A 144,179-nucleotide genomic window follows, 5' to 3' on the forward strand; every position below is an offset into this window, starting at 1 on the left:
CATGACTGCGTAGCACAGCGGAACAACAACACCATCATCAAATTTGCTGATGACACAGTAGTGGTGGGCCTGATCTCTGCCAACGACGAAAGGGCCTACCTGGAAGAGGTAGAGAACCTGTCACAGTGGTGTCAGGAGAACTGCCTCTCCCTGAACGTCAGCAAAACAAAAGAGATGATTGTGGACTTCAGGAGGTCGGGGGTCAAGGACTACAGCCCCCTCAGCATCGACGGGGCACCAGTTGAGAGAGTGAACAGTTTCAAGTACCTCGGAGCCCACATATCCGAGGACTTGACATGGACCACACACATTGACAGTGTTGTGAAGAAGGCACGACAACGCCTCTACTTCCTCAGGCGCCTAAGGAAGTTCCAAGTCAGTCAGAAGATCCTTAGGAACTTCTACTCATGTACAATAGAGAGCATCCTGACCGGCAACATCACCTCCTGGTTTGGGAATAGCACTGCACAAGACCGTAGCAGACTACAAAGAGTGACACGTTCAGCCGAACGCACAATTAGAGGGGGGCTTCCCACCCTCCAGAACATTTACAACAAGCGGTGCAAGGGGAAGGCTAAGAGAATTATTAAGGACTCGAGCCACCCGAACAACTGCCTCTTTGAACTGCTGCCGTCAGGAAAGCGATACCGGAGTCTTATGGCGAGCACAGAAAGACTCAGAAGGAGCTTCTATCCCCAGGCCATCAGGCTGCTAAACGAACAATAATCGCTAAACGAACAATAATCACTATGCAACAACCATCAAATGCACACAGCACACACACCCACACGCACACACACACACTCACTCAAACAAACAACACACTGCAGCACCCACTCTCCACACTTTAGATCACACAAACACACTTACACTTTATATTTATTGATAAAGGATTTGCACTACAACTCGTACACCTACTGTGAATTGTACCTAAACTGCACCTCGTCCATTTATGCCTTGCACTATATAGTATTGTATATTAGTACACTGCACAGTATTGTATATTGTATGGTAACTACGTCTACGAACATTGTACATATGTCTAAACTGAACACTGTGACCTCTTTTTTTTCTTCTAATTTTTACTATGTTTTTATTTCATACTTATCTTGTCATGCACAGTCTCTGGAGCGCAACAGTAAGAAGCATTTTGTACAAAAGTATTCTGTACTTCTGTATGACAACTATTAAAGAAACAAACTTGAAACTCTGTCCCTCTGGGTCGGGGGTTTTTTGGTGGAGGCTTTGTCATGGTGCGCAACAATGCCAGCATACGCCCCTTCCGCCGGGGGTGCTGTTTTCAGTTGACCCCTTTGGCGCCTGTCTCGTCCGCAGTGCTCCAGGCTCGGGTCAAACGCCTGCTGCCTGGTTTGAGGGATCGACCCCATCTGGGGTCGTCTCCCCGGTGCGCTGCCTAATTCCGCTGTAGTGTAGCCTTTTGAGTGCTTCGAGTTACGGCCATGCTGACTGCCTGAGTTTGTCAGGATCAGTGTGCCAGGCGGCGTACTAGTGGGGGGAAGGGCCCGCTCTTGGAGGGGCCCTGTCCGAATACGCTGGCGATGTGGGGGGCGGTGTCACTAAGTGACCGCCTGGTGAGGTCTTGATGCTGTGGCGTCGTTGACCTCTCCGGGCCCCCTTTTTCCGGGGGATCCAGTCCCTTCAGTGGGTCTGGGTCTTCCTTCGCGCTCCGCTGCTACGTTCTTGCCACGGGGTTGAGTTTGCTCTCGACCACGTGTTTTTGGGGGCGGTAACAAGGTTTGTTCCTTCCGTTCGTTCCCTGGTGGCATGCGGGTTGTGCGTGTGGGTAGTCGTGGGGTCAAGCCACGGTCTGCTCACCATGTGCGTTGAGTTGCTCGAGTTTCTCTTCGCACGGTCGGATCCGTCTCCCTCCCGTCCTCCAATAGGGGGGGTATCCTCCATTAGGGAGGGTCGGGGGGGCTCGGTCCTCCCCGGTTCTGATGGTTGTGGGGGGCCTCAGTGGGGTACATTTGTCGAGCTTCAGGCTCCCGCTCAGCTCCCGTAGTGCAGATGACGCTGAGCGGAAGCCAGTATGATATAGAACGTAAGGTTATGGATATAACCAAGTTCTATGAATACTGGTGACGCTCAGCGTCTGGACGCCACTGCGGCCTTTGATCTCGCCTTGTGGTGAAAGATAGGGAAGGAGGCGAGTGTGTGGCCACATACCTGCTTATGAAGGTAGCGGATAGGGGTGTGGCCAGACGAATGTTGGTATGTAAAGGTACATTGTGGATTTTTATTCAGTGCATATGCACGAAGTGAGGTTAGTGCAGATGACGCTGAGCGTCACCAGTATTCATAGAACTTGGTTATATTCATAACCTTACGTTTGTCAGTGATGAGAGTGTTTTCTGTCTTTATGTTTATGTTTGTAAATCTGGTTTTTAGTTTTTTGCTGCAGCCTAGTTGGTTGTTGAGTAATTTCCAAAGTTTGCAGGGTTTGTTTTTGTTTTCCTCAGTTTTGTCATTGATGAAATATTTTTTTGCGGTTTTGATAATGGTGTTTGCGTCATTTCTTAGTCTGTTTCTTTGAATTTTTTGTTCAACCACGTGGGCTTGGAGTTCACTGTTTGAGCTTTTGGTAAGCTTTGTCTGACTTTTATGAAGTTCCGAGCATTTTTTGTCTCTGGTTTTCATAGCAGTCAGTATTTCAGTGTGCATCCATGGCTCAGCGCGATTTTAACCCTGGTGGTTCTTAGGGGTGCCATGTTGTTAAGTATTGTTGTGAATTTGGTTTTGAACCCAAGCCATGTTTCTTCAACTAGTGTACCACTGAGCTCATCTGACCAGTCCATGCTCTCCAGTTCTTGGTTAAAGGCCTCTCTAGAGTAGGTTTTGAGGTCCCTAGATGTGACTGTTTTGTGACAGCCGGGCTTTTGTTTAAACTTTTTGCGGGTACAGAATATCATATCGCTGCATATTATTATTTTTAAATTTTTTTTATCAACTCAGTAGATCATCCTCCATGTGTGTGTGGTTTTACAAAGTCTACACAATGGGAAAGCATTAAACCAATCATCTGTCTAAACCTCGTAACTCTATTTGCCCTCAAATCTGTGAAAAGTTGGGTTTTTGGAGTTATGAGGTTTTGTCCCGGCAGCAGCGATATAATGATCACTTAACCCGCATGCTATCACCCCTTTGTTGGAGATCATGGACTTGTCAGAGGTCAGAATTAGATCAATGGTAGTTTGTGTTGAATCACATACTCTTGTGGGTTGGGTGATTAGCTGGCTGAAACCGTGCAGATCACAAAACCTACCGAAGGCCTTGAAGACGGGTGCTTCTTTACGTAGCATATCCGTGTTCCAGTACCTGATAAGAATCTTTTCTACACCTTCCACCCCAGCTAAACACCCATCCAGTGTGTCATAGAAGCCACTCTGCTCTGGTGGTCTATAGATTGTGCCTACTAGTATGGATTTCGCTCTTTCGAATAAGATTTCAACCCAAACTGTTTCAATTTCATCATGGTTCAGGTCAGTACGGTTGATGAATTTGGTATCTTTATGAATATACACACAGACACCACCTCCATACTGATTCCTATCCTTCCTGACTATTGAATAGTTTTCGATTTCTATCTCTGGATCCTGTACAGATGCATCTAGTTTAGTTTAGATGAAGCACAATATGTTTGCCTTACCGTTCATACACAATTGTCTGATTTCAGCCAGTTTAGGTCTCAGGCTGTTTGTGTTAAGGTGGAATATGTGGAGTCCATTTTGCGTTTGTTATCTAGTTTATGTCGTCAAGTTCAAGGTGTCGATTGTCTGTGTTCCGTTCTGTGGTGTCTGGTTGACCGGGTGGCGGTAGGTGGGGGGGGTCCTATGTCCATTGTTGTTAGCCGCGTTAGCTTGCCGGCCATCGGGCGATGCCTCGCTGTTTACGTCCCAAGACGTGCTGGGCGCCACGATTGTGAACCCCGGTTCATTCCTTCTCGCTGTGGCCTCTCGTGGGTTCTTTTGTAGAGGTGATAGTGGAGGAATGTTGATGTTAATCGTGTCGTTAGCCGCCGCTGTCTGTGTTGGCAGCAGTTGTCCTGTAGTGCTAGCGATGCTAGCCGCCGCTTCCTGGGTCAACAGTCCTAACTGTCGTCTCTGGTTCTGTGTCATGACGGGAGCAAATATAATAGAATCATTGATTTTCTATCAAACTTGCCTGTCGGGGGTAACTTCTTGCGTTCCGGATTCGCTGTAAGTACTGTGTGAATAGCCACGGTTCCAAAGGCGTTACATTGAGCTCATGGAGGAGAGAGCGGGGGGAGAAAATGAATGAATATGGATGAGAGCCTTGACATTAAGTGGTTGCAGATACGGCTGTGGAAGTGCTGGAGACTTGATCCAATAGACTTTTATATGCATGAGTCTCCTGAACACGGAGAGACCAATAGACCACTGCACTTCCGCATTACATTGAGCTCATGTAGGAGAGAGCGGGGGGAGAAAATGAATGAATGTGGATGAGAGCCTTGACATTAAGTGGTTGTTGCTATGGCTGTGGGGGTGCTGGAGACATGATCCAATAGATATTTATACGAGTCTCCTGAACACGGCGCAACTTAGCCCCTTTCGTGACTGCGATGTGCAAGCCAGGGGTAAGCCCTTGGCTTGCACATCGCAGTCACGAAAGGGGCTAGGCGCGACCTATCCCAAGTTGATCGGCAGGTTCTCAGCCGAGCTATAGTCGCTTTTTCGCACCTACTCCCAAACTACGCATGCGCAGATTGATTGAACCTAGACTCTGTGGGCAATCTGCGCATGCGGAGTTCGGGAGTAGGTGCGGAAAAGTTACTAGAGAAAGTGCCGAGCGACTTGCGATTGGTCGCTCCGTGTTCAGGAGACTCAGGCCTATATAAGTCTATTGGATCATGTCTCCAGCACCCCCACAGCCTCTACAACCAAATTTTAATGTCAAGGCTCTCATCCACATTCATTCCTCCCCCCGCTCTCTCTGCCATGATTTTAGAATACCGGAAGTGTTGCGGTGGTCTATACTGTATATTGTAACGTTCGTGGTTTCCAACGTTATCGACGACTCTCGAGGCAGATGTATTTCTCAGTCACTTATTTATTATCACAGTTCTCCATTACAGGTTGCAGTATCAGACTCATTGCTACCATTTCCCATGCCCCGAGAGAGTGCACGCTGGGTGCCCCACCCACTTATACCTATACCTATAGCCCGTGCACTCTCGACTCTGTCAACCCGCGGCTGGCGCGTCCAATAGGGACGCCACCAGCGCCGGGATGGCGGAGTGTTGAGTGACAGCTCAACTGACCAACCGACCCAAATCCCCAGGTCGCTACACTACCCCCTCCCTACTAAGTCTCTTGCCCCGAGAGACAAACCAAATTCACCCACAGTCAACAAGATTAATCCCCCCAGCAAAGTTAGGGCAGCAGCTAGCCACGCGACGCTTCCGGTGGCTATAGCCTAACCACCGGTTATGACACCACGCTCCTGCTAGCCCGGACGTGCTCTTATTGGTTACCGGCTGCAACCCTCTCAGTCAGGCCACAGGAGACGACAACCACCAATTACTTATACAAATACTTTGGTTCCAGGTTGCCCGCATCCTCCTGTTCCAGGCCGACAGAGAGACGCCCTCCCACAACAGAGACAGTCGCCTATCCACCGGTTACGATGCTAGGCGCAGCTAGCTACACAACGCTACCGGTGGCTACACCTAACCACCGGGCAACGCTATGCTAACTGCTAGCTCCACTCCAATACCCGCTAACCAGTACTCAAATCCCCGCAGTACCCAACACAATACCCCACACCTCAATGAAATCACCATTACAAGATTTTACTCTTTTCTTTTTTTTCATTCAGTATAACCCATTCATCCGTCATAGTCTCTGCCACACCCCAGCGAAGGGTGAGGACACGCCGCTGTGTCCTGGTGAAGAGGGAGCACTCCCTGCCTCACCGCTGGGTCTTGTTCCGGGGAAAGCACTCTGCTGTACGCGCCACGAGAGTTCCAAGTAACCGTGGCTCTGCATCCGGCAGAGAGTTCCATGTCCCCATGGCTCTGTACCATGCGGCAATGTCCCTATGTCCCCCGGGTCCGGCCTTCCAGGTCATTGGTTAACCCCACTGTGGTGGCTTCCCGGGTCCTTCGGCGTCTTCTCTGCCGGGCCTGGCCTTGTGCCATGTTCAGGCCCGGACTGGCCATCGGGAGCACCGGGAGTTTTCCCGGTGGCCTGGCCTGCACAGATAAAAAAAAAAAATTATATAAAAAAAAAATATATATATATTATTATTATAATTTTTTTTTTTGCCAGGCGATTGTTTCTAGTTGTGGCGGCGGCGCGGCGCGATAGTTAGATAACCTAGACGGGTGGGGAACAACCAGGATTTCACTGTCTGCCACAGAGTTGGAGAACTATCTGACTCTCTCTCTCACGGGCCGGCGGATCACACACACACAATGGAGCCGTGCTGCCGCTTGTGATTGGTGGAGGCGGGACCAGGCGATACAACTGATTGACAGCGGAGGCGGCGAATGGAATGGCAGACGATGCAGAATAACAGCCAGGCAATGAGCCAGGTAGTGAGGGACTCGGGAGAGATACAGTAGAGCGAAAGTCAATTAACGTTGATGTCAAGATGGACAGTGGAAGAAAGAGAAAGGGTGGAGGAGAGAGGGATAAAACTAAGAAAAAGAAAGGCCCTTACAGGAGAGAGTGGTTAACTGTATTATAATAGTAAATAGAAAAATATGTTGTGCTCTTGCTTTTTTCTTTTTGAAGGTGGAGAGAGTAGCATTGCTAGTGCCACAACAGTTTTATTTGAGGTCCATAACAGTACATTGTACTAAGCAATTGTTGGCTCATTAGTTTGTGATTCACATGCACAAAAATTCACCAGAATGCAGGAAATTAAGTCTTTGTAACAAAAAATGTCCTGGTGGGGGACCCCCAGACCCCCCGCTTAAAAAGTGGCCTGACTGGGGCTATATTTCGCGCTATATCTCCCGGTATGAATTATTTCCCCAGTCCGGCCCTGGCCATGTTTGTTGACATCTTGGGTCACCTCTGACCTCCATCCGACGAGAACCGGGCACCCGTGAACCGGCAATGGCCCGCCTCGGCCGGCGTATAATTCTGCAAACTGTTCTTTACACTCCATGTCCGTGTCACCCGACCGCTCCTCACAGTCTTCCTCTTTTCTCTTCTTAATGTTAACGGCGCCGGCTTCCATTTCTGCCATGCTAAACCTGATGCTAACTGTAAGCTAAGCTAGGCTACTCTTCATTAGCTCCCGACGTGCTCTGTTGGTTACCGGCTGCAACCCTCTCTGTCAGGCCCCAGGAGACGACAACCACCAAATACTTATACAAATACTTTGGTTCCAGATTGCTCGCGTCCTCCTGTTCCCAGACCGACAGAGACGCCCTCCCCCAACAGACAGTCTTGCTTCCCACTAGCTAGTGCTAGCCACGTTAGCTCCCGTTAGCCCTCACTAGCCCACGTTAGCTCATTCTCCACCGACACTTTTAATGTCCATACTTCGCCTCAAATCCCACTTCTGACACCAATGTAACGTTTGTGGTTTCCAACGTTATCGACGACTCTCGAGGCAGATGTATTTCTCAGTCACTTATTTATTATCACAGTTCTCCATTACAGGTTGCAGTATCAGACTCATTGCTACCATTTCCCATGCCCAGAGAGAGTGCACGCTGGGTGCCCCACCCACCTTCCCAGGTTAGCCTGTGCACTCTCGACTCTGTCATTATAGGTCAAACCATTAAAAAGTTAATTTCCATGGTGGATTTTGGTCTCTCACAAAATGTCCCACTTTTTTTTTTAAATACACCATGGCTAAATTAGTTTATTAACCCTCCTAGATGACAAATCCATTGAGAAACGGACCTTCGCTCTCCGCGGTCACGGAAGTGCCACAGATGAGACCCAACTAGTATCTGTGATGTAATTTCCCTCATTGTCACTATGTCTTGGAGGCCTTCCCCTTCAGCAAAATGTACTGTCCCCATACTTTTATTTAATTTTTGTAGGCCTTTCCGAATGGTTCAGAATCTGTATGTCAGAAATTCCTCCATTTTATCTCGTAATTGTGTCACTGTCAACTGTTCCTCATCATTATTCTCAAGGTAAGGGCAAACCTTCATGAATGCCTGCTCCTGATCTTCATTTTTGGGCTGGCCAGACTTTGAGCTTTTCCTCTGGGACTTTCTGGAACTGTAGTCATATTTGATGCCTGTAAGGAAATTAACACTGCATGTGTGATGGTAAATACAGTCCATAGCATGTCGATCACAGCCACAATATTTACACCTGCCTTTCACGGTGAAGGCCCATTCATCTGAACGATGCACACTTGCACTGTTGATTGGATCAGCTCCCTTCTGACTAACTTCAACCACATCAGAAGCATCTCCTAATTCTTCATGGCATATTTTACAAGTCTCTTGGTTTATGACACCAGCAGGCTTTATTTTTTAGTATGCTTTTTCAACTAGCTGAAATGAATGTCACACTCTCTTTGCACACTTTACCCTCCTAATGTGTTAGAAAGTTGTTCGAAAATCTATATAATGATGTACATGCCACGGCCCTACAAGATGACACTGTGCTTGTCTGCGAGAAAAATAAATGTTCTTGTGCATGTAGGGGAGGATTTATTAAAGGGGAACTATTTGACTATTTCTTTCACTATTTGGGCAATTTTACACAATTCCTGAGAGTCTATGGAACACCTCTGTAAGTTTTTTTTTCAAAAAAATTTATTGTTTTGTATTTCTAATCAAGTACTCAAAAACAGCATTTTTCTACCTCAAGATCTTAAGCCGTTTTGAGGCTGGGCTCCGCACATATTCGGAATGCGATTTGAGTGACACCTGTAGCTCCGTCCATACTACTCTACTATCGTCAAAGTGAACCTGATACAGAAAAAAATATGCCGCGCGCACACACACACTCACAGAAATGGCTCCCTTGCCCGATAGCCCCCACCCGTGCTCTCTTTCTCTCTCTGTCTCTGACGGCTCCCTCCCCGATAGCCCCCACCCGTGCTCTCTGTCTTCTCTCTCGGTCTCTAAATATGGAAGCAAATGAGTGCCAGAAGTATTTGAATTTAATCAGACACCGCATTTATAGCATTGAAAATAATAACTTTGAAAACATGTATCTGAATTTGAAAACAAAAAAACATTTTTTCAGACACCGCATTTTTGTATCTGAATTTTTTCAGACACCGCATTTATAGTTTCAGACACCGAATTTATAGCATTGCAAATAAATACTTTGAAAATCATGTATCTGAATTTCTTTGCTCCGAATTTACCTATGCGAAATAAAAATGCAGTGTTAATAAAACAATTCGAATGCATAATAAAATTCAATTCGACGCCAAAAAAAAAATTCGATGCATAATTGCGGTAACACGTCATTAAGATCAATATTTCTAAAATCTGTGATCGCAATCATATTTCTCCCCCGGAGACTTGAGATCTACTGTTGATCCCCTCTCAACTCTCTAACGGTTCAAGAGCGCCATCTGGTGGCCGATCGGCGGATCGCCCAAACCAGAAACCGGAAACGGAAACTGGTGCTCATCCAAATTCGGTCCGATCACTCGCTATAGGTGCCGGGACTCGAGCGCGACACAATGGATAGTGATCCGTTACCAATAACTCGATAAACAACATGATTTGGACGTATATACTATTATACAACCTGGAGATGGATCGCATATTTCAACATCCCATAATAGGAATATTTTTGCTCGGGCGGCTACGTGGTGTAGTGGGCAAGGCGCTCGCCACGAATGCAGAGACGCTGGGCTCGCCTGTTCGAGCCCAGTGCTCCACATTGCTTTCAGTTTAGCTGGTCGTTCATACTAATACACATTGGCCGTATTAGGGGGTGGCAAACTGATGGGTGGGGATCGGGCGTTGTGGACAGCGACTCCTACAGGTCGGTTGGTGCGCCTGCGCAGTAGAATCAGGAAGTGTCGGGGGCAGCGTGAGCCTCCCACGCGTTACTCCTCGACACTGAGAGATCGAGCTGCGCAGGTGAAAAGATGCGACTGCTGTTACCTCAAGTACCGGAGGGGACTTGTGCTATGTATGACTTAGTCCACATTGCAGCCGGCTTGTGGGAGGCAAGAAACAGCGTTCGTGACAGGGGAGGGTTGAATTGGATGATACGAAATTGGGATGGGAGAAAATATAGAAAATGGGAGAAAAAGTGGATAAAAAAAAAATATTAATATTTTTGCTCCACGCTCATCGCCCAACGCTACGAGGAAGCTACGGTGAGTTTCAGCGTTTTTTTTTACCGTGTTCGATACAAACTGCTCTAATGATCATATCACCCACACTAGATGAATCATCTAACGTTGGCCACGGAATTATAAACGACCCCCCCCCATCCGGTCAACATCAGATGATAAGTAGTAACTTCTAGAAGCACGTCCATTTGACATTTTTTATCTTGCGCAGATCGCTATCAAACTGTATTTGATCATCAATATAATGCATTTGGGGCTATAAATCACGTTCTGGAGAATGCTGCAGAATGCCTAGACAAACCAACCATCCTTTGACCGGCCTGCCCTCCTCCGCGTTATCCCTGCTTCCCTCCTCCTGCCGCGCGTTTCCTACTCCCCCTGCAACGCCCCACAGACAACAACCAACAACATCCCTTATTACAACATGTTCACCATACAACATACAACCCCGTTCTATTCCCCCCCTAACCAACCCTCCAATATATCCCTAACAGGAGAGTGGAAGAGAGGGGGTGGGAAGGCGCCCCCGGGCCGGGGATGGGGACACACACTGGGAAAGGCCCGGGAGGGAGGGAGCACACCCAATTTCCCCAGAGGAGAGGAGACCAGGCAAGACTCGAGTACGTCACGCTAGACAGGAAGGAAGGGAACGTCTAGTGAGGGAGTATACCACTAGGGAGGGAGTGACGTACCTAGGAAAGGAGCTAGGAAAGGAGGGGAGGGAGGAAAAATACTCGACGAGGGGGGGCCGAAACAACAATACCACCACGTACCACAACACGACAACACATCCTATCCCTAACTGGAGGTCGGCGGTGCCTCCTAACCTTCCGATTTTGGTGGAGACCGCCAGCCAAATCTATCATGGGTCTTCACCAGTGTTTTAAAGGCTGCCTCCGCTTCCTTTTGACTCAAAGACACCCCCTCTGCTCCCTCTCCCCCCCTAACCATGCGACTCTGACCCATCACTAGGCTAGTAGCAAACTGCCTCACGACAGCCTCCATGGTGTACAGGGGTGTCCAACCTTTTTTGAACCAAGATCTACTTTTTTATTTACCACCTAGCCCGAGAGCTACCAGCCAAAAAAGCGCACTATCACCGCACGGGGGCACACACCACGTCATGGAGAGAACCGATATCTCAATCCTACAGCGGGGCGGGGGGCATATACCATAGTATAAACGGGAATGAGGGAACGAAACACTAGGAAGGGAGGGGAAAGAGGCACCTAGGGAAAGAGGGGAGGGTGCATCAACGTAGGGAGGGGGGGGTACTCCTAGGGAAGGAGCCACGTAGGGAGGGGAGGGGGGGTTCACACTAAACTTCCAGTATCACCACACCTCTGCTGTGCACACTGCACCACATAGGGAGGGAAAGCGTCGTGAGTGAGATTGGAAGGGAGAGAGAGAGAAAGGAAAGGAGAGGAAAGGAGAGGGAGGGAGAGGGAGGGAGGAAGGGAGGGAGGAGGGGGGGAGGAGGGAGGGAGGAGAGGAGAGGAGAGGAGAGGAGAGGAGAGGAGAGGAGAGGAGAGGAGAGGGAGGGAGGGAGAGGAGAGGAGAGGAAAGGAGAGGAAAGGAGAGGGAGGGAGAGGGGGGGGGAGAGGGAGGGAGGAGAGGGAAGGAGGGAGGGAGGAGGGGGGAGGGAGGGAGGGAGGAGAGGAGAGGAAAGGAGGGAGGGAGGGAGGAGAGGGAGGGAGGAGAGGGAAGGAGGGAGGGAGGGAGGAGGGGGGAGGGAGGGAGGGAGGAGAGGGAAGGAGGGAGGGAGGGAGGAGAGGAGAGGAGAGGAAAGGAAGGAAGGGAGGGAGGGAGGGAAGGAAGGGAGGGAGGGAGAGGAGAGGAAAGAGGAGAGGAGAGGGAGAGGAGAGGAGAGGAGAGGAGAGGAGAGGGGGAGAGGGAAGGAGGGAGGGAGGGAGAGGAGAGGAAAGAAGAGAGGAGAGGGAGAGGAGAGGAGAGGAGAGGAGAGGAGAGGGGGGGGGGGAGAGGGAAGGAGGGAGGGAGAGGAGAGGAGAGGAGAGGAGAGGAGAGGAGAGGAGAGGAGGGGAGAGGAGAGGAGGGGAGAGGAGAGGAGGGGAGAGAATGAGAGAGGGAGGGAGGAGAGAGGGAGGGGGGGGGGGGATGAGGGAGATGAGGGAGCACACAAGGGCGAGAGATTGAAAGCACCCCGCACATTATACCAGGGGGACCGTGGAACAATAGGCTATAATAATTTCTAAGACAATATCGCCCCCTGCTGCCTTTTTTCGCACATCACCCCTATTGCACCACAGTACCCCCAACATCCTGCAGGAGGCGCCCTCATCCTTCTAACAATACGTGCGTCAACACGCAGCCACACCTCTCTCGACGTCAGCCCACGTGCCCACTCAACTTTAACCCCAACTCCCAGAATCCCCTGCACCGAATCGTAGTTCGTCTTCTAGGCCGGCCCCCACAACACACCGTCACCGAAATTACGTCACGTCCATAATCCTGAGATCTCGTTGACCACCAGAATAGCACCACGCGAGGCTTTGTCACGGGACTCTTCATTTGTTTACAAAAATGATCTGTTTCTCATTCATTCCTAACCTTCTAATTCAACTCATTTCCACCCCATTTCACACAACGCCACAGTCACACACATACTCTCATCCAGCATCATAATAATCTTTAGCCCTGGGCAGCCTCGTACAGCATGTAGCACTTAACATTAGCCCTCGGGTTCCAAACGGCAACCTCATAGCACAGTCCCCGCCGTAGCAACCCGCGGCGCCCATGTTACGCCGGCATTACACACTGAATTAATACATAGTCAATTTACATCCCTAAACCATATAGTTATACATCTCTACACAGGTCCTCATTAGCCTCGCTACTAAACAGTGCTTTATATACTAACCCCAAACGCTTCTAAGTGCCTTTCTTTAATTCTAACATAAGCGCAATTACCCCACAAGTGCACTATTCCAAGAGTTACTACCCCAACGTCATTCCTCTCCCCAACCTCTCAATCTTCATATTTAGCGCCGTTGGGGAGCTTTACCTGTCTCACCCCCAACAACCAAATACCTCCTTAAAAATTCGTACCAAAGGCGAATTTTTAAGCAGATTGCGTCGGGCCACGATACAACAGATCTGCATCGAAACGTCTTTCTAAACATGTCTGTCATACGCGCCGATTCTAAGAGTGAAGCTGCGAACGATGATCTGGTATAAAAGCAACAACCTCTTGGTTGACGCGGCCTGAACGAACACAATCTAGTCTATTACATTTATGATTGCGTCCGTTTTCAACTGACCGCGTCCTCTCCTCCTTCTTCAAGCGCTCAATTCTACATCACAACGGCCGATACCAGTCCAATCTTGTGAGAATTGGAACCAAATCTCGGCCGCTTTGATGTCATTAGTCGCTCCGTTTCAACCCTCGATTCACACTTCACAGCTGTCCAAATTCCACCCTTCTAAATCCATCTCCCCTGCTGCAACTTACCGTTACTCTCCGCCGGCGCGTTGGATGTCCGTAGAGTGTAAGATGTCGTTGAAAACGTCGTTGCTCTGCTTCCGAGAGATCTTGTATGTTGAAGACGTCGTTGCTCTGCTTACTGAGAGATCTTGATCTTCGAAGGATGGTATAGTGGATTTTTCAGCCCAGGAAAACGGCTCCAGATTAACGTGTCTTTTCAATGATTCTATTTACTAAAGTCTCAGGATCGTATAGTGGATCGCTACTGTATCTCTGCTAAATTGTACTCACACGTTTGTTCAAATGTCTTATAAAAGATTTGGAATCGGAGGCCAGCGCTGCGGGTGAAAACGGTCTGACCGTTGCTTTATTGGAATATCCAACAGCTTAATCAATCAGGTTTACAGCAATCAATTATTTCTATTTCTAAAACAGCGTCAGCAGCACGTCTCGATTGGATAGTTTTCAGCGCGGGTTGGGCGTCTCAAGCTGCTGTTCTCCGTGCCTCGTCGTGGTCTCCTTGTCTCCGTGAGCGCTGTTCTTGTCTTCTCAACCTGTGGTAAATATATAGGAATCACCCCAACCCGCGCCCAGTGGTCGAGTCTCTGCTCCGTGATGTCACAGAACGGAGACTCCGATACCTGTTCTCATTGGCTTAACACGAAAGAACTGAGTTCTCTGACCAAATAAGGAAATGACATGACTATTTCAGACGTTTCTTCCTTCTAATGAAACGGACTAAACATTTATTGTTTGATTGAATAAATGAATTAATACTTTGCTAACAGATTGCAGAATGGGTACAGCACAGCACAATACACACAACTCTGCCAAAGGGATATAGATTAGCAAAAACCCTTTTGGATAGTTTATATCAGGGTCGCTACTTTTCAATTCATAGTTTTAACATTTTCTTAACACACACTACTTTCCAACAGATGAGAAATACAGTATTATTCTAGTTTTACTAAATGCTTTTTTACTGTTACATTCCAGATTGTGCTAGACTATCTAATCCTATAATATAATTCAGATTTAGACAATTGAGGTCACAGTTTTCTTATAAAAACCTGTGTAATGTTTGATGCAAAACTCCATAGTTCTTTTATTTCATAAGCAATGTGTTAGGAGAAAAGGTAATACTGTTATTTTAATCTTATTTTAGTTTAAGTTCTAAACCCTGTTTTATTTAATTTGGTCTCCCGCTGGTAATGGTCTTTAACTATTAGTCCTAAATTAACTAAAATCTTATTTCTTTGACAATGATATGTTTCTCCTATTTTATTAATGTTCTTTAGTGGGTATTTCAGCATTTGATCCAATTTCACCCCCTTAGTCTCAAAATGGAGAGAAACCTATGTGTTGCTTTTTCTTTTAGCAGCGAGTCTGGTTATTCCATTTATCAGTGGTCAATTAGTCTACTTTTTAGTGTCATTTTGCTCCTATTTTCTTGATGTCTCCTCTACTGTATCTTTTAATTAATAATCCTTTATAGTTTTTGGAGTTTACCTTTTGTCCCCTAATCTAAATACTTAATCTCTTACACAGCTGCGTTCTGCTATTTCTCTTACGGCCCTACTGACGCCCTCTGACCTTCCTGTTCTGTTGATTCTTGTTAAACTATGTGACCAAAAGGTTTCAAACTGTAACAGAGGGGGTTGCACCATGGTTTGGTCTATCTTTAAACGAATCACCCACAACCTTCCGTTTTATCATTAGCATATAGTGGAGGGACCTATTTTATGACCTTTAGCAAGAATGTCTGCCCCTCGCCCCAAGTCTATTATTAACCCAGCCAGGGTATTCTACTGCTTATACGCTGATTCCTATTCCCTTTGAGATGCTGTCTCTTAAAATTCATTACTTAGCACTATTGTAAATTTTTGATTCAATTAATTTACGACAATAACATAATAAATTAAGACACAAAATAGGCTATATTTACAGCAGACCCTGTTATTGTTCCTTGTTGGTATTTTTTCTCTCTTTCTTATTAAAAACTTGGCCTATTTGAAATGAGATTGATTCAATAAAAATAAAAGAGCGAAAAATCAATATACAGTATATATACAGTATATATACAGTATATATATATATATATATATATATATATATATATATATATATATATATATATATATATATATATATATATATATATATATATATATATTAATATATTATTATTATTATTATTATAGTAATTGGCTATCATACTGCAATATAAACTGAGTTTTATAGTGAAAAGAGCAGCTTTATTGGTCAAGATTGAAGGCTCTATATTGCAGGAAATTGCACATACAGGTTCATTAAATGAAAAAAATATCTGCCGTGGAGGGGGTCGTGCCAGACCCCCTCCAAACCACCACCTGCCTGTCAAAAAAATAATAATAATAATAATAATAATAAAAAAATAATAATAATGCACCCCCACTTTCAATTATAACTAGGCGGCCATGTATAGAGGTGTGATAGGTGTGATAGGTGTGAGAGGTGTGATAGGTGTGAGAGGTGTGATAGGTGGGATCGGTGTGAGAGGTGTGATAGGTGGGATAGGTGGGATAGGTGTGATAGGTGTGAGAGGTGTGATCGGTGTGAGAGGTGCGATAGGTGTGATAGGTGTGATAGGTGTGAGAGGTGTGATAGGTGTGAGAGGTGGGATCGGTGTGAGTGGTGTGATAGGTGGGATAGGTGTGATAGGTGTGAGAGGTGTGATAGGTGTGAGAGGTGTGATAGGTGGGATTGTGTGATAGGTGGGATAGGTGTGAGAGGTGTGATAGGTGTGATAAGTGTGATAGGTGTGATAGGTGTGATAGGTGTGAGAGGTGTGATAGGTGTGATACAGTGACCGTCACAGGCCCGGATTGATTGATTGAAAACTTTATTAACAGATTGCAGAATGCAGTACAGCTCAATACACACAATTGTTAAGGGGATGCAGACCATGCAGTACTGTTACATTTGTGACATACAGTAAATATATACAAGGGGGAAGGAACTGTACATTTATGGTGAATTGAAAATGGGGGACCCTGATGTAAACAAGACGGAAGTCTTTCTCTGGTCTGCATCCCCTTAACAATTGTGTGTATTGAGCTGTACTGCAGATATATTTCAATTGCCTTACTTATTTACATAAGTATTATAGGCCTACAGCAGTATTGTACAGACAGTAACTATAGAGAGTGTGCTGACCTACGGTGTGTCTGTGTGGTTCTCCAGCTGCACAAAGGCAGAGTAAGAGGCTCTACAGAGGGTGATGAAGGCGGCAGGAAGGATCGTCGGGACTCCTCTACCAAACATCACCTCCGTCTTCACCTCCCGCTGCCTCCACCGCTCCAAGTGTATCATCAAGGACCAGTCTCACCCAGCACATCACCTCTTTCAGCTCCTTCCCCCAGGGAGGAGATACCGGTCCATACATGCCAAGAGTTCAAGATTTAAGAACAGCTTTTTCCCCAAGCAGTCAGACTGTTAAACGCTCATTGACTGTCCCCTCACGTGCACCATGCACTTACCTGGACTTGATAATCACTGTTACCACTCATCATGCACTTTATTTAAATTAAAATATTCTGTTATGTACAGTGTTATATGTGTTGTTCATGTATGTATATATTGTACTACGGTCTGTGGGAGCTCCCCTGAAATTTTGTTGTATACTGTGCAATGACAATTATTCTATTCTATCTTGAATGAATGAGTTTATTTATTTCGAACATAAATTGAAAATAAATAATAATAAAAAACAAGTAATAAACAGATGAAAAAAAACAAGCATTTCATGTATAATATTGTAAAATAGCTTAGACATAGCCTACTTGCATATAATAGTCATGTATAATAATTCCTTATTTCATGGCGATCCATATTTATTATGAAACTGGCACTAGGGCACCATATGACCGATGACATGTACTGTGTGGTTTGTTTGGTAATTTAGATCCCCAGTATTTGGTGGCTTAGCCAACTGCTGCTCTCTGGGGTCAAACATAAGAAACATTTAATTGAGAATAGAATAAACACAAGTGCAATAAAATAAGAATGTGCGGGTGACTTCAAAGATTTGTGAAGCCCCATCTACAGTGTGACATCACAACCCCCCAATTAATTAATAATAATGGTAGTTTTCTCAGAAAGGTTGTTCATCACTGGGTAGCTCATCTTGTTTCTCATACATGGACCTGCTTTTAGCAACCCAGCACAATATCCAGACCAATAATAATAATAAATATGTGTATAGCACATTTCATACAAGAATTGCAGCTCAAAGTGCTTCACAGCTGTGTAACGTTTGCTTGATATTGCCTTCAGTGATATACTGACTGGATTTAGTCTGGAAATCTGCTTGGATTACCTGCTTGGATAAACAAACAAGCCTGCTAGGAGCAGCCAGCTAACACCAGGCCAGGCCGCGTCTATACTTTCCGCAACGGAGCTCGGTTTCCGGGTTCCTCTGATTGGCCGCGACCCCCACGTGACCCGCGCTAGCACGCCCCCTTATCCACCACTGTCGCTCGCCGGTGTGTTTGACGCTCGCTTCCTGAGTCAAGAAACGCGCTGTTGGTAACACCACCCACTTCAATGACAGAGCTCTCTTGTTTAATAATATTGTCGCGTCATCTTAATATGCTGCTTATGCAGTTATCAGCTGTATTTGGCATAGACGCCTGAGTCAAGAAACGCAGTCATCTTAATCTTAATATGCTGCTTATGCAGTTATCAGCTGTATTTGGCATAGACGCCTGAGTCAAGAAACGCAGTCATCTTAATCTTAATATGCTGCTTATGCAGTTATCAGCTGTATTTGGCATAGACGCCTGAGTCAAGAAACGCTATTGTCGCGCCGCCACTCTGAGTCAAGAAACGCAGTCATCTTAATATGCTGCTTATGTAGTTATCAGCTGTATTTGGCATAGACGCCTGAGTCAAGAAACGCTATTGTCGCGCCGCCACTCTGAGTCAAGAAACGCAGTCATCTTAATATGCTGCTTATGCAGTTATCAGCTAGCTGACTAAATGTAAATCTTATGCAACGCCAGTCAAGAAACGACCGCCTCAGCAGCATCACGCATCAACTGTAATGTGGAGTGGACTTAAACATATTTACAATTAGCATTTTATGAAGTAGAACTGTAATGTTTACTTTCTCAGTCAGCGCTAAGTGCAGCATAAAGTCAAGTCCATGCCACTTCTGCCGCGCGCGCGTCAACACACAGGCAAGCGTCAACACACAGGCGAGCTGTAGCGGCAGTGGTGGATAAGGGGGCGTGCTAGCGCGGGTCACGTGGGGGTCGCGGACAATCAGAGGAACCCGGAAACCGAGCTCCGTTGCGGAAAGTATAGACGTGGCCAGGCCCAGGCTCCAGCAGCAGCCAGCTACCACCAGGCCAGGCCCTGCAGCAGCTCAGGCCAACCGGGCTGCACCAGGCTAGTAGTAGCCTAGCTGCTACCAGCCATCACCACCAGGCCAGCCCCAGCCTACCAGCTACCAGCCACCAGGCCAGCCCCAGGCTACACCATCAGGCCAGGCCCAGGCATCACCAGCCCAGCTACCACCATCAGGCCAGGCCCAGGCTTCACCATCAGGCCAGGCCCAGGCATCACCAGCCCAGCTACCACCATCAGGCCAGGTCCAGGCTTCACCATCAGGCCAGGCACAGGCATCACCAGCCCAGCTACCACCATCAGGCCAGGTCCAGGCTTCACCATCAGGCCAGGCCCAGGCATCACCAGCCCAGCTATCACCATCAGGCCAGGTCCAGGCTTCACCATCAGGCCAGGCCCAGGCATCACCAGCCCAGCTACCACCATCAGGCCAGGCCCAGGCTTCACCATCAGGCCAGGCCCAGGCTACACCATCAGGCCAGTTTAACTGTTTAACTGTGTAGAGGGGCATTTCTCTCACACCTATCACACCGATCCCACCTCTCACACTTATCACACCTCTCACACCTATCACACCTATCCCACCTATCACACCTCTCACACCTATCACACCTCTCACACCTATCCCACCTATCACACCTCTCACACCGATCCCACCTCTCACACCTATCACACCTCTCACACCTATCACACCTCTCACACCGATCCCATCTCTCACACCTATCACACCTCTCACACCTATCACACCTCTATACCCATTCTGCAATCTGTTAATAAAGTTTTCAATCAATCAATCAATCAATCCGGGCCTGTGACGTCACTGTACCCATTCTGCAATCTGTTAATAAAGTTTTCAATCAATCAATCAATCAATCAATCCGGGCCTGTGACGTCACTGTACCCATTCTGCAATATTTTAATAAAGTTTTCAATCAATCAATCAATCAATCAATCCGGGCCTGTCACGGTCACTGTACCCATTCTGCAATCTGTTAATAAAGTTTTCAATCAATCAATCAATCAATCCCGCAGTGCAACGTGACCCAAATCAGCCAATGCCCGCAGTGCAACACTCCAATTTAGCCATTGGGTGGGACGGTCACGTGACCCAAATCAGCCAATGGAAGCGTGCGGGACCTCAGCCTGCGGGACCTCAGCCTGCGGGACCCCAGCATGCTGGTGCTGTGGTTCTGCAGCTGGTTGCATCTCGTTCGATTACATCCAGCTCGATTGCTTATCCTGTCTGGGTAACCCGGATGTTGGTTTTTTACATCGAATTCCATGCACCGCAATTATGCATTGAATTTTTGACATCGAATTATATACACCGCAATTATGCATCGAATTTATTTTTTGGCGTTGAATTGAATTTTATTATGCATTCGAATTGTTTTATTAACACTGCATTTTTATTTTGCATAGGTAAATTCGGAGCAAAGAAATTCAGATACATTTATTTGCAATGCTATAAATTCGGTGTCTGAAACTATAAATGCGGTGTCTGAAAAATTTCAGATACAAAAATGCGGTATCTGAAAGAATTCAGATACATGTTTTCAAATTCAGATACATGTTTTCAAAATTATTATTTTCAATGCTATAAATGCGGTGTCTGATTAAATTAAAATACTTCTGGCACTCATTTGCTTCCATACTCTGACGGCTCCCTCCCCGATGCGTGAACACTTAAGGTAACCTACTTGCGTTCAGCGTTTCGTCACGCGTTTCTCTGATTGGCCACGACGCCCACGTGACCACGCCTAGCACACGCCCCGCGGCAGAGCGGCGCAGCGCTCTCCTTCGCAAATACGCTTGTTCAGAACGCAAGCCGCCATCTTTAATGTGTCCCATACTGTAGGTCACATGTGACGTAAGACGTTTCTCTTCTGCATAATAACGCCCGCCCCCTCTGTTTGTTGCCACCAGGCGCACACAGTGGTTATTTAGTGCAGACCGCAAGGAAGGAAGTGCAGTGAGTTAGCCTAACGTAAATAGTATGAGCAAAACACGCAGGACATGTGCTGCTCCCGAAATGCTCCCGCTGTTTCTATGTGCAGTGAAAAGTGAAAGTGCTTTGCATCCTAGCTAGCGGCTAGCTAGCTGCCACGCTGATGATGACAGACAGAGAAGACTTGAGAGAGCACGGGTGGGGGCTATCGGGGAGGCGTGAACACTTAAGGTAACCTACTTGCGTTCAGCGTCCCACGTGACCACGCCCCCGCGGCAGAGCGCTCTCCTTCGCGACGCAGAGCGCTCTCCTTTGCGAATACGCTCGTTCAGAACGCAAGCCGCCATCTTTAATGTGTCCCATACTGTAGGTCGCATAGGTAATATTAATAGGTTGCCGCGGCATTATGCATTCGTAATCCCCCCTACATAATAACCACGCAGGTTAATCATAGCTTAATAATAGCTTAATAATAAGTAGGCAATTGGCACAAGTGTAAATTATACATTCGTCTCTCAGTTTTAATATTGACGGATAGCTCAACTCGTTCGTCAGCTTGCTGTGGAGCCTATGGTCATGTTGGTGACAAGTTCCAATCACTTCAATTTTCTTTTTTTCTTTTTACGTTTAATTAATTTATCATCTCTCTATATAAATGTAACTAGCTATTCATATCAATCGAAATAACGTTCATCTCCGATATTTAAACATGGTCCCCAAAATGAATGGAAGCAAATGAGGAGCCTGAGACCTGGGAGGAATGGGGGTGTTGCAGCGTTGGGGATGTACAGTACACACTTAACTCTGTATTGTACAGTACAGTACACTTAACTCTGTATGTACAGTACACACTTAACTCTGTATTGTACAGTACACTTAACTCTGTATGTACAGTACACACTTAACTATGTATGTACAGTACACTTAACTATATGTATTGTACAGTACACTCTGTATGTACAGTACACACTTAACTCTGTATGTACAGTACACTCTTAACTCTGTATGTACAGTATACTCTTAACTCTGTATGTACAGTACACTCTTAACTCTGTATGTACAGTACACTCTTACTGATTAACTAGAAACTGTACATTGTAACGCAACGTTATATAATGTTATTTGCCATTTTTATTCATAACGTTATTTCGCGTGACAACACTGTACATCAGTGGAGGCTGCTGACCAAATTTTTTGGTGAAGCACAAATTATTATATTATATATTAAATAATATTTTTTAAACATCCCCAACGCTGCAACACCCCCATTCCTCCCAGGTGTCAGGCTCCTCATTCGCTTCCATTCATTTTGGGGACCATGTTTAAATATCGGAGATGAACGTTATTTCGATTGATAAGAATAGCTAGTTACGTTTATATAGAGAGATGATAAATAAATGAAACGTAAAAAAAAAAAAAAAAAAAATTTAAGTGATTCAAACTTGTCACCAACATGACCATAGGCTCCACAGCAAGCTGACAAACGAGTTAAGTTATTTGTCGATATTAAAACTGAGTGACGAATGTATAATTTACACTTGTGCCAATTGCCTACTTATTATTAAGCTATTATTAAGCTATGATTAACCTGCGTGGTTATTATGTAGGGGGGATTACGAATGCATAATGCCGCGGCAACCTATTAATATTACCTATGCGACCTACAGTATGGGACACATTAAAGATGGCGGCTTGCGTTCTGAACGAGCGTATTCGCAAAGGAGAGCGCTCTGCGTCGCGAAGGAGAGAGTTCTGCCGCGGGGGCGTGGTCACGTGGGACGCTGAACGCAAGTAGGTTACCTTAAGTGTTCACGCCTCCCCGATAGCCCCCACCCGTGCTCTCTCAAGTCTTCTCTCTCTGTCATCATCAGCGTGGCAGCTAGCTAGCCGCTAGCTAGGATGCAAAGCACTTTCACTTTTCACTGCACATAGAAACAGCGGGAGCATTTCGGGAGCAGCACATGTCCTGCGTGTTTTGCTCATACTATTTACGTTAGGCTAACTCACTGCACTTCCTTCCTTGCGGTCTGCACTAAATAACCACTGTGTGCGCCTGGTGGCAACAAACAGAGGGGGCGGGCGTTATTATGCAGAAGAGAAACGTCTTATGTCACAGATATGCTAAATTTCAGGTGACTCACTTGAGCGAGGGACAATATTGTGAGATGAGAATTGGAAGAATGCACCAAAATGAGAATTAGAGACATAGATCCTATTAACCCTTTTCTCGCCAATGAAGTGCCTCGCCATGCGTAATCTGCCAATGACGTTTTACAGCGTCTTTGAGATCAATATTTCAAATTTCTGTCATGGTATTCATATTTCACCCACGGATCCTTGACTGGTGCTGTAGGACTCCGCTCAACTCTCCAACGCTTCAATATCGCCACCTGGTGGCCAATCGGCGAGTTGCAACCGGATGTTGATAATTGTGACGCCGGTGTGTCTCCCTATTCCCTCCGGCCACTCGCTATCGCTCGCGGGACTCCATCTTGACACACTGGATAATCGATCCGTTGCCATAACTCAATAAACAACATTATTTGGACGTATATAGTATTATACAACCTGGAAATGGATCGCATAGATCAACATCCCATAATAGCGATCTTTTTGCTCCACGCTCATCATCCAACGGTAAGAGGAGACTGGGGTGAGTTTCAGCGTTTTTGATTATTATTATCCATACAAACTGTTCTGATCTATATATCACCCATATTACATGAATCATTTAACGTCGGTCATTGCATTATAAACGACCCCCCCCCCCCGGTCACCAGCAGATGATGAGTCATGACGTTTAGGACCTTGTACAATTGACATTTTTAATCTGGCGTCAATCGCTATCAAACTGCATTTGATGATCTAATATGCATAAATGGCTATAACTCACGTTCTATGAAATACAGCAGAAAACGATAAAAACATATTTATACTCTAGACAGTATTTTTGTATGAATGTGTGAAAGAAAAAATAAAACGTTCCTACATCCTGAACGATAGCTAATCGATGTTGAATGGGCCATAGTAATGTCAATTTAGCAATACAATTTAAAAAGTTATAGCCCTGCAAAGTAGGTGAACATCTCCATAGACAAATAGAGCTGGCAGACTGGCTACAACAGACCTGGGCATTGTACGGCCCGCGGGATGATTCTGACCGGCCCGCGAAAGATTACATAATACATTTTTTTTTTATATATATATTAATTTTTTTTTACTTTTCATGTCAACGTTCACACGCACAATATACGCTTAGGAGACATGCTCAGAAGATGTTGGTTCTCTTTGGATCCACCTACATATGTGAACAGACATTCTCAGTCATGACGTTTACCAAGTCCAGGTACAGATCCTCTCTCACTGATGAACATCTGGCAGCTGTGCTTCGCATCTCCACCTCAGACATGCAACCTGACTTTGATGGACTTGTTAAAGCTCAACAGACTGGATTTCTCACACTGAATGAAAAAAAAAAGAACTGAAGAACACTAAAATGTGGAAATATAACAAGTGAAATGGGACACTTGATATTTTTTTTCTTTTTTTTGCACAGTTCTGAAAACATTAAATGTTTAATATAGGCATGTAAAGTAAAAAAGGCTACAAAACTGGGACACTTTTCTTTACACAGTTCAGTGACATGTCTTGTTTATTTTTGCTATAAGATGATGTGATGTCTTTAGAAAGCTAAGAAAATCCTTGTTTCAATAGTATATGAAACTCAAAATGCCCGTTGTTATTAATGTTTCACATTTTGTTTATCATTTTGGAAATAAATTCTATTTGAATAAATGATATTTTTGAAAGCTAACCTCACCTTTTAATTGCCAAATAATAACATACACTCTTACCAGTGGTAAAAACAATGCCATTTACTGCTTTTTATATAGAAATAAAATGTATATTATGCATAATTGAGTTTGGAATTTTGGCCCGGCCCCCCAACATATTTTCAGTTGCTCATTCGGCCCCCTGGGAAAAATAATTGCCCACCCCTGGGCTACAAGGATGGATATAAGCGTGGCAGAAAAAGGGTTAATATGAGTCCACATAACTAGGAAACAATGCTAAACACTGGAAAAGGCCATTTATAAGATAGTTCCCCTTTAAGTTCCAGTGGGGTGGGTAGGGGGAGGGGAGCAGGGGGAGTGGTTCATACTGCAAGACATTTCTTCCCTGAGGAAGGGAAGGGGTGCAGTGTTTAGTTTGAGCAAAGTTTTGGTATGGATTGTCAGTCTAAAATGTTATTTAAGCGTTGGGGAAAATGCCATGTGTACTCCTTTGTCCAGGGTTTCTTGTGATGTCATAGAATTAGCTTTGATTAATCAATGATCTGTGGATTTTGGAGCCAGGAACATTGCCTACCTAATGTACTGCAGAGTTTGTAAAAGTGTTTTAGGAAGAAAATAATGTATATAATAAAGACAAATATATATATATATATAAATATAATACAAATAATTAAAATGTAGTGTTGCTACACCAAACCAAAACTGAGATCAATACAAGGGAAAAAAAAGGTGCTGGAACATAAATCATTACAATTCGATTTTAATTTTATGAACAAATAAACACAAAGCCACTGTGTGAGTGTGAGTGTGCGTGTCAGTCTTTTAGTAGGATGACACACCAGTTGCCTTGGTCATGGTAGCTAGTCTCAACTTCAACTCCACTGACTCTGTCACACAGAGCCTCCAGCTCCCCCTGCTGGAACACATGGTAATAGCGATGGAACACTTCAACACCTGGACCGGGTTTAGGCGTAGAATCTGGACCAGAGCTTGAACCAGGGGCCAGACTGGGAGCTGAGGACCTTCCTCTCCTGCTGCTCCTCTTCCTGTCGTCATTGTCTCCTCCTCCTCCTCCTCCTCCTCCTCCTCCTCCTCCTCCTCCTCCTCTTCCCTCCTTCAGATGCCAGGGTACCAGAAGGTCCTGGGAGTTGAAGGCTGTGCGGTTGGTGTGGACACTCAATTTCCCATCAGGCATCTGGTTAGACTCTAATGTGGTGTCTATGGGGCTGTGGTTCCTAGCATGCTCCTTGCTGTAGTCCTTGAGGTACTTGGACCTGTTGTGGTTGTATTCCTGCTCCAGGGCCCAGACAGAGATGAGAGCTCTGCCACCAGACCTCAACAACCTGACCAGCTCCTCTACTGCTGCCATGCGCCGCTCCTACACACACACACACACACACACACACACACACACACACACACACACACACACACACACACACACACACACACACACACACACACACACACACACACACACACACACACACACACACACACACACACACACACACACACACACACACACACACACACACACACACACACAAAAGCAGTAACATATAGTACTCTGTCTATATCTACTCTTATAACCTCTCTCTGAGACACACATACAGTACATAATATCTCTCTCTGAATAATATCCTGAATACTATCACAATATTAAAGACATAATACTGGAGTATCCTGAATAATATTGTGTGTGTGTGTGTGTGTGTGTGTGTGTGTGTGTGTGTGTACCTGTGTAGAGAGGTGGTGTATTACTGCTATAGAAATACAGGCGTCACAACAGCTGGACCTCAGAGGGACACTGAGTGCATCAGAGACCAGAGCCTGGTGACCTCTCTCAGACGCGATCTGGACCAGAGAGCTGCTCCTGTCACAGCCAACCTGAGGAGAACACAACAACATCAGAGACCGTTGAAGGGCTGGGCGATATGACGATATTATATAAATATCGGGTACAGTTCATTAACGATACACTTTTTAAACGTATCGTGGATATCGTGATGTTTTGCCCAAGAGGTTTGTGTCGCGTCAATCTGGTCCACACGTTGACACTTTTGAACAGCGCCGCCCCACACACTACTGCATCAAAAGTTACTACTTATGATAACAAAGGCATTCGTTTTGTGGCATTAACGTTATATAGTTACACTTTCAATAACATCAGCGTATTTACATAGCAACGACCGAGGTCGACCTATATAGCAAGCATTAGTCGTTCATATCTCAGCCCGTGCTGACTCAGTTGTGCCCATTCTGCGGTCTGTTAATAAAGTTTTCAATCAGACAGATGTATGGAAAGGCTTTTATTATAACATCCGTTGCAGTAAAATCATTATGCCTCCAGTCGTTTAGTCCTTCTGCGGAGCTAAAAGCTAAACGTCGGCCGCGGCGAGCTACGGCTGCCATTGTTATTGTCATTGAGCTCTCCAATGGCGGAAGTAAAAAATGAATACGCGCTTGCCGATTGGTGCTAAGAACAGCAGGGCGGGTGCAAGCGATGTGACGTAATTGGCAGACGCGACTGTCAATCAAAATGATTCTGTTTGCCGACTGAATGAATGAGAACGTTATTAACAGATTGCAGCATGGGTACAATACAGTACAGCTCAATACAACAACAGTCAACAGCGGACTGGAGGATGCAGACCAGAGAAAGACTTTCGTCTTGTTTACATCAGGGTCCCCCATTTTCAATTCATCATATTTCATATCTAAATCATATAATATCTCATTGCTAAATATATGCAATATATAATCTAATAATCCAATAATCTAAATCTAATATATAATATAAAAATGCTAAATGCATGGGTATTTTATTTTGTCTTTAATGTTTGCTTGCAAACTCAAATACTGTCTTGGTAAGCCTCATAATGAATTTTGGGGAAAAAAAGAAAAACATCGTGATGCGTATCGTGTATCGCCGAAAGGTCAGAAAATATCGTGATATCATATTTAGGCCATATCGCCCAGCCCTACGTTGAGACCTTTTCCACCAACAGGGAACCGGTTGTGTTCGATTCCGTGCACCTAATTTTGAACAAAAATAAATTGGTTCGGAACCTGAAAAGTTGGTTCCCAGGTGGAACCAAAAAATAGCAGCTTTTTCTTGTGAACCGAGCGGTCTGGCTCTATTTCCATGTACTGTCATAGAACACGAAAGGAAGGATACTAACACTAAGTTCAGTTAACGTTAGTAATGTGTTCATACTAGTGTTGCACGATACACGATACTAGAAGTATCGCGGTAGCCAGCTGTTAAAAACAGTTCAATACTCCATTTTATTAGTATCAATTAGGGCTGTACCGAATGTAATTTTTTCTTTACATTCAAAGCTTCTATTGAAGTATTCGAATGAAGCTTAGAATGTCTGTCGTCATATTTTATCTGATTAAATGAGTATTTTTTTATTATTAAATCAACTTTCTTTAACCCATTCAGTGCCAACCACGAGTATAGTCGGGTTAACTCGCCATTGCTTGAGTGCCAATCACGAGTATAGTCGGGTTTTAATCGTTATTTCTTTTATTAGCGATATCAATTCATTTTTCATCCATCCAGCCTGACGTTATCATTGGGAATGGGTCTGAGCTCGCAAAGGGCAAATACCGCCGCCTATCGTCTCCCGGATGGTATTGCACATCATTGGATTGGATTGGATTGGCTGGGACTGTGCATCAAAAAAATAAGTCCGGTCCAGGTTATACTTCTCGGGCATGCAGCTGGATACTATTGCATTGACTGGGGGACTCGGAGCATCGTGGATCATTGTGTTTTGGACTATAACGTTGGATCAATGGACGCGATCGATATTTGGAATGGCGATCAGGAATTGGATGAATCTTTTTGCATGACATCAGATGTGAGGTAAGGCCTTTATTTTACGAATCTTGGGGTAATCAAATGTTCCTTTCTCCGCCAGCGGAGCGCGTGTGTGTGTGTGAGGTTCGCGCCGACCAAAGTACGGAGAAGCGATTTTTCAGACCTTTTTCAGCTTCTCTTCGTACATGAGGACACATATACTATCGATAATCTAGCATTTATTTGAAAACGATTCATAAAAAATTACAACGTGTTTTGTGTATTCCACTAAAGGGCTATCATCATGTCTTTCTCTGGAATTACTAGAAATCTCCAAAACTATACTCGTATTCAAAACGGTGTAAAAACGGAAATGTACAGATGAAAAAACAATCCGTTTCGTACATGTTGACTGCAAGCTCATTGATAAGCGACGGGTGTATTAGACCCATAGCCATAATTTAAGATATAGTTTAAGCGTTCGCAAATATCCCCATCCTCCCATTGATTAAAGCGGTGGCAATCTAGACCTAATTTGGTCATATGGGCGTGGCTCTGAATTAGTTAATGAATATAACTCGTCAGTTTCGTCAACATAAATAATCCAATAAGGGCACGGTTGGTACGATGGTGACGTTGTGATGGAGCGCCGAGCGCCAAGCGGATGCAGATAGGCTACATAATTTAATTCTTTTTTTGTATTATCTTTTTCCCCCTTATTTTTTTCGTTTTTCTCCCCTCCCAATGTTAGTCGTTATGCCAATTCCCAATCCCCTTCCTGGTCGTTGCGCACTCTACCCCCTACCGTCGGTCTGGGAGGGCGGAGACTATCACATGCTTCCTCCGACACATGTGTACCCAGCCCACCACTTCTTTTCACCTGGCAGCGCGGACTCTCTGGGAGAGTGTAACGTGTGGAAGGTCACACTACCTCCCTCCAGATCCTTCCCTCGCTGTGCAGGCACCCCGACCGAACTGTAGGAGTCGCTGTTTACAGCGACCCGGACCCACCCACCGGCTTCCCTCCCGCTGACTCTGCCAATTAAGCCAGTATGACGGCCGGCCAAGCCGGAGGCAACGCTGACAGCCGGATTCGATACCAGTGTCTCTCGCGTTGGTGACCAGCGCTTAGTCCGCTGTGCCACCCAGCCGCTAGGCTACATCATTTATGATAAATGTTTTATTTAATTTTTTATGACGAGTCATATACTATAATAGTATAATATTAGTGTAGCCTAATCTTTATCTGCAACTGTGAAGAAAAACCCCATTGGTTTAAACGGAATTAATACACATTAATTTTTTTTTTTTTATATATTTAAAAAATAATTCAAATGTTGATTTAGAATTTGAATGTCAACGTTATGAACGAAGCTTCGAAGCTTCAAACTATTCGGTACAGCCCTAGTATCAAAACATTTAGAATAATAGCCTGATGCTGAATTTTCTATGAGTTGAGTGGACGCGTGACCGGAGCAGTCTGTGTGTGAGAGAGAGCGCACACTTTGCATAGTGGGCATGTCACACACCATGGCATAGGCCATAGGGGAAAGTCACAGATAGCCCTGAATGTCTTATTTCATAATACAAAGATTCTGAATGGACTTTTGGATTAAACCAAGTTATATGCAGTGATGAACGGTCTTTCCCAGCGGAACACAAGTTACTTAACAGGCCGCGCTAGGCACGTTTAGCTTGCTAACGTTAAGATAGCAGGAGCCGTCTGCCAACACAGATGTTGTTTCAACGAATGTATTCACAAAATGGATTAATTGGATTACCATTAAAATGTTATTGAAGACTCCTGCGACCAGTAAGTAGGTACTACGTACGTCTAACTTTTCCTAACCATTGTGACCGCAACATTTGCTACACAATATGCGCAAATGTGCTATGTTATGTGCGTAAATGTGCGCTATGTGCCTAAAGTGAAAGACTCGACAGTGCGGGAGGGGAGGGGCAGAGTGAGTCTCTCTCTCTCTCTCTCTCTCTCTAGTTCATACTGCATTTAAAGATAACTTTAGTCATGCGTTCATACTGCATTTAAAGTGGACAAGATGCTAGATCACATAATATTCTCCAGCATCATTTAAATCTGCTGTTTGGACGCATTACAGATTTTGTTCAGTCTATGATAGAGATGGATTAAACATTAACGTGTGAGAATTGGTCACTTGGAGGTGTATGTGAGCATCAATACATTTAACAAAATGGGCCAGTAGCCTCCTTGATTACAATGTTTCCCTCAAAAGTGGTGGAAACGCAGGCCGGTTCGCTAGATAGATGAAGATAGATAGTCCAAGAATCCTGAACAGAACCAGTTCGAGAACCTGAAGTCATTTGGTGAAAAAGGGCTAGAGAGACAAGAGCTGGAGCCTGAGGAGAACACATCAGAGACCAACCCTCAATTAAACCACTACCTACCCTCAACTAAAGCACTACCTACCCTTAACTAAACCACTACCTACCCTTAACTAAACCACTACCTACCCTCAACTAAACCACTACCTATCCTTAACTAAACCACTACCTACCCTTAACTTAACCCTTAACTAAACCACCACCTACCCTTAACTTAACCCTTAACTACCCTTAACTTAACCACTACCTACCCTTAACAGAGCGGCAGCTCAATAGTGGCAGGAGGCCTCCAGGCTCCAAAACAGGGGGCAGCGACGGCTGCCAGACATTGACCTTGGACTAATAGGAACCCAAGGAGGACAATACACTACCTGAAGCATACTGCACCTTATGTAATACTGTGAATATATATTTCATTTAGTTAGATAGTTAAATTATATTGACCAAATTGTTTACACTGCTGTGTTGTTTTTTACTACCTGTACCCCCCCCTTCCCCCATGCTCAGTATATTTTTACTGTATTTATTTCTGTATATTTTATTTCATTTTTATTCTATTTTACTCTACGCTTATCCTAGGCAACTTGATTGATTTGTGTTATTATTCTAATTTGTGACCTGTCCTGTCTAAATGTTTAAATGTTGAGCGATTTTCAGTGTCAAATTTCCCACGGGATAATAAAAGTATTTCTATTCTATTCTAACATAACCACTACATACCCTTAACTTAACCACTACCTACATAACCACTACCTACCCTTAACTAAACCACTACCTACCCTCAACGAAACCACTACCTACCCTTAACTTAACCACTACCTACCCTTAACTAAACCACTACCTACCCTTAACTAAACCACCACCTACCCTCAACTAAACCACTACCTATCCTTAACTAAACCACTACCTACCCTTAACTTAACCCTTAACTACCCTTAACTAAACCACCACCTACCCTTAACTTAACCCTTAACTACCCTTAACTTAACCACTACCTACCCTTAACAGAGCGGCAGCTCAATAGTGGCAGGAGGCCTCCAGGCTCCAAAACAGGGGGCAGCGACGGCTGCCAGACATTGACCTTGGACTAATAGGAACCCAAGGAGGACAATACACTACCTGAAGCATACTGCACCTTATGTAATACTGTGAATATATATTTCATTTAGTTAGATAGTTAAATTATATTGACCAAATTGTTTACACTGCTGTGTTGTTTTTTACTACCTGTACCCCCCCCTTCCCCCATGCTCAGTATATTTTTACTGTATTTATTTCTGTATATTTTATTTCATTTGTATTCTATTTTACTCTACTCTTATCCTAGGCAACTTGATTGATTTGTGTTATTATTCTAATTTGTGACCTGTCCTGTCTAAATGTTTAAATGTTGAGCGATTTTCAGTGTCAAATTTCCCACGGGATAATAAAAGTATTTCTATTCTATTCTAACATAACCACTACATACCCTTAACTTAACCACTACCTACATAACCACTACCTACCCTTAACTAAACCACTACCTACCCTCAACGAAACCACTACCTACCCTTAACTTAACCACTACCTACCCTTAACTAAACCACTACCTACCCTTAACTAAACCACCACCTACCCTTAACTCAGGGGTCAGCAACCTTTACTATAAAAAAAGCCACTTTTCCCCCCTCCCACAAAATAAAATGCTCAGGGAGCCGCACAACCTATTTACCCTTAAAATGATGATAACACAGTGTATAACGTTTTATATATCCCCAAGCATTCCCCACATTTAGCATAAAACGCCTGACAATTGCATACCCAAAGTAATTTGCGATTTATTATACTTTATACTTATAGCACACAGTTTGTTGCATTAATGGAATTATAAAGCAACAAAAAGAAAAATGTTGACTTTATGGCTGTGTAGACATATTTTTAAATAAAACACAAGAGGAGACAAAACACTGGTGTCTGTAGACCGACTTTGAAATAAAACCCTGAACTATTCAGGTATATTTGAGTCCTTCCCTTATTTGTGGAACATTTATAAAATAAAAAGTAGTCCACTTTGAAAAAAGACTACCATGTGTAGACCTACTTTGAAATAAAACACAGAAAAGGAGAAAAAACACTGACATCTGTAGACCTACTTTGAAATAAAACCCTGAACTATGCAGCTCTATTTGAGTCCTTCCCTTATTTGTGGAAAATCTATAAAATAAAAAGTACATTTTTCGTTGTTCGCAAATTTCGCACGACATATCAGGCATACAGGTAAGCCTGCATCGTTAGTCATGAAAGCAAATGAATCTGTCCACGCTGAATTAAACCCTCTATTTTCCTCAGACTTTCCTTTTTTTGGATTTATCCATGGTTAGCTTACTGGGGGGTCGGAAACTCAAGATTAGCCACTTGCAGACGGCAGGGAGAGGCGCGGGTGTGACGTACTGTATATTTTAGTTGATGAAGTATTTTTTCATTTCAGTGTCACAGTATGACATCAATCTCCAAAAAAAAAAATTATTATTATTATAAATTTTTTGGGGCCAGGGAGCCGCAGCTGATTGGCTAAAGAGCCACATGCGGCTCCGGAGCCGCAGGTTGCAGACCCCTGCCTTAACCCTTTCAGTGCCACGGACAACATATCTCGTTTTATCAGCCCCCCCGTTGAGTGCCCACAACGACAAATATCGTTTTATTAGCGATCTGAAATCATATTTCATCAACCGAGACTCCCGTTGGTACACCAGCCCCTACAGGAGCTCAGAATGGAAAAAAGCGCCCCCTATCGTCTATCCCTGTGTAACTGCAGGTCAGTCGCTTAGACTGACCTTGGATCTGTAGATATGTAGAGGCGGAGCCAGCTGGCTCCTTGTTCTGGCAAGAAGTCTGATCAACATGGAAGTCATCGCGGGACGGTAATCAGCCTGGAATATATATTCACAGCAGCCAATAATCAATCAATAAGCGTGATCGATATTTGGAATGGCGATCAGGAATTGGAATAATCTTTTTGGAGAACATCTGATCTGAGGTAAGGAATCTATTTTACCAGTCTTGGGATAATCAGGAGTTGTATTCGCTGAGATCTCAGCGTTTGCCCTATGTGTGATGTGTCTGTGTGTGCGCGATCGCTGATGAGGAAATAAGATGATGTGTTACCCTGGAACCCTGGAGTTAGACAAGAACATACATACCTTTTTCTTCTCTGTGCATGCAGTAGGAGTAGGAAGACGTTGGGAACTAGGCTAATGGAGGAACCTACTTCCAGTGACTGACGCTAAGCTAGGCTAACGGTGCACGTCTTCCTACTCCTACTGCATGCACAGAGAAGAAAAAGGTATGTATCTTTAACACTCCAACATTTTGGGAACCCTGGAGTTAGACAAAAAGATGCATACCTTTTTCTTCTCTGTGCATGCAGTAGGAGTAGGAAGACGTTGGGAACTAGGCTAATGGAGGAACCTACTTCCAGTGACTGACGCTAAGCTAGGCTAACGGTGCGCATCTTCCTACTCCTACTGCATGCACAAAGAAGAAAAAAGGCATGTATCATCTTGTCTAACTCCAGGGTAGATGGCAAATAAGCTAATTTCCCAAAATGTTAGAGTTTTCCTTTAACTAAACCACTACCTACCCTTAACTTAACCCTTAACTACCCTTAACTTAACCCTTAACTACCCTTAACTTAACCACTACCTACCCTTAACACATTGGTCGCCAAAAACGGCGTAAGTCGTTATTGCCCGCCATGCGTTGAGCGCCAACAACGGCGTAAATCGTTTTTGGGATCAATATAAAAAATGTTCGCCATGGCATTCATAATTCATCCAGCCTCCCTCCGGACTGCAGCGTCACCCTGTATGAGATTGCAACGCCTCAATACCGCCGCCTGGTGGATGGTCGGGCGAGTTACACTCTCGCCAAAACCGGAAGTGGCGATCGGTTTGTCGAGGAAATCCCTCCGGCAGTCATATCTTGTTACGTGGATCCAGACAAACACTGTAGTGCATTTGGATCGCTTTCGAAACGCAATAATCGATATGATTTCAGCGTTTATTGCGCCATACAAACCGGAAATGGATGTAGGAGATCAACGTCAAATAATTGGGATCTTTTTCCTCCAGTCTCATCGGCGAACGGTAAGACGAATATAACGTTATTTTCAGCCCGATTGTTTATTCATTTCACTGCAAACCATCTGCTCAACATATCAACCCATACTAAATAAAGCAGTTACTGACTATCAAGGAATTATTATTATTTTATTTTTTTATTTATCTTTTTCCCCCTCCATTTTCCTCCGATTTTTCTCCCATCCCAATGTTAGTCGTATGCCAATTCCCAATCCCCTTCCTGGTCGCTGCGCACTTACCCCCCACAGTCAGATCATCTGGGAGAGTGGAGGCTATCACGTGCTTCCTCCGACACACGTCCAGCCAATCAACCGCTTCTTTTCACCTGGCAGCGCGGATCCTCCCCGAGAGGGCGTAGCGTGTGGAAGGATCACACTATCCCACTCAGGTCCTATCCGCGCTTAGCAGGCGCCCCGACCGAACTGTAGGAGTCGCTGTTTACAACGACCCGGACCCACCCCGCCAGCTTCTCCCACCCTCTAATACAGCCAATTGTATTAGTGTGAACGGCCAGCCAAGCTGGTGACAATCCCGGAGCTGTGAGCTGGATTCGAACACAGGCGAATCCAGCTCACAGCTCCGGGGTTGGTGACGAACGCAATCTCCGCTACGCCACCTAACCGCCCTTGACGATCAAGGAATTATAAACAACCCCCCCCCCCCCTTTCCTTCAGCATGATGAAGCATAATGTATACCGATCATATACATTTGAATTTTTTAATATAGCGTGTATAGGAAAGAAACACCAATCGATAATTTATCATATATATCATACCAAGGCCTATAACTAGCGGTTTTGGAATTACAGCAGAAAAGCTTAAAAACATACTTATATTCTAGACGGTATTAACACTACAATGTATGAATGAAAAAATATAACGTTCCCACATCCTGAACGATAGATAATCGATGTTGAATGGGCCATAGTAATGTCAATATAGCAATACAATTTAAAAAGTTATAGCCCTGCAAATAAGGTAAACATCTCCATAGGCTTTCAACGGTGGCACACTGGGTACAATGATGGGCACAACCCCGGCGCCCAATGTGTTAACTTAACCCTTAACTACCCTTAACTTAACCACTACCTACCCTTTACATAACCACTACATACCCTTAACTTAACCACTACCTACCCTTAACTAAACCACTACCTACCCTCAACTAAACCACTACCTACCCTTAACTTAAAGGGGACATGTCTTGCTATTCTTTTCACTATTTGGGCAACTTTACACAATTCCTGTGAGTCTATGGAACACATCTGTAAAGTTATTATATTTTTTTTAAATCATTGTTTTGTATTTCTCAAAAGCAGCATTTTTCCACTTCAAGATTCCAAGCTGTTTTGACCTGGCTCCGCCCATAAGCGCTTTGAGTGACAGTCACCCACAGTCTGCACTGGCAGACAGAGAGACAGAGAGAGAGAGATAGAGAGATAGAGGAGGGGGATAATAATAAATTTTGCCGTGGGGGCATAACCCCACGGGACAATGCATTGGTAACTTGTTTCAAATGACAATATATACCTGTGAATATTATTGCACGGATCGGAATACGGGCGCGTGCGTGGGAGTCAAAGATATTTTGACAGTGATATGCGAGTGCTCACAGGGAGAAGACCCATACCAGCTCCGCGCGCCGGTCGAGGTTGTGTGTGTGTAAATGCGTGTGTGTTTCCCCGCGCGCCGGTCGAGGTTGTGTGTGTGTAAATGCGTGCGTGTTTCCCCACACGCCGGTCGAGGTTGTGTGTGTGTAAATGCGTGTGTGTTTCCCCGACAAGCTCCTGTCCCTGTCCCTCTCTATCTCTCTCTCCCTCTCTCGCTCATTCTCTGCCTCTCTCTGTCAAAACCCGCTTGAGGAAGTGTCGGGTATTTCCACTCGCTCTGTTGTTGAGCGAATGGTTGCGCTACAACCATAGAGGGGGCGTTACTGCAGATCAGCTCCTTGCTACGTAGCCAAGCGAGTCAAATCAGAATGACCTAGTTCACTGGGGGAGGAGATTGTCTCAACTGAATTAGAGCAATCCGCCAAAATGAAACAGACCCATTGATACAAACCCCCATTGCTATAAAACAATGCTAAACACTGGAAAAGGCCATTTATAAGACACATGACCTTTAACTCTTAACTACCCTTAACTTAACCACTACCTACCCTTAACTAAACCATTAACTACCCTGAACTAAACCACTACCTACCCTTAACTAAACCATTAACTACCCTTAACTAAACCACTACCTACCCTTAACTAAACCATTAACTACCCTTAACTAAACTACTACATACCCTTAACTAAACTACTACATACCCTTAACTAAACCACTACCTACCCTTAACTAAACCATTAACTACCCTTAACTAAACCACTACCTACCCTTAACTAAACCACTACCTACCCTTAACTAAACTACTACATACCCATAACTAAACCACTACATACCCTCAACTAAACCACTACCTACCCTTAACTAAACCATTAACTACCCTTAACTAAAGCACTACCTACCCTTAACTAAACCACTACCTACCCTTAACTAAACCATTAACTACCCTTAACTAAACCATTAACTACCCTTAACTAACCCACTACCTACCCTTAACTAAACCACTACATACCCTTAACTAAACCACTACCTACCCGTAACTAAACTACTACCTACCCTTAACTAAACTACTACCTACCCTTAACTAAACCATTAACTACCCTTAACTAACCCACTACCTACCCTTAACTAAACCACTACATACCCTTAACTAAACTACTACCTACCCTCAACTAAACCACTACCTACCCTTAACGTTAGGTTATGACTATAACCAAGTTCTGTTAGTATGGTGATTAATTAGAGCTGCCGCGGTATTGATGTTTTCCTTACTGCACAAATGTGCAAAATATTTCCTACCGCCGCGGTTATTACCGCACACACAAAAAAAAAAAAGTTTTAATGCATTTTTTTTGTAGTCTACTCTTTATAGCATATAGCCTGCCTCTAGTCTAAATGTCTATCTTTAGAGGATGACTTTGCAGCATGAATATTGTTTGGGATTCGGCATGCACGCATTCGTTATTAAAAGTTAAACACGGATTCGAAGTCTCCCCTCGGTGTCGCGAGCAGGGGTGGTAGCGGCGCGCCCGCCGGTTACCCCCCCGACCCTTTCTTCTTATTATTATAACGTTACTACTTATGATTACAAAGGCATTCGATTTGTGGCATTAACGATAGTATAGTTACACGTTCGTATTTACCGGACCATAGCAAGGCAAGCGTTACTCAATTAATATCTAAGTTCCTTTCTTTGCTCAGAGCGTGCCGAGTTGTACCCAATCTGCGGTCTGTTAATAAAGTTTTCAATCAGACAAGTGTATAGAACGAAGGGCTTTTATTATAACATTTCGTTGCAGTAAAATCATTATGCCTCGTTCCCTGAGGAGCGACGGCGTCGGTAATCCACTCCGGTCTCCGGTGGGAGCTAACGTACTATTAGCCATGTTGTGACTGTGAGCTCTGATCAATGGCTCATGGCTGAGATTCAGGAAGTAAAAGCACTGCAAGATGCGCCAGTATGTGACGCGTATCTCTTCTGACCAATCAGTGGTCTGCAGTGTTTCATGTGACTTTTCTGGTACCCAATAGGGTCGCTTGGAATCTCGACAGAGAAGTAGGGTATATCTGCAGAGCCGCAAGCCCAACGAGAGCGTAATAATAATAATAATATAATAAAAAACAGCGGTGATGCCGGTATTCAGCCCAACGCTGCGGTGGGCATGATGTAGCAGCTCTACCTTTAATCCCAATATTTGTCTGACCACACCCCTATCAGCTTACCCATATAAGCAGGGGTGGGGCCACCCACTCGCCTCCTTCCCAAGCTTTCACCACAAGGCGGGATCAAGGGCTGCAGCGGCGTCGGACGCCGAGCGTCACCATACTAACAGAACTTGGTTATAGTCATAACCTAACGTTCTGTATCGTATGGCTCTCGCTCGGCGTCACTCTCTGCACAAGGGAGGCCGAGCGAGAGCCATCGGCCGACAAATACACCCCGCTGAAAGCCCCCCACAACCATCAGAACAGGGAGGGCCGAGCCCCCCCGACCCCCCCTAATGGAGGGCACCCCCCCTATTGGGGGCTTCACGGGAGGGCGACGGACCCGACCGTGCGAAGAGGCACTCAAGCAACTCAACGCACAGGGTGAGCAGACCGTGGCTTGACCCCACGACTACACACGCACAACCCGCATGCCACCCGGGAACGAACGGAGGGAACAACCTCGTTACTGCCCCCAGAATCACGGGGTCAAGGGCAAACCCAACCCCGTGGCAAGGCCGTAGCAGCGGAGCGCGAAGGAAGACCCAGACCCACAAAAAGGGACTGGACCCCCTGGAACGGGGGCCCGGAGAAGTCCATGATGCCAGCATCAAGACCCCACCAGGTGGGCACTTAGTGACCCCGCCCCCCACATCGCCAGCGTATTCGGACAAAGGCCCCTCAGCCGAGCGGGCCCTGTCCCCCCAATAGTACACCGCCTGGCACACTGACCCTGCAGAACAGGCAGTCAGCATGGCCGTAAGCACACAAAAAAGGTTAACCAACGGAAGCAGGCAGCGCACCGGGGAAAAACCAGGCAACAGGCTGTTAACCCTAGCCTGGAGACTGCGGACAAGACAGGCGCCAGAGGGGACAGCTGAACACAGCCGCCCCGGCGGAAGGGGCGTAAGCTGGCGTTGTTGCATGACCAAGCCTCCATTAAAAAAGCCCCCACCCAGAGGGGTTGAGGCAGAGAAGGCTGACACGATTGGCAGACGTCACGAACGTGCAGGGGCACCCTCAACCGGTGAACCCGGGAGTTGACACTGCTCCAACACACCAGGGAATCAACCACCTTGGTGTTACCCAATGCGGTGGTTGTTCCTATAACCCCTCAAGAAAAAAACTCCAAAACACACCTGCGGATATACACCGGCTATACCGCAGTACAAGTGTTTCAGTTTTCAAAAAAAGGTTAACCCAGGCCTACGGGTCAACAAAACATGACTTCGGACCGGGCCCGGTGATACGGGAAGCACAGGGTCACCAGAGGAGGTCAAAGACCACCCCAACAGGCCCCTCTTCGCCATGCGTGAGAGAGGAGCGAAAAAGAATGGAGAACCAGCCCCAAGCACACCGTACTTGGTATTCCCAGGCGGTCTCCCAACCAAGTACTAACCAGGACCAACCTGTGTAGCGGCCGAGATCTGACGAGATCGAGCGTGTACAGGTCGGCATGGCCGTAAGCCATTACGACAGTGCTGAGTAAAAAATTTACCCAACCAGGGTCTCCATAGCGCTTAACCCTGTGACACCCGGACCGACCTGGCATTTTTGCCCCTGAAAAAAGCCCAAGTCCCTCAGGGTACCAGAACAGCAGATCTGCATCCCCGGCGGACAACGGGTTCAACTGATCCGGACCAGCGTGACCAGAACCAGTCCCGTGCCCTAACCACGCCGACATGCCTACTCCAGGAGAAGGGGCAGATATGCGTGTTGATCTTAAACATGAAAAGAAGGCGCCACCCAGACGTTCGGGCGAACCGCGCCCGGTGGCCCACCCCCAGGGCGTGAGACCCCTCTACATATGTTCAGATCCATTCCGTCATCATCCCCCAGATATGAACGAGAATCCGTCGATAACCAAACCAGGTCGTCGGATTTGGTCGTCGGAAGAGGAAAAACCTCCATCCCAGTTGCTTTATAAAAACGCCGTTTTAACCTCAAGCAACCAAGGCGTGCCAGTCAGTCGCCTGTTTACAGAACACCCCGAGCTAGCACTATACGTGCGTCGGGACACACCCACATCAATGAACAGGCTATTTAGACCCGTCATTGAATCCCCAAGGCGCCCAGGGGAACGACAAGAGGGGTGTGATACTTCCTAACTCCAACTCTTTTTAGTAGAAAAGAAGGAAGCACCAACAGTATGTATCCCAGTCTACACAGCCGGGGGTAAAAAAAATTCACATTTTTACATCCCACCACCCTCCCATAGGAAGGAGACGGGAATCCCCAGAGACTTCCCACGCGAGCTGTACAGATTGAAAAGAATATATTGCACCTTGAGCCATGTAAAAAATTGGTTTTAGGGCTCTCTGGGGAGGAGGCACTGAACCCATACACACTCAATAATCGAATTGAATTGAATACATACACAATAGAGTAGGACTCCTTCTAGAGGGTCCACTCACCTTGACAATCTGAGGAGGAGGCTCTGTACTCTGAAGGAGGCTCCCTCCTCACGGAAGGAGTCCCAACTCACAGAAGGCCCGAATAGGAGCTTGGTGAGGAGGAGCCCTGACCACCTCCCGAAACAGATCCATCACATGGACCTGAACAGCACACGGAAGTCCTACCAACAGAGATGCGCACGGTGACGTACTCTATGGCGGGGGAATTTCTGCGGTGCACACGCCCAATATTCCAGGCCGTGGGACCAGGAAACTAACTCCCCCCACCCCCCCCCCTCACCCTGTAACGTGCCGAACCGCAACGTGACAGGAACCTTGAAGGACAGGTGGGTTTACCCCTGACCAACAGAAAAAAGGGGAAGGAAAGGTTACCAGTTCACCCCTTTACGACCCCACACCCATGATACGATGTAATGACAAAAAGAGAGTATGACACAGTCATAGTCAGCTCTATGAAGCGTCTGACAGCTTCACACAGCGCATGAGCTAACCTGCTATCTGATTTTTACTAAGGAAAAAACACAGAATAGAGAGGGCTCTCCAAGAGCCCCGGTACCAAACTTACACATGTGCTTCTGTGGCCAGTCCAACCCAGTTGTAGGTCACATGACACACACAACCCATCATCACCTACAAAAAATGGCAAAAACACTCTACAGAGGAACGCCGTTTTTCATAATGAGAGAATACATAATTCTCGATTAGTATTGGCCACAGGCCTTGCTAAGCACACACGAAAGCGACCAAACAATCTTTTCCTTTAGGAAAATAAAGTTTCTCCAGCTGTTTTAGCACAACCTCAGCAATCAAGCTAAGGGTTACATCGTATCCCTACCACACAGTGACACAATGTAGTGCAACAACATGTCTGAGAGGAGGATGAAGAAGTCCCCAGGGAACCGAGGGGAAACACAATCCTCCTACTTTACCCTTAATACGGCCAGTTAAAACAGGAAAACCTGTTAATATGTGAACACACTGTTCATTGTCATTACAGGCTGAGAAAAGAATCATTCTTTACTCATTTGTCACTAAGCATAGCTTTATAGGTTAGTTAACCCCCTTAGTTGTGAGTACACGGTACATATAAACACACATGATGTTTCTCAACACAACAAACCAGATCATTTTCACATCTGTAACAACAACCCGATTTGCATGGAGAAGCTAAATACCAGTGACAAGACAATTCACACATAACTCGCGTCGTATCCTAAATGTAGTGCAGCAACACTCGTTTTTGGAAAACATCGTTATTTACAAAACATTTAGAAGGGAAAGCCAGAAGAAGTGTACAAGGTCTGGCCAAACCTTGCCTACCCGGAGCGTAGATCAAGCGAAGTGCAGTCTCAAGGCACCGTAGTAAACACAGCCGTCCTGTGTTGTCGATCTGGGCAGCGTCGCCGCTCCATCCCGTCGCTACGGTCCCTCTTGTTGACGCAGTCCTTGCCGTCCTGGCCCAGGGCAGGTTCGACGAACATCCTCTGTCAAAGATGACGTCGTAGTCAAGAGTGTTTAAAACATGTTATAATCAAAGCACGTTCAACAGAGTAGCATTAAGCTAACGGCCGCTCTAACCGTCGGTCGCTACCGCCCCTGCCCGCGAGACGCCGAGCAAACGGCGCACACAACCAGAGGGGAGCTTCGAATCCCCCCCGCCTCTCCCCGTGAGGGAGAGGGGAGTTGGGAACCGCGGCGGCGCGCGAGGGGCCGGAGCCACCCCGCGCTGGGCCTCGGCCGATAGCAGCAAGCTAACGTTTCCTAGCCTAGCCAGGTAGGCCACCTAGTGATCACAGCAGGCTAGCGCCGCAGCTAACAGCTGACTGGCTAACAGTAGGCCACCACTAGTACGTAAGCTAAACAGCTATCACCTGAACTTGTACACAATGATATAACACTCACTCAGACAGGCCACCGTTCTGAAACCCTCCTCACTTTTTAAGAGAAAAGAGAAACAAGATGTTAACACAGTTTTACAACGGTGATTTTACCAACACCCGACGGAGCCAGCACAATACCCAAATGGCCTGTAGCTGACTTGAACACAAATCTTCCACTACCGAACATCTATGCCCATATTTCCTCGTGAGGAATACTCTCATTTGGATATGAAAGATGGGGCTCACGGTGACAGAGAAAACATCCACTCGTCCAGAAAACACAGGGATCACCAGTGTTAATGGTCGTGGCCCACTAGTTAAACTATAATGGGCTTCAGACCAAGGTCTTCTGTCGCCTAAGAGGCTGAACAAAGGACCCTAGTCTGGGGCCGGTTTTCATAAACATTGTCAACTAGCCCCCATAGCACTAACAGACAAGTGGAGCTTGCCAGCAAAACATAACTCACCAAACCTGGAACCCACCGCTTCTCACAACAGCGGCGCGTCCTACAGCCCAGCTGTGTCTTTACCGCAACCAGCACACAGCAAGGACTGCAGTTGGAAAAGCATGTAGCGGCGCGAACTCCCAATACGAAAACCGGTGGAGGATTTTTAGAATGATCATCATCTTCCAGACACTCCAGTACGAAGACAATATCGCCGTATTTTCTCGAAAATAGTGAGAGAGAAAATAAAGATATGATGTCAACGTATCCTTGTTTTCCAACTCTTCTCCTACCATCACATCACTTCAAGTGGGGATCTACCGAGGCACTTCCTTGTGGTGAAAGCGAGAAGGAGGCGAGTGGGTGGCCCCACCCCTGCTTATATGGGTAAGCTGATAGGGGTGTGGTCAGACAAATATTGGGATTAAAGGTACATTGTGGTCTTTATTCAGTGCGCGTGCACGTGTGCGAGGACAGTGCAGAGAGTGATGCCGAGCGAGAGCCATACGATACAGAACTAAACCATTAACTACTGTTACAAAGGGTCAGATTAAACCGAATATATATATTTATTGCCTGAGATCCCATGTATAATATTTGTATATCGTTTGATATCCCTTGTATATTCTTTGTACATATACACGGAATATCCCTTTACCTGGTACAGGACAGACCATAATATTCGTTCTCCTATTGGAAGCGATCCCCTAGGCGCCACGGCCATACCCCCAATGCCGAGTTCAAAGCCACCGCCAAGGCTTGTCTCAACATGCCCAGTTTTGCGCAGGAATACGAGACAGAAATGAGGTTGGCACTAGATTATTCACCGTACGTATAAATACGTCGCAGGTGGATACAGCAGTAGTCTTGTCTTATCCTAAAACGTTCGTTCAACGTATCGTTCGTTCCTTACTAGTAAAGCCTTCATCACGAGTCAACGACCAAGTGAAGTGAGCAACCTTGCGTCTAAATAGAGCACTTATAACCGCGTGCGAATAGGATAGTAAAAGTATCAGCGCTTAGTGAAATAACGTCAAGTTCGACCTAGTTAAATGTGAAGTACCGTGCACAGGAGAATCTACACCGGTGAATGCAGAGCCTTTTCCGGCTGGATTATTATATTGATTTGGTACCGTGGTTGCTGGAGCAGAGAACCGTCTACCCGCTGCTGTGTGGGATTTACCCGTGAGGAGCATCACTCGAGCCCGTCTCTAGGAGAGGCTGGCTGGCTTTCACCTATGCTGTCGCGCATACTTGGATTATAGCTGCTGCTTTCGTCTGCCGATCAAGGGAGTAATGTACCGCCTCCCGTAGCTGGAGCTTATTGATTCCCCGTTGATCCAGACTTTTGCATTCGAACATTCCTCCCCCCTGCTGGTTTACAACCGGAGGGAACCCCCTTAGTATCTCCAGCTGACCTACTAGTGTACTATATATAATTCTTATGCTACGGGTGGTATTAATTATCCCCTGCGTAATATGCTCATGGACTTACGCTCTTGACCTATTCATGCACATTCTTCGCCTTACAAGCGCAACTCTCAATCTTGATAAATAATGTAAGATAATCTTGGTGCTCTTCTAATAAATATTATTCTAAACAGTATTTCTTGTTAAGCCGTGTTATTGTGGGAGTGTTCATCACATATACCTGTGTACTGTATGGCCAGTAGTAATGTACATAACGCAGTAGTGGTTTAATGATACCATACTTATTCAATACAGTCAGGGAATTGTACCCCTCAGTTACAACTACCCTTAACTTAACTACTACCTACCCTTAATTAAACTACTACCTACCCTTAACTAAACTACTATCTACCCTTAACTAAACTACTACCTACCCTTAAGTAAACCACTCCCTACCCTTAACTAAACTACTACCTACCCTTAACTAAACTACTACCTACCCTTAACTAAACTACCCTTAACTAAACTACTACCTACCCTTAACTTAACCACTACCTATCCTCAACTAAACCACTACATACTAGGGCTGGGCGATATGGCCTAAATATGATATCACGATATTGTCTGACCTTTCGGCGATACACGATACACATCACAATGTTTTTCTTTTTTACCCCAAACAATTCATTATGAGGCTTACCAAGACAGTATTTGAGTTTGCAAGCTAACATTAAAGACAAAATAAAATACCCATGCATTTAGCATTTTTATATTATATATTAGATTTAGATTATTAGATTATATATTGCATATATTTAGCAATGAGATATTATATGATTTAGATATGAAATATGATGAATTGAAAATGGGGGACCCTGATGTAAACAAGACTAAAGTCTTTCTCTGGTCTGCATCCCCTTAACAATTGTATGTATTGAGCTGTACTGTACCCATTCTGCAATATGTTAATAAAGTTTTAAATCAATCAATCAATAGCATTTTAGCATTTTTATGAAACTACTGTATATATGTATGTCTCTAAATGTTTTGATGAATTGAAAATGGAGGACCCCTATGTAAAAAAGCCGAAAGTCTTTTTCTGGTCTTCATCCTCCTGTACTGTATTGTACCCATTCTGCAACCTTTTAATAAAGTTTTCATTCATTCATTCTGACGGAAACATAATAATTTTGATTGACAGTCGAGTCTGCCAATTACGTCACAGCGCTTGCACCCGCCCTGGTGTTCTTAGCACCAATCGGCAAGCGATATATTAGTTTTTAACTTCCTGAATGTCCTGTGTGCTGAACAACAACAAAGCTACTAACGTTAGCTCCCCGCGGCCGTCGAGTAGGAGACCAGTGCTCCACAGGATGACTAAATGAGGCATAATGATTTTACTACAACGAATGTTATAATAAAAGCCTTTCCATACATCTGTCTGATTGAAAACTTTATTAACAAACCGCGGAATGGGCATATCTCAGCACGGGCTGAGATATGAACGAGTAACGTGTGGACAGATTGAAGCGACACAATCCTCTTGGGCAAAACATCACGATATCCACGATACGTTGAAAAAGTGTATCGTTAATGAACTGTACCCGATATTTATATAATATCGTCATATCGCCCAGCCCTACTACATACCCTTAACTAAACCACTACCTACCCTTAACTAAACCACTACCTACCCTCAACTAAACTACTACCTACCCTCAACTAAACTACTACCTACCCTTAACTTAACCACTACCTACCCTCAACTTAACTACTACCTACCCTCAACTAACCCACTACCTACCCTTAACTAAACCACTACCTACCCTTAACTAAACCACTACCTACCCTCAACTAAACTACTACCTACCCTTAACTTAACCACTACCTACCCTCAACTTAACTACTACCTACCCTCAACTAAACCACTACCTACCCTTAACTTAACTACTACCTACCCTTAACTTAACTACTACCTACCCTTAACTAAACCATTAACTACCCTTAACTAACCCACTACCCACCCTTAACTAAACCACTACATGCCCTTAAAGGGGAACTCCAACATTTTGGGAAATTAGCTTATTTAACATCTTCCCTGGAGTTAGACAAGAAGATACATACCTTTTTTGTCTCTGTGCGTGCATTTTAGCTTTGGGAATAGACGCTCCGTTAGCATAGCTTAGCTTCATCACTGGAAGTGAGGCAGGATAGTAGCCTTACAGTGCCTTACAGTGTATTGCAAGGTCTGACATTGACCAAATTTGATATGCATGACCTTGGTGGGCTCTAGGTCAACTCCTGAAAAGGGGGTCAATGTCAGACCTTGCAATCAAAAGTTAGGGGGCGCACTGAAATTATGGCAAGGGTTATTAGCCCCCTAACTTTTGATTGCAAAGTCTGACATTGACCCCCTTTTCAGGAGTTGACCTAGAGCCCACCAAGGTCATGCATATCAAGTTTGGTCAATGTCAGACCTTGCAATACACTGTAAGGCTACTATCCTGCCTCACTTCCAGTGATGAAGCTAAGCTATGCTAACGGAGCGTCTATTCCCAAAGCTAAAATGCACGCACAGAGACAAAAAAGGTATGTATCTTCTTGTCTAACTCCAGGGAAGATGTTAAATAAGCTAATTTCCCAAAATGTTGGAGTTCCCCTTTAACTAAACTACTACCTACCCTCAACTAAACCACTACCTACCCTTAACTAAACCATTAACTACCCTTAACTTAACTACTACCTACCCTTAATTAAACTACTACCTACCCTTAACTAAACTACTATCTACCCTTAACTAAACTACTATCTACCCTTAAGTAAACCACTCCCTACCCTTAACTAAACTACTACCTACCCTTAACTAAACTACCCTTAACTAAACTACCCTTAACTAAACTACTACCTACCCTTAACTTAACCGCTACCTACCCTTAACTAAACTACTACCTACCCTTAACTTAACCACTACCTATCCTCAACTAAACCACTACATACCCTTAACTAAACCACTACCTACCCTTAACTAAACCACTACCTACCCTTAACTAAACCACTACCTACCCTCAACTAAACTACTACCTACCCTTAACTTAACCACTACCTACCCTCAACTTAACTACTACCTACCCTCAACTAACCCACTACCTACCCTTAACTAAACCACTACCTACCCTTAACTAAACCACTACCTACCCTCAACTAAACTACTACCTACCCTTAACTTAACCACTACCTACCCTCAACTTAACTACTACCTACCCTCAACTAAACCACTACCTACCCTTAACTTAACTACTACCTACCCTTAACTAAACCACTACCTACCCTCAACTAAACCACTACCGACCCTTAACTAAACCACTACCTACCCTTAACTAAACCACTACCTACCCTTAACTAAACCACTACCTACCCTCAACTAAACTACTACCTACCCTTAACTTAACCACTACCTACCCTCAACTAACCCACCCTCAACTAAACCACTACCTACCCTTAACTAAACCACTACCTACCCTCAACTAACCCACTACCTACCCTTAACTAAACCACTACCTACCCTCAACTAAACTACTACCTACCCATAACTTAACCACTACCTACCCTCAACTAAACCACTACCTACCCTTAACTAAACCACTACCTACCCTTAACTTAACCACTACCTACCCATAACTTACTGTAAACACTTCCTGGTTGATGGCAAGGTATTTCCCGTTGCCACAGCCCACATCGGCAAGCACACTTCCTGGTGTGAGCGAGGACAGGAAGTGACATACGCGGGGCCAGGGGGAGTGGCGGGTGCTGCTGAAGTGAGAGGCGATGGTGTCGTAGACACGGTGCACGTAGCGCTCCTCCAGACGTGCCGCATCGGCATGGCAACATGGGAGGGAGGGTGGAGACGGGGGGTGGGGGGATGAGACAGAAGCCCCGCCCTGACTGTCACAGGCTGAGGGGAAGTCTGCGAGATAACACACATTAAATATGACTCACACTCACATAGACAACACACAGACATCACACACACACACAAGACTCTCTCTCTCACATACACACACACACACACACTTTGCAATCAAAAGTTAGGGGGCTAATAACCCTTGCCATAATTTCAGTGTGCCCCCTAACTTTTGATTGCAAGGTCTGACATTGACCCCCTTTTCAGGAGTTGACCTAGAGCCCACCAAGGTCATGCATATCAAATTTGGTCAATGTCAGACCTTGCAATACACTGTAAGGCACTGTAAGGCTACTGTCCTGCCTCACTTCCAGTGATGAAGCTAAGCTATGCTAACGGAGCGTCTATTCCCAAAGCTAAAATGCACGCACAGAGACAAAAAAGGTATGTATCTTCTTGTCTAACTCCAGGGAAGATGTTAAATAAGCTAATTTCCCAAAATGTTGGAGTTCCCCTTTAAATCTTTTTTTTTTTTTTTTTTTTTTTAACGTGCATTGCACTATAGCGTATTGTATATTGTATGGTACAGTAACGGTCTCTGGAGCGCAACAGTAAGAAGCATTTGCACTGCAACGCATACACCTTACTGTAAATTGTACCTCATCCCATTTCTGCTTTGCACTATAGCGTATTGTATATTGTATGGTACAGTAACGGTCTCTGGAGCGCAACAGTAAGAAGCATTTGCACTGCAACGTATACACCTTACTGTAAATTCTACCTCTGTACCATACAATATACAATACGCTATAGTGCAATGCACGTTAAAAAAAAAAATAAAAAAAATTAAGGGAATCGAACTTGTCACAAACGGACCATAGGATCCACAGCCAAGCAGCGTTACCAATTGAGCTAGTTAGTCGATGGTAAAAAAGGGGGGATTACTGCTACATAATGCTGCCGCGACGGAGCTCCGCCGGGACAATATTATTAAACAGCGGCTCTGTCATTGAAGTGGGAAAAGTGAGCCGTATTGTATATTAGTATATATATTATTGCACTGCGATGTGAAAGGCGCCGCGAACTCCTTCCTAATGCTGCGGGCGGCGTTGAAGGCGGAAAGCGCCTGTGAACCACAGCAGCCTCGTTGCCGCGTCCTGGGGCTGCCGCGGGGCGTGGCCGCGGCGGGTCACGTGCCTGTCGGGGCCAATCAGGCCTACCCCGGAAATAGGAACGGTTGCGGAACAGCTACAGGCGCTCCGGCTCTGCAGCTTCACATGCATTCGCACACCCAGCACTAAGCTCTCGCTGACAACGTCGTTGTCATTATTAGAAGCAACGATGAAACAAATGTAATGATTGTTTCGTTCATCGCATAGGCTATTTAATTTTAGCCTATTTTAATACAATTCAAATAATCAAATTGTGCTTAGACTCAGGGAATTATTTTCACCGGACATTAAGACCGGAGAGATTAAATATGTCGGACTTCAACAGATTTTGCCGGTCAAATACCGGTAATTACCGGCTAACGGAAACGCTGACACACACACAGCCTGTCTCACCAGTCTGATCTATAACATAGAGCCTGTCTCACCTCAGTCTGATCTATAACATAATAACATAGAGCCTGTCTCACCTCAGTCTGATCAATAACATAATAACATAGAGCCTGTCTCACCAGTCTGATCTATAACATAGAGCCTGTCTCACCTCAGTCTAATCTATAACATAATAACATAGAGCCTGTCTCACCTCAGTCTGATCTATAACATAATAACATAGAGCCTGTCTCACCACAGTCGCAGGGTGTGTGTCTAATCTTGCGGAAGGTGAAGGATGTCCTGGTATCCCTCTTGCTCAGGGTGAGGTTGCTATGATTATCAAGGTGAGACAACGCAGCAGGGAATTGTGGGTCGCAAGATGGCACCATGTCAAACTTCCTGGGAGTAATCCTGAGAGGAGGAAGAGGATGAGGATGAGGTAAAACTGTCTCTACGTACTGAGAGGAGGAAGAGGATGAGGGAAAACTGTCTCTACGTACTGCATTCAAACATAGTAAATAAAACCTCAGTGTAGTAGTGCAGTGGTTCCCAAAGTGGTCTAGGGGTCGCGAGCCGCCGTGGGGGGGTCGCCAGATGATAAAAAATAAAATAAAAAAACGATTTCGAAATAATTTTTATTTTTATTTTTTTATGCAATCAGGCCACTGAACTTAGAAGCAGGCCAGGCCAGTGTTTCTAGTTGCAGCGGCGCAATAGTTAGATAACCTAGGTGGGGAACAACCAGGAGATCACTGCAACTCACACAAGTTGGAGAACTATCTCTCTCTCTCTCGCTCACACACACACACAAAGGGAGCCGCATGTGATTGGTGGAGGCAGGACCCTTACAAAAAACAAAAAATCCATCAAAATTAGTGTTGTTGCTAATCATTGACACATGCTAGCCTGTAATAATCCCCCCCAGAAAAATATAATTTGCATTTGATATATTGCAAATATATGCCATCACACACACTGGCATTTAAAGGGTTAGAATTATAAAATTAATATGTGGTGTTATGATCAGGGCTGAAGTTGAATAAAATATTTATTTTTATTTAATTTTTTTTAAGATTTTTTTTTAAGTGATTTCACGTCACCGGTGCTACTTTCTAACGTGAGGCCAGTGTTTGTTTACATTTTCATTTCATTCAAAGGATCCGAACCGATTGAAGTTATTATGGATACCATGACTGTGGTAAGTTTTCATTTATGTTTTTAGATGGAAGGCTGTATTCCATCTGTCTAACGTTAGCGAATATTGTGAGATTGATGAATAGGACATAACGTTGCTGGACTATCGACCTAGTTAGCCCCTTTCGTGACTGCGATGCATGGCTACAGGGTTTGGGTGAGTGAATCCACACTCGTGGTATTATTATAACTCATTTATTGTGTAACGCTAGCCCCTTAAAACTTACCACAGTCATGGTATCCATAATAACTTCAATCGGTTAGGATCCTTTGAATGAAATGAAAATGTAAACAAACACTGGCCTCACGTTAGAAAGTAGCACTGGTGACGTGAAATCACTGAGCCCAGAGAGGAGTGGTTTGGCAAAAGATTGTTCCGAGTATATCTGCTTAGAAAACGTAAATGTCGAATTCAATAATTTTGTATTTCTCCACGTGGTAAATACACAGGTCACAACATGTTTACAGGAAAGTTTTGGAGTTGTATTTGGAGTGTATTTCGTGACTGTAGGGGACTTCAGGGTAAAGGTCTGACCCACTTCCAGTGATGAAGCTAAGCTACGCTAACGGTGCTGGCGTTCCCTAAACCTAATGCATGCAGAGCAGAGCATGTGAGCGGAGCGCGAGCGGTGGATTTTGAAGTGAGCGTGGAGTGGGCTTTAAAATGGGTCAGAGTGACTCCGGAGCAAGAGCTCTCCTCCGCTCCCAGCCGCTCCGAGCCGCTCAGTGCACACGATCACACAGTGGTTTAAACGTAATAGACGTAATATACATGTAGTACAATGCCAAAGCAATAGGTGGCGATGTAGTTCAAACATGAAGGCCATTTTCAACCAATCAGAAGGGTGAACGCGCTCACTACACATCCTGAACAGAAATGAAATCCGCCATCTTTAAATCACCTCGGGACTCGGGTGAACTAGTATTTAGCAACATTTATTTTCAGCAAGAAACAAACAAAGTGCAATAAAAAAAGGATACATTCACTGTGTTCTGCCTCATTTATTGATGAAACGAAACCAACATCAACACAATGTACCACCAAGAGCGGAGAGTTTAGTCTCACAAAAAGAGCGCTGACGTTGTTAGCTTACATGCTAACGTGAATGGGATCTGCCAGTATAAAAGCTTAGCATTGCGGCTAGGCTAGCTACATTAGCATAGTGAAGCTAGTAGAATGGTTGCAAACATTATTTAACAGATTTCAGAATGGGTATAATACAATACGGCTCAATACAAACAATTGTTAAGGGGATGCAGACTGTTGTAGTTTGGTCAAATCAAGCTAGAGCGGAGAGTTTAGTCTCACAAAAAGAGCGCTGACGTTGTTAGCTTACATGCTAACGTGAATGGGATCTGCCAGTATAAAAGCGTAGCATTGCGGCTAGGCTAGCCACATTAGCATAGTGAAGCTAGCAGAATGGTTGCAAACGTTATTTAACAGATTTCAGAATGGGTAGAATACAATACGGCTCAATACAAACAATTGTTAACACTTGTTGCCACGCCCGAGATTTCCGTTGAATGCCCATCACGAGATTTCTCGTTTTTTTTTTTATTTATTTTTTTATTAGCGATCTGAAATCATATTGCATCAAGCGAGCCTACCGTTGGATATCCAGTCACCCCAGGCTCTCAGATGTGGAAAAAAGCGCCCCCTATCGTCTCCCAGATGGTAAATCACCCTTTTGGATTGGACTCAATGAAAGTGAATGGGATAAAGGATTTCTGACTCCACATTTTACGTCTCACTAGGCCTGCCACGATAACACATTTTGCTGGGCGATTAATTGCCCCCGAAAATATCGCGATAAGCGATATTATTGCGACCGGTTAGAGAATATTTTTTTTGGAGAAATTTATTTCCCAAAACTTTTATTTTGAAGCCCACCGCTCCGTCTTTTCCGGTGTTTTAGACTTTTATTTTGAAGCCCACCGACCGGACCGGAAGTATTGTTGCGATTATCAGGTACTTTGGGTACCAGAAAAGTCACGTGAAACACTGCAGACCACTGATTGGTCAGAATAGAGACGCGTCTCTAGGATTTCATAATCATTATGTTTGCAGCAGGCACAAGTGCAATAAACAAAGGATACAGTCACTGTGTATTCTGCCTCATTTATTGATTAAACAAAACCGACATCAACACAATTTGCCACCGAGCGGAGAGTTTAGTCTCGCAAAAAGATCGCTGACTTGTTAAGGCTTGTTGTTAGGTTAGGTGCTAATGTTGTGCTAGCGTTTTAGCATGGCTATCGTACATAGCGTGATCAATATAACTCGCTATTGATTGTTTGTATGAGTAACGTTAATGCTAGTAGAATAGACACAACGTGAGGTAATCACCATCCATTTTAAACCGGTTATTACCTAATGCTAACGTTAGCAAATAGACGCGACTGGTAACGTTACAGCTAACGTTAACGCTTGTAGAATAGACACAATGAGAGGTAACGTTAGCGTTAGCAGAATAGACACAACGATAGGGGTGGGAATCACCAATTTCATCATGATACGATACGATATCGATTCTTTGGACAACGATACGATATTTGCCGATATCACAAAGTCTCTCACGATACAATACGATTAGATTATTCAGGTGCCTGCAATCGATATGAGATGATATCATATGCCCATTTAACACAATCAGTAACATTTAGATCAACTAAAAAAAGGTAACGAAAATATCATTTGACATTTGTATTTTTGAGCTCTTCCAGACATTTAAAGGAAAATCAATCTATTGTTTTTAATACAAATAGACCTCCTGTTCACTGTAAAGTGCCACGTTTTGATATATTGAGCTTTAAACTTTAAGCTCCATTTTTTGGAACTCAAAACTCAACCTAAAACCCCTCCCTACCTCCCTCTCCCAAACCGTTCCTACAACAATTTGTTGATGTTGCATGATCATGTATAGGCCTACATTTATTATGTATTATATTGTTTATGTTTAAATAACATTTAAACATCAAACTCCTCTGACCTCATCTGGTCTTTCCAAAGACGCGCGCACACACACACACAGAAAGGGAGAATGCTATGCTGTAACGTCTACACACACGGAGCTACTGCTGTTGTTCTTGGGCGGATATGAGACTCGCCACAGGATTTTCAAAATAAGAGTATCGATATGAATCGATCTTATTACATTGCATCGATCCGATTCGATTGTTGATAATTACATCGATGTATCGATCTGGATCGATGTATCGTCCCACCCCTACACAACGAGGGTCTCGTTAATGTTGTTATTGATTGATTGAAAACTGTGTTTACTCTGTTTGTATGAGTAACGTTAATGCTAGTAGAATAGACACAATGAGGGGTAACGTTAGCCCCACGGAGCTCCTGTGCTGTGCTCTGTAGTAAAGCCAGCGGCCCGCCTCCCAACACGGACAGTGACTGACAAGGGGCACTGGGTCCGCCTCATTAAAACAAACGCGCAAATAGCAATTAATCGCGCCCGTCAAAATCATTGCATTCATTTTAATTATCGCGGCAATTAATCGATTTATTGCTTATCGCGGCAGGCCTACGTCTCACTGATGCAGCCGGGGTTACCAGAGTTCATTCTGGAGCCGCGGCGATTATGTGTTATACTGTACACATGGTGGATCAATACAATTATCGATTTTTTCTAATGGTGATCAGGAATTGGAATATACCATTTGGATACCATCTGATGTCAGGTAAGGAATCTATGTTATCAGATAATCAGACTCGTTTTCACGGAGATATAAGCGTTTCCACTATATGTGATATTGCTGTTTCACTGTAAAAGCCATCAGGAAATAAGAGCAGCGATTATCAGCGTGCGGCACGAGCGTGCGTGCGCACACATATACTATCGATCATCTAGCGTTTATTTGAAAACGATTCATAAATAGGCCGACAAATGACAACGTTCTGGAATATTCCAGTAAAAGACGATTATCATCATAGGGTTGTTTTTTCCGTGAAAACTAGTGATTTTCAAAATGCTATCAAACGGAAATGAAGCGATACAAAAACAATCTGCCTTGACAATGTTGACTGGAAAATGAGTCTTTGATAAGCGACGGGCAGATTAGACACATAGCCATAATTTAAAACATAGATTAGGCAATATTAAGTTAACATTGGAGTGGGTTTGGGCATCAAGGGGGTAAAAAGGAAAACACGGCGTGGCATCCAAAGTGTTAAGAGGCCCAGGGGGTGCAGACTGTTGTAGTTTGGTCAAATCAAGCTAATTTACATCATGATCCAAAAAAAATATATTCTGCTGAGCGGGCCAGAGCGCTGAGCGCTTGATGCGCAAATGAAGATGAGCGGTGAGCTAGCGTGGAGTGGCTTGGGGGGGGGGGGGGACAACATGAGCGAATGAGAGCGGAACTAAGCCGTGCATAGCGAAGAGCGGATTTCTCGGCCACTCCGCGCCGCTCACATGCTCTGATGCAGAGAGACAAAAAAGGTATGTATCTTCTTGTCTAACTCCAGGGAAGATGTTAAATAAGCTAATTTCCCAAAATGTTGGAGTTTTCCCCTTGTGCACCCCTGGGGTCTTTTTCTACTTTTTTGAAATATTTTGAGTGTGTGTGTGAGCACAGCGGTGTCTGTGTTTATTATTATTTCATGAAATTGGGTAAATATCTTAATTTTACATATATGTTCATTGTGTGAAAAGCTTATAACATGAAACACTCTAGAAAAATAGTTACAGATTTAGTGACTTGTTCACCCCTAGTCCCTTTTTCTACTCCCATCCACTTCCATGTTAATAAAACCGCTATAAAACCGCCATAAAACCGCAAGTCTAATTTTTTTTTTTTTTTATCTCTAATCTCTAATTTTCACATCATATATCGATAAATAAACAGAATAATTACACCAGGCATTCAAAATACATACAATACATACCTTTTAGTAATAGATTAGTACTAACCGGTGCTTACTAACGCTTACTAACGGCTATTTCTGACCGCTATTTCTGACCGAAATAGTCTACCTTTCTTTTTTATAATGGCAGATTCTTATTCACAGGTATTTTGTCCCGTTTTGATATGCTGTAAAGTATTGGAAAAAAATAATAGATATATGGTGAATATGGCGGTTTATCAGGGTTTTTTCAATAAAAACTGACGTGGTATCAAACAAACACTAATTTAAGTGGTTAAAATTCGAAAATATGTGTAATTTTTTACAGATATCTTGAGAATAGGCTATGAATGTTAAACATGGGTAAAATTTTTTTTTTTAAATAGTAAACAGTTAAAATTATTTGGCTTTAAACATGATGTATCTTTTCCTCTCTTAAGCCCAGTGAGCTCCCCCCATTGTTAGGCATGCACAAGGGTTAAAATGTTTTGCGAGTAGCATGGCCTCGCAGTCAGGAGGAGTGGAGTATGTGTCACTGGAGTGAGGTGTGTACCTGAGAGCAATGATACAGTGAAAGATGTTTTGAAGGCTGTTGATTTGAAAATCTTGTTTATGCATTAAGGATGAATAAAGCTGTGTGGTGTTTCTGAAGAAGGAAAGTTTGGTACGCAAAGTGATAGCCAGTGGAATTTGGGTGAAGGATGTTCTTGTGGCTGCATCGCCTCTGTCAGCACCCGCTACGAGGGTAGTTGTGTCTAACGTACCCCTGTATATTAACACATTGAGTGCCAATGACGAGATTAGTCGTGTTAACTCGCCATGCGTTGAGTGCCAATGACGAGTTTTCTCGTCTTTTTCTCGTTTTTGCTTTTATTAGCAATATCCATAAATTTTTCATCCATCCAGCCTGAGGTTATCATTGGGAATGGGTCTGAACTCGAAAAGGGCAAATACCGCCGCCTATCGTCTCCCGGATGGTATGGCACATCATTGGATTGGATTGGGTGGGCATGTGCATCAGAAAAAAAGTCCGGTCCGGGGTTTTCCTTTCTCTGGCAAGCAGTATCTGTTACCACATTCACTGGGGAGGCTGGGAGCAGCTTTCGATTATGTGTTTTGAACTATAACGTTGGATCAATAAACGCGATCAATATTTGGAATGGCGATCAGGAATTGGATTAATCTTTTTGCAGAACATCTGATGTGAGGTAAGGACTATTTTACCAGTATTGGGTTAATCAGATGTTTTTTTCTCAGCCATCGCAGCGTGTCTGTGTGTGTGTATGACGTTAACGCTGACCAGGTCATGGATAATAGATTTTTCAGCCCGCTTCTCTAGCGTGCATAAGTACACATATACTATCGATAATCTAGCGTTTATTTGAAAACGATTCATAAATCAGCCGGAAAATGACAACATGTTTTGTGTATTCCACTAAAGAGCTATTATCGCGGAATTTCTCTGGAATTACTAGAACTAAAACTATACTCGTATTCAAAACGGTATAAAACGAAAATGTACCAATGAAAAAACAATCCGTTTCGTACATGTTGACTGCAAGCAAGTCATTGATAAGCAAGGGGTGTTTTAGACCAATAGCCATAATTTAAGATATAGTTTAAGCCTTCGCAAATTTCCCCGACCTCCCATTGACTTCCTTACTGGCACTAGCCCATATATGGTCAAAGGGGCGTGGCACTCAATGTGTTAAAGACGAGGTTCTGTCGAGGGAACTTCGGGAGGTTTGCAAGTGGATTCAGACTGATTGCTCTTGGGTATAAGAACCCGGTTCTGCGCAGCAGAAGAGTAAGAATACAGCAGAGGGTTCCGGTTTGCGACGTTCTGGTGAACAGCCACATGAAAGAGCTCCCGGTCGGTGAATATCAAGAAAAGGAAGTAAAATAATTCAAAGCGAAATAAAAAGTGACAATTCAAGGATATAAGAGAGGAGGAGGGTTGAACACAAGAAAAGGCGAGAGAAAAGCGACCCCAGAAGGAGTACAAATGGTGGCGCTGGAGATGATTCAGACTAGCATGCCGCAGTGGGCAGCTAGCATGCAGGCTAGCATACAGGCTAACATACAGGCTAACATCCTGCAGATCGCCCAGGACATGCGGGCTAGCACACGGGCTAACGAGCTAGCTAACCAAGCTTTCCAAGCTAACATACGGGCTATCCAAGCTGGCACGCGGGCCTGGCTGGAGAGGGAGCTGCAAGCTAACATGGAAGCTAACATGGTGAATACGACGCAGCGGGGGATACAAGCTAACGGGGTGTTGGACCGCAGCGAGGCCTGGCTGGAGAGGGAGCTGCAAGCTAACATGGAAGTCAACACGAGGAATACGATGCAGCGGGGGATACAAGCTAACGTGGTGTTGGACCGCAGCGAGGCCTGGCTGGAGAAGGAGCTGCAAGCTAACATGGAAGTCAACACGAGGAATATGACGCAGCGGGGGATACAAGCTAACGTGGTGTTGGACCGCAGCGGGGCCTGGCTGGAGAAGGAGCTGCAAGCTAACATGGAAGTCAACATGAGGAATATGACGCAGCGGGGGATACAAGCTAACGTGGTGTTGGACCGCAGCGGGGCCTGGCTGGAGAAGGAGATGCAAGCTAACATGGAAGCTAACACGAGGAATACGGCGCAGCAAGTGATACAAGCTGGTTCGGGAGAGGTGAAACGGACGGCCCCCAGGGGAGGGACGGGGAGGCGCTGGATACAACCGGATCAACCAGGACTCTGGCACCCAGGTCGGCCGGACCATCCGCACACGAGATGCAGGCGCGGAGGTCGCCCGGGCCGGCCAAGATGCAAACACGGAGGCCACACACACCAACCGAGATCCGAGCACCGAGACCAACTGGACCAGCCAGAACTTGAATAACGAGGTTTCACACACCAAGCAGGACTCGAGCACTGAGGTCATACACACTGACCAAAGTCTTGGATGTTGTGGGGTCGTCGGCCGTGGGGTGGGGTGCTGGGTGGCATGGGAGGTAGCGGGCTTGGCTCGGTGGGGGGGGGGGGGGGGTACCACCCCCCGCCCCTCTACTGGGCCTGGCCCAACCAAATTCAAGGTACCCGTGTCGCTGAATACTCGGCCACGCGTGAGACGGCCCTGGGATGTGGAGGAGCCCTGTTTCTGGGGGTAGATGGTGGGAGGGGGGGGGGGGGCCCTCTCATGGAGGTCTGGGAGGCTGAGCGCGGCCGAATTCAAGGGGCCCAAGTGGATGTACTGTTGTTGATGTCATTGTAGGTATGCTGTAAGTGCTGTTTGTCTATAAATGTTAATAAAAAAATTTAAGTTTAAAAAAAAAGAATACAGCAGAGGTTGATGTTGCCTGTGGATTTTTACAAAGCGTTCTGGGACACTATTGGACAGGACCTCTTTTGTGTCTTGCATGAATGCATTGAGGTGGGGCAGCTGCTACTGAGCTGCCAGCGGGCAGTTCTGGCTCTCCTGCCGAAGAAGGGGGACCTAAATGAACTGAGAGCTGTAGCGATTCTTTCGGCAGACTACATTTACATTTTACATTTAGTCATTTAGCTGACGCTTTTATCCAAAGCGACTTACAAGTTCTGTACGACAAGCCATCAGGAAGGGCACAACTCTATCAGCTGAGTAACAATGTTCGTCAAAGTGTTGAGTGCTACAGTGTAGGTTCGTTTATTAGGACAAGTGCATGACAGTATGGTTAGTTAGGGTTAGATAATTTTTTTTTTTTTTTTTTAATTCAGATAATGGTTGAAGAAGTGCGTCTTTAGTCGACGGCGAAAGATTGGACGTGTTTCGGCTGTCCTAACTGGGGTGGGTAGTTCATTCCACCATTGTGGGGCAAGGACTGAGAATAGGCGACTTCTCTTTGATGACCCTCCCGGAGCTTGGATAGGAGTAGGTCTGAGGCGGCCAGAAGAAGCAGAGCGTAGGGGTCTTGAGGGTGTGTAGTTAGAGACCATTGACCGGAGGTAGGCGGGAGCAGTTCCCTTTGCCGCACGGTATGCTAGGTCGAGGGCCTTGAAGCGGATTCGTGCAGCAATGGGGAGCCAGTGCAGGTCACGCAAACTGGCGCTGCTGCGATGGCTGCCTTTCTGATCGCTCCGACGAGACTGTGCTTTATTATTATTATTTTGTTAATTTTTATAGTATTAGGAGTTTTATTTGCACCAACTGTTGGTGCATTATATGTGTATGACCGTCAGTCAATCATTGACATTGGATTAAGAAAAACTTACCGTTTGGATTGCTCTCTGGATCGGATCGCTGAACAGCAGAAATGGCCCACCGAGATCCTTTGTTATGCCGGCCACGGACAAGACAAAAAGCCGCCGCGAAGACGAGGAAAGAGAGCCGGGGTCCGGAACAGACTGAGGTCCAAACGACACAGAACCACATTGCCCAGCATATTGTTGGCCAATGTGCAATCGATAGGAAACAAATTGGACGACATCAGAGCAAGGATCCAATTCCAGAGGGACATTCGGGATTGTAACGTCCTCTGTTTCACAGAAACTTGGCTGAGTCCAGATGTCCCGAATCATGCAATAGAACCGGCAGACCACTTCTTCGTTCTACGAAAAGACCGGACGGCATTAGAGTCACTAAAGAAGAAAGGAGGCGGCATTGCCTTCATGATAAACAAGGAGTGGTGCGATTTAGGCAACACAAAGGAAATGTCTAACCACTGCTCCCCAGACCTGGAGTTTATCACGATAAAATGTCGACCCTTCTTCCTCCCAAGAGAGTTAACGTCCATCATCCTCATCGGAGTGTACATTCCACCACACGCGAACACTGAGGTCGCACTTTCAAAACTTCACGACGAGGTAAACAAACTCCAGGCAGCTAACGTTGACGCGGCCATTTTGGTCTTGGGGGATTTCAACAGCGCGCGTCTTAAAAAGGTGCTGCCGAATTTCTATCAGCATGTGACCTGTCCCACCAGAGGCGAGAACATATTAGACCATGTATACTCGCAATTTAAGAATGGGTACAAGTCACAGGCTCTTAGTCCATTCGGTAAAAGCGATCACGCCGCAATTTTTCTTTTGCCTAAGTACAAACAGTGTCTCAAGCGAACGCCGGTGGTCTCGCGAGAGGTTAAGCGTTGGACCGTGACGTCAGTAGAGTCACTCCAAGCAGTGCTGGGAAGCACAGAATGGAGTGTACTCCGTGATAACACAGCCAATATTAACGAATACACCGAAACGGTGATTGACTATGTCTGTACTCAGGTAGAAGTAATAATCCCCACCACCAAAATTAATATCTACCCAAACCAAAAGCCCTGGGTAGACAAATCCGTCCGTGAGGCTCTGAAAGTGCGCACATCAGCATACAACACCGGGCTGGTGACAGGCAACATGGAAGAACACAAGATGGCAAGATACAACGTCAGGAGAGCAGTAATAGAGGCAAAACGGCGTTACAGGGATAAAGTTGAACTTCAGTTTGAACAGGCTGACTCTAGAGGCATGTGGCAGGGCCTCAGAACAATGACAGACTACAAAGGAACCCCCCTCAAACTGAACAGTGACATCTCCTTAGCAAATGATCTCAACTCCTTCTATGCGAGGTTTGAGGCTGTGAATAACAACACCAGCCTACAAACCACGGCAATGGGGGGGGGGGGGTCTGCTGATGGAGACTCAGTGTTCAGGGTAACAGAGCATGAGGTGAGACGGATCTTTAAAAAAGTGGATATCAGGAAGGCAGCAGGACCGGACGGCATCCCCGGCCGCGTCCTAAAAGTCTGTGCCGACCAACTGGCCCCGGTATTCACTGACATCTTCAACCTGTCCTTGGAACAGGCCGTCATCCCCACCTGTCTGAAGAAGTCCACCATCATCCCTGTACCCAAAAAATCTACGCCCGCTTGCCTCAACGACTACCGCCCTGTAGCCCTCACCTCCATAGCCATGAAGTGCTTTGAGAAGCTAGTGAAGGGCTACATCTGTTCCTCCCTCCCCATCAACCTGGACCCTCTGCAATTTGCATATCGCCCCAACAGGTCCACGGAGGACGCCATAGCCCATGTGCTGCACACAGCAGCATCACATCTGGACAAGAGGAAGGGGAACTATGTGAGAATGCTGTTCATCGACTACAGCTCAGCATTCAATACCATAGTCCCCTCCAAACTCATAGCCAAGCTCAGGGACCTGGGCTTGAACTATGACCTGTGCCAGTGGGTCCTGGACTTCCTGACGGGCAGACCCCAGGTGGTAAGAGCCGGCAACTGCACCTCCTCATCCATCACGCTCAACATAGGGGCCCCCCAGGGCTGTGTTCTGAGCCCCCTCCTCTACTCCCTGTACACACATGACTGCGTAGCACAGCGGAACAACAACACCATCATCAAATTTGCTGATGACACAGTAGTGGTGGGCCTGATCTCTGCCAACGACGAAAGGGCCTACCTGGAAGAGGTAGAGAACCTGTCACAGTGGTGTCAGGAGAACTGCCTCTCCCTGAACGTCAGCAAAACAAAAGAGATGATTGTGGACTTCAGGAGGTCGGGGGTCAAGGACTACAGCCCCCTCAGCATCGACGGGGCACCAGTTGAGAGAGTGAACAGTTTCAAGTACCTCGGAGCCCACATATCCGAGGACTTGACATGGACCACACACATTGACAGTGTTGTGAAGAAGGCACGACAACGCCTCTACTTCCTCAGGCGCCTAAGGAAGTTCCAAGTCAGTCAGAAGATCCTTAGGAACTTCTACTCATGTACAATAGAGAGCATCCTGACCGGCAACATCACCTCCTGGTTTGGGAATAGCACTGCACAAGACCGTAGCAGACTACAAAGAGTGACACGTTCAGCCGAACGCACAATTAGAGGGGGGCTTCCCACCCTCCAGAACATTTACAACAAGCGGTGCAAGGGGAAGGCTAAGAGAATTATTAAGGACTCGAGCCACCCGAACAACTGCCTCTTTGAACTGCTGCCGTCAGGCAAGCGATACCGGAGTCTTATGGCGAGCACAGAAAGACTCAGAAGGAGCTTCTATCCCCAGGCCATCAGGCTGCTAAACGAACAATAATCGCTAAACGAACAATAATCACTATGCAACAACCATCAAATGCACACAGCACACACACCCACACGCACACACACACTCACTCAAACAAACAACACACTGCAGCACCCACTCTCCACACTTTAGATCACACAAACACACTTACACTTTATATTTATTGATAAAGGATTTGCACTACAACTCGTACACCTACTGTGAATTGTACCTAAACTGCACCTCGTCCATTTATGCCTTGCACTATATAGTATTGTATATTAGTACACTGCACAGTATTGTATATTGTATGGTAACTACGTCTACGAACATTGTACATATGTCTAAACTGAACACTGTGACCTCTTTTTTTTCTTCTAATTTTTACTATGTTTTTATTTCATACTTATCTTGTCATGCACAGTCTCTGGAGCGCAACAGTAAGAAGCATTTTGTACAAAAGTATTCTGTACTTCTGTATGACAACTATTAAAGAAACTTGAAGAAACTTGAAACTAAGAAGTGGGTGACATGGGCTGACTTCGGTAGGTTTGAGATCAGGCGGGCCGCTGCGTTCTGAATGAGTTGAAGAGGCTTAGTGGCAGTGGCCGGGAGGCCAGCGAGCAGTGCGTTGCAGTAGTCGAGGCGGGAGATGACTGTTGATTGGACGAGGAGTTGGGTGGATTCTTTTGTCAGGAAGGGGCGGATCCTTCTGACGTTGCTCAGGAGGAATCGGCAGGTTCTGGTTGTCGCTGCGATGTGAGCAGAGAAGTTCAACTGGTCGTCGAGGACAACACCAAGGTTCTTGGCGGTCGGGGACGCGGTCACAGCTGCATTCTCGACTGTGATGGAAAGGTCGGTCAGGGGGGAGGATTTGGCCGGCAGGTGGAGCAATTCTGTTTTGCTTAGGTTCAGTTTAGGTTCAGTTACAAAATGGTTGCTAAGTGACTGGCCCCTTTTGTGGAGTGTCTGAAAATGTTACCCATGTTTTCCTACAATGCCAAAGAATCAACAATGTTTTGTGTTTCCTCAAGGGGTTGTGTGTAAAGCACGCTGTGCATGCATGCATGCGTGTGAAGGTTGGTTTTATGAAGATGCCGTGAGGTTTTTTGTCTCTACTGGCAATTTTTTTTTAGATGTTTTAATAGAGAATATCAAAAGTCTAAACTCTCTGTCTCTCTGTATGTCTCTCTCTCTCCCTGTCTCTATCTCTCTCTCTCCATCTCTCTCTGTCTCTATCTCTCTCCCCATGTGTGTGTCTCTCTCCATCTCTATCTCTCTCCTTTGCGCTCTCTATTTCTCTATCTCTCTCTCTCTCTCACCCATGTGTCCAGAGGTATCTGCTCTCTCCTCTCATCACCAAGAGGCTTCTTCTTGGCAAAATCATGGGAAACAGCCGGCCGTCAGGGTGACGGAACTCCATCACAGCCTGGAAGAACACACGCACACATTCACGGACAAAATGAGTCCCAGGGAGATGGAAGTGGTGTTTCTCTAAATTACATTTCCCATAATCCTGTTGTTTCCTGTCACACAGAGGATGCAGTCATATTTTCCGTCTCGTTGTAGTTCTGTTCTCATGTGAGAAGATGGGAAAACAGCACAACAGTCATAACACTAACGTACAAAGCTCTAGGTTCTGTGTCTCTGAACAGAGACCTTTCACAGCATGTTTAGATTAATGTCCTCCATGTTAGAAGAAACAACAGTTGCTATGTGTTGATATATAAAATATACAGTCCGGTCCGGAAATATTTGGACATTGACTGTGTACACCACCACAATGGACTTGAAATTAAACAAGATGTGCACATCCAAATCAGGTGAACAGTAGGAATTACAATAGTTCCTACATGTGCACCCCCCTTTTTAAGGGACCACAAAAGTAATTGGACAAACTAACAATCCATAAATAAAATGGTCACTTTAAATACTCGTCCCTGATGATGCTCTGCCAGGCCTAATGCAATGGTCTTCAGTTCCTGCTTGTTCTTGGGGCATTTTTCCTTCAGCAAGTGAAATGCATGCTCAATTGGATTCAGGTCAGATGATTGACTTTAGCATAACATTCCACGTCTTTGCCTTAAAAAACGTTGTTCTTCATTGTCCATCTGCAAGTCTAGAGTTAATTTCAAGTGTGGTATTTGCATTTGGAATCTGCTGCTGTTAACTCTCAATATGAGGTCCAAAGAGCTGTCAAATATTTCTGGACCTGACTATCTCTTATATATGAACACTAGGGGTGTAACGGTACACAGAAGCCACGGTTCGGTACATACCTCGGTATTGGGGTCACGGTTCGGTACAACAGAAAAAAATCATTTTATAATTATTATTATTAACACTTTCAGTGCCGTTCACGTAGATCTACGGTTCTGTCATCCGATCGTTGCGTGCCGGAAACGTAGATCTACGTTTCTGTCACGGTATTTATTTTATTATCTATATCCATTCATAATTCAGCGGGGCACCTTATGCAAACTGTTCTGAGTGTGTCTAAGCTGGCAGACGGTATTATACCGCCCTCTAACGCCTTCGGCCAGTAATGCACCCGGTTAGAAATGGGTTTGTTTATTTTCTATACCGAGCTGCGGCGTGGGGGGGGGGGGGGGGGGGGGTCCTAAACACTCTTCATTACTTCAGAGACCAGGTAAGGACACTATATATGAAAGCTTGCGTTGATCTGATATTTATTGCAATTGAAGCTACATGTGTTTATGTGTCTGGCTGTTCTGCCGTTGGGTTGCCGGGGGGGGGGGGGGGGGGGGGCGCGCCGGTCTAAACCACATTGCATGCATGCACCACAAAGGATAATAGTGATGATTTCAGGAAGATCCGATAATCAGGCGAAAAATGACAACGTGCTTATTGAATTACACAAAAACGCTGTTTTCGTGTATTTTCCCTGGAATTGCTCAGAAGCGGCCGGACTATGTTCATATTCAAAACGGTATCAAACGGAAATGTACGGATGAAAAAAAGAATCTGTTTTTTGTAGGGCTGACCTTCGATATTTTTTTGGAATTCGAAGCTTTGGGGCCGAGATTCGATTTTAATTCGAAGCTTCAAAAAAAAAAATATATATATATTATTAACACTTTGAGCGCCACTCACGGCTAATCTCGGGTTTACGATTGTGACGTTGAAAGCCACGTCACGGCTTTTCTCGGATTTTTTTTTTTTTAGCGATCTGAAATCATATTGCATCACTTGAGCCTACGGTTGGAAATCCAGGGGCCGCCGGCGATCAGATGTGAAAAAAGCGCCCCCTATCGTCTCCCAGATGGTAAATCACCCTTTTGGAATGGACTCAAATGAAAATGGATGGGGGGAAAAAAATATTCCAGTCCACATTTTCCAGTCCACTGATGCAGCCGGAGTTACCAGAGTTCATTCTGAAGCCTCTGAGCCGCGGCGAGCATGGGTTATACTGTACACACGTTGGATCAATATACTTATCGATTTTTTCGAATGGTGATCAGGAATTGGAATATACCATTTGGATACCATCTGATGTCAGGTAAGGAATCTATGTTATCAGTGTTAGGATAATCAGACTCGTTTTCACAGAGATATAAGCTTTTTTGTGATATGTGCTCTAGCTGTTTCACTGTAAAATCCATGAGGAAATGAAAGCAGCTATTATCAGCGTGCGGCTCGAACGTGCGTGCGTGCACATTATACTATTGATCATCTAGCGTTTATTTGAAAACGATTCATAAATAGGCCGACAAATATCAACGTTCTGGAATATTCCAGTAAAAGGCGATTATCATAGAATAGGTTGTTTTTCACCTGAAAACGGGTGCTTTTCAAAAATGCTCTCAAACGGAAATGAAGTGATAAAAAACCAATCTGCCTTGACAACACTGACTGGAAAATGATTCTTTGATAAGCGACGGGCAGATTAGACACATAGCCATAATTTAAAACATAGATTAGGCGATATTAACGTTAACATTGACGCCGATGGTGGCATTCAAGGGACTGAATGTGAATGAACCCACGGCACTCAAAGTGTTAACACATTAACTGCCACGCTTATATCCATCATGTTTGATCTCTGCCAGCACTGTAAGTCTATGGAGATGTTCACCTTCTTTGCAGGGCTATAACTTTTTAAATTGTATTGCTAAATTGACATTACTATGGCCCATTCAACATCGATTATCTATCGTTCAGGATGTAGGAACGTTTTACTTTTTCATTCACACGTTCATACGAAAATACCGTCTAGAGTATAAATATGTTATCGTTTTCTGCAGTATTTCCTAGAACGTGAGATATAGACATAAATGCATATATTAGATTATCAAATGTCGTTTGATACCGATGCACGCTAAAAATGTCAACTGTACATGGTCCTAAACGTTATGACTGACTATGCGCGGGTGAACGGGGGGGGGGGGTTCGTTTATAATTCCGTGATCGACGTTAAATGATTTATGTAGTATGGTTGATATATTGATCAGAGCAGTTTGTATCGATAATAGGGGTGGGAATCACCAATTTCATCATGATACGATACGATATCGATTCTTTGGACAACGATACGATATTTGCCGATATCACAAAGTCTCTCACGATACAATACGATTAGATTAGATTCAGGTGCCTGCAATCGATATGAGATGATATCATATGCCCATTTAACACAATCAGTAACATTTAGATCAACTAAAAAAAGGTAACGAAAATATCATTTGACATTTGTATTTTTGAGCTCTTCCAGACATTTAAAGGAAAATCAATCTATTGTTTTTAATACAAATAGACCTCCTGTTCACTGTAAAGTGCCACGTTTTGATATATTGAGCTTTAAACTTTAAGCTCCATTTTTTGGAACTCAAAACTCAACCTAAAACCCCTCCCTACCTCCCTCTCCCAAACCGTTCCTACAACAATTTGTTGATGTTGCATGATCATGTATAGGCCTACATTTATTATGTATTATATTGTTTATGTTTAAATAACATTTAAACATCAAACTCCTCTGACCTCATCTGGTCTTTCCAAAGACGCGCGCACACACACACACAGAAAGGGAGAATGCTATGCTGTAACGTCTACACACACGGTGCTACTGCTGTTGTTCTTGGGCGGATATGAGACTCGCCACAGGATTTTCAAAATAAGAGTATCGATATGAATCGATCTTATTACATTGCATCGATCCGATTCGATTGTTGATAATTACATCGATGTATCGATCTGGATCGATGTATCGTCCCACCCCTAATCGATAATGATAAACACTCACACTGAAACTAACGGCATCCTCCTCTTAGCGTTGGGCGATGATACTGGAGCAAACAGATCCCAGTTATGTGATGGGGATCGAGGCAATCTATTTCCGGTTTGTATAATACGAATACACGCCCAAATCATGTTGTTTATTGAGTTATGGCAACGATCCATATCCACGGTGTGTGTATTGAGTCCCGCGACGATATACGAGTGGCCGGACAGAATAGGGAGACGCACCGGGATCACAAGAGATCCACTTCCGGTTGCAACTCGCCGATCAGCCACCAGGTGGCAGTATTGAAGCGTTGCAGAGTTGTGCTGGCTCAGACAGCATCAGACCAGCCTCCGTGATGGAAATATGAATACCATGGCGAAAATATGAAATATGATCAGAATAACGTCGTACGCCGTGATCTGGCAGAATTCGCATGAACTTGAAACACGTCGTAAGCCGTTTCCGGCGGAGAAAGGGTAATTTTTTTTTTTTATTATTATAATTTTTTTTTTTTTATGTTGTGGGACTTTGTGGGACTTTGTTCAACTTTGTCAGTGCTGTAAAGTTTAAACCTTTTTAAATCTTAGACAAACTAAACACTTTGCTTTCATGAAATATTGTAAGCCGTCATTTGAGGCTTTATAAAAGCAGCACAATAAACACAAATTTGTCAGTGCCGAGTCCGACCTCATCTTAAATAACAAACAGCATAGCTTGTTGTAATTAACAAAGAGAGGCAGAGTTGATTTAGCAAAAAAAATATATATATCATATATATATATTTTTACATAATCGAACTTTATTTTCATATTCGAATCCATTGCCCATCGAACGAAGCTTCGAAGTATTTAAGACAGCCCTAGTTTTTTGCACGTTGACCAGAAGTAGCTCAATGAGACTCGAGGGCGCTATTAGACCCATAGCGATACTATAAAATATAGGTTTAGTTCTACAAACTACAACTACGTTTACTTTGAGTGCCAGCGACGTGTTATGTCGTCTTTTCATGCCCCCCGTTGAGTGCCGACGACGCGAATTGTTGTTTGATTTTTTTATTAGCGATCTGAATTCATATTTCATCAACCGAGTCTCCCGTTGGTACAGCAGCCCCTCTAGGAGCTCAGATGGGAAAATACCGCCCCCCATCGTCTATCCCTGTGTAACTGCAGGCCATTCGATTATACTGGTGGATCTGTGTGGGGGGAGCCTCCTCGCTCCATTATGCTGGCGAGGGATCTGATGAACATGGAAATGATCGCAAGTTGGAAAGCAGCCTGGAATATATATTTACAGCAGCCAATAATCAATCAATAAACGTCATCGATATTTGGAATGACGATCAGGAATTGGAATAATCTTTTTGGAGAACATCTGATCTAAGGTAAGGAGTCTATGTTACCAGTTTTAGGATAATCAGAGCTGTATTCACTGAGATAACAGCGTGTCCCATATGTGTATATGTGTGTGTGTATGTGTGTGTGATGTTGAGGAAATGAGGTAATCGATTTCTCAGCTCGCTTCTATAGCGTGCATAAGTACACATATACTATCGATAATCTAGCGTTTATTTGAAAACGATTTATAAATAGGCCAACAAATGACAACGTGTCTAGTGTATTCGAGAATATTCCAATAAATGCCGTTTATGAGGGAATCTTTCTATTTTCCGTAAATTTTCGAGAAAACGGATTAAAAAACAATCCGTTTCGACAATGTTGACTGCAAACAAGTCATTGATAAGCGACGGGCAGATTAGACACATAGCCATAATTTAAAACATAGATTATGCGTTTTTAACGCTATCATTGAAGTGGATGATAGCACTCAAGGACATTAACACTATGATCGCCACGGACGAGTTTTCACGTCATTCCGAGCCATGCTCATTCTGCCGAAGACGCCGTAACTCGTCTTTGATGTCAATATTTCAAAAATCTGTCATATTTCCTTTCCGGAGCCCTGAGACACACTGCTGATCTCCTCTCAACTCTCTAGCGGTTCAAGAGCGCCATCTGGTGGCCGATCGGCAGATCGCCAACCGGATATTAACCTTTGAACCGGTAGTGCTCATCCATATGTGTTAAGCTTTCGACATGGACAGTCGCATTATTCTCAGCTCCCAACAACGGCGCCAAAGTAAATCAACAACAAGGTTTACTATACACTTTCTACTCACCCTACTTTGGATTACGGATCAGTACCTTAATTCAACATGGAAATACCACAAGACAGGAGTGGATAAGGTAAAAAGAGTCCCATTGCGACTTTTACCTTCTAAATGGCTCGGAGAGGAAACATCCATCCATGGGGACTGCAGCAATACACAGCGTGTTAACGTCGAATCCGGGACGAAAGAGTTTACCCCCGTCGGGCAGGTTTGATAGAAGATCAATGATCTTCTTATACCTGCTTCTTTCGGGAGACATTCCGCTGAACCCAGGTCCAGTTATCACTCGGTACCAAGCGAGACAACTCGGACTACAGACGCAAACAGCGACGACAGCCGTTGCGACCAACTCATCATCCAACATCAACAACCCTCCACCGCCCACTACTGGATCACCGGCGCAACTACAACGGAACGCCCGAGGGACCAGAACGAGACGGGATGAACCAGAGGCTACAACACCGGTACAAATCACAAGAAATCCAACCGGCAACCCCACGGTCAAATCGCCTGCTAAATTAGCCAACCTAGCCAGGCTGGCTATGTTTACCAGCCCAGGAGGACAAAGGGTTGCCGCCAGAGAAGACACAGGACACAGGACCCCCCCCCTCCCCCCTCCCCACACACCAACACACAGACCTCACGGAGACAACAACAAAGCCCCCCCCACCCTCCCCCACAGCAGCACCAGACACAGACGAAGACAATTACCTGGAACTTGACGACATCAATACCACAGCAAATAAAACTACACATTTTTCACCTGAATGTAAACAGCATAAAGCATAAGCTGGATGAAATAAGAAACCTGTTTATGAGCGGTAAGGTAGACATAATATGCTTTACTGAAACTAAACTTGACCCATCTGTAACAGACCCTGAAATAGTTAGAGAACTATACTATAGTCCGTAATGACAGAAACCAGTATGGAGGTGGTGTTTGTATGTACATGCATAAGGACACCAAATTCATTACCCGTACTGACCTTCATCATGAGACAATTGAAACCGTATGGGTGGAAATTCTATTTGAAAGGGCAAAATCTGTTCTAGTCGGCACAATATACAGACCGCCAGATCAAACTGGCTTTTATGATACTCTGGATGTGTGCTTAGCTGGAGCTGAGGATGCTGAAAAAATTCTTATTAGGGATTGGAACACGGATATGCAACAAAAAGATGCACCCGTCTTCAAATCCTTCAATAGGTTTTGTGATCTGCACGGCCTCAGCCAGCTAATCACCCAACCCACAAGGGTATGTGAATCAACTCAGACTACCATTGACCTCATACTGACCTCTGACAAGTCCAAGATCTCCAATAAAGGGGTTATAGCATGTGGGTTAAGTGATCATTATATGATATTCTGTACCCGCAAAAAGCTAAAACTAAAGGCTGGCTGTCACAAAACAGTCACATCTAGAGACCTCAAAACCTACTCTAGCGAGGCCTTTAACCTTGAACTGGAGAGTCTGGACTGGTCAGATGAACTCAATGGTACACTGGTTGAAGAAACTTGGCTTGGCTTCAAAACCAAATTTTCATCAATACTAAACAACATGGCCCCCCTAAGAACCACCAGGGTAAAGAATCGCGCTGAGCCATGGATGCACACTGAAATACTGACCGCTATGAAAGCCAGAGACAAAAAATGCTCTGAGTTTCGTAAAAGTCAGTCAAAGCTTACCAAAAGCACGAGCAGTGAACTCCAAGACCACGTGACTGAACTCAAACTAGAAAGAAACAGACTAAGAAATGACGTAAACTCCATGATCAAAACTGCAAAAAAAAATTCCATCAATGACAAAACCGAGGAAAACAAAAATAAACCACGTGAACTTTGGAAATTACTCAACAATCAACTAGGCTGCAGTAAAAAACTTAAAACCAGGTTCTCAAACATAAACATAAAGACGGACAACACACTCATCACAGACAAGCTGGATGTAGCCAATTACTTAAACACTTTCTTCACAAACATAGCCACAACACTGGTAAACAAACTACCCTCCCACTCAGGGCAGTATGGGGTAGAACACATAGTAGCATACTACAAGAACCTAGGCGTCCACAAAGACGACTTCAAACTGGAAATGGTAACTACAGATGAGGTACTCAAAAAACTGAGCGCCCTCCAACCAAACAAGGCCACTGGCCATGACAACATCCCCTCCAAATTCCTCAGAGACTCAGCAGCAGCCATCACCCCAGTCATCACACACATAATAAACCTCTCCATAAAACAGGGACACAAGGACTTCAAAATTGCGAGAGTAACACCCCTGCACAAAAAGGGCAGCAAATTAGACCCGGGCAACTACCGCCCTGTTTCTATCCTTACATCCATCTCGAAAGTCATGGAAAAAATAGTATACGAACAGATCGAAAAGTACCTCGCGGAAAAAAATCTAATCTACGAATTCCAATTTGGCTTCAGAACATCCCACTCCACTGACACATGCCTTCTCTACTTGAACGACCACATCAAACAAGAGGTGGACGCGGGCAAATACTGCGGCATGGTCATGCTGGACCGACAAAAGGCCTTCGACACTGTCAATCACACCATTCTGATTGACAAGCTAAAAGCAATTGGTTTTGATAGTTTATCAGTGAGCTGGATACAATCCTACCTGGAGGGGAGGGAACAGATGGTGGAGGTAAACGGTACCCTATCCCCCCCCCTCACAGTGAGCTGTGGTGTTCCACAAGGAAGCATACTAGGACCGCTACTATTCCTAATTTATGCAAATGACATGTCGTCAGCTTGTGACTGCAACTTGTTCCTGTTTGCGGACGACTCAGCCCTGCTGGTCTCTGACAAGAACAAGTTACAGGTTGAAAAAGCCCTCAGCTCGGAACTAGGCAAAATCTGCATATGGCTCGCCGACAACAAACTATCATTACACATGGGCAAAACAGAGTCCATTCTCTTCGGTTCAAATAACAAACTCAGCAAGACCGACGGCTTCTCGGTTACAGTGGGTGACAATATTATCACAAGGAAAGATGAAATTACCTACCTGGGTTCCATCCTAGAGGCTAATCTTTCCTGTGACAAAATGGCATCCAATGTAATAAAAAAAGTCAACCAACGAACGCGATTCTTGTACCGGATCTCCTCTCTGGTAAACAAGAATACCCTGAAGACTCTAGCAGGAGCACTCATTCAAGGGTACTACGACTATGCTTGCACCTCATGGTACCAAAGCACCTCAAAGGCACTAAAAAACAAATTACAAACATCTCAAAACAAGCTAGTCAGACTACTGCTTGACCTGACTCCTAGAACCCACCTCACCCCTGCCCACTTTGACAACCTAGGATGGCTTAGAGTAGACGACAGAGTACAGCAACTTGCAATGGGCCTGGTCTACAAGATACACTACGCGACCAAGGTACCCATGTACATGTCAAAATACTTCCCAAAGGTCAGTGAATACCACGATCACAACACCAGAGGGAGCTCCACAAATCATGTAAAACCCAGATTCGGCTCAAACAAGGGACTAAACACGTTTCGCAATTATGCCACATCAATGTGGAACGCCCTATTGGAGGGGGGCTCCCCACCCTCCAGAACATTTACAACAAGCGTTGCAAGGGCAAGGCTAAGAGAATCATTAAAGACTCCAGTCACCCGAACAACTGCCTCTTTGAACTGCTGCGGTCAGGCAAGCGATACCGGAGTCTCAAGGCGAGCACAGAAAGACTCAGAAGAAGCTTCTATCCCCAGGCCATCAGGCTGCTAAACGAACAATGAATGAACACTACACAACAACAACCACCAAACGCACATAGCACACACATCCACACGCACACACTCACTTTAAACAAACACACTGTAGCACCCACTCCACACACTTTATAGCACACACCCACTTTAAACAAACACACTGTAGCACCCACTCCCCACACTTTATATTTATGGATGAAGGATTGCACTACAACTCGTACACCTTACTGTAAATTGTACCTAAAATTGTACCTCATCCCATTTCTGCTTTGCACTAGATAGTACTGTACATTAGTACACTGCATAGTATTGTATATTATATGGTAACTCAGAACATTGTACATATGTCTATACCGAACACTGTGACCTCATTTTTCTTCTTCTAAATTACATGCTATATTATGTTATTATGTTATTTGATACTATCTTGTCTAGCACAGTCTCTGGAGCGTAACAGTAAGAAGCATTTTGTATGAAAGTATTCTGTACTTCTGTATGACAACTATTAAAGAACTTGAACTTGAACTGAACCTACCTAAAGCTGTAAAGGAATGTGAATCACTACCCACTTTCAAAAACACTCAAAAAACACCTACGTGAGACTGCAATTCGAAACTGGCCCCTACAAATGTCCTAACCTAGTTGTACAGTAAATGACCAAGTAAGGCTTTGTCAGTATTCCAATGTACAGTGTAAAATGTGTGTGTGTCCCCTACCCAACCCCCCCCCCCCCCCCCCCCCCACCTCCAATGTACAGCCCTCACCCACCCAACCCCACCCCACCCACCCAACCTCCTCCAATGTACAGTTTCTACGCCAAATGTATATACACTCTTTTTCTGGACACTTTTGTATCACAAACAGTACTGTATTTGCAAATCTGATATGTCATAAATGTATAGATGTAGCAGTACTGTCTATCTGTATGTCATGTATGTCATATATGTTATGATGAATTGAAAATGGGGGACCCTGATGTAAACAAGATGAAAGTCTTTCTCTGGTCTGCATCCCCTTAACAATTGTATGTATTGAGCTGTACTGTACTGTACCCATTCTGCAATCTGTTAATAAACTTTTCAATCAATCAATCAATCAATTCAATCAATCAATCAATCATGTGGTCCGGCCACTGGCTATAGCTCCCGCGACTCCATCTTGAAACACTGGATAATAGATAGCTCGCCCTAACTCAATAAACAACGTTATTTGGACGTATATACTATTATACAACCTGGAAATGGATCGGGCATTTCTACATCCCATAATAGAAAAAAATCTGTTCCACGCTCATCTGCCAGCGGCGCGAGGAAGCCACGGTAAGATTCAGCGTTATTTTCTAACGTATTCTATACTAACTGATCTGATGAACATATGACCCACTCTGGAAACTAGAAACTTCTAGAACCACGTCCAGTTGAAACTTTTTATCTCGCACAGATTCCTACCAAACTGTATTTGATCATCAATATAATGCATTTAGGGCTATAAATCACGTTCTGAAGAAAGCTGCAGAAAACGATAAAAACATACTTATACTTTAGACCATATTTTAGTATGAATATGTGAATGAAAAAGTTTAACGTTGCTACACCCTGAACAATACATATAGGACATTGAATGGGCCATAATAATGGCAATTTAGCAATAGAATTTAAAAAGTTATAGCCCTGCAAAGAAGGGGAACTTCTCCATAGACAAATAGAGCTGGCGAGGGATGGTAAATTATGAATTTAACCCATGGCGATTAAAGTGTTAATCAACGTTATGGCCGGCACTGAAAGTGTTAATGGGCGGCACGGAAGTGGTCACTTCCCGGAAGGGGCGTGGCACTCAATGTGTTAACACTTTCTTCGCCAGGCTTATGTACATCATTATACCCCTCTCTGCCAGCTCTATTTGTCTATGGAGAAGTTCCCCTTCTTTGCAGGGCTATAACTTTTTAAATTGTATTGCTAAATTGACATTACTATGGCCCATTCAACGTCAATTATCTATCGTTCAGGACGTAGGAACGTTATACTTTTTCATTCACATATTCATACTAAAATACGGCCTAAAGTATAAGTATGTTTTTATCGTTTTCTGCAGCTTTCTCCAGAACGTGATTTATAGCCCTAAATGCATTATATTGATGATCAAATACAGTTTGATAGCGATCTGCGCGAGATAATAAATTTCAAATGGACGTGCTTCTAGAAGTTACTACTTATCATCTGATGTTGACCGGATGGGGGGGGGGGGGGGGGTCGTTTATAATTCCGTGGCCAACGTTAGATGATTCATCTAGTGTGGGTGATATGATCATTAGAGCAGTTAGTATCGAACATGTTAAAAAAAAACGCTGAAACTTACCGTAGCTTCCTCGTAGCGTTGGGCGATGAGCGTGGAGCAGAAATATTCCTATTATGGGATGTTGAAATATGCGATCCATCTCCAGGTTGTATAATAGTATATACGTCCAAATCATGTTGTTTATCGAGTTATTGGTAACGGATTGCTATCCATTGTGTCTAGCTCGAGTCCCGGGACTATTAGCGAGTGATTGGACCGAATTGGAATGAGCACCAGCTTCCGTTTCCGGTTTGGGCGATCCGCCGATCGGCCACCAGATGGCGCTCTTGAACCGTTAGATCTCAAGTCTCCGGGGGAGAAATATGATTGCGATCACAGATTTTTGAAATATTGATCTCAATGACGTGTTACGGCGTCATTGGCAGAATGAGTATGGCGGGGAATGACGAGTTTAGGCGTCCTTGGCAGAGAAAGTGTAATATAAAAAAAAATTCTTATTTTATTTTATTTATATATTATATTTATGATAATTATTATAATTATTATTATTAAATAGAATAATTTTCTATAGGATTGCCATGGTAGTCAGTGATATTGGTGTCACTCTATGTTCAGGCATCCAGAGTAAATTAATTGCCTAGTGCCCCTTTAACAACTTATAGGCTTGGTAAGTTTCACTTTCACTTCTAGAGGATTTAACTGCACGAGACTAAATACTAGAGAACAGATGACAGAATGGCAGAGGATTATTTGGATTTAAACACAATAGCAGTTCAACTGGAGTCGAGAGGAGCTCAGATGATCAGTCCGAAAAAGTATGTTTCTATTTTTTATTTGATCAGCGTGAGTCCGGCGGGGGAGAATGTTGTTGTTGTTTGTTGGCGATGCGCGTGTGTTGGCGATGCGCGCGTGTGTGTGTTGGCGATGCGTGGCGTGTGTATGTGTTGGTGACGCGCGGCGTGTGTGTGTCTTGGCGATGCGCGCCGTGTGTGTGTGTTGGCGATGCGTGGCGTGTGTATGTGTTGGTGACGCGCGGCGTGTGTGTGTGTTGGCGATGCGCGGCGTATTCTCCGTATGGCTGAGCGTACCGCACCGTGGCGGCCGTACCGTAAATTTGCGGGACAAATACACGTACCGTTACACCCCTAATGAACACATAGCAACCATTGTTTCTTCCAACATGGACGACATTAATCTAACCATGTAGTGAAATGCTTCCGTTTATGGACCTGACTGACTATATATATAATTTAACTAGCTGGTCTCTTCCACGTAGAACATTATATATATATATTATATTATATGATGATGATGATATATATATATAATTGATCATTTTGAATCACAGGCATAGCTGTTAACCTGACTGACCTTGGCCCCCAGGCTGAGGGAGAGGATGGTGTCTTCAAAGGCAGAGTGAGTGTCCACATGGGGAGGGATTCCTGATGACAAAAATAATACAGTAACATAATTATTAACACTTTATGCGCCAACCCCGAATGCGCCATTCTCGCCAGCGGTTGAGCGCCAGAACCCCCGGAAAATCTCTGGTTTTCATCGTTTTTTCATTCATTCGATTCTAATAATCTATACACTCTCACGGACCTCTGTGTTACCATTGGAACTCATTCTGAGACCCAGAGAGTGCAATACCGGCCGAATCTTGCTAGGTGGCAGTATCGCCTACCCTTTGAAACCTTATTTCACACGTGTTACGTGTTACATTGTATATGGGCCGGGGCGGAGAATTGAGATCAAGCCAAGTGAATCGCTTCATCCGAGCACGTTGGAATGCATGGAACACACTTCATGCATATTTTGTGCCATTTCATGTCAAGGACCCGATGGACATCAATACTGGAAATCCAACTAATAGGGGTCAGCCCTAGTGTAACTGAGGGGTTACAAAACCCTGACTGTATTAAAGATTGTGATAGATTAAACCACTGCTAGTTATGTACTTTAATTACTGGCCAGACAGTACATCAAATATAGATGGTGAACACCCACAAGAACACGGCATTGACAAATAAATAGTATTTGAGGGTAATTTATTATTATTAGGCAACATTAGGTTACAGAATGAGAATTAGGGTCGCGCTTGTATGGCGAAGAATATACGTAAAGTCAGTCAATAGCATGAGTCACTAAGAATAGCAGGAATCCTACGATGGGTCTAAGTTGACACCACCTGTCGTATAGTAGCAACTATATAGGGCAACACTGGTACCGCCTGGAGACAATGGGTTCCCTCCGGGGGTGTAAGGCCTGGAGGGTAGAGGAATGTTCGGGTACTCCGTCTGATTCAATGAGGAATAAAGAGACTCCAGGTACAGGAGTCGGTCCTTGTAAACTCCCTTGATCAGCAGCAAAGCAATAATTGTAATCCAAATGCTCGATAGCATTGATGACAGCTAGCCAGCCTCCGTCCACGAGGCCAGCCCGAGTTGTAATCCTCACGAGGTTGAATCCCAAACGATAGTGGAAATCAACGATGCTCTTCTCCGGGTACCACGTTCCAAATCAATATAATCCAACCAGTAATGGTTCTGCAATCACCGACGCCGATTCTCCTGTGTACATGTCCAACGGTTCTCCGCCTAAGACTCCTCGGGTGTGGGCGACGTATTTAGGCCACACACCCTGGCTAAGTACACTAGCTAAAGACACGACGAACCGCTGGGTAATGCTACACACGAACGAACTGTGGCCGCACGATATACAATAATGAACGACTATTTACTTCACATTAGATTAGGTCGAACTCGACGTTACTTTACTAAACTATTCGCACGTGGTTCTCAATGCTCTGTTAGACGCAAGGTTGCTCACTTCACTGCACGTTGACTCGTGGTGAAGGTGGGTAAGGTACTGAACGAGGCTGAACTACTGGTGTGCGCACCTTGCGCTGTATTTATACTTAAGTGAATATCTAGTCCCAAACCGCAGTCTTTGTCTGGTATCAATACGCTGACTCCGGGCATGTCCTGACATGCCTGAACTTGTCTTTGAACCTGCCGTTGGGGGCCTGCGCGCTGGCGCCTGGGGGCGCTGTCCAATAGGAGAGCGAATATTACTCTGGTTTGAACGCAGGTAAAGGGATATTCCGTGTATATATATAAATAATATACAAAGTATATCAAACAATAAAGGTAGATTCTCAGTTTAATCTGGCCATTCACAACACCTAGTGTGGACATATTCAACACTGTTGAAAGTGCCGTGCAGCAATATGGCGGGTTTGATAAACTGTCCGCTGTTGTTACCGATGGAGCACCCGCAATGAAAGGAAAACACACAGGATTCGCCTGGCTTCTAAGGCAGAGTGGCGTTGAGTGTCCAATGCTGCACTGCATTATACATCAGGTAAGTTCGCTAACATAATTTCCATCTATTGTGGGTCACTAATAATCAGGGGTGCAGTGGTCATGCCACGCGGTACCACAGCGTCCCAGCACTTTTCTGAGCAGAAGTACGCGCACGAATGTGCACGCACGCGCATGCACGTGCGCGCACACAAAAATTAAACGTTATTTCATCTGATGCAGATCGCATGCACAAACATTGAAGTTGACATTCCTTCTATTGTGCGCCAACAAGAGAGACCACAAGTATCTCATTAAAGACAGAACTATTATTGACCCACTGTGGGGAGGGTGAATGTCATGCCAGTTTGATAAAGGGTCAATGGGAGGCACTCAGGAATGTTTTGTTTAGTAGCAGGATAAAAGTTTATACATTTAACAAAATCATTTATTATTGCACTTTTGATTTACTGTTGTAGTGAAATGCAGCAGGAATGCTGCTTTGTGTTTGTTGAGCAGTGGGCTTTAAGTTCATACATTTATTTTAATAGAAGCCTTAATTATAATTTGTCACTTTTGTATATATTTGGGTTACACAGCAATACTTTCAAATTCAGCTGTATTTATAAATTCATAAAGTTGAAATTAAGCATTACTAAATGCGTTTGAAATGGAATAAAAACAAAGTTACAACAAATTATAATAGTTTATATGCCTTATTTATCACATCTGTGACTATTATGGGCTATTTGAGTGATGGGGTACTACTGGCGGGACTGCCGATAAACAATGCGGCCCCCCAGATTGAGTGTGGAAATTTAGTGGCTCTCACCATATACAAAGTTGCCCACCCCTGATCTAAACTATACAAGAACCACATCGGTTCTTTCCTTTAAAGTGACCTTTCCATTTTGTTTAAAGTGACATTTTGTTTATTCATCGCATACATACCAGGGCATACAGTGAAATGCGGTTGGCCATGCCCGCTACGATTGTGCAATAAAACAATAGTAATAATAATAAAAATATAATGTACATGTACCGGTAGCGTGAATACTTTCCCCAAGGCAGTTGTCCTTCCGCGTTCGGTTTACGCGGCCTGATTGGCCACTGACGCTTCTCTCAACGCCCAAACGCGTTACTCCTAACGCTCGCTCCTAACTTTCAGAACTTCTCTCATTTCCACAAGTCCATCACATCAGCTACCTACCTGCATGAATATACTACTAACTATCAACTAACTCGCTACCGCCGTGCATCAATATACTAACTAACTAGCACATCAATGCACTAACTACTACCGCCGTGCATCGCTATACTACTACCGCCTTGCATCGCTATACTGCTACCATATCAATCGACATCACATCAATATAAATAACGTATTGTTTTCATCTCTCTATATTAACGTAACTAGCTATTCATATCAATCGACATCACATCAATAGTTAGTATATTGATGCACGGCGGTAGCAGTATAGCGATGCACGGCGGTAGTAGTTAATGCATTGATGTGCTAGTTAGTATATTGATGCATGCACGGCGGTAGCAGTATAGCGATGCACGGCGGTAGTAGTTAGTGCATTGATGTGCTAGTTAGTTAGTATATTGATGCACGGCGGTAGCGAGTTAGTTGATAGTTAGTAGTATATTGATGCAGGTAGGTAGCTGATGTGATGGCCTTGTGGAACTGAGAGAAGTTCTGAAAGTTAGGAGCGAGCTTGCGTATTTTTTATCCCCGAGCTTAAGGCGGCAGCGGCCCGCATAAACGGGGCTTCGCTGCCGACGCCACTGTATCTCTGACAACGCAGTCCTGTGAGGGAGGCGGGCGTTGTCTGCCTTTTTTCTTTGGGCTAAAGAAGAGGCAGTCGGCTATCTGGAGTGACCAGGACTGTATCGCTATTCCCCACCTTTACGCAGCTTCAGTAGTAGCCGGTAGATAACGGTGGGCCTGTAAGAGCCTTCTCCTCAGAGACTCCACCTAGCGCACATTCCCAGCTGAAAAACGCTGGCAGTGCGACGGTAGTGCTGGGATGAAGCGCTTGCGGTGAGAAAAATAAAAACGCAGCGCGTGCCTTGTAGCAAGATGACAGAGAGAAAGAAATCTAGCGACAGCCATCTTTTTATCGCATTTTACTGCCGCGGTTTTGCACATATAGCATATTTTAATACACTTTATTGTATATTAATTATATATAGTTATTGCCTGACACCACAGTTCACCCTTTGCTTTTTATTAGCCTTTTATTAGTGTATTCGTGTAGTTATTAGAGTATTTGTGCTTTGTCGCGAATCGCAATGACCACCAACCAGCAGACGCTTGCCCTCATACTGCTCCTGTCTCTTGTGGGTAGGCAGGCAGGCAACTCCGGTGTCAGGTTACGAATGTGTCACGAGCGCCACGGCTGTGATTGGTTGTCTGAAAAGACGCTCAGCGCATCGCTCTGAAAAGTTCAGAAGTGTTCAACTTTAAACGCTGGGTGCTGCCGCACAAAAAAGCTGAAAAGCGCTGAAAAAAGAAGCCGACTGCAGCGCATTTCCTATAGGCGGCAGCATGCGGCGGCATAATCTCCCTCCCCATTGGGATCAATTGACAAAAGACGCTTGCGCCCAGAAATATGCGGCAGGTGGACGCGGGCCCTACTTAGTCCAATTGTTACATGAACCTTTTTCATTTGTTTTACTCACGTTGAGGTCTCTCTGGGAAAACCGCTGCCTTCCCCTCTTACATAAAGAGCAGAATTGGCGCGGTTGTTATTCCCAGGCTCGTCGTATAAGAGCCTGTGTCTGTGTCTCTAGTACCGGCTTCCTGCTGCTCGTCCCAGACAGCGAGGGGAAACATTGTGGGGCTCTTTCTTGTTAGAAATTCGCCGTCACTGTTCTCGGGTTCTTTACGAGCATACACGCCGTTTCATAAATCAGCGTTTGGTCTTACGAGGTCGATCAGCGCTGGCCCAGGGTGTTTTTCAATGATTGAATCCGCTTTTTGAGACCGGCGCGCCTTGGTTGCCCAACATCATAAAAACTGCGTTTTTTATGTGGTCGGCTGGGAAGGAGATTTTTGTCTCTACCGAGCGCCAGTGCACTAGGTTAGACTCGAGGACTCGCGTACATCTCCGGGGGGAGATGACGGAGTAGATCAAACATTGGCAGGGAGGTTTCACGCCTGTTAGGTGGGCCACGGGAGCGGTGCGTTCGCGTACTGACCGTCTTGGTGGCGCCCTCTGATGTTTTGAATCGACACGCGTACCTACCCCCCTCTTAGGCCTGGGGGCGGCGCCGTGACAAGGGCACGGGACTTGTCCTGGTCGCGCCGGACCGGATCAGTTTAACCCGTTGTCCGCCGGGGCACAGACAAGTTCTGGTACCCCGAAGGACCGGAGCTTTTCCGGGGGGAAAATGCCTGGGCGGGCCGGACGTCACAGGGGTTGATGTCATGAATGTGTGTGTCATATAGATGCCACTACGAGTTGCCCTTAACAGTGGTGTGCATTGGTCCATACTATGTTGTACCTTTTTGCACAATGTTAGGTGGGTTGGTCCTTCTCCATTCATTTCACCCCTCCCTCCCTCCCTGCTAAACCGGGGATGGGAGGGGGCTGTCGGGGAGGCTGCTTCTGTCAACTATGCATCCCTGTGTAGGTCCCGGTCCTCCAGGCCCAGGTCGGGCCTTGCCCTCGTTGACCTGTTGGCCTGGGTTAATGCATTTATCCTTTTTTTTTTCTCTTCTATTTTTTTTGTGACATCCCGCCGGGATACTGTTCTTACAGTAAGCCCCTTAGGCGCCTGTCTAGTCCGCAGTGCTCCGGGCGCAGGTCGAGTTCTGCTCTTAAGACCTGTCGACCTGGATTGAGGGATCAACCTCCTTGGAGGGTTGTCTCCCCGGTGCACCAGCTGGCCCCACGACATTGTGGGGGGGAAGGGCGTGCCAGGGGGAGAAGGGCCTTCACCTATTTTAGGCCCTGTCCGATACGCTGGCGATGTGGGGGGTGGTGTCACCAGTGACCGTCTGGTGGGGTCTTGATGCTGTGGCCTCGTTGACCTCGCCAGGCCCCTTTTCAGGGGGTCCTGGCCCCTGGGATGTGGCCTGGGGCTGGGGCCTCTTCCGCCCCCCGCTGCTACGGCCTTGCCATGGGGTTGGGGCTTTTTGACCCCGACCCCGCGATGTTGGGGGCTGTGACTGTTTTTTTTTGCTTCACGTCCGTTCCCTGGTGGCGTGCGGGATGCGCGACAGAGTAGTCGCGGGCCCTTCTATACGAAGGTAAGTCCCACGGTCTGCTCACCCTGTGCGTTTGAGGTACTGTTCCCTCTTCGCACAGTTCGGGTCCGGTCTCCCTCCCGCCCCTCACTAGGGGGGGGAGGGGGGGTCCGGATCCTCCCCGGTATTCTGATGGTTGTAGGGGACCTCAGCAGGTACATCTGTCGGGCTTTCCGTTCTGCTCCACTCTTGTGTTCCAATAGAGCAGAGCGCAAAGCTATAACGAAATATAATGAAGATTATCCTATAACCCTAGTTATATGAGTATAGCGAGCGCTCTGCTCTGACTCACTGAGGACCCCACGTGTCTTCCGTTTCGGCGGTGAAAGACTGGGGAAGGAGCTGGTAGTATGGCCATGGGTGGGCCCGCTTATGTGTGAGCGGATGTGGGCGTGGCCAGGCAGGTGAGGAGCGTGGTTGAACGTTTTCATGATAGCATATGATTAAAGGGACAGTTCCAATAGAGCAGAGTGCTCGCTATACTCATATAACTAGGGTTATAGGATAACTTTCGTTATGGTTAGTCTAGAGTTAGGTTATGTTAGGTAAGGTTATAGTAAGGCTATAGTTAGTTTATAGTTAGTTTAGGTTGTGGTTAGGTAACCCACCCTGTCCAGACTGGTACTGGTTGACAGTCAGCTGATCTGGCATGACGTCCACATGACCTGCCTGAACACATCGCTCCAACACTGAGATACACTCCTCTGGAAGACCTGAGCGCACAAAAAACAAACACAAACCCAAACACACACAAACACCTCAACAACTCAACAGCAGATACAGGTTTGTCTTTGTCTATGATGTTGTTGTTGTTGTCATCGTGGAACTCACCAGCAGGTAAGGGTGTGTCTTTGTCTATGAGATGTTGTTGTTTTTGTTGTCATAGTGGAACTCACCAGCAGGTAAGGGTTTGTCTTTGTCTACGTTGTTGTTGTCATAGCAGAACTCGTAGCCGTAGTGTTTGACTCTCCTGTGCTTCAGAGCTTTCTGAGCTGCAGAACAGACCAACAGAGGAAGAAGTTACTTCACCGGGTAGACAGGTGGTGTATTTACTACTGAATAACACTGTAGTAGTTACCTCACCAGGTAGACAGGTGGTGTATTTACTACTGAATAACACTGTAGTAGTTACCTCACCAGGTAGACAGGTGGTGTATTTACTACTGAATAACACTGTAGTAGTTACCTCACCAGGTAGACAGGTGGTGTATTTACTACTGAATAACACTGTAGTAGTTACCTCACCAGGTAGACAGGTGGTGTATTTACTACTGAATAACACTGTAGTAGTTACAGGTGGTGTATTTACAAGATAAGATAAGATAAAATTTAATTAAATAAAGAAGAACCTCACCAGTGACATCATCATTAGGGGATGACCAATCGAGGGCGGACAGCAGTAGAGCCTCTTCCTCTGGAGACACCAAGTCCTGGACAAGCAGCAGGCCCGCCGGTAAAGAAACACACACACCAGCATGGCTGGTCACTGCATGGAACACACACACATAAACCTCACTAGCAATAGTTTGTGTCGATATATATATATATATATATATATACAGTATATGTGTGTATGTACCTGAGGTAACATAGTTGAGGTAAAGGGTGACAATATGTTCTTCAGTCTGTATCTGTTGTCCGTTCAGGAGAGAACAGGCTTTGTGAGCAGCTTCCTCTGAGCTGGAGGTGAAGAAACATTTCATAAATATCTTACAGTAACAAGAGACAGAAATATACTTACGGACTAAGTTACTGTGGCCTAGGGTTGATGATGGTCTACAGACTAAGTTACTGTGGCCTAGGGTTGATGATGGTCTACAGACTAAGTTACTGTGGCCTAGGGTTGATGATGGTCTACAGACTAAGTTACTGTGACCTGGGGTTGATGATGGGGAGTGAAGATGAGCTGGAGGACTGATCATAAAGTATATACCCCACACACACAAATGCACACACACTGTTTAAGTTATTAAATCATAATAATTGTCCAAATCTCTTGTCGGTTTTATAATTTTTTTAATAGGCCTTTATTTTCACAAGTACATTTCGGACAAGTAAGTTTAGCTTTCGGACAAGTAAAATATGTATGTGTTAATGTCAAGCCCTGTCAGGGTCCCCCATTTTCAATTCTAAAATTTTATTTTTTAGCGTTTATCGCTTTAGTTTTCTGGTCAAGCATGACCGACAGAAACAGGTTGAAACGGGATGTAGAGCAGGGGAAGACATTCTGATAAATGACGGCGGGTCCGGGAATCGAACTCGTGTCCACCAGATCCGTGACGAGCACGGTTTTCCCCGACGCAGAAATAGCGCCGATATATGCGGTGAGCTACTGGAGCTCCCCTCCCCCCCCCCCCATTTTCAATTCATAGTGACATTTATGACATACACAACATACATGACATCATGACATTTATGGCATAGGGACATACATGACATACAGGTATATAGTACTGTTACATTTGTGACATATGATATATGATATGCAAATATACAGTACTGTTACCCATAGATCCTGACAGAGAGTATATACATATGATGGGGAGGAGACTGTACATTAGGAGGGGGTGGGTGGGTGGGAGAGAAATATACATACGGTGGGGAGAGAATATATACATACGGTGGGAGGAGGCTGTCTATTAGGAGGGGGTGTGGGTTGATGATGGTCTACAGACTAAGTTACAGTGACCTGGGGTTGATGATGGTCTACGGACTAAGTTACTGTGGCCTAGGGTTGATGATGGTCTACAGACTAAGTTACTGTGACCCGGGGTTGATGATGGTCTACGGACTAAGTTACTGTGGCCTAGGGTTGATGATGGTCTACAGATTAAGTTGCTGTGGCCTGGGGTTGATGATGGTCTACAGATTAAGTTACTGTGACCTGGGGTTGATGATGGTCGACCAGCTACAGTATAGTATCTACTGCATTTCAAAATAACTCCAAACTACCAGTAGGTGAGGAAGGCGTAGGGTTTCTGAGGAGGCATGACCAGGCTCTCCACTTCTCCTGTCTCCTTCAACACCTCCAGCAGCTGCTCACGACTCACTCCATTCCCCAGTCCACCGTTAGCCACCACCACACTCTGAGCTCAGAGAGGAACTAAACATTATTAATTCACAACCACAAACATGCAACACACATCTCCAGTTATGTGCATGTATACTACATGCTGTGCCAGTGTCATAAAATATATACTTTAACACACTATCCTACATATAGTTACATAGTAGTACCTCAGTTTACTAGTTACGCTGCTGGCCAGTATGACTACCATAGTGTCTTTATACCCGTTTCCCTGTACATATTAATACTACAACTATGTACATACATCTGATTAACACTATACTCAGTAGTACTCATTTATATATCCTATACCCAGTTTAATCTCCTGTACATTGTATATTACTATTGTACTTTACTGTTATATTATATATTATATTTTATAATATATATTATATTATATTAATATAATATTATATATTATATTATTAACACACTACACTATCCTACATACATATAGCTTTACATATAGTTACATAGCACCTCAGTGTTGTAATATATATACATACATAATAACACACTTTGATTGATTGAAAACTTTATTAACAGATTGCAGAATGGATACAATACGGTACGGTTCAATACAAACAAACAACTGATAAGAGGATGCAGACCAGAAAAAGAATTTCGTCTTGTTTACATCAGGGTCCCCCATTTTTCAATTAATCAAGTTCCTACACTATCCTACATATAGTTCCATTAAACTGAGAATAAAACACCCAGTGGTCCAACTAGCCAATGGATCACATGCACTCAACCTAAGTCATTCCCCATCTGACAAAAGTTCATTATCATCTGTCAAGTCATCTGAACATGATGTCAACTCAACACAGCAACACCAGAGATGCTAACAGTGAGCTAGCTAGCTAGCTAGCTAACTAACTAACGTTAACTAAGTAACTAGCTTCTGCAGGGTTTACCTTGCTGGGCTGAGACACTATGGTGATGCCTTCGTGTCTCAGTAAAGTATGACTGGTTCGTATTTGTTTTCGGAGGAGTTTCTTCTCCTCTTTACTCCTTCTGACTGTTTTCACGTTTTCCTCACAGGGCTCCATTGTGCTATAGTTAATTATGTCCGCGTGCAACAAGGAGCAGGGGTTGAGAGTTCCGTTGAATTAATGAATGAATGAAAACTTTATTAACAGATTGCAGAATGGGTACAGTACAGTACAGCTCAATACATACAATTGTTAAGGGGATGCAGACCAGAGAAAGACTTTCGTCTTGTTTACATCAGGGTCCCCCATTTTCAATTCATCGTAACATATATGACATACATGACATACAGATAGACAGTACTGCTCCATCTATACATTTATGACATACCAGATTTGCAATTACAGTACTGTTTGTGATACAAAAAGAGTCCAGAAAGAAAAGAGTATATACATTAGGCGTGGAAACTGTACATTGGATTGGGTAGGTGGGGGTGGGGGGGGACTGTGCATTGGAGGTGGTTGGGTGGGTGGGGGGGGGGGGGGGGGGGGGGGGTTGGTTAGGAGTGGGGGGGGGGGGTTCGTTAGGAGTGGGGGGGGGGGGTTGGGTAGGAGGGGTGGGTGGGGGACACTGTACAACTGTACAAACAACACTGTACATTGGATTATTGACAAGACCATACTTGGTAATTTACTGTACATTGGAGGGGGTTGTGTTCGGACATTTACAGGGGCCAGTTTCGGGTTGCAGTCTCCCTTAGGTGTTTTTTGAGAGTGTTTTTGAAAGTGGGTAGTGATTCACATTCCTTTACAGCTTTGGGTAGGGCGTTCCACTTTGATGTGGCGTAATTGCGAAACGTGTTTAGTCCCTTGTTTGAGCCGAATCTGGGTTTAACATGATTTGTGGAGCTCCCTCTGGTGTTGTGATCGTGGTATTCACTGACCTTTGGGAAGTATTTTGACATGTACATGGGTACCTTGGTTGTGTAGTGCAGTGTTTACCAACTTTTTTTTAAATCTTTTTATTTTAATTTTTTACAAGTTCAGAGGAAAGAGACATTCACATCAGCATTTCATATGAATTCCCACAGTGGCATAAAAAAGTATCTTTTCAGTATATAGATTGTCCGTCAGTATAGTCATATACTGTGTAGCCTGCCTGCTTGCAGTTGTGATTTTTAGAGATGAATCATCGTTTAATAATAAAATGTGTGGCAAACAAGGTATGTTTATCTCCGTTATATTAGTGAGAAATAATGCAACCTTGGCCCAAAAAGCTAGTACTCCCTCAACGTGTTCTACGCACAGATCTGTGCGTAACCCGTGCGTACGATCATTTCTAAGCAAAGAGTGGGATTCATCAATTTCGATTTGAACTTGACTCCGTGCTTACATCTACGCACATTTCAGACCTGGCGTACCTAGCGCCCAGTGGTAGAATATATTATTACAACAAGGAAATGAGCTTCTGTGCATAATAACACTGGCATGTTATACGAACCGTAGTTCATTATAGTTCATTGTAAAATAGCCCATATAAATAGCATTTGGAATAATAGATCTTTCTCTCAGAATGAATGCAGCATGGTTTATATAGCGTTATCGGAATATACGGGGTGTAGGCTACTGACTGACTGCGCTCCGCGTAGCTTGATTGATTGATTGATTGATTGAAAAGTTTATTAACAGATTGCAGAATGGGTACAGTACAGTACAGCTCAGTACATACAATTGTTAATTGGGGATGCAGACCAACTTCCGTCTTGTTTACATCAGGGTCCCCCATTTTCAATTCATCATAAATCATAAAGCTCAACTCGTTATTATTCTGCGCAGACCGCAGAAACACGGGAACGTTTTGATTATATTTAAAAGGCTTTACGTTAAACGAAACAAGTGGAACTTCGAAGCTGTAAGCAGAATACAAGTCATATGAATATAGTGTTCTTCCCCCTTTTTACTGTATAAGAAAGAATAGAAAACGCATTGCAATGACACTATAGTGGACAGACTATGTATATGATGGAATTCAAGTTCATGTATTGAAAGGCAGGCTATCATACATGCAGTGAGATTCATTGTTCTTGTATATGCTCTCGTATTATATTGTTTATATAGGCTACCCAATACTGACATCAAAATAGATTGTAGTATGCCTCTAGAAATCATATGCAGCAGGTAGAAAATTGACGGGAGATCCATCGCGATTTGGAATAAAATTGAGGAGAACTTTAATCCCTGGGGTATTAATCAAACAACACGGGAAAAGGCAGTCATATTCCAGCGCGGTCTTTATTAGCCGACAACAAAATAGATGCCTCTAAAAATCATATAGCCAATCGAACACAACTAATAAAGGCATTCATACAGCACGGTTATAATGACACACAACCAACGCCAAACAGTGGTCAACGAACGGTCTTTATTAGTATTTTGAGCTGTCCAGGCAGAATTGCAGCAATGGTTTTAGGGAGCCGTTGATATCTGACATCACCGTTTACAAGTCCGCCTTTTATTTATCCCATAAATCATAATACGCGATAGTGTCTTCTTGGTTCGACAGCAGTGAATTCTCCGTGGAGTTTCTCGGAGTCCCGCTCGGGTCGGTCCATTATTTCACATCCCATGGGGGGTGTTTCCTCATTTTCATGACCATATATGGATAATCATGCACGAGCATTGACGGTAGAACAAAGTGGTATTCATCAACACGGAGGACCATAGAGCCTGCGTACGCACGTGTGATGAATGCCGACTTCCCTGTGCGTACGCTAGTTCTACATTCCGTGCTTACGTGTGGAAGTAGGTCAAGTTCAAAGTCCACGTTGATGCATGAGGGCCATTCCCACATCATATATGTTCGTGTTCCTATGACTTTTTGCGGACATAAAGCACATAGGGGACTTTGTAAAATTTAGATTTGACAGAGTTTCCTGGGTGACAGATAAAATATTTGTATCAGTTTGTAATGAGTTAATTGATTATTATAATTACGAGAGGTTAACGGAATATTATCCCATACATTTTGCCAATTTATGCAGGCGTTGTAATCCTTTAAATCTATGTTCCAGACAGTGGTATTACCTGTAGTTCTGTTTAGTTTTCCTTGTATTTTATTATATAACCCAGAAACAAAACCATTTTTAACATTTATGCCACTCACTATAATCATTAAAGGATGAACTGGTAAAGGCTGATTCCATGGGACACCATAAGTGCGCATTGCAGTGCACAACTGTAAATAAAAAAACAAGGATGTACTAGGGACATTATAGATTTGTTTGAGCTCTTGAAAGGATCTGAGACCGTATTCACTGTATATGTCAGATAGTTTGTGAATACCTTGTCTTTGCCAATTGGGAAATGTAGCTGGTTTCCCTCCCAACAGTAAGAAGTTGTTATCAATCGCCCTTGCTTTTCATTCTTGCGATCGAACCATTTGCTATAGCGGTGAGGACGCACAGTGATATTCATGGAATTCGAGAAGGTCATATAGAACATAGGATAGCCCTCTTCGCCGATGATGTAATATTAATGCTAAAATCATCTATAATGTTACTCAATGAAAGAGAGAGGGAGGATGGGCTTGTTTGTGCTTCTACTCTCAACTCAACAGATACATTCACGTATTTGGGAATAAGAATTGTCCCTGAGGTGAATAAGATTTCTCAGATAAACTATGACCCAATTCTGGAAGCTAGTACTTCTTCAATAGAGCGTTGGACATCCCTACCTATCTCAATTATCGGCAGGATTAATATTCTAAAAATTAATATACTCCCTAAATTTCTCTACCTATTCCAGAACATCCCTTTACCTCCTCCCTCGTCTTTGTTCACAAGAATCAAGAAACTGTTTACCAACTTTATTTGGCAAAATAAACGCCCCAGATTACGTCTATCTCTACTTTACCTACCATATGACCGAGGAGGCCTGAAATGCCCAAATATCCAATGGTATTATGGGCAGCACAATTGCGGACGATCATGTTTTACTTCTCATCGGAGAATCCCCCTGCTTGGATCCATTCAGAATCCTGCTCTGTTAAACCGAGCTTACCCTTGCACCTGTATTTGTATTCTGGAGACCGTAAATATCTGAAGAAAAATACAGACAACCCCATTATTTTAAACATGATAGATGTGTGGTTTGACACACTCAAATATTTGAATATAAATACGTCCCGATCCAGGTTCAGTCCTATTTGGGGCAATGCCAATTTTAAATCAGGGCAAAACGATAGTGGATTTAAAGTATGGGCTGAAAAGGGGTTAAGGAAAGTGCAAGATGTATACAGGGAGGAGGATGAAGTATTCATGTCCTTTGCGGAAATATCTACAAAATATGATATTCCGAAACATCACTTTTTTAAATATCTTCAGCTAAGGAGTTTTATATCATCTCAGAACCATTCATTGGATATACCGAACATTTCCATCTTAGAGGTAGCAGTCACTAGACACTGTTATGGTAAAGGTCTAATCTCAATGCTATACGACTTATTTGTATCTGGTTCAGATGAATCATCTGAATCAAAACTGAATCAATGGAACGAAGACATAGAGGAGGAAATATCTTTAGAAGAATGGAGTGTGGCATGTAAAGAGGCACAGAGTCAGACAGTCAGTAGCAACCTAAAACGTATACAATATAAATGGCTGATGCGTACATATATAACTCCTGTTAAATTGCATAAGTTTAATGATAATATTCCAGATACTTGTATTAAGTGTAGTGAGGCAAGGGGGACACTGTTCCACTGCATATGGGAATGTGTGAAAGTGAAAACCTTCTGGCAAGATGTTATTGATCTGATCGATCAAATTGTATCAAAGAAGTTGCCATTGAATCCCAAGCTTTTTATTCTTGGTTTATATCCTACCACCCCACATCTACAACGCAAAGAGTTTAGATTTATAGATATGTGCATATTACAAGCAAAACGTGTAATAGCTCTTAATTGGAAAAAGTTTTGATGGACCAAGAATTGGTATGTGGATTAAAGAAATGGCTTCAAACATGTCAATGGAAAAGATGGTGTATATTGTTAGACGTAAACAAAACATTTTTGATAATGCCTGGGGACCGTTTGTGTACTTCTTAAAGCATAATACGAATGTTGGGAACTTGCTTCAACAAGAACAGGATTAGGGGGAGTACTGTGGGACAACTCTTATTATTGTGTAAAAACGACAAGAAACACCCTTTACCCTCTCACTCCTTTTTTAATTTTTATCTTTCATTGTTATTTTTTTTCATTTTAAGGTGTTAGTATTTATCTCCACTCTTTTCCTTTTTTCTGATGTTTCCTACATAAGTTAGTAGAAGGTTCAAATGAATATATCAATGAAGGTATATTTTTCATTTTTCACACTATTGTTAGTACATTAATGGGAAGGCGCAAGACCAAAAGCGACATTCTATTGAATTAGAATGAAAGTTTTAGATCCTATGGCAATTGGCATAGGAAGAGTAGGATTACAAAGCTCAATTTGGGTAATCCGGTGGCCTAAGGGAGGGAGTCATACGCGTAGGATGTGTCTATGGGACACAATCCTGTACGACTCTCGGTGGGAGGGGGGGAAAGGGGATTTTTATTTGTATATATGTATGTTTTTAAGCTCGGCTCTCAATAGGACCTCACTAGTTGGATGTATATCTATTGTTGCCTCGCACTCCAGAAGCATTACCAACAACTACACAACAACATGTATAGATTATGGCTAGTTTGAATAGAATGATCTGGAACACTGGGGGAATAAATAACCAACACAAACACAAAAGCGTGCTCACACTGATGAAAAAAGAACAGGTGGATGTTGCTCTGCTAAGCGAAACGCACATTCTAGAGAAAGACATAGATACGTTAGCGGACAACACATATCATAATATTAGTCACTCTTCTTTTGGTACGAGAACTCGGGGTGTAGCCATAGTCGTTAGACGTAAATTGAATATTGAATTAAAGGGAGTATGGTCTGATGTAGATGGTCGGATAACTATAGCTAAGATTGTACACAAGAACAGGAAAATAGCGTTGGTAGCGGTATACGCCCCAAATTTGTACGAAGTGGGTTTCTTCACTACACTAACCAAAGCAATGTTAGACCTTCCCGATTACTCATTTATAATAGGTGCAGATTTTAATGCCATTTGGAATCCAAGGATGGACAAATCTTACCTCACCTTTTCCAGCGAACAAAAGAATTCATCTAATGCATTAAAGGATTGGTCGAAGATTACAGGTGTAAATGACTTATGGCGATCACTTAACCCCACGACCCGAAAGTACTCTTGTCGATCTGCGAGACATAACACATTATCCAGAATAGATTATGTCTTTGCATCCCCGAGACTATTTGATGACTATGAAGTGGAAATGGGGCGGCTACGTGGCGTAGTGGGCAAGGCGCTCGCCACGAAGGCGGAGACGCTGGGCTCGCCTGTTCGAGCCCAGTGCTCCACATTGCTTTTAGTTTAGCTGGTCGTTCATACTAATACACATTGGCCGTATTAGGGGGTGGGAAACTGATGGGTGGGGATCGGGCGTTGTGGACAGCGACTCCTACAGGTCGGTTGGTGCGCCTGCGCAGTAGAATCAGGAAGTGTCGGGGGCAGCGTGAGCCTCCCACGCGTTACTCCTTGTGCTATGTATGACTTAGTCCACATTGCAGCCGGCTTGTGGGAGGCAAGAAACAGCGTTCGTGACAGGGGAGGGTTGAATTGGATGATACGAAATTGGGATGGGAGAAAAATATAGAAAATGGGAGAAAAAGTGGATAAAAAAAAAAAAAAAAACTATGAAGTGGAAATGATACCCAATGCATTATCAGATCACTGTTATTTACTCCTAAAAGGAACATTTGGTATACTATCTTCCTGAGCCCCAAGATGGCGATTTAACTCGATGCTGCTTAATAACAAGGAATTCATTACACAACTCAAAGAAGCTCTTACAGTATTCCTACGGGAGAATGCAAACTTGGTGCAAGACCCCAGAATAATATGTGTAACTGAGGGGTACAATTCCCTGACTGTATTACTAGATATGATACTTACTACCACTACCTTTGTACTTAATATTCGGCCACCCAGTACACGGCATAAATATATTATCATGAACACTCTCACGTAGATGAAACGGATCCAACACAAATGTACGAATTAGAAATAGGTCTTTATTTTCCTACACAGCGATGGTGTGTAGAATAAACACTTAATCACTTAATTACATTTATGAATTGAAATAGTATGCACTTTTATGGCAAGGAGTATTCGTCGGTATATCAATAGATAATGTCCAATCTCTGAAGGCGCAGGTGGTAAATATACGACCTGGAATAGTTAAGGAATAACAGCAATGATACTTTAATGATTATAGGCTGGATACACTAGAGGGGGTTAATCCGGTCGCTTGTAAGCCGACAGGAGTAGGAGGGGGGGGGGGGGGTAGAATCCAGCTGCCTCGTCCGGCCAAGGGTATCCCAGGAGAACCCACTGTAGTGCCGTTCAACGCGCCGGCGATCCTTGGACCACAGATGAAAGCAGGTGGACTCTTTGTGGGCCGGCTCTCTCCGGTCCACGGGGGAGAGATGTGGAGAGACCTCGTCTTGCAGAGCGTCTCCTCACCTTGCGACCTCTCCAGGGGGGGGGGTTCCAACACACGGTAGTGTCGGGGGTCTTTATCCATAGAATAATCAAAGTATCCAAAGCATAATCCGTGCCTGGGAAGGCGGGCTGTCGTCGGTAGAATAATCCGGTATACAGGTCCACTCGCTCGTCGGCTCTGGGGCTCCTCGGGTGCAGCTTCACATAGGGTCAACCACCCTGGGTAAGCAGCCAGTTCTCTGCCCGAAACGATGGGGTACTGACTACGGTAGTATTCTCACCGCACGAAGCACTATATATTAACAGAATATTATTAGCTTAATAGACTACGTCCAACTCGACGATATAGTGCCAAATATGACTATTCAAATATTAATATACACAATGTCTCAATACCGATGGTAGGCGAACTTGGCCTTACTCCCACACGTGGCATCGCGGGGAGGCTTTACGTCTGTGACTCTATTGGAGGGTAAGAAACTGGACTGAAAAGAAAGTCCTACTTTAGTAGCGCAGTATATATACGCACTATGAACAAATAGTCCCATTAGTGGTGCGGTAGCCAAATTCCTACGCGGAACTAGGACTTGTTCGTACATGTCGAGCGGTACGTTTGAACTGGGTCTGAGGGGTATGGCAGCCTGGCACCAAGGTCTCGACCAATAGTAGAATGGAGACTATTATGGGATGTTCAGTAGGCTAGAATGGATATTCAATGCATATTGTACAAGGAATATACAAGGGATATCAGGGAATATTAGAGAATATACAAATACAATTAAATATATATATATAAATAAATATATATATTCGGTTTAATCTGGCCCTTCACAACAGCCACCCCCTGAATAGGTCCCGGACCTAATCAGTTAAACGGAGACAGATTAATCGCGTTGTCTATTTACACATAAGGGTTTGCTGTAGGGGTCAGTCAACTTCACAAAGTCATAGGGTTGTAGGGTCATGGTCATCATCGATTGTGTCTGGGAGTCGAGGCAGTTCTATGAGCCTTGCCACGGGACGGGTGTAAGTGCGACCCTGGACGAGCACTTCAGCTGCTCGGACCTTGCCGTCGGCACCGGTGATCACTTTGCTTACGTGGCCGGCCGGCCACATAGCTCTGGGCAGTGATTGATCAATAATCATGACGACTGTTCCTTCTGTCAAATTGTCTCTCTCCTTTACCCACTTCTGGCGGGTCTGTAGAGACAATAGGTAGTGCAGTAGGAAACTGTTCCAAAACTTGTCGGCTAATACTTGGCTGTACCTCCACATTCGTCGGCCGTTCGCTTCTTCAGGCCGGTACATTGTCTGGGGTAATGTGGGATCTAGCCGCCCCATCAGGAGTGTGTTGGGGTCTGCGGAGATAACATCCTCATCGTATTTCTTTATAATCAGCTCTGTGACCTTGTGTCGGCTGTTCAATACGATCGGGTATTTAATGTCATCCGGTAGATTGGGGGCTCTGCGTAGGCGACCACCCACTCTGATGAGGGTATGAGCGTCGTTCTCGGGGGCCAGGTGAATTAATCTGCTGTCGGATGGGACGGGCTTTCCTCCCTGTAGACAGGCCAATTCATCGGGGAACGAGTCTCTCTGGGCTCGCTGCAGTAGAAGCAATTCTGCTTCCTCGTAGTTAGCCGCTGACATATCAGCGGGGGACTTGCACTCCGGGTGGTACCGCAGGAATGTTCTTTGTTGTGCACTCTCTATGGACGTGCAATCGTTTATGTTAGGGTCGGTGGAGGCTACGGTGCTCAATCCACAGAACACAGACTTCTTAATTTCCACCTCCTCTGGACTTGCTGCCCTCGGGATAGGCATGGGCCACTGTCCTTCCGGGAGTCTTAGGAATGCGGGGCCGTCACTGTAGACATTGCGACGGGTGAGGTCATCCAGGGGCATCCCCCGGGTGATGACGTCAGCTGGGTTCTGTTTTGTATCAACGTAGCGCCACTCTGTTTCTCCGGTTAACTCTTCGGTTAAGTCTTGAATCTCGGTGACTCTGACTCCCACGAAGACTTTGTACTTGCATGAGTCCGATTTGATCCAGGCGAGTACCGTCGTGGAATCTGACCACAGGATTGTTCTAGACACCGGTATGGTGAGCTCACGTTGGATGAGCGTGGCTAGGTGCGCTCCGGCTAGGGCTGCGCAGAGCTCTAGACGTGGGATAGATTGTTGCTTGCGTGGGGCTATTCTCGAGCGGGCGAGGACAAATGCTGTGTAGATCTCTCCCCCTTGGTCTTGGGCCCGCAAGTAGGCTACTGATCCGTATGCGACCTCTGAGGCGTCACTGAAGACGTGTAATTCCATTTTACATGTCTCTGGCCTCACCGTGGGTGGGAAGTAGCTTCGGCGCATATTAACGCCTGGGAGTGAGTGGAGCTCCATCTCCCACTCTCTCCAGGTGGATGCAAGGTGTGCGGGAATGGGGTCGTCCCAGCCCTGGTCCTTGTCCCACAATGCTCGTACAATCATTTTTGCCCTGGTGGTGTACGGTAGAATACATCCTAGCGGGTCATATTGTCGGGCGAGTGTTGTGTACACACTCCGTCTGGTGGTCGGCGCCGCCGCCGGCCTTCCCTGCTCCGTAGTCAGGGGCTTGTGTCTGTAGTGAAGCGAATCTGTTTTGAATCGCCACACCAATCCCAGGGTCATCTCCTGGGCTTCTCCCGGGATTGTAGCCATCCAGGTCTCGCTGCTGGCTGCCTTGTCCTCGGAGGAGAGGCTGCGCAGTACTTGCGGATCGCTGCTGGCCCACTGCCTGAGATCAAAGCCGCCTTTGATCAATGAGGCGCGGAGTTTAATCAGGAGAGCCTCGGCTTCTTCCTGGGTTGAAAGGCTTTGTAGACAGTTGTCTACGTAGAAGCTGTTCTTTACGCTGTGTCGGACCTCTTCGTCCGCTGCTGGGTCCTCTGCTACATGTTTCTGTAGTGCAAATGTCGCACAGCAGGGGCTGCACGTCGTTCCGAAGGGGAGGACTTCCCATTGGTAGATGGCTGGGTGCTCATCTCCTGGCTTCTCTCTCCATAGGAACCGTAACAGGGGCTTGTCCGCCTCTACTAATCTCACCTGCAGGAACATTCCTTTAATGTCCCCGCTGATGGCCACCTTTTCCTGGCGGAAGCGGAGTAGAACGCCGAGTAGGGAGGGGCCGAGTGTGGGACCGGGCAGTAACTCTTTATTCAGATTTTGGGATCCGATCTGGTAGCTGCAGTTAAATACTATGCGGTCTTTACCGTTGTGATGGACCTTGTGGTGGGGCACGTACCACGATTCAGTGGTCTGGTCAGCCTCTTTAATGTCCATCTTTGTGACGTGTCCCGCTGTGATGAGCTTCTCAATCTCAGCGCGGTATACACTCTCTTGGGCGGGGTTCTTGGCTAAGCGCCGCTCCGTGTTCAGCAGGTACCGTTCTATGGCGTCTGTCTTGGCGTGGAAAGTAGGCATTCCTTCTCGCCGCAGGAGTGGCGTGGCGTATCTCAACACGCCGTTGACCGGGACTCTCTTGGTCCCTGTCTCGAGGAGGTGAATGGCGTAAATGTCATCTTTAGAGCGAATGTCTTTCTTTCCATTCTTAAAGGGCATTTGTTCCAAGCTCCATAGCCGCTCTACGTGTTGCAGGAGTGCGGTTTCTCCCTCTGTGACTCGGGAGTGGAGACATCTAGTGGCTGTACTTCGGTTGAGAGATTTGGCGAGCGGGCCTTGGAGAGTCCATCCCAAACGGGTCTCGACTGCTGCAGGACAGCCTCGGGGTCCGGTATGAACCCGGTCTATCGGGACAATGAGGTCTGCATGGTCGGAGCCTATCAACAGGGTCGGCATAGCATTGTCTATGAGCGGGATCGGTAACTTGCGCAGATGTGCATATTTCTCCATCAGCTTGGCGACGGGGTATGTGTACCGCGACAGTCCTATTTCTTGGCTGGTGAAAGCGTCTGCAATCTGGTACCGTCGCTCAGGCTGGCCGCTTGCTGCGATAGAGAATGAGACATTCTCGCCCTTTATCGTCTTCAAATCTCGTCTTATTGTCCGAATTGTCATTTGGGTTTCGCTTCCCCGCAGCCCTAGCTGGGCCGCAGCGGAGGCGAGCAGCAGGGTCTTCTCTGACCCGTCATCGAGGACGGCGTAAGTGTCCAGGACTTTATTCTGGTAGCTTAGTGTCACACGCACTACTTTTAGGAGTACTCGGGCTCCACTGCTGCTGGCGGGATCGATGTACATGACGCTCGCTTTGCGGCTGGATGGTGCAGGTGAAGGGCGCCGTCTGTTACTGTCGTGAAGTATGTCCAGATGGGCTCCATCGCACTTGGTGCACCTTTTCTTTAAGCGGCATTCGGCTGCCATGTGTGAGCGCGCACAGCGAAAACAGCGCTTGTTGGACTTTATCCATTGACCTGCTTCCTCCGCGTTCAGCTTGGGGAAGGAGTCACATTGCGCTAGCCAGTGTTCTTTCTCACAGTAGGGGCACACTATCTTCCACTTCTCTGTTCTGGAGGGGGTACTGTGGCTCCTGCTGCTCGGTACTGACTCCGATTGGTGCATCACAGTCACCGATCTTCTTCCATCATTTAGTCGTCTGGTTCCTTCTCTGGAGCCAGGGGTGCTCCGTCCGAATGTATCTAGCCGTAGGCTGCTGACTTCTCTCGCTAGGAAGTCTGCTAGATCGAGGAGGTTCGGTTCGGGGCCATTCGGGTCTCTGTGGTCCCTCTGCCGCCTAAAGCGCTCCTGACGAGCGGGCGGCAGCTTCTCCAGGATCCTTTCCACATTTGAGTTGGCGTAAAGTTCATACTTCCCCTTCTCTCTTTGCGCTCCCAACATCCCTACCAGGGACTGCACTCTGATGGACAGGTCGTCCAGTGCTCGATTGTCTATTGCTGGGGGTAAGCGGTCGATGTGTCGGATCTCCTGGATCACGTAATCCCATATGCGCCCATACCTCTGGTCCAATGCTACCAGCGCTGCTGTGTATGGGGTGGTGGAAGTCGCGTAGGCGAGCGCTATATTATGTGCGCGGGGTGCCTTTAAGTGCTTCAGTAGGATGGCGTATTTGTGGCGTTCATCCAATACATCCACCAACATGGTCTCCAGACACATGCGGAGTTCTGTATACTGGGCCTGGTTCTCTTGGGTGAAGTCGGGTACCATAGGCGTGCCAATGTATGACGCTGACTGTGGATACATCGGCGAGCGTTGGGGGAGAGGCCTCCTAGGCGAGTCTCCTCCCGCTTCTTGGTATGGGCTGGTACCGGCAGTGTACCATGGCCCGCTTGTCCAGGTGCTGTTCCTCGGTGCGGGTCGTGCGTCGTGCTCACCCGTGTATAGAGTCGGGGGTCTGTAGCGCAGCTCCGCGGGAGTATAGCCTGGGCTGTACCGGGCCTCCTGGTCCGGTAGAGTACTGTGCTGTCTTCGGGCGTGGTTCTCCTCCTCTTCCTCTTCGTCTTCAGTTAGGTCATCCAGTGCTTGTAGTCTCTGGTTTAGCCTCTCCACAGGATATGCTGCTCCTTCCCGGTTGCTAGGTCTCGCTTGGACCGGTGGGGGGAGGTGGTCTGTGGGGGGTATAGACCTCGTCTGTTGGTCAAGTTCAGGGTTGTTTACTCGGCTAGGGGATGCCGCCCTGGAGGTGTGTCTAGACGAGTTCCTGGAGCCTCTGGCGGAGGGAGAGGGTGTTGTCCGTCTGATCAGCTGTTCTATTAGTTGCGACTGCTGTCTGTCGCGCGCTGCGTCCCGTTGAGCACCGGCTCGTTCTCGGGCCACATTCTCTTCCATCTGAATGCGTCTTATTTCTAGACGTATCTGCTCGTGTTCGCTTCGCTGCTGGATCTGCAGTCGGTCGCGTTCAGCAGCGGCGTTCAGGCTGATGAGGAAGGCCTGCTGTAGGGTCCTCTCTGCCTCTGGAGAAGGCGGTTGTATAGGGGAGCCTTCCCTCGGGGTACTCCTTGCGGAGCCTTGGAGTTCTATCTCCACGGTGCTCTCCCCGTCTTCTTCCGTGCCGAGTTCTCTCTCGGTAGCGTTGTATTCCTCCCGGGACTCATCGGGGACTACTTCTTCAGTACTGGCGGGGTGTGAAGTCATGTCTGGTTCCCACTGGTCCCCACCGTGAACTTGGTCAGTTACATTAGAGCCCGTAGGGGCCTCTATGGTCGGGGTAGTCTGGGCGTTGGGGTTAGACATACTTTTACTTTCTAGTTTTACCGCGTTTACTGTTAGTAGAAGACTAGGTTGTTGACTGACAGCGTAAGCCTCTAAGTACTGAGGGAGCCGTCGTTCACGCTGCGGGCGTTGGTTAGGAGGATCGTTTCGTGGAGTGTTCATCATAGGCCATTTCAATATTAATAACACTATATTAATATTACACTAATTACCATCCGGCTCGAAGGACCAATTGTAACTGAGGGGTACAATTCCCTGACTGTATTACTAGATATGATACTTACTACCACTACCTTTGTACTTAATATTCGGCCACCCAGTACACGGCATAAATATATTATCATGAACACTCTCACGTAGATGAAACGGATCCAACACAAATGTACGAATTAGAAATAGGTCTTTATTTTCCTACACAGCGATGGTGTGTAGAATAAACACTTAATCACTTAATTACATTTATGAATTGAAATAGTATGCACTTTTATGGCAAGGAGTATTCGTCGGTATATCAATAGATAATGTCCAATCTCTGAAGGCGCAGGTGGTAAATATACGACCTGGAATAGTTAAGGAATAACAGCAATGATACTTTAATGATTATAGGCTGGATACACTAGAGGGGGTTAATCCGGTCGCTTGTAAGCCGACAGGAGTAGGAGGGGGGGGGGGGGGTAGAATCCAGCTGCCTCGTCCGGCCAAGGGTATCCCAGGAGAACCCACTGTAGTGCCGTTCAACGCGCCGGCGATCCTTGGACCACAGATGAAAGCAGGTGGACTCTTTGTGGGCCGGCTCTCTCCGGTCCACGGGGGAGAGATGTGGAGAGACCTCGTCTTGCAGAGCGTCTCCTCACCTTGCGACCTCTCCAGGGGGGGGGGGTTCCAACACACGGTAGTGTCGGGGGTCTTTATCCATAGAATAATCAAAGTATCCAAAGCATAATCCGTGCCTGGGAAGGCGGGCTGTCGTCGGTAGAATAATCCGGTATACAGGTCCACTCGCTCGTCGGCTCTGGGGCTCCTCGGGTGCAGCTTCACATAGGGTCAACCACCCTGGGTAAGCAGCCAGTTCTCTGCCCGAAACGATGGGGTACTGACTACGGTAGTATTCTCACCGCACGAAGCACTATATATTAACAGAATATTATTAGCTTAATAGACTACGTCCAACTCGACGATATAGTGCCAAATATGACTATTCAAATATTAATATACACGATGTCTCAATACCGATGGTAGGCGAACTTGGCCTTACTCCCACACGTGGCATCGCGGGGAGGCTTTACGTCTGTGACTCTATTGGAGGGTAAGAAACTGGACTGAAAAGAAAGTCCTACTTTAGTAGCGCAGTATATATACGCACTATGAACAAATAGTCCCATTAGTGGTGCGGTAGCCAAATTCCTACGCGGAACTAGGACTTGTTCGTACATGTCGAGCGGTACGTTTGAACTGGGTCTGAGGGGTATGGCAGCCTGGCACCAAGGTCTCGACCAATAGTAGAATGGAGACTATTATGGGATGTTCAGTAGGCTAGAATGGATATTCAATGCATATTGTACAAGGAATATACAAGGGATATCAGGGAATATTAGAGAATATACAAATACAATTAAATATATATATATAAATAAATATATATATTCGGTTTAATCTGGCCCTTCACAACAATATGGATGTCGGTAAAGGGAACAATCAAGGATTTCACTGATAGCTTTTCCTCCAAAATGCGCAAGAATCGATGCACAAAACTGGCTGAACTGGAAACGCTTTACTCAACGTTATTTAATTCTTTACAATACAACAACTCAACTCGACTAGAAAATCAAGTTAAGGTACTAAAAAAAGAGACCAATGCCATATACAGACAACAATCGGAAATACAAATACGTAGCACAAGACAACAGCAGTACTCCCAAGGTTCTAAACCTAGTCACCTATTAGCCATGCGATTAAGAATTAATGCAAAATTTGCAGATATAACTACCATTAGAGCACAACAAGTACTTGAAACAGACCCTGAAAAAATAAACGTGACATTCAAAGAATTCTACTCCAACTTATATAAATCAGAAACGACCTTCGATCAAAACAAAATGGACACATATCTTAATCAAATTATTCTCCCTAAACTTTCAGAGGATGACGCTAAACAGTTAGAAACACCGATCACACTAGAGGAACTTAAAAAGGCCATATCCGAAATGCAAAGTGGTAAGGCTCCTGGAAGAGACGGTATCCCACCAGAAATGTACCTCTCTTGTTGGGACATAATTGGACCCTTATTACTAAATATGATCTTATACTCAGTCAAGGAGGGGAACTTCCATAAGAACGACAATATTTCACTCATAACAGTCCTTCTCAAAAAAGACAAAGACCCCACCGAGTGCGGTAGTTACAGACCCTTAAGCCTCCTCGGAACCGATATCAAACTGTACTCTAAGGTATTAGCCATCAGATTACAAAAGCATATGACGTCTTTAGTTCATCCGGACCAAACTGGCTTCATAAGAGGCCGCCTGATCACTGATAACATAAGACGATTACTGCACGTACTAGATGCCGACAAGGACGACACCATACCTAAGGCGATGCTGTCCCTGGATGCAATGAAAGCTTTTGACAGGCTGGAATGGTCGTATCTATGGGCAGTATTAGAGAAGATGGGGTTAGGTAAAGGTTTCATTGATATGATTAAACAGGTATAATCACCTCCGGAATCTTTCCGGTATCACGCTCAGCTAGACAGGGTTGCCCTCTTAGTCCCGGACTATTCGATCTATCATTAGAACCTTTAGCACAATATATAAGACAATCCCAATCCATAGAACCAATCGTAATCAAGGGCACACAACATAAAATTAGTTTATATGCGGACAACGTAATACTGTTCATGCAAAACCCCAACACCACACTGCCTCATCTGCTCAAGTTGATTGAGAACTTTGGAGATTTATCGGGATTCAAGATAAATTGGCCGAAGTCGGCTTTCCTTCCACTTAACGCCCCTGCAAAAAAAGATATAACCCTCCCAGGAGAGATACCTACGGTAAAACATTTTCGATGTTTGGGAGTGGAAATATTCCCCACCATAAGACAAACGGTGAAGCACAATTACACAAAAATCCAAAACAAAATCAAAGACGACCTTGATAGGTGGGCAAAACTTAAAAACTCAGTACAGGCACGGATATCAATAGTTAAGATGGACGTACTACCTAGAATCAACTTCTTCAGCTCAATGCTACCGTTACCCCCTCCAGAGGGTTACTGGAAAAAATTACACTCCTCCACATCCACCGCACAGAGAAATAAAGCAGACGGTGGCATGGCATTTCCAGATTTTTTCCACTATTTTAAGGCGTACACATTAAGACCATTGACAACATGGTTTGATCCCCAAGCATTAGTATCCTGGAGAAAATTAGAAGAAAACATAGTAGCCCCACATAGACTGAAGGACATAGCATACACTAAACTATCAATTAAGCATTGCGAACGGAAATTTGGCCCCATAATTACTCATGCGATCCGGATATGGCGTGAAACACAAAAAAAATATCCTAACCCACATAAATGGCACAATCATACTCCCTTATTCAATAACAATGCACTCTTGATTGGAAAACGACCTATAAGATTCCCTATATGGGAAAAGCAAGGCATACACTCATTAGGGGATGTTTTTAACAAACAGGGTTTTTGTAGTTATGAAGAAATACGGAAAAAATGTAATCTCACCAAGTCCACACATCTTTTTTACATACAGTTATTGTTATGTTTGAAGACTCAAGGTGTTCCATTAAAGAAACCAATTGAACACCACAGATACCACAAATTCTTCTATGAAAGAGAGACATCAAGAGGTTTTGTTTCAGATTTTTATCATCAATTACTAACATCCTCATATGAAACCCTCCACCTAGACTCCGTCTGGAGGAGGGATATACCAGACCTGGAAAGTGATTTTGATTGGCAAGAAGCCTGGGCAAATGTTCGACTCACATCAAGGAACCCGGACCATCAACAAATCAATCTTAACTATATTCACAGGACATACTTGACTCCTATAAGACTGAAAAAAATGGGTCTTATACAAGACTCCAAATGCTCCTTATGTACAAATGGGGACGAGGGGACATTTATGCACATGTACTGGGACTGCCCACCAGTTAAGATATTCTGGAAAGAGGTGACCCAGCAATTATCAAATCTCTTAACTTGGAATATACCTGTACACCCCTCTGTATTACTGCTGAATGATGTTTTTGAGTGTGCAGTACATCCACAGCTAAAGAGATTGGTTTTATCGGGTATCACAGTGGCTAAAAAGCTGATAGCATCACGATGGTTCCAACCGGAAAAAATGTGCCGAAAGGTCTGGATTATTACATATCTATCAAGAAATATCTACAGCAAGAATTTTGGGTCTCAATGAATCCAAAATGACATTGTGGTTAGAAGTGGTGGAGAAAATAAAAGCTAGCATATAATGGTAATGTCTGGTTAGGAGCGAGGGAAAATGGATGGATTATCCAATGGGGGGTCCGGGAGGGGGGGGGGGGGGGGGTACGAGCTGGAGCATATGTGTGTAGGTTTTTAGATAGCAGGTATTGGGGGTATATCCTATATAAGACAATTAACTAAAATGTGATTTCATTGGATGTGCACTGTCAACTAATGCTTGTATATCTTATCGTGTGTTGTCATGTTTGTTTATGTGTTTGTTTAAAAAAAGAATAAAAAAATAAAATACAAAAAGAAACACCCTTTACTTAATGTGTAAAATGTATGTGTATTTATTTATGTTTATTTTTTATTATTTAAATCTGTATCCTTCCTATGTGAACCTGTTTTTGAAGTTAATTATTATTTTGTGTGGGGTGGGGTTAGGGGAGGGAGAACGGGGTGAAAATGTTTGCTGAATACTGCTCTGCTGATATACATGTTGTAATTTGCAAACTAAAACTCAATAAATATATTGTTAAAAAAAAATTGTTATCAAAAATAGGGGTATCTAGGTGCCATTTTGTGTCCCACTGTCCCATTTCGGCAATATATTTCCAAACGTAAATGGAATGTGCTATAATTGGGCCGAATTTAGTACGGCAAAAGCTTTGGGATAGACCAGAAAAGAGGATATATTTGAGTGTATATGGAGATACAATGTGCTTCTCCATATTCACCCATTGTCAGAATCATTATTGAACCATCTTAGCAACGGCCTGAGCATAAAAGAGAAATAGTACCGTTCGAAATTATGAACCGATAGCCCTCCTGCTTTCCTACTGTAAAAAAAAAATGTATGTACAGGAAAACTGTACCCAAATAAAGAATAATGCATGCCAACATTGGGGGAATTCAAATTAAGTAATAATTTGATGGATATAATATTATTATTGGCTATACTTGTTCTATCGCGCAACGTTCAGCTTCCCACCGGACTGTCAGGTGTTACACCGAGCATCATCATTGTAGTGTAGCTAGTTAGCAAAATATCAAGCCTCTTTAAAAATGTCTGTTAACATTATGGATCAATGGCTGAGTCGAGCTGGTTAATCCAGCAACAACAGCACAGGTGATACTGCTGAATCAGGAGAACCCATTCAGAAGAAAAAGAAAACGGAGAATGTGAAGAATCGTCAGTTTGGTGAACATTATGTGCTCTCTGGATTTACTGTCACAACTACAGAGCAACCACCGCCAATGTGTTTCCTCTGTGGCGACATGCTTTCGAATAATAGCATGAAACCATCCCATTTACATCTTTTTATATTCAGATCTAATTCTATTGCCTATATTTATGTCTTTCTGCTATTACCCTGCCCATACCTATACCTCCCCTCCCCCATGCTGCTATATGACACCCACATTTACCCAAGGGGATCAATAAAGGAACATTTCATCTGATTGTATCATATCGTATCGCATCTTATCTCATCTTATGTTATCTTAGTTTTGAGTCTTCAGTGCTTTGTTAACTTAATGTTACAATGGGAATGAGGTGATGATGTCAGACCTCAGAACTAAAACTTTACTTCAATAAACTGCCAACCTGTGTGACCATGTGACTTTATCCAGGTCATCCACTCACACACACACACACACACACACACACACACACACACACACACACACACACACACACACACACACACACACACACACACACACACACACACATACACACACACACAGCCGGTCTGCCACAATATATAGACTATTAATTATATATCCTGGGGATCACCACGATTGATTGTGTAGTAGGGGGTACTTTAGGTTGGCTTGAAATGCGTTGGGGGTACAGTACTCAAAAAAGGTTGGGAACCACTGGTGTAGTGTATCTTGTAGACCAGGCCCATTGCAAGTTGCTGTACTCTGTCGTCTACTCTAAGCCATCCTAGGTTGTCAAAGTGGGCAGGGGTGAGGTGGGTTCTAGGAGTAAGGTCAAGCAGTAGTCTGACCAGTTTGTTTTGAGATGTTTGTAATTTTGTTTTTAGCGCCTTTGAGGTGCTTTGGTACCATGAGGTGCAAGCATAGTCGTAGTACCCTTGAATGAGTGCTCCTGCCAGAGTCTTCAGGGTATTCTTGTTTACCAGTGAGGAGATCCGGTACAAGAATTGAGTTCGTTGATTGACTTTTTTTATTACATTGGATGCCATTTTGTCACAGGAAAGATTTGCCTCTAGGATGGAACCCAGGTAGGTAATATCTTCTTTCCTTGTGACAATATTGTCACCCACTGTAACTGAGAAGCCGTCGGTCTTGCTGAGTTTGTTATTTGAACCGAAGAGAATGGACTCTGTTTCAGGTTCAAAACAAATAAACTATTAAGACATTTGAGTGAGTATATTGGGATATTATGTTAAAGAAAAGAGATCATTGTTAAGATACTGTACTGTTTAAGTTAAAATGAGTATGTGCTCATAGTACATGTTTTGTATCGAAATATGTTGTGCACCTCTATTATAAGAGTTATGTGGGTTTTTTGTACGTGTGATACATAAATAACGTGATGTTTACGTTGGTTGACTTTTGTTGGCGTGAACGGTGCATGAAGAAGTTGTCTTTTATTGCAGTGCTGAGAGTTTTGCCGGTGCTGGAAAGAACGTTGAATAAACCATTCATATGGAAGATAAATTGAAGTTTACAAGCTTTCTTTATATGGATGAAAACAATCCATACTGCATATACTGCATATAAACATGGCGGGTGAAAAAGCAGAAATGCGTAAAGGTCAGACCAGGCTGCAGAAACAAATTAGTGGGGGGGCATAAAATGTTCTCGGGGGGGCACAATGGTTTTTCAACACAGGTTCCCTTTTATACGTTTCAGCTGGGACAACAGCGCCGTGGCTTGCTTAGTGCTGCCCACGGTGCTGAACTAAACAGCAGAGAGGCAATTGAAAAATCTAATTTCTCTCTATCTTAAGAACATTCACTTATACAAAAACAGACTGAACGGATATATATAACAGACCTGCTGGGGCAGAGAACTGAGAGCAGGGGACACAAACAGGCTGGATAAGATGGTCAGGAAGGCCAGTAGCGTGGTTGGGGTGGAGCTGGACTGTAGCGAGGGTGGCGGAGAGGAGGAACCTTGCTAAGCTCCAGGCCATCAGGGAAAACCCCTCCCACCCACTATACACAGACTTGGCTGACAGGAGGAGCATGTTATAGGCTGAGGCTCACACTACCTAAATGCAGCACTGAACGGCACAGGAAGTCCTTCATTCCGACAGCCATCAGACTATAATACAATGCATCACTGTGCCTCACTGCATCACTGAGCACAGAGTGACAGTTACCATCTTCCTGGACTCTTACTTTTTAAAACTTTGGCCATTCCGCTGGCTCTTTTTTGCGTTTATCGCATTTTTTTCTCTGGTCAAGAATGACCGACAGAAACAGGTTTGAATGGGGGTACAGATGGGGGGAAGACACTCTGAGAAAGATACGGCTACAGTCCGGGAATCGAACTTGCTAACCCCAGATCCGTGACGAGCACGGTTGTCCCCGGCGCCGAAATAGCGCTCGAGGTACGCGGTGAGCTACTGGAGCTCCCCGACTCTTACTTTTTAAACAGCACTGTGCAATATTATACCTACTGTAGACTTCAGTATATTTTTACTGTATTTATTTACTGTATCTTTTATTCTATTTTTATTCTATTTCATTTTATTCTATTCTATTCTTAGGCCATTTGTTTTGTTATTCGTGACTTGTTCTGTCTAAATGTTTAATGTTGAGTGATTTGCAGTGTCAAATTTCCCTCAGGATAATACATTTCTAGTCTATTCTATTCTATATCTTTGAAAACACTTCTGAATTCACTGACAAACTGAACTGAACTGACAAAAATAAGGTGCATAAAAAAGCAAACAAAATTCCTCCACAGGCTACTCATTAGTAGAGTGGCAAGCAGCGTTTGGGGACAGTGAAATCTTCTTAAAACACTGCCCCTCCACTCATTCCTGAACTTTTTTGTTAAGTCCTTCTCAAATGCCAACTGAATTAACTTGGCCTTGCGTCGATGAAGCATACTAAGGCGATGTTCTGTAAAGACGTTCTTGAGGGTAGAAAACAAATTCTCACAGAGTGCCGTGCTAGCTTCAGTAGTGTTGTTGTTGACATCAGTGCCCACTAGGGCTGTCCCCGACTAAGGATTTGGATAGTCGACTTTGATTGACAAAAAAAATTAAAATGTTGAGGTGACTCAGTGGGCGGGCCCGGCCCCCTAATGCCCGCCCATGGCGCCGGGTCTGGTAAAGGTTATGTAGCATAGCTTACGCATAGCTTACGCTCTGCTCTATCACTGGAGTGTCTGGAAGATGATGATCATTCTGTCCTCCACCGGCTTTTTCGTATTAGGGGCTCGCGCCGCTGACATGCTCCCAAACTGCAGTCCTTCTTGCTGCGGCTGGATGGGTTTGGCCCTCCGGCCATACAGCTGGACTGTGGGAAGCAACGGCTGTTGTGAGAAAGCGGTTGTTTCCAGGGTGGGGTAAGTACTGTTTTGCTTGCGAGCACTGGTTGTCTGTTTATGCTATGGGGGTAAGCTGACAATTTTAAGAACGCCGACTCCAGACTAGGGTCCTCTGCTCGGCTTCTTAAGCGGCGGACGGAGGATCTTGGTCTGACGCCCATGACGGTCAACCTAGTGGGCCGCGACCGGGACCTGGTGAACCCAGGATTCTCTGGATAAGCGGATGCTTCTCTGTCCCGTGCAGGCCCCATCTTTCACATAAATGTTGAAGTACACCCTAACGAGGAAATGTGGGCATAGGATCTTCTTTATCGGGAGTTCCATGCTCAAAGTCGGCTGCAGCCCGGATGGGAATTGTGCTGGCTCCGCTGTATGTCTGGTAAATCACTGTTGAAAACTGTGTTTGACATTTCTTTTTTTCTTCCCTCTTAGGATGGGGAGGGACTTGGACAGCGGCCTGTCTGAAGTGTGGCTTGTTATGTCGTTGTGTACAGTTCAGGTGATAGCTGCTTAGCTGGCGTGCTAGTTTGTGGCCTACTGTGTTAGCCAGTCAGCTGTTAGCTGCGGCGCTAGCTTGTTGTGTTCACCAGGCTAGTGAACGTTAGCTTGTTGCTATCAGTCGGACGGCTGTTAGCTTAATGCTACACTGTTGAAACGTTACTGTGACTTTAACATGCCATAAACACTCTGACTACGACGTCATCTTTGACAGAGGATGTTAGTCGACCCTACACCCGAGTGCCAGTGCCAGCGAGGACTTCGTCAACATGGAGAACGGCGGCTGGGTGGCGTTGCGGACATACCCTCGTCACCGGCGCAGGAGATGCTGGGTTAAACTCGGTGTCCCGTTAACCAGTGTTGCTGTTCTTTCGGCCTGCGTTCAGGGTGAAGGTAGGAGTCCTCCGGACTTTAAACACTTCTTCTTTTCTTCCCTTCTAAATGTTTTGTAATAACGATGTTTCCAAAACATGTGTTGCTGCAATACATTGAGGATACGACGCGTGTTGTGTGTGAATTGTCTTGTCACTGGTATAGCTTCTCTCTCCATAGTAAATCGTCGTTGTTTTTTACGTGTGTAAAAATGAACTGGTTTGGTTGTGATGAGAACATGTGTGTTCATGTAATGTTGTACTTGTACCGTGGGTGAACTCACAACTAAGAGGGTTAATTAAACCTGTAAAGCTATGCTTAGTGACATGTGATTGAGGAATGAATCTTTTTCTCAGCCTGTAATGACAATGAGCAGTATGTTCACACATTAATAGAGGTGCCTGTTCGCCTTGGTCGTATCAAGGGTAAGATTGGAGGGGTGACCCCCCGGTTCCCTGGGGCTTCCCCCCCTCCTCTCAGACATGTTGGTTACAATATATTGTGTCACTGTGTTTGTGGGGATACGATGTAACCCTCAGCTTAATTGCTGGGGTTGTGCTTTCCGCTTGAGAAACAATTTTTTCCTGAAGAAAAGGTTGTTTGGTCACTTATCATGTGTGCTTAGCAAGGCCTGTGGCCAATACATAATCGAGGACTTCTGTCTTCTCTCGTTATGAAAAACGGCGTTCCTCTGTAGTAGGAGTGTACTGTGCCATTTTTTGTTGTGATGAAGGGTTGTGTGTGTCTTTGTGATCTACAACTGGGTTAGGTTTGGCCCACAGAAGCACATGTGTAAGTCTGGACCGGGGCTCTTAAAGGGGCCCTCTCTGTTCTGTGTTTTTCCTTAGTAAAACTCAGGTAGCAGGTTATCACATGAGTTATGTGAGGCTGTTCGATGCTTCATGTAGCAGGCTATGACTGTGTCATGCTCTACTTGTCATTACATCGTATCATGGGTGAGGGGTCGTAAAGGGGTGAACTGGTAATCCTTTCCTCCCCTTTTCTGATTAATCAGGGGTTAAAACCTCCTGTCCTTCAAGGTTCCTGTCACGTTGCTGTTCGGCACGTTACAGGGTAAGAGGGGGGGGGGGGGAGTTTCCTGGTCCCACACCCTGGAAGATTGGGCGTGTGCACCGCGGAAATTCCCCCGCCATAGAGTACGTCACTGAGCGTGTCTCTAGTGGTAAGACTTCCGTGGGTTGTTCGGGTCCATGTTATGGATCTGTTTCAGGGAGTTGTCAGAGCTCCTCCTCACGAAGCTCCTCCTCAGAGAGAAGTGCCTTCTGTGAGTTCGGACTCTCCTTCCCAGTGAGGGAGCCTCCTCAGAGTTCAGAGCCTCCTCCTCAGATTGTCAAGGTGAGTAGAACTTCAAAAAAGGAGTTCTGCTCTATTGTGTGGGTATTCGATTCAATTCGATTATGGAGTGTGTATTGGTTCAGTGCCTCCTCCTCGGAGAGCCCTAACCCAAGTGTTACATAGCTCAATGTTGCAATATATTCTTTTCAATCTATACAGCTCGCGTGGGAAGTCTCTCTGGGGATTTCCATCTCCTCCCTGTGGCGAGGGTGGCGGGATGTAAAAATGTAAACAATTTTTACCCTCAGCTGCGTCACGTGGGATTCATGTCAGTCTGTGTTTCTTTCTTTTTTAAATAAAAACAGGAAGGAACATGAAGCATGACGGCTCCGTGTCGTTCTCCCAGGCGACTTGGAGGAACAATGTCTGGTGTCTTGCTAGACTATCCATTGATGTGTTTGGGTCTCGACGCGTACATAGTGCTGGCTCGGGGTGTTTCTGTTAAGAATCACGCAGGGGGCTAAGTGCGCCTTGGTTGCTCGTTATTAAAACAGCGTTTTTATAGGGCAACTGGGATGGAGTTTTGTCTCTTTTTTTGTCTCTCTTCCCAGTTTACTAGGTTGTCTCGATGAATTCTCGTTCATATCTGGGGGATGTTAATGGAACAGATCAGAACATAGGTAGAGGGGTCTCACGCCCTTGGGGTGGGCCACTGAGCGTGGTACAAATGGGACCGTCTGGGTGGCGCCCTCTTTTCATGTTTTCGATCGACAAGCATACCTACCCCCTCTTCTGGAGTGGGCATGTCGGCGTGGTTAGGGCACGAGACTGGTTTTGGTCGCGCTGGTCCAGGTCAGTTAACCCGTTGTCCGCCGGAGATGCAGATCTGCTGTTCTGGTACCCTGAGGGACTTGTGCTTTTTTCGGGGGGAAAAATGCCGGGTCGGCCCGGGTGTCACAGGGTTAGGCGTTATGGAGACCCTTTGTTGGGTACATGTTGTACTCTGCACTATCGTAATGGCTTACGGCCATACCAACCTGGACACGCCCGATCTCGGAAGCTAAGCAGGTTCGGTCCTGGTTAGTACTTGGATGGAAGACCGCCTGGGAATACCAAGTGCAGTAAGTTTAGGGCTGGTTCTCCATTCTTTTCGCTCCTCTCTCACGCGTGGCGAAGAGGGGGCTGTTGGGGTGGTCTTTTGGACCTCCTCTGGTAACCCTATGTGCTTCCTGAGCCGCCGGGCCCGGTCCGAAGTGATGTTTCGTTGACCCGTAGGCCTGGAATAACCCTTTTTTGAAAACTGAAACACTTGTACTGGGGTATAGCCAGTGTATACCCGCAGGTGTGTTTTTTGAGTTTTTTCTTGAGGGGTTATAGGAACAACCACCGCATGTGGTACCAAGAGGGTGGTTGATTCCCTGGTGTGTTGGAGCAGAGTCAACTCCCGGGTTACCCGGTTGAGTGTGCCCCTGCACGTTCATGACGTCTGCCTTCTCTGCCTCGACCCCTCTGGGTCTGGGTTTTTTGGTGGAGGCTTTGTCATGGTGCGCAACAATGCCAGCATACGCCCCTTCCGCCGGGGTGCTGTTTTCAGTTGACCCCTTTGGCGCCTGTCTCGTCCGCAGTGCTCCAGGCTCAGGTCTACAGTCTGCTGCCTGGTTTCCCCGGTGCGCTGCCTGCCTCCGTTGGTTAACCTTTTTGAGTGCTTTACGGCCATGCTGACTGCCTGTGTTGCAGGGTCAGTGTGCCAGGCGGTGTACTATTGGGGGGAAAGGGCCCGCTCTTGGAGGGGCCTTATCAGAATACGCTGGCGATGTGGGGGGCGGTGTCACTAAGTGACCGCCTGGTGGGGTCTTGATGCCTGGCGTCATTGACCTCTCCGGGCCCCCTTTTTCCAGGGGATCCAGTCCCTTCAGTGGGTCTGGGTCTTCCTTCGCGCTCCGCTGCTACGGCCTTGCCACAGGGTTGAGTTTGCTCTTGACCCCGTGATTTTGGGGGCAGTAACGAGGGTTGTTCCTTCCGTTCGTTCCCTGGTGGCATGCAGGTTGTGCGTGTGCGTAGTCGTGGGGTCAAGCCACGGTCTGCTCACCCTGTGCGTTGAGTTGCTTGAGTTCCTCTTCGCACGGTCGGATCCGTCTCCCTTCCGTCCTCCAATAGGGAGGGTATCCCTCCATTAGGGAGGGTCGGGGGGGCTCGGTCCTCCCCGGTTCTGATGGTTGTGGGGGGCCTCAGTGGGGTACATTTGTCGAGCTTCTAGCTCCCGCTGAGCTCCTGCTATGCATTATGATGCTGAGCGTCACTAGCATGAAACAGAACATAAGGTTATATATATAACCAAGTTCTGTGAATGCTAGTGACGCTCAGCATCTAGACGCCACTGCGGCCCTTGATCTTTCATTGTGGTGAAATTTGTTGGGAAGGAGATGAGTGTGTGGCCCCACCCCTGCTTATGTAGGCAGCAGATGGGGGTGTGGTCAGACGGATGTTGGTATGTAAAGGTACATTTTGAAATTTATTCAGTGCATATCCACTGAAGCGAGATATATGCATTATGATGCTGAGCGTCACTAGCATTCACAGAACTTGGTTATATACATAACCTTACGTTTACAGCAGAGCTGTCCCAAGTAGCGTTATATGAAAATGATTGTAGCAAACTTTTGTTCAAAACTTATTGTTGAAGAGTGTTGTGATCGACTGATGTCTGTTGTCGCATTCCTGACCCGACCAGAGTAAAACCTGTAGCTGCTAAACTAAACTCATGTGTTGTCAAGTTATTGTTATAAGGAACCCAGTCCAGACTGCATCCCCTTAACAATTTTTTGTATTGAGCCGTATTGTATTGTACCCATTCTGCAATGTGTTAAATAATGTTTGCATCCATTCATTATACTAGCGTTAACGTTACATTATTACGTTAGCATGTAAGCTATATACTATACATAGAGAATGCCATTCACATTAGCATGTAGCTAACAACACCGGAGATCTTTTTGTGAGACTAAACTATCCGCTCTTGGTGGTAAATTGTGTTGCTGTTGGTTTTGTTTCATCAACAAATGAGAGGCAGAACACACAGTGAATGTATCCGTTTGTTTATTGCACTTTCTTTCTTTGCTGAAAAATATATGCTCCGTTGGCTAAATGGCTAACGCAAGGGTATTTAAAGATGGCGGCTTTGTTTTGTTTTTAAGCAGGTAGTGTAGTGAGCGTTCAACCTTTTCTGATTGGTTGAAATGGCCTTCATGTCTGAACAACATCGCCGCCTACTGCTTTGGCATTGTACTACATGTATCGGTTGCTGGTTTTCCAGCCGCCGTGAGTATGCGGTTATACACGGTTATTCACCTGTGTGGACAGAGGTTTATTTTTTTCAAAACTTCGGTGTCATTAATACCTGTGATCGTGTGGACAGGGCCTTAGTCTCACAAAAAGATCGCTGATTTTGTTAGCTTATGTGATTGGAATTTACCATTATAATAGTTAGCATTGCGGCTAGCGTAAATAGCGTGCAAAGATCGCTGATTTTGTTGGCTTACGTGTGGTTAGCTGGTGAGGCACTGGTATCGTGGATTGGAGTGGAAATACTTTAATCATCACGTCATTAATTAATAGACAATTGTCATTTCCAACATAAGTTAATGCTTAATAACATTACACATGGGGAGACTAGCTTGCTGGAAACAAACATTGTTGATATAGCAGTCTGGTTAATGTTGTTATATCGCTCACTATTGATTGTTTGTACTAGTAACGTTAATGCTAGTAGAATAGACACAACGTCGGGCGGCTGGGTGGCGCAGCAGAGATTGCGCTCGTCACCAATGCGAGAGACTCCGGTCTCGAATCCGGGTGTCAGCATTGCCTCCGGCTTGGGCCAGCCATCATACTAACTCGTTTGGCTGAGTTAGCGGGAGGGAAGTCGATGGTGGTAATCTGGCGTTGTGGACAGCGACTCCTACAGGTCAGGTAAAAAAAAAGAATAAAAAAAAAGAATAGACACAACGTGAGGTAATCATCATCCATTTAAACAGGTTATTTATTACCTAATGTTAACGTTAGTAGAATAGACACGAGAGGTAACGGTAACGTTAGTAGAATAGACACAAGAGGTAACGTTAACGTTAGTAGAATTCACATGACAGGTAACGTTAACGCTAGTAGAATAGACACGAGAGGTAACGTTAACGTTAGCAGAATAGACACAACGAGAGTCTGGTTAATGTTGTTATTGATTGATTGATTGATTGATTGATTGAAACTGTGTTTACTCTGGCTTGCTCCAAGCCCCCACGGACATAGCTATGCTCACGGAGCTCTCATGCTGTACGCCAGCGTCCCCGCCTCCACACAACAGTCGTGTACCTGGAATCAGCGAGTGGTTTTGCTACTTTGTGTTAACGGTGCAACCAAGGGCGCCGCCCCTCTCCTCAGAGCCCGTTGTGTGTTTCCTTACGTGTAGGGTAGAAACACATGACGGGCGACAAGTTTTTTGCTTAAAAGACAGCCGGGCTCTAGGTGAATGTGTCTTTTAAACAGGTGCGGCCGCCTAGCCACGGTATTTGGTGGTTAGTTGGTTAGCTGGTGTGGTGTTTGGGTGTTTTCAAGACGATAAGGCTATGTATCAAGATATGTGTCTGTTCATTGTAAACACAGCGCACGGCTGGCGGCGCCGCTTTCTGTCGCCTCATACATGCCTTCGTTTTACGTAAGGCTGGCTGGGGGGTGAGGATAACCTTCCCCTGGGGATGTTTTGTATCCCGGATAAAACTGGCGATGGAGGGGGACGACGCAGCTCAAAACGAGCGGCGCCTTTCTTCATTTGGGGTTCCTCCATTAGCGTCACGCTGGTATGTAGGATTCCACTGTGTCGCCTCCCCCGACGTTAGGGCGGCTATTTGCGTACCCTGCTCGTCGTGGGGAAGGGGGGGGGGGGGCTGGGATTTCCGGCCATTGTGAACGTCACAGGCACCCAGGTCGTTGTTTGGTTGGAACGAATGTGTAGCGATGTCACCCAAACATGTTTTGAACATGCGCCTGAAACGGGATATAACGAGTGAACGAAGTGAATTCTGTGAGTGAATGAAAGAATGAATGAATGAAAACTTTATTTAACAGATTGCAGAATGGGTACAATACAGTACGGCTCAATACATACAATTGTTAAGGGGATGCAGACCTGAAAAAGACGTTTGTCTTGTTTCCATCAGGGTCCCCCATTTTCAATTCATATAGACATTTATGACATACACAACATACATGACATTTATGGCATAGGGACATACAGTATAGATATTTAGTACTGATACATTTGTGACATAAACGGTATTCAAATATATAGTACTGTTACCCCTAGATCCTGACAGAGTATATACATATGATGGGGAGGGGACTGTACATTAGGAGGGGGTGGGTGGGTGGGAGAGAAATATCCATACGGCGGGGAGGGAATATATACATGCAGTGGGGAGGAGACTGTCTATTAGGAGGTGGTGGGGGTTTTGGGCATTTACGGTGGCCAGTTTCGAATTGCAGCCTCCCGTAGGTGCTCTTTAAGAACAGTTTTGAATGTGGGTAGGGATTCACATTCCTTTACAGCTTTGGGTAGGGCGTTCCACATTGATGTGGCATAATTGCGAAACGTGTTTAGTCCCTTGTTTGAGCCGAATCTGGGTTTAACATGATTTGTTGAGCTTCCTCTGGTGTAGTGGTTCAAGTTTCAAGTTTCTCAAGTTTCTTTAATAGTTGTCATACAGAAGTACAGAATACTTTTATACAAAATGCTTCTTACTGTTGCGCTCCAGAGACTGTGCAAGACAAGATAAGTATGAAATAAAATAACATAGTAAAATTAGAAGTAAAAAAAATGAGGTCACAGTGTTCAGTTTAGACATATGTACAATGTTCGATGCAGAATAGACGTAGTTACCATACAATATACAATACTGTGCAGTGTACTAATATACAATACTATATAGTGCAAGGCAGAAATGGAGAAATGGGACGAGGTGCAATTTAGGTACAATTCACAGTAGGTAGTAGTAGTTGTGGTATTCACTGACCTTTGGGAAGTATTTTGACATGTACATGGGTACCTTAGTCGTATAGTGTATCTTGTAGACCAGGCCCGCTGGTTTTCAAGGAAGAAACTGGAGATTGGTTTCAGAGGCAATGGCTCAATTGATGAGAAGGTGATTTATTCAGCAGACAAGGCACAGGTTACACAGCACAGCAGAGGTCCATCCATGACAACAGTCTCGGCTAGACTGAAGGCCTCTACATGCTACAACAACTTCAAAGCAACTGCACCACAACATCGACAAAGCAACGGTGTTGTAGACACTCTGCATTTATGCTTCTGCAACATCGACGCACAGCCTAGATAGATGATAGATAAAACTTCCCTTCTCAACCAACCCATTGATAACAAGCAGAAAAAGAAGCATCATTTTTACTTCCGATCGGTGGATTTCAAAATCAAAAAATAAAAGAGCGACGTCTAAAAGCACCGTAAATACGTTTATTTTGTACATTATCTAACGTTAACACGAACCTAAACTAATCTAACGTTAGTTTAGGTTCGTGTTAACGTTAGATAATGTACAAAATAAACATATTTACGGTGCTTTTAGACGTCGCTCTTTTATTTTGAAATTCCCCGACCGGAAGTATATGTGATGTATTCTGCTTGTGTAACTTCTGTGTTTGTTGTTGTCTGTGTAGATCGTCGGCAGCTCAGTTATATTAAATTAATTGATTGCTCTTTAACTTCTCCGTGTCCAGTCCTTTGTAAACAATGATGCATGTAATTATATCAACATTACTGTGTGTTGTTGTAGCTATGTTAATAAATTCTGAATGGCATTAACGTTAGTTGGGTATGATAGCATTGAGCTGGCTGGCTACAACAAATTATCACAAGCTGGCAACGTAAAATATCAACACCAGCCATGGGAACACTGTTTACTAAATTGTGGAGGCTTTTAATCGTCAAGGTAAGATGATTTGAAGGCGTATGTTATGGAAGTCCCCTGCGGCTCCACTTTGTTGAAATGTACATAACTAGGGCTATAGGATAATTCGCGATTATTTTTATTGGTTTATCATGACAAACCAATTACATAGTCCAAACATATGTGTGAAACTAACATATTCCAGTTAACGGTATATATTTTTAATGATTCGTTATGGCGAAATCAATACTTCCATTTGTATAAATCGGCGAAGCCAGGGTTCGCAAAGCACAGCGGGAGGGACCGGGTTACCTATCTACGATTCTTAGCAGGCCAGCGCCAGTTGGCTACGAGGCCGCTTTGTGATTCTTACCGTGTGGCTACAGCAGTACCACATGTCGGTGTGGATGGAGGGAACGTTGAGAGCGGGGCTTGTGTGGCAATTTGCACGCCCTCGCCCTCCGTTTTTGGGTTCTGAAACAGACTCTGCTATCGGAGTCCGCGGCAACGACAGCCCTGGCCGACGAGATTCTGTTGGCAAGGCAGACCATTGTCACGGCCCCATGGGGGATGCGATAGGTGGTGCTTACTCCCAATATTTCAGCGATGTCGCCCGAATACGGACGTGCACCTGAAACGGGGTATAAGGAGGGTTACTCTGTAACCCTAGTCTGATACGACCTGCCGGTGGCGTACGAGCGCCTGCCTGGGTACGAGCGCCTGCCTAGGGTACGAATGCCTGCCTGGGCTACGAGCGCCTGCCTAGGGTACGAGCGCCTGCCTGCCTGGGGTCTCTGTGTCTGAACCCTCTGTGTTCCACACAAAGGAAAATAACTCAGGCTCTGTGTGTAAACCCTGTGCGGCCATTGAAAAACGGCGCAGGCTTTGCGTTTTCTTATTGGCTCGAGAGATATATCCGTGAGTTGGGATCTGCGTGGCAGGTCCCGACTCACGATGTCAATTGGGAGGTCTCTCCGGGATAAAACTGGCGTCTTCCCCTCTCGGGGGAGCGGAATTTGTGACAGATGGTTTTTCCCCCAGGCTCTGTATATAAACCCTGTGTCAGGTCCTTTCGAGGACCGGTTCCCTCCTGGTTCGACCCAGACAGGGGGGAGAAACGTTGTGGGGGCTCTTTCTAGTCAGAAGTCGCCCGCCACCGTTCTCAGGTTTTACGAGCCTTACGAGTTCATATCAGTGCTTGGTCTTACGGGACCGGTATCAGCGCTGGCCCGGGCGTGTTTTTCAGGTGTTTATTTGAATCAGCCTTTGGGAACAGCGTGCCCTGGTCTGGCCAAAGACATAAAACAGTGTTTTTTATGCGGTCAGCCAGGAAGGTTTTTTTTTTTATCTTTACCAAGCACCAGCTCACTAGGCTAGCTCAAGGGCTCGCGTGCATCTCCGGGGGCAGATGACGGGGTAGATCAAACATCGGCGGGGGGGTTTCACGCCCGTTAGGTGGGCCACCGGGAGCTGTGCGTTCACGTGCAGACCATCTTGGTGGCGCCCCCCTGTGATGTTTTTTTATTGAAATGCGTACCTATCCCCCTCTCTTTTGGAGAGGGCCGGCAGCGTGAAAGGGCACAGGACTCATCCTGATCACGCCGGACTGGATCAGTTCAACCTGGTGCCCGCCGGGTCACAGATACGTTCTGATTAACCCGAAGGGCCCTGAGCTTTTCCGGGGGGGAAATGCCAGGGCGGACCGGACGTCACAGGGGCTGATGTCATGAATGTTGTGTGTCATAAAAATGCCACTACGAGTTGAAGATGGGGGACCCCGATGTAGACAAGACAAACGTCTTCCTCTAAAGAGGATCTACATCCCCTTAACAGTTGTGTGCATTGGTCCATACTATGTACCCTTTCTGCAGTTTCCCAACTGTTAAGTGGGTTTTTTCCTTTCTCCATTAATTTCACCCCTCCCTCCCGCTCGGCCATGGGGTGGGGGGGGGGCGTCGGCGGGCTGCTTATTATCAGTCAGCCCCTCTAAGCGCCCCTGTGTAGTTCCCGGTCCTCCAGGCATGGGTCGGGCCTTGCCCTCGTTACCTGTTGGCCTGGGTTAACCCTTTTTTAAGTCTGAAACGCTTTAAACTGCATTATATAGCCTGTGTATACGCGCAGTTGTGTTTCCCGGTTTTTTTATGGGTTAAGGGAGCAACCCTTTCCTGTTGGGATGGTTGTCTCCCCGGCATGCCGATAGCGGAGTCAACTCTCTGACAGGGCCTGGGTCCGGCCCCGGCTCCTCGAGGGTCTGCCCCCGCATGTTTTATGACGTCTGCCAATTGTGTCGAACTCTTTCTCTGAACCCCAACCCAGGGGATTAATAAATTGGCGGGATCAGGGTTCGTGGCGAGGTCAGTTTACTGGCGGAGTCAGTGTCCTTGACCCCGATTCCGCGAGGTTTGTGGCCCCACAAGATTATGACATTGTGCACAGCATGTTGAACACCCTCCCCTCCCACCGCTTGGCGGGTGGGCCGCCGGGGTACTGTTCTTACAGTCAGCCCCTCTAGGCGTGCCTGTGTAGTTCGCAGTCCTCCGGGCGCAGGTCGAGCTCTGCTCTTGTTACCTGTCGGCCTGGATTAAGAGATCAACCTCCTTTTTGGAGTGTTTGTCTCCCCGGTGCGCCAGCTGACCCCACAAGATTATGGGGGAAGCCTCCTTGGAGAGCCTCGGAGCCTCCTCCTCAGGGAGTTTCAGAGCCTCCTCAGGAAGTTCTTCGGAGCCTCCCCCCCTCAGCAGAGCCTCCTCTTCAGAGAGAGAACCTCCTTACAGAGCCTCCTCCTCCGGGAGTTTTTAGAGCCTCTTCCTCAGGGGGTCCTCGCGGCGTGCCAGGTGGAGAAGGGCCTTCACCTGTTGTAGGCCCTGTCCAATATGCTGGCGGTGTAGAGGGTGGTGTCACCAGTGAACGCCTGGAGAGCTCTCGATGCCACAGCCTCGTTGACCTCACCGGGTCCCTTTTTGGGGGTCCTGGCCCCCGGACTCGGCGGCAAGCCCGCCTTGAGTGGCCTGGGGCTGGGACCCCCTTCGCGGGTGGGGGGGCCCGGACCCTCCCCTGTGTTCTGATGGTTGTAGGGGACCTCAGCAGGTGCATTTGTCGGGCTCTCCGCAGTATGTCACAGTATGACATCGATCTCCAAAATAATAAAAAAAATAAAATAAAAAAAAAGAGGCCCACGTCACTAGAGGCCCACAGGCCGCGGCCCAAACGGCCCGGTCGTTAATCCGGCCCTGTCCTTAGTTAATATCAAAGATTGATAGTATTTTAAGTTGCTTAAAAAGAGGAGCAGATGGTTCATGGTGATTAGAAGTATAGTGGCAAGCCTTATGAATTTCTTTTGCTATATAATAAATTCACGATTTTTTATTGGTTTTTCATGACAAACCAATTACATAATCCAACATATGTGTAAAGAAACAACATATTCCAGTTAACGGTATATTTTTTTAATGATTCGTTACGGCGAAATCAATACTTCCATTTGTATAAATTAGGTTAACTTGAGTTTAGTATTCCTGTCTGCCTGAGGGGCTCATCGGGGCTCATGCGCATGCGCGCGGGCGGAGCGTAGATCGCTGGCCAATCAGAGCAACGCGGAAGGGAGGGTTGGTTGCCGAAAGGATACAAGCACCCAGGTGGGGTATCTCCCAGGCCTCCGACCCACCCACCCACCCACCCCCTCCTAATGTACAGTTCCCTCCCCCTGGTAGGATCACAAAAAAAAAATCTAACCCCGACTAACCTTACTGTCATGCACTTGTCCTAATAAACTAACCTACACTGTAACACGCAACACTTTGATGAACATTGTTACTCAGCTGATAGAGTTATACCCTTCTTGCTGTTTTGTCGCACAGAACTTGTAAGTCGCTTTGGATAAAAGCGTCAGCTAAATGACTAAATGTAAATCTCTGTTTAACAGTACTGTATATTTGCATATCTTGTATGTCACAAATGTAACAGTACTGTATATCTGTATGTCATAAATGTCATGATTATATTAGATTAGATGATTAGATTAGATTTTTATATCTGTATATCTGTATGTTGTGTCATAAATGTTATTATGAATTGAAAATGGGGGACCCTGATGTAAACAAGACGAAAGTCTTTCTCTGGTCTGCATCCCCTTATCAATTGTGTGTATTGAGCTGTACTGTACTGTACCCATTCTGCAATCTGTTAAAGTTTTCAATCAATCAATCAATTTCTGTGTGGAGTTTGCATGTTCTCCCCGTGCTCGCAAGGGTTTCCCTTCCAGAATATAAAAACCCAATTGAAAAACATGCAGAACAGATCGCTAATGCTGTCACGTCCCTGACGAAGACCGACAGGAGCACTTGGATTGTCCCCGGGCTCGGCCCCACGCCGCAGCCCATGTCTGCTCCTGGCTGCCCTTGGGGGGAAGGACGACGGGATGGGTCAAGCGCAGAGACTAAATTTCATCGCCGACACAAAAATTGCATGTGTGTGTTCCTGTGTGTGCCGCCCATCGCATGTGTGTGTCGCTGCATGACGACATTGTCAATATGTGGAATGAATAAAGACTTCTTCAAAGTCCAGTTTAAACTTAATCTATTCAAATAAGTAAAAGTTAATTCATCAATTATAACAGAAATGTGACCATTTAGTGGACGTCACAATAAACATTGGACTACTGTAGGTAGGCGATGAGTTTTTCCACAGTAAACTTTATTAGCATGTTTACAGTTTGGTAATCAAATAAAAATATGTAGTTGTTTGTTTTGCATGATGGTAGATTACTCTCTGGGTCTCCGGGGTTGTTGCTCATCTTATTTATTTGAGTGCCACCTAGTGTTTTCAGTGTATTTCCTTGGTGCAAAGCCATGCCTAAAGAATGCATGAGAGTTAGTTATATTTTCCCCAGAAGGCTTTAGTATCATGTCTTCTTTTGAAGACTTGTTATTTTGTTTTGGCTTGTTATTAGGGGTCCAGACACCGACAGTTTTATAGACCTTTTTCACACCAGACATTTTGACATGTAATGCAGGGCAAAAACAGGTGCAACTAATAACATGAATTATGGGTCTGCTTGATTTAGGTGAGCCAGTGAGCCAGAATTGAAAATACTATTGACCATCATCAATGCTGACTACTTTGCACACCTATATCAAAGCACAAAGCAGACCCATAATTAATGTTAGTTGCACCCGTTTGCTCTGCTTTTGACATGTGACAGTCTCCAGATAGGGGGATGGGCCACAGTTGACAGTTTGAGAAGTGTTATGCCCTCAAGGTGCCCTGCCCACATGGGCTGACAAGACACCATACATACAGTTGCATTGGTTTAAAACATAAACATGAATACTCGAAAGTTGTCTTTCTAAAACACAGTTCAGCCTGCAATGTTAACTGCTTCAGCACCTGAATACTTGGACCGCTGCAACGGCCGCATGCGTCTATATTTTATTTTGTCATTGATCCAACTTTGGCAGGTAAATGCTAGCAGGTTGGACAGAAGACATCACATTTACCTATATTTGCCCCTTCCGACAACCATGTGAACCTAGCATAATCTAAGGTTTATTCTGTTTAGAATGTACTTTAAATGTACTTATGATCTGGGGATAGTTTAGTTTCAGCTCAGAACTCGGCAGAATCTGTACTTGGCTTGCTGATAACAAACTATCATTACACCTTGGTAAAACAGAGTCCATTCTCTTTGGATCAAATAACAAACTCAGCAAAACCAACGGCTTCTCTCTTACAGTGGGTGATAATATTGTCACAAGGAAGGATGAAATTACATACCTGGGTTCCATCCTAGAGGCAAATCTTTCCTGTGACAAAATGGCATCCAATGTAATCAAAAAAGTCAACCAAAGAACAAGATTCTTGTACCGGATCTCCTCTCTGGTAAACAAGAATACCCTGAAGACTCTAGCAGGAGCACTCATTCAAGGGTACTATGACTATGCTTGCACCTCAGGCTCATGGTACCAAAGCACCTCAAAGGCACTAAAAACAAGATTACAAACATCACAAAACAAACTGGTCAGACTACTGCTTGACCTTACTCCTAAAACCCACCTCACCCCTGCCCATTTTGACAACCTAGGATGGCTTAGTAAACGACAGAGTACAGCAACTTTCAATGCGCCTGGTCTACAAGATACACTACACCACGAAGGTACCCATGTACATGTCAAAATACTTCCCAAAGGTCAGTGAATACCACAACCACAACAGCAGAGGGAGTTCCACAAATCATGTTCAACCCAGATTCGGCACAAACAAGGGTCTAAACACGTTTCGCAATTATGCCACATCAATTCTGAGGATAACAGCAGAGAGGGTAGGATCTTTTAACTGAATAATACTGTGTACATCATTTAGAAGTGTGTGACTAAATTGTGTTGTGGAAATTGTTTGTAATTAGTTTCACCCAGCTGACAGAAACTGGAGGTGTGGCCTTTGTGCATGTAGTTAAGTGGGCACTTGTGACAGTTTTTCTGCTTAAATACCAGCTTTTTCTCTGTTGGATTCATTCTGAGGACAACAGCAGAGAGGGTAGGATCTTTTAACTGAATAATACTGTGTACATCATTTTGAAGTGTGTGACTAAATTGTGTTGTGGAAATTGTTTGTAATTAGTTTCACCCAGCTGACAGAAACTGGAGGTGTGGCCTTTGTGCATGTAGTTAAGTGGGCACTTGTGACAGTTTTTCTGCTTAAATACCAGCTTTTTCTCTGTTGGATTCATTCTGAGGACAACAGCAGAGAGGGTAGGATCTTTTAACTGAATAATACTGTGTACATCATTTTGAAGTGTGTGACTAAATTGTGTTGTGGAAATTGTTTGTAATTAGTTTCACCCAGCTGACAGACACTGGAGGTGTGGCCTTTGTGCATGTAGTTAAGTGGGCACTTGTGACAGTTTTTCTGCTTAAATACCAGCTTTTTCTCTGTTGGATTCATTCTGAGGACAACAGCAGAGAGGGTAGGATCTTTTAACTGAATAATACTGTGTACATCATTTTGAAGTGTGTGACTAAATTGTGTTGTGGAAATTGTTTGTAATTAGTTTCACCCAGCTGACAGAAACTGGAGGTGTGGCCTTTGTGCATGTAGTTAAGTGGGCACTTGTGACAGTTTTTCTGCTTAAATACCAGCTTTTTCTCTGTTGGATTCATTCTGAGGACAACAGCAGAGAGGGTAGGATATTTTAACTGAATAATACTGTGTACATCATTTTGAAGTGTGTGACTAAATTGTGTTGTGGAAATTGTTTGTAATTAGTTTCACCCAGCTGACAGAAACTGGAGGTGTGGCCTTTTGCTGCAGGTGTCACTCATCAGTAATTAGTGATAGTGATTTAAAGACTTGCTGGCTTAGCGTCAGCGAAGCGTCGAGAAACGAAGAGGGACAAAGAGGAGGAGTTTTCCTGGAGTTCTTCGCTGAGGGATCCACCGATCCACCCAGTGCTAAGTACACCATAATCCCATATTTCACTCCCACTCTGCTATTTCCCTACTATCTCGCTTCCTCCCTACCCCCTTCAACCTCCTCCTACCACTCTTGACACCACAATGTGCCTCATACCTATATCCACAATCTGCTCCTCAAGAACAGAATCAACCCATCCACGCCAGTTTGCTAGCAACCCGGCTAATCTCTCCTACCCTCCTACAGCCACTAATACACCTGTCACAGTACAGGGAGGCTTATGGAATTGTCAATCAGCAGTCAAGAAAGCTGACTTCATTACTGCCTACGCCCATAGTCTAAATCTGCAGCTCCTGGCTCTAACTGAGACCTGGATAACCCCCAATAACTCGTCAACACCTGCAGCATTATCTACAAACTATAACTTCACTCACACACCTCGACCCTCCAGACGGGGTGGAGGCACTGGCCTCATGACATCTCCTTCATGGGCTACAAACCTAACGCAACTCCCAGAACTGTCACTCTCCTCCCTCGAATATCATGCAGTATCTGTCTCTAATCCTTTCAATCTCACCATTGTTACACTCTATCGCCCTCCAGGTCCCCTCGATCACTTCACAGATGAGCTGGACATGCTTCTAAGCTCCTTACCGGAAGATGGTACCCCGCTCCTTCTATTGGGCGACTTCAACCTGCCTGACTCATCTCAGTCAGTCCCAGTGGTCTCTCTCCTACAACAATTTGACCTGACTCCCACTGCCATGCCTCCCACCCACAAAGCAGGCAACTCCTTGGATCTCATATTTTCCCGTAACTCCAGCATCATTAACACCACGGTAACTCCCCTACATGTATCTGACCATTCCTTCATATCCTTCTCACTAACTCTCATGCTTAACCGAAAAGTCTTCACCCCAACTCAAACCGTCTCACTCAGACGCAACCTGCCCTCCCTATCCCCCTCCACCCTCTCCTCTGACATAATATCCGCTCTACCTTTGAGTGACACCTTCTCTGCTCTCCCCACAGAGATGGCAACCTCCACCCTCCTCTCAGCCCTTGCAACCTCCTTCGACAAGCTCTGTCCCCTCGTTGAGAAACCTGCCCGCCGTTCCCCACCCAGTCCATGGCTGACGGATGCAGTGAGAGAACAAAGACAGGTCCTGAGAGCGGCTGAGAGGAAGTATAGAAAGTCAGGCCTCACTGCTGACATCGACACATATCACAACCTCTTGTTAACATTCTCCAAAACCATTACTAATGCCAAAGCTTCTTTCTTTCACCATAGGATCGAGGCCTCTGCCAAGAATCTTCGCAAACTGCATGCTACCATGTCCTCCCTCCTCACTCCCCCCCCACCTCCTCCTCCCTCATCTTTTTCTGCCGAAGACTTTGCGATCTTCTTTGAGGAAAAAGTGGAGAACATCCGCAGCTCCTTCTCCCAACCCCCACCCATTCCAAACGCTGAATCGAGAACCTCATCCTTCACTCTGTCATCTTTCTCTCCCATTACAGAAGCCGAGACCCTGACACTGGTAACGTCGAACCGTCCGACTACATGCCAGCTGGACCAGCTACCCTCCCCACTCCTCCAGACCATAGCACCGGACATCCTCCCATTCCTAACTGCAACCATCAACTCCTCACTCAACTCGGGGGTGGTCCCCACCTCCCTAAAACAAGCCAGAGTCACGCCCCTCATAAAAAAACCAACCCAGAACCCCACCGTCATAGCCAACTATCGCCCTGTCTCTCTTCTCTCCTTCCTTTCTAAAACACTTGAACGTGCTGTATCCAACCAACTTACTGCTTATCTCTTACAGAATGACCTCCTAGACCCCAATCAGTCTGGCTTCCGGACTGGCCACTCCACAGAAACGGCCCTCATTGCGGTCACAGAGGCACTTCACTTAGCAAAAGCGAAAGGCCTCTCCTCTGTCCTGATTCTCCTAGATCTATCTGCAGCCTTCGACACAGTCAACCATCAGATCCTCCTCGCGGCCCTCGCAGGAATGGGAGTGGCTGGATCTGCGCTGACATGGCTGACATCATACCTCAATGACCGCTCCTAAGTGTCATGGAGAGGGACTCTGTCGGCCACCCGCCCCCTCCGGACGGGTGTCCCCCAGGGCTCGGTCCTAGGACCCCTTCTCTTCTCCCTCTACACTAAATCACTGGGTAACATTATCACGTCTCATGGCTTCTCATATCATTGTTATGCCGATGATACTCAACTCTTCCTCTCCTTCCCTCCCTCAGATATCCACGTCTCTGAGCGGATCTCGGCCTGTCTGTCCGTCATACCGTGCGGCAAAGGGAACCGCTCCCGCCTACCTCCGGTCAATGGTCTCTAACTACACACCCTCAAGACCCCTACGCTCTGCATCTTCTGGCCGTCTCAGATCTACTCCTATCCAAGCTCCCGGAGGGTCATCAAAGAGAAGCCGCCTATTCTCAGTCCTTGCCCCACAATGGTGGAATGAACTACCCATCCCAGTTAGGACAGCCGAATCCCGTCCAATCTTTCGCCGTCGACTAAAGACTCACTTCTTCAACCATTATCTGAAATGATAAAAAAAAAAAAAAAAAATCTAACCCCGACTAACCTTAATGTCATGCACTTGTCCTAATAAACGAACCTACACTGTAACACGCAACACTTTGATGAACATTGTTACTCAGCTGATAGAGTTATACCCTTCTTGCTGTCTTGTCGCACAGAACTTGTAAGTCGCTTTGGATAAAAGCGTCAGCTAAATGACTAAATGTAAATGTAAATGTAAATGTGGAACGCACTACCCACAGCCGTAAAAAAAAATGTAATCCCTACCCACCTTCAAAACCGCTCTCAAAGAGCACCTACGGGAGGCTGCAATTCTAAACTGGCCCCCGTAAATGTCTGAACCCCCCTCCCACCCCCTCCTATTGTACAGTTCCCTCCCCCTCGTATGTATATATTTACTGTTAGGATCTCTGTTTAACAGTACTGTATATTTGCATATCTTGTATGTCACAAATGTAACAGTACTGCATATCTGTTTTATTTATTTATTTATTTCGCACCATTTCAGCAAAACAGTAAAAACATTGACCATGACAGAAAGTGTATAAAGGTGCTGAGTAGAGGCAAGAGACCCAGATGGGCCTATAGCGATATCCATTAACAGTCAACGCGGTTTCATTGCTGGGTTAAGTACTTCTATTCTATTCACATAATATGCTTACTTCATATATCTACTCCATTCACATATATGCTTACCACTTGTATCTATTGCTATGTCCGCCCCCACTACAATCACATGAGCTGTCTAACGCCTGTCCCGTCTCCCTGTCCCCTTGTGAGTTGCCGTCCTGGAGTGCTGACCGGAGTGTCGGACGTCCCGTGATGAAGGCCGGGAGGTTGCGACCCCCTCTGCGTGCCCCCCTGTCTCCGGAGGTCTCGTAGTGGTGACCGGAGTGCCGGACGTCCCGCGATGATGTCGGGGAGTTCGCGACCCTCTCTGCGCCGCCCCCTATCTCCCAGTCTCCGGCTGTCCCTGAGCAATGACCGGAGTGTTGAATGTCCCGTGATTAAGACGGGGAGGACGCGACCCTCTCTCCGCCGCCCCTGTGCCTCAAATAGATTCGCTATCGGCTCTATCTTCAATCTTTCAAAATGTTCAGTTGCTATCGCTATCAGCTCTATCTTTAATCTTTCAAAATGTTCAGTTGCTATTGCATGCACTCATCTGTGTTTCACTACACACTTGAGTGCATGCTTACCAACTGTCCGTCTGCAACACTACTATCACCGACATCTAAGAAAGGAGATCCCCCCTTGAATGGCCCTTCTAAGGTTTCTCTCCTCCACACTGCCTGTGGAGCATTTTTACCTATTGTTAGGTTTTAGTGAGTTTTTCCTTACCTTCGCGTGGGGTATGTCTGGGAGTGCTTGCATTCTTTCATTTATTTGCATTTATTTTAAATTTGTTGGACCTTATGCTATGGTGTCCTTGTTCTGTTCTTGACTTATTGTTATGTTTTCTTCTTGACTTGTTTAAAGAAGACCTGTACGGCCCATGGGGACATTAACGTGTGTTGTTGGGCCTTATAAATAAATTTGATTTGATTAAATTTGATTTGATTTGTGTGTGTGTGTGTGTGTGTGTGTGTGTGTGTGTGTGTGTGTGTGTGTGTGTGTGTGTGTGTGTGTGTGTGTGTGTGTGTATATGACGTTAGCGCTGACCAGGTCATGGATAATAGATTTTTCAGCCCGCTTCTCTAGCGTGCGTACACATATACTATCAATAATCTAGCATTTATTTGAAAATGATTAATAAATCAGATGAAAAATTACAACGTGTTTTGTGTATATACGATCCTGACCAAAAACATGCTTGCCCACCACAAGGTGGTCGAGCCGTTTGAGGACCAGAAGGACTGCCTTCAATTCCAACACATTGAATGTAGCGCAGACCGGGCAGTATGGTCTTGCCAGCTGCCCCCTAATGCGTTGGCCCGACATGTCCCCCCCCCATCCCATGAGGGAGGCTTCGGTGAAGACCGTGACATGTGACAGCCTGCTGCCCACGGGGACCCCGCAGGTGAGGGCACCAGACCCTCCCCAGAAGACGAGGTCCCCCAGTACTGACATGGGAACCTTCAGCCGCTTCCACATGTCTCACACCGGGTCCATTTCCATACTGGAAAAAACCACCTCTGTATCCTCCTCATGAAGAGGAGGCCAAGAGGGACCCCAGCAGCAGGCGCATCACGGACAGCGCCGTAACCGCCCTAGGACGGAACCTCCCGAGCGCGCCGAGAACCAACCACTCGCCGCCGCTCCGAGAGGGTTGCCCATATAGACCTTGAGCTTAGAAAAAGCCCAAGTACTCCACCCGTTGAATGGGAAGAGGAGAACTCCACTTCCAGTCTACAGCAAAACCCAGGCTGGTGAGACACCACCTGCCTGGTATGAAACCTGGCGATCTACCCTGACCGGCCAAGGACCAGAACGTCGTCCAGGGCAGAATACAATTCGTAACCCCCAACGACGCAGAGGCCCCAGCGCGGTCTCCACGCACTTGGTGAAGATGCGGGGAGCCAGAGAGTAGCCGAACGGCAGCCTCTGGTACCCGTACACTAAGCCCTGCAAAGGAAGCGTAGGTAAGCCCTAGGATGGAAGATCGGGATGCGAATACGCATCCTACAGGTCTATGGAGGTGAACCAGTCCCCCACCTGACAGCGTCTAACAGGTGGGAGACGGTCAACATTCTGAGGATTGCTGAGGAACTGTTCTACAGCTGGACATGCAAGGCGTGAGGTCCCCACACTGCCCGATAGGGTGGGTTCCTACACACCGTAGCCCTGCAGTGATATTACTACCACCCAAATCACGCGCGCCTGACTGACCACCGCCGGTCTTCCGGCCGTGGGAGGCACTAACGTGTTACCCGGCCTGGTGAGGGCGGGGCTGGGGGAACTGCGACCCCCTGGACCTCGAGTTCCCCCGCTGACAACCTTCGTCATTGACAGACACAACACCAGGCTCACCAAACACAGACGCAGAACGTGTGACAGCATAGCATTCTCACGGACAGACCCAGGCCTAGCCAGTAACTGGGTGTCAGCCCCTGTTCCCATGAGAAGCGAAACGTGGGGCCGCTCATGCTTCACTGGTTCCCGCAGCCAAAGGGAACAAATCAGAGCCCGTATCCTGCTGGTGTTGGGGGGGAGTGACCGGAGAGCGAGCTAGACGGCAACGTTTTTTTAGGGCGTGCTCATCTAATGTAGCCGATCCCTCGGCCGCCAAGGCTGTCGGCCTTGTGATCACCTGTTGTCTTTGTGTCCAGGGTACCTCAGGCGGGGGAAACATGGCCGCTGGTTGGGGGCCTCGCCACAGCTGCTGGCGAGGCCGCGCCCTCACCTCTGGCTGTGCGGTGTGAGGCGGTGTGGGGCCTAGGTCAAATACCGCCCGCGCTCCTGCGGAAAGACCAAAGTCCCTCTGCGGAGAGGGGAGCCCTGAGGAGGGAAAAACCTTCTCTCCTCCTCAAGGGGAAACTGATCCAACCAAAGATGTCTGTAAACAAGCGTTGACAGCATCCTAGCCCTCCCTGCGGTTATAGCTTGCGGCTAGGTCAAAAGCTAATAACCTCAAAACCTTGCGCGATGTTTCGATGTCGGCTGGCCCTAAGGCCCCACCACCCGACACCATATTTGACAGAAAAAACAGCAATTCGAACAATGTTGCTAGTCGCTGCTAATTCTATACCACGGCGGTATAGGCTTTAACAGCCCACCAGCCACCTGCCGGGCCGACTCGCCTCATGGCGTCGGCCGGGCGGGACACCGTTCCACCATGTCAGAGGCAAAGGACTGATGCCACCTGCTTCACAAGCACGGAGCACCAGTGGTGGCTGCAGACAAAAGACTACTACTAGTGAAGCACTGCCTCATGCAGCAACCTCCACTGTGGTGTGCACCCATGAAGGGGTAAATGAATAAATGAACGAAAACTCCACTAACACAATGCAGAATGGGCTAGCCCATACACACAATTGTTAAGGGGATGCAGACCAGAGAAAACACCAGTCCCGCACACAATTCATAGATTCACAAAAAGCACACCAGCCCTGAGCCTCAGCCCATCCACCCATGTAAACAAGCCCCCGTTAAACCGCCAACATTAGACACCGATTGACCGTCAGCATGAATGGTTAAGAGGAGGGAAGACCTTTTAGCAAAGACAGCCCTCGGCGGGGAACAAAGAACGGAGACCCAGCATTGTAGCATTAGCATTAGCTGCGCACACTAGGATAGTTGGGAAAACACCCAAAACAGAGTCATGACGACCATGTTTTCCCAAATATCCTGCCCCTCACGCCAATACATCACACGGCTGTCTCACGGGACAACCAGCAGTATTACTCATGCTAGGATCAATGCCTGACAACGCAGGCCTACCTGTGCGTGACGTAGCTCGACTGCTAACCGTCGCGCGATGTCCCTCGATCCGCTGTCACAAGATGAGGAACCCCAGGACCGGCCCGATGCGCTGTTAGGATGTGCCGAGAAGATTCCAGGGTCTGGTGAACCTCCGGCGAAAACCCAACATTGTGTAATTTCTCCCTGCGTTTCATAACAACTAGTTCACGGAGTGCACTGCAACGTCTGTGTAAAAAAAAGAAAGAAAAAAAGAGGAAGGTAGAGTGTGACCATGTCCGGCGTCATATAGTGGACCGCGGGGCGTGGCCTGGTCACGTGCATGTGAGTGCAATTGTTTGTTCGTGAGCACAGTAGGTGCTAGGAGATAAGAGATATCTCATAATGGCGAAGAGCGAGACGCGATTGGCCAGTATGATAATATAACTATGATCTGAGGATAGTTTAGTTTCATAGAATGTACTTTTAAATGTACTTACTGTATGGTACCTCAATTGAAGTAAAGTGTTATGTATACATCATCCTGTCAATTAAACAGTGTCTCACTCTGTCTTCTGCCCAACAGGGTTCCTCCATAGGACCCGGGGAACATAGGGATGACCCCGACTCGCTCAGCATTAAAAATTTGTCGGATGGGTACCGTATGTTCTCTCACCACCTCCCCAGTAATAACTTTCCGAAAATCCGCGTTGGTCATCCTTTGAGTATCGGGGCCATGCGCATGTTCTTGAACTTCCCGGACTTGGATGTTGGGATTGTCTCCATGTACATCAAATATGTTGCTCACCAATACTGCCCGGCAGTTCTCTCTCCAACACCGCCACCTAATTGCTTGTTGGGTGGTGCAGTGTTTATGATACCTAAAGCTATCTAAAACTAATACTTTCCCTCCTCTATCTCCAGTCATTATTTTCGCCATTGTGTAAAAACAATTGCGAATGACAAAATTTTACCGCCTAGTTTCCTACGGAAGCCCTAAGCGGCCGTACATTAATTCATTTACTCAGTTTTCCCGTGATAACAAGTTAATTTAATTTAAGTATAAAGTATAGTGTTGTAAATTCCCCACTATTTTTCATACTGTGTATTATTATTTCCATTCAGGCATCTCTCCAGACAGCCCAAGGGTCCTTAGTCTGTTAATTAAATACAGGTGGTGAATTGCCGGCACCTGTGTTTCCATTTGCAGACTGAGAGTGCGTCCTTGAGGAAGTAAGTTCTGTATCGTTAGTGGCTTAGCTTGGCATCACTACTGCACTATCTCGCGTACGTGCACGCGTACTGAATAAACCACAAATGTACCTCTAATACCAGTATTAGTCTGACCACACCCCTCATCAGCTTACCTTCATAAGCAGGTGTGTGGTCACCTGCTCTCCTCCTTCTCGCTTTCACCACAAGGAAGAGGTGCCTCGGTAGATCCCCACACTTGACACCATGATGGAAGAAATTGGATTAGGAACAGCTTGGGAAACAAGGATACGTTGACATCATATCTTTATTTTCTCTCTCACTATTTTCGAGAAAATACGGCGATATTGTCTTCGTACTGGAGTGTCTAGAAGATGATGATCATTCTAAAAACCCTCCACCGGTTTTCGTATTGGGAGCACGCCGCTGCATGCTTCTCAACTGCAGTTCCTTGCTGTGTTTGTTGGGGTGAAACCTGTCAGGCCACAGCTGAACTGTCGGACATGCCGCTGTTGTGAGGAGCGGTGCGTTCCAGGTTGGGTGAGTAGTGTTTGCTGGCGGGCTCCACTTGTCTGTTAGTGCTATGGGGGCTACTTGACAAAGTTTATGGAAACCGGCCCCAGGCTAGGGTCCTTTGTTTAGCCGCCTAGGCGACAGGAGACCTTGGTCTGAAGACCATTATAGTTTTAACTAGTGGGCCGCGACCATTGACACTGGTGATCCCTGTGTGTTCTGGACGAGTGGATTCTCTCTGTCACCGTGTTAAGACCCCATCTTTCATATCCAAATGAGAGTATTCCTTCACGAGGGGATATGTGCATGTAATGTGCGATAGCGGCAGATTCATGTTCGAAGTCAGCTACACAGGCCAGTTGGTACTGTGCTGATTCCGCCGGATGTTCACCGTTGTGAAGCGGTGTTGACGTCTTGTTTTCTCTTTTCTCTTAAAAAGTGTGGAGGGGTTCAGAACGGCGGCCTGTCTGGGTGAGTGTTATGTCATTGTTTACATGTTCATAGCTTACGGTTAGCCAGTCAGCTGTTAACTGCTGCGTTAGCCTGCTGGATCGCTGCATGGCCTGCTTAAGGCCTACTGTTAGCCAGTCAGCTGTTAGCTGCGGGGCTAGCATGTCGTGGTCGCTGGGTAAACGTTAGCTTGCTGCTAGGGCCATGGCTGGCGCGGGGTAGCTTAGCTTCTCGCGCGCCGCCGGAGCTCGCTTCTGATCGCCGTTGGCTTGATGCTATTCTGTTGAACGTGCTTTGATTTTAACATGTTTTACACTCTTGACCGCGACGTCATCCTTGACAGGGGATGTTTCGTCGACCCTGCCCTGAGCTTGGACGGGGATTGCGTCAACAAAGAGGACTGTAGCGACTGGTTGGAGCGGCGACGCTGCCCGGATCGAACAACACAGGTCGGCTGTGTTCTACGGTGTCTTGTGACTGCACTTCGCTGATCTGCGTTCCGGGTAGGTACGGGGTTGGCCAGACCTCATAACACGTCTTCTGGTTTTACTTTGCTAAATGTATTGTGAATAACGGTGTTTTTTCCCAAAACGTGTGTTGTCGCAATGCATTTAGGATACGTTGCAGGTTATGTGTGAGCTGTTTTTGTCACTGGCAGTTAGCTTCTCCGTGCAGATCGTGATGTATTGATCTGGTTGTTGTGTGAGAAACATCATGGTGTTTATGTGTACCGTGTACTCACTACTAAGGCAACTAACCTATGAAGCTATGCTTGGTGACAAGTGAGTAAAAGAATGTTCTTTCTCAGACTGTAATGACAATGAACAGTGTGTTCACACATTAACAGGTTTTCCTGTTTTAACTGGCCGTATTGAGGGTAAAATAGGAGGATTGTGTTTTCCCCCCCGGTTCCCTGGGGACTTTATCGCCTCCTATCAGACATGTTGTGCATTAATTGTGTCTTTTGTGTGGTAGGGATACGATGTAACTCTTAGCTTGATTGCTGAGGTTGTGCTAAATCTGCTGGAGAAACTTATTTCCTAAAGGGAAATTGGTTTGGTTGCTGTCATGTGTGCTTAGCAAGGCCTGTGGTCGATACTAATCAAGAATGATGTATTCTCTCATTGTGAAAAAAACGGCGTTCCTCTGTTGAGTGTTTTTGCCATTTTTTGTAGGTGATGATGGGTTGTGTGTGTCATGTGACCTACAACTGGGTTGTACTGGCCACAGAAGCACATGTGTATGTTGGACCGGGGTTCTTAGAGCCCTCTCTATTCTGTGTTTTTCCTTAGTAAAAATCAGATAGCAGGTTAGCTCATGCGCTGTGTGGAGCTGTGAAACGCTTCATAGAGCTGACTATGACTGTGTCATATTCTCTTTTTGTCGTTACGTCGTATCATGGGTGTGGGGTCGTAAAGGGGTGAACTGGTAACCTTTCCTCTCCCCATTGTTCTGTCGGTCAGGGGTACACCCCCTGTCCTTCAAGGTTCCCGTCACGTGGCGGTTCGGCACGTTACGGGGGGGGGGGAGGGAGTTCCTGGTCCCACGGCCTGGTATATTGGGCGTGTGCACCGCAGGAATTCCCCCGCCATAGAGTACGTCACCGTGCGCGTCTCTGTTGGTAGGACTTCCGTGTGCTGTTCAGGTCCATGTGATGGATCTGTTTTCAGGGGGGGTGGTCAGGGCTCCTCCTCACCAAGCGCCTATTCAGGCCTTCTGTGAGTTCGGACTCCTTCTTCCATGTGAGGAAGCCTCCATCAGAGTACAGAGCCTTCCTCCTCAGATTGTCAAAGTGAGTGGACCCTCTAGAAGGGTCCTTTTCTATTGTATGTATATTCGATTCAATTCGTTTGTTGAGTGTGTATGGGTTCAGTGCCTCTTCCCCGGAGGCCCTAAAACCAGTTTTTTACATGGCTCAAGGTGCAATATATTCTTTTCAATCTGTACAGCTCGCGTGGGAAGTCTCTCTGGGGATCCCCGTCTCTTTCCTATGGGAGGGTGGTGGGATGTAAAAATGTGAACATTTTTTACCCCGGCTGTGTAGACTGGGATACATACTGTTGATGCTTCCTTCTTTCTATTCCAGAAGTGTTGGAGTTAGGGAGTGTCACACCCCTCTTGTCGTTCCCCTGGGCGCCTTGGGGATTCAATGGCAGGTCTAAATAGCCTGTTCATTGATGGGGGTGTGTCCCGACGCACGTATAGTGCTAGCTCGCTGTAAACAGGCGATTGACTGGCACGCCTTGGTTGCTTGTGGTTGAAACAGCGTTTTTATAAAGCAACTGAGATGGGGGTTTTTCCTCTTCCGACGACCACATCCCATGACCTGGGTGGGTTGTCGACGGATTCTCGTTCATGTCTGGGGGATGATGACGGGATGGATCTGAACATATGTAGTGGGGTCTCACGCCCTTGGGGTGGGCCACCAGGCGCGGTTCGTCCGAACGTCTGGGTGGCGCCTTCTTTTCATGTTAAGATCAACACGCATATCTGCCCTTCTCCTGGAGTAGGCATGTCGGCGTGGTTAGGGCACGGGACTGGTTCTGGTCACGCTGGTCCAGATCAGTTGAACCCGTTGTCCGCCGGGGATGCAGATCTGCTGTTCTGGTACCCTGAGGGACTTGGGCTTTTTTCAGGGGGAAAAATGCCAGGTCGGTCTGGGTGTCACAGGGTTAAGCGCTATGGAGACCCTGGTTGGGTATGTTTTTACTCAGCACTGTCGTCATGGCTTACAGCCATGCCATTCTGTACGCGCTCGATCTCGTCGGATCTCGGCCGCTACACAGGTTGGTCCTGGTTAGTACTTGGTTGGGAGACCGCCGGGGAATACCAGGTACGGTGTGCTTAGGGGCTGGTTCTCCATTATTTTTCGCTCCTCTCTCACGCATGGCGAAGAGGGGCCTGTGGGGGTGGTTTTTTGACCTCCTCTGGTGACCCTGTGCTTCCCGTACCGCCAGGCCCGGTCCGAAGTGATGTTTGCGACCCGTAGGCCTGGGTTAACCCTTTTTGGAAACTGAAACACTTGTACTGCGGTATAGCCGGTGTATACCCGCAGGTGTGTTTTGGAGTTTTTTCTTGAGGGGTTATAGGAACAACCACCGCATTGGGTAACACCGAGGTGGTTGATTCCCTGGTGTGTTGGAGCAGTGTCAACTCCCGGGTTCACCGTTTGAGGGTGCCCCTGCACGTTCATGACGTCTGCCAATCGTGTCAGCCTTCTCTGCCTCGACCCCTCTGGGTGGGGGTTGTTAAATGGAGGCTTGGTCATGCAACACCGCCAGCTTACGCTCCTTCCGCCGGGGCGGCTGTGTTCAGCTGTCCCCTCTGGCGCCTGTCTCGTCCGCAGTCTCCAGGCTAGGGTTAACAGCCTGTTGCCTGGTTTTTCCCCGGTGCGCTGCCTGCTTCCGTTGGTTAACCTTTTTGTGTGCTTACGGCCATGCTGACTGCCTGTTCTGCAGGGTCAGTGTGCCAGGCGGTGTACTATTGGGGGGACGGGGCCCGCTCGGCTTACGGCCATACCGACCTGAACACGCCCGATCTCGTCCGATCTCGGAAGCTAAGCAGGTTCTGGCCTGGTTAGTACTTGGATGGGATTCCGCCTGGGAATACCAGGTGCAGTAACTGAGGGGCCTTTGTCCGAATACGCTGGCGATGTGGGGGGCGGGGCACTGCGTGCCCACCTGGTGGGGTCTTGATGCTGGCATCATGGACTTCTCCGGGCCCCCATTCCAGGGAGTCCAGTCCTTTTGGTGGGTCTGGGTCTTCCTTCGCGCTCCGCTGCTGCGGCCTTGCCACGGGGTTGGGTTTGCCCTTGGCCCCGTGATTCTGGGGGCAGTAACGAGGTTGTTCCTCCGTTCGTTCCCGGGTGGCATGCGGGTTGTGCGTGTGTGTAGTCGTGGGGTCAAGCCACGGTCTGCTCACCCTGTGCGTTAAGTTGCTTGAGTGCCTCTTCGCACGGTCGGGTCCGTCGCCTTCCCGTGAAGCCTCTAATAGGGGGGATACCCTCCATTAGGGGGGGTCGGGGGGGCTCGGCCCTCCCTGTTCTGATGGTTTTGGGGGGCTGTCAGCGGGGTGTATTTGTCAGCCAAGTGGCTCCGCTTGGCCTCCCTTGTGCAGTAGTGATGCCAAGCTAAGCCACTAACGATACAGAACGTTAGGTTATGACTATAACCAAGTTCTGTTAGTTAGGGGCGATGCTTGGCATCAGACGACCGCTGCAGCCCTTGTCCTCACCTTGTGGTGAAAGCTTGGGAAGGAGGAGAGCAGGTGACCACACACCTGCTTATGAAGGTAAGCTGATGAGGGGTGTGGTCAGACTAATACTGGTATTAGAGGTACATTTGTGGTTTATTCAGTACGCGTGCACGTACGCGAGATAGTGCAGTAGTGATGCCAAGCATCGCCCCTAACTAACAGAACTTGGTTATAGTCATAACCTAACGTTATCACCAGCCTCCAAAATGTAATGCCTGTGGTTATATTTCATATTTGCATCGCGTCCCGCTCTGAGCCTTACGAGATACTCTGTGATACATATTGTATCTCCCACGAATAAAAACACATGCACCCCACCTGTATGGGGCCCCGCCCCTAATGGTGGCCACCACCCATATAACCATGACTCTGGTCATGAAACACCCTTCCTCTGTTTTCGTCCCAGCGTATTGGATGCGTGCACCATACGAGTCTAGCGGAATGAAAAGATTAAGGAAGATTAATAATGTTGGAAGCTTACCGGAGGTTGCTGGCCCCTGGCATCTTCGACGTATGTTTTCGGCGACACGACGGGCCTGTGTTGATGTTCCTCGTTGATGACTGCACATCGAGGTTCAGCTGTACAAGGCTGGCTGTCGGGCCAGCTTGTACTCAGGTAGGCCCTGTGTCTTCAGGCATGGGTATTAGTGTTAGTAATGCTGGTTTGTTTTGTTAACACAACCATGTTGTGTGTTGGCGCCGGGGGCAGGATGGTTTGGTGAACGTTCTCTGCAGGGAACGGTTTCCAAGCTGTCTTGGGCGTGCTGCTAAAACATCTGAAGCTATGCTACATGCTATCGCTACTGCCGCATGCTATTACTACTGCTAATTGCTATGCTGTTTTAATGTCTCCGCCGTGAGATGTTGTCACTCTCCCGCCTCTTGCCCGGTTCATCAATGAAGGTCAGTCGGTAGCTGTTGTGGGGTTTTTGAGTTCTATTTACCTTTTTCGGGTAAATGGGTTGACAACGGGGTAGGTCGTGGCTAGGTTCCTAGCCAGGTATTTTACCTTGTGTTCCGGCGGGGTTTGTTGAACGGTGTTCCCATCTGGGTTGGCGTCGGGTAGTGGGGCTATGGGTCCAGCCGACATGATAAACATGTTGCGTGTCTGTGCACAGGCAATTGTTGTCTTGGGTCCCACATTGCCTGGCGTTAGGCTGCAGTAGTATAAGGGCAGGGCCGCCTGGGAGAAATGTGAGGCCCTGTGCGTTTTTAGACGCGAGGCCCCCCATCTCCTGGGGCGGCCCTGTGTAGGGGGCTATTGTTTCGTTTTGTCACTCTGCTATGAGAAGGTCTGTCTTGCTACAGCTTTCTCTCCTCTCAAACCATTCATACTGACGGTCAATCGGTATACTGGGGGAGTAGTGCGGGGGGGGGGCTTTGTTTACCTTTTTTTTGTTTACCTGATCGGCCATGTAGGATGGGTTCGGCTTGAACAAACAAGCCGTCACCGTCCTGCCGCGAGCAGCCCGCTCTCCGATCACTCCCTTCCCCAACACCAGCGGAAGAAGTGGGCTCTGATTGTTTCCTTTGGCTGCGGGCCGCGTGCCTTCGTTGATGCGCGGGCGGCCCCCCTTTTTCGCTTCTCATGGGGACAGGGGCTGACACCCAGTTGATGGCTGAGCCTGGGTCTGTCCGTGAGAATGTTGTGCTGTCAAGCGGCTCCCACACCTTGAACTGTGTTGGTTGAGCCTGGTGTTACGTCTGTCAACTTAAGTGTTGTCAGCAGGGGGGCTCGAAACCTTTTGAGGCACACAGTGCGGGCTTCCCCGGCCTCGCCTTCGCCAGGCCAGGTATCATGTTGGTGCCTCCCACTCCTGAAATATTGGCAAGTGGTCGCAGCTCACATGGTTTGGGGTGGTAGTAATATCACTGCAGGGCTACGGTGTGTAGGAACCCATGGGGGCCTTACACCTTGCATGTCCGGCTGCAGGACAACTCCTTCAGCATGTTCTGGAGGGGTGTTCAGTGGGGGGGCTTTTTTCATCGGAAGCCCCCCGTATCAGATCGGCCCTTTCTGTCGGGGTTCCCCCTTGGGTGCGATTGCCTCGTGGGTGTGTCAGGGTCAGGTGTTCCGACACGGAACACGCTCCTCGCACGGTTCCGGGGTTGTCTACGCACAGCGGGGGGACCGGGCCAACTATCTACAGTTCCTGGCGGACCTGCGCCACGTGATGGCGGGTGCGTTGGGAGTGTCGTCACATATGACTACGGCAGTACCATATGTCGAGGTAGATGGAGAGAACGGTGAGGCGGGGACTTGTGTTTACACAACCCCACCCGTTTTCAGGTTTGGTACAGACCCTGTTGTCGGGGTCTCCAGCAGGGACAGCTCTGGTCAACGAGGTCCAATCTCTGGTGGACGAAGCAAGCCATCGTCGTGGCGTTCTCCTCCCGGTGTTCTCAGCCCGAGAAGTCGGGAGGGAGGGGTGTAAGACCCAGGCTGGACCTGTCCCATGGGAAGGTTCAGCATTTTTTGGATCGTCTCCTACCTGTTGAACACTGTCAGGTGGGGGTCTGGTTCTCCTCCATAGACCTGTAGGATGCGTATGCGCATCCCCTGTTGTGAAGGGCCAGATTAAACCGAATATATATATTTATTTATATATATATTTAATTGTATTTGTATATTCTCTAATATTCCCTGATATCCCTTGTATATTCCTTGTACAATATGCATTGAATATCCATTCTAGCCTACTGAACATCCCATAATAGTCTCCATTCTACTATTGGTCGAGACCTTGGTGCCAGGCTGCCATACCCCTCAGACCCAGTTCAAACGTACCGCTCCACATGTACGAACAAGTCCTAGTTCCGCGTAGGAATCTGACTACCGCACCACTAATGGGACTATTTGTTCATAGTGCGTATATATACTGCGCTACTAAAGTAGGACTTCCTTTTCAGTCCAGTTTCTTACCCTCCAATAGAGTCACA

General features: G+C 45.8%; 1 protein-coding gene across 1 annotated transcript; it reads right to left on the reverse strand.

Annotated features, from left to right (window-relative positions):
• Positions 1–25,609: 25,609 nt before the first annotated feature.
• Positions 25,610–88,748, reverse strand: alkbh8 (alkB homolog 8, tRNA methyltransferase; the record flags this gene model as incomplete). The annotated part of the gene is made up of 12 exons (XM_084322018.1): positions 25,610–26,234; positions 26,597–26,746; positions 48,793–49,073; positions 50,808–50,965; positions 64,949–65,055; positions 78,438–78,508; positions 85,238–85,342; positions 85,526–85,621; positions 85,984–86,115; positions 86,209–86,309; positions 87,582–87,715; positions 88,614–88,748. 12 exons carry the CDS (start codon positions 88,746–88,748, stop codon positions 25,671–25,673), a joined length of 2,034 nt encoding a protein of 677 aa, XP_084178144.1. The 3' UTR covers positions 25,610–25,670.
• Between the last annotated feature and the right edge of the window lie 55,431 nt (positions 88,749–144,179).

Source organism: Notolepis coatsorum (genome assembly GCF_963971535.1).
Source record: "Notolepis coatsorum genome assembly, chromosome: 1".
Taxonomy (NCBI): domain Eukaryota; kingdom Metazoa; phylum Chordata; class Actinopteri; order Aulopiformes; family Paralepididae; genus Notolepis; species Notolepis coatsorum.